This window comes from Pezoporus wallicus, unplaced genomic scaffold (genome assembly GCF_028554395.1).
Source record: "Pezoporus wallicus isolate ANWC-B61680 ecotype Strahan unplaced genomic scaffold, APGP_CSIRO_Pwel_v1 contig_227, whole genome shotgun sequence".
In the NCBI taxonomy this organism is placed as follows: Eukaryota; Metazoa; Chordata; class Aves; order Psittaciformes; family Psittacidae; genus Pezoporus; species Pezoporus wallicus.
In genome coordinates, this window is record NW_026635704.1 from 16,376,602 (window position 1) to 16,520,780 (window position 144,179).

Here is a 144,179-nt window from a genome sequence, read left to right on the forward strand (position 1 = left end):
GCTAAAGCAGACAGAATAAAACCTTCCTGATGGCCATTCTTCTTCCAAGATAGCCCAGCATGGATTTTGCCTCACTAGTGATGAGAGACCACTGTTAACTCATATTCATAGCCTGGTTTCTGCCATAACACCTGGTCCTTTTTTATGAGACCTGGTATTCAGGTGCTCAGCTCATAGACAATGTTGATGCATACAGTTTTACTTCTGGGGAAGCAGAGCTCTGTATATCACCCTGCTAAAATTCACGAGTTCTGTTTTAGCCCCAGCCTCGGTTATCTTAAGATCCATCCTAATTCAGTGTCATCCACAAATTTGCTGACGGTATACTCTGCCTCATCATGAAAGACACGTGGTCCATGATGTTTCCAGGGTAAGGCAGTCTAAAGCTTCCCTGATTTTCCATTTACCTTTCCCTTTCACCTTCCATATGGTCATCTGTTGCTCTCGGTGATGGCTCTCTCCATTCTTCACAAACCGAGATAGGCATGTTTTTCCTGTGAAGATTGGAGAGGAAGGTGTCAAGTACTTCATTTTCTCTGTACCACCCCTCCCTCTCTTGTCTCCCACCACTCACACAAAGGCCACATTTTCACGGAGCTTCTCTGTGAACAAACTTGTATAATATTTCCTTTATGCCCCTTACTACTCTGCTCCAAAGCTGGCCTTTGGCCTTCCTAATTTCACATCTACATGTCCAAGCAATGCTTTTACACTACATCTCTGCAGCCTGTCATCATTTCCCCTTTTACATGCTCCCCTTTTGCATTTTTGTTCATCAAAAATCTCCTTCCTTGGCCTAATAGGCCTTTTGCCAGAATTATCTGTCTGCTTGTAAAATGGGATGATGTACTCCAGGACTTTTAGAGCATTTTCTTTGAAAATCAACTGCTTTCCTGGGAACCTAGGCAGCTTCTCAGTACGTTTTTGCCTGGTTATCTCCTAAAGAAGTCCAAACTTCCTCTGTTGCAAGGTGTATTGGAAGGACAGACAGATTGCCCCTGCCTTTGTGATATCTTCCCATAAAGTTGAATTTCCTGAGTTCTGTGTTGACAGAGAAGTTCCTACTATACCACTGCACTCCATTTGCTGTTTTATGTGTGCATCTTCCCTTTTACATATATTCTTTATACAACAAATATCTCATTACTCCTTCCCACTTCCTTCTTGTTTTCCTTCCAATAAACTGGAGCCTTTTTTCACCCTGGAGCCTTGACTATTTGCATAATATGAGGTGTAACTGCCTTCGAATTCTACAGAAAGGTAGAATAAACTGCTCTTAAGACAAATACTCCCTCAATGGCACTTTATATATATCAGCTCTTGAAGGCAAAATGCTACAAGATTCATGACTTCCAGAGATACAATATTTCTTGTAGTGATCACCAGCTGATGTTTCCTGACATTCAGTAGTGTAGAACACTGGGTGTCTGGGAATCCTGGACAAATAAGCACAAATGTCAGTGGACATCAGGGGCACGACTGCCCATGCAACAACACACTGCCTTGTGTGTACATACCTGGGACCGTGGATTCCCTCTGTAATGCAGCACAGGGTCTGCCCGTTTGTATACCCTAAGCATAGAGCATCAGGAAGGCATGGAGCCCCAAGACTCCTTACTTTCCCCAGGATGCCTTCAGCATGGAAAAGCATCACTCAATTATCCCACACAGATACATCCTGGCTGCTTCTTGGACCACACCGCACATTAAACAGAAGATTTTATTGCATAGTCTACAGCCATAGGCCAGCTGTCTCTTAAGTAGAAATGTTAGAAATAATATAAACAATAGAATGTAGTAAAATACTCTTAAAGACTTAGAAGTAAATGTCTGTGATCCCTTAACTTAACTATCTCATTTTTTAGGATGTTGCTTCTTGCCATTAGAACTCTCATGTGCTTGGAAAAAACTATGTGTTTGCCTGTTTGGGTTTGTTCAACAGCTATAAGAAGAACTTCCCAAATTTCTGTATTCCTTCTGTGGAAAAGGTGTCACAGCACTCAACTGAAAATAAAAATATTTCCAGATGGTTGTGTACTTTCTACCCTTTATAGAAACTTGCTGATTTTGTAATTATCACATTTTGATGGCTGCAAGTCTTTTCATAGAATCATAGAATAGTCAGGGTTGGAAAGGACCTCAAGATCATCTAGTTCCAGCCCCCCTGCCATGGGCAGGGACACCTCACACTAAACCATGTCACCCATACATTTCAGAAAATACTTCCACCACCTATGACATCTCTAATTCATTCTGCTAAGTATCCACTTCTAAATGTATTGTTCCAACTTTAGCCTCACCATCCTCCTTCATTTACTATTAGGGCAACTATGTGTTAGTTTCTGCAAATCTGCTGCAGCATTGACTTTATTATTATTCATATTTGGGTGATAGCCTTTCCAATTTCGTTTGCCCATCCCCTCCCTGTTTTAAGAACAAGGGATAAAAATGCTGTAAAAGGTACAGAAGAATGACCAAAATTATGCACAGGTTTCAGTCTGGCAGAAGGCAATCTATGTCCAAATACTTAATATCCTATTTCAAATCAGCTCAGTGCATAGATTACTTACACAAGGTCTCAAAGTCAGATTGTATTTAACTAATTTGTAGTCACTTACGAGGACTACTGTTATTTTAGAAGATAACCTTGGTTTTAACCTATTAAACAATATTAATAATTTTTACAACACAGCCCTATTAAAAATGTATCTGTGTTGCACCTCCCTGTTATTTACTAATCTGTAATTTGTTACATTCAGAACAAACTTAAATGTCAGACAGCTAACGCATATAAATTCATTATGCCATTCTCTGAAAATACAACCTCACACTTGTAGCAGTGTAAAAGCTGTACATTTCACCTGGAAATGACAATAAAATGGAAACATGATCCTGCCCTCCACCTGCAAACCCTCACTGCTCCCAGCAGAGCTCAGCCCTGCACTGCTGCAGCACAGATTTCTAATATAACAAAATGCTGTAGTATTTGAAGATTTTTATAAATATGAATCATGTCTGTGCTATGATACACTTCACAGCTGTGATGCACTTGTCTATAATGTGATAAAACCATGAAAGCTGAAAGTTTCTTGCAGACGGTTTACATTCTGTGATGACATTCCCTTGAATTGTTAGTACAGCAGCCTTTCTTGTTTGTGGGCTTAGAGCTATCCTTCAGGAATGGAAACATTAGCTACTGACGAAAATATTCATGAACTCTTTGTCATGCTGTTTTAATGAAAGGAAATTCCATCTGTATCATGATCATGAAGTGACAAGTAAACCAGTCTTTGCTCTTGTGTATTAGTCATATTTTCCCTTATGTCCTTTGTAAGCTAGTGGCACGTACATATTTAATTTAATTCTGTATAAATATTCAACAGGGCTTTTTATCACATCACCTTGATAGCTCATTTGGGCTAATAGCATTTAGCCTCAGAGACAGAAAAACAATGAATTTTTTACACTTAATACAACAGCATGTGACGTTTATCAACACTCAGCCTTGCAGAAGTGGATGCTGAGTTAAGAATAACTAATCCTAAATATGCACATCTTATTGAGGAACTGGCCAACGATAACTAGGATCTCCACTTTATTGTTCAGTTTCACTTGCAATATTAATGGATTTATCTGCAGATTTTACTCACTATGGTGTGAGTATTATTTAAAGAAGCTTTATAAGGATGATGCACTTGTATTCTGCAGTTTGCACGTCAGTTGGTTTTCTGTACATTATTAAATGATTAACAGTGGAGAGTACAGATATAACCTGCGTAGGATGGTGATTATTATTTAATATTCAGCACAACTTTGTTACACAAGACAATAAAACAAAATCTCTCTAACGTGCTTATTGCCCTCAGAACAGTGCCTGCAGCTTTCTGAACAGATTTGTGGCTCCAGCTCACCAAAGACCTTCAAGAAACTTACGTATCTGTTTTGCCTTTTGTACATTGCAGAGGCAACTTCTCATTTTTATGTTCATCAACAGGACATATTTCTGCATTAAATTTGACATTAAAGGTGCAGGACAAGCATCTTCACTGCACGTAGCTACACAGTTTTCCTAGGAAGTGATGGGCAGGAGCTTTCAACCTAGTTTGCCTCTTCTTTAGACGACATACCATCCATTGCTCTGGCCCCTCAAAATGCAATAGCTAACAGGGATGGGAAAGCAAAATGTCATAACCACGCAGCTGCAGTAACTGCATGTTAGATGAGGCACAGAGAAACAGCCCAGGAGCCCCCTGCATGAGCTTGAAATCCCTGGCTCTGCTCCTGCTCACCTTTGCCAATATTACATCATTCCACTAGGACATCCAGACTGGTTTTCAAACTGCCGTCGAACTGGAGGATGAGTTCATCTTTCCCACCTGTGTACTATTTATAGAGAAGATTTTCAGGAAGAGTATATTGCACACTACTCTATTTCTGACCCAAACGTGAGCTTGTGAGGCAGCATATGTTCATGTACAGTTTAGAAATGCAGTGGGCCAGAGGAATGAAAGAATTCTTATGTAAGCTCCAGCATCACACTGTAATACCGATTGAATTTGCCCTACAAGCCAATGAGAGGGAGTTCAGAATCATCGAAAATGAGTTTAGCCATCTGAGGAATGAGGCTGGGCAGCTGATTTCCATGATTACCCCTTCTGTTCCCCAGTGCCTTTCTTACATGGGAAGATGCTCTAGCTGTTTCGTTTGGTCTCACTGGAATGTGTTTTGCAAATGTTTTAATAAGTTATGACCCTACTTGTCTATGCAATGCAGTTCCTCAAATACTTCAGCTGTGTGCCTCTCCTCTCAGCTGTTTAAGCTGCAAATTCCATACTGCCTGGGATGTTTAGGAAAAAGGGAAGTTTAGACCTTGCTAAATAGGGCTGTTGCTACCCCAGTGATAAATTCTCTGGCTGGATTAATATCTGAGAGGACTTTTTCTTTTCTTTTGTTTAAGCGTGTTTATTATCTTTCATGACTCCTGGGAACCCTTCAGCTTGTTCTGGCTGCTTTCCAGCTCCCACAGCGTGTCATGGGAGACATAACCTGCTTGTAGATCTCTCTACAGCTGGTGGCTGCAGAAGCTGAAATGTTGCTCACATAGAAACCGTACACTACCTTCCACTTAATTGCTTGTTCCCAGCATTAGCATTGTGTCCTGAACAGGTACAAATACTAATGTATGGGAAGCCTTGCCATTCACTGAGGCCTCTGCCTACAGGAGCGGCTGTCGGAGGGACATCAACTTTGAATGAATCCTGATACGACCCATAACATTGAAATGCTTAGGTAATAATTTTATCTAACAAAACCAAACAAGAGGAAGATCAAAAGACAAAAAGTACCTTCAAACCAAGTTGGAGGAAGGGGATCGACAATGCACACAACAAACCAAACATATCATGCCCATTGCATTTCAAGAAGGCCAGCATGGAAAGACCATTAAATACTATTTTGAAGGAGTCTGAAAATTGGAAATCAAATCAGGTTTTGGTTTACTGAGTCAACAGTAACAAATGCTTTTGAAGATGTATTAAAAGCATTATGTCTGCATGAATGCAAAGTATAAGTAGTGATACTTCCCATTACCTGTTACTTCCTTGACTGCTTTGGTCCCTCTTGGGTTTCCCCACTTGCTAAGGCCTTGAGAGGCTGCATGAATTGCTTTTTATATTATTTCATATGTTATATTGTTCTCTCTTCTGAGCAACCCGGAGCCTTGTTCTGCACAAAAGAGCCTGATTTTTGGTCTCTGCAGCTTTCAGACAGTAGCAGCGGGTTAGTGGAGACATTACAGCACTTCACTGCAAATGAGACACCCTTGTGGGAAATCAAAGCAACATTTGTTGGTAGAACCTAGGTTCTCAAAATGATTTTGTTGCAGGCTAAGCACCTGGCAGCCTAAATAACACTAAGGACAGCCAGCAACATAGGTATAAGATAAAATAAATTCACAGAAGCCAACTCACACAGAGGAGGTCCACACACATTCAGGAGGAAAAGCAAGAGGCATTCCAGGGAACTAGGTTATCTTTAAGCAACACCCCAGCCACCCTGCTGGCAAACCTGGACCTCTCCCAGTGACTCACATCCACCAACTACTCCCATTTCTGTGGGAGTTAGGCTGGCTAAAAAAAAAGCTGTTCACAGAACAGCTGTAAAAGTGTTACCTTCCTCCTGTATAGAGGCTTAAGTCACAGGCCTGGGTAACAGGAGGCCTGAAATCGGCTCTTTCTGGTGCCTGAACAATGTTTTTTGTAAACTACTTATTTACTTAACCTAGAATTCCTTTGAGAACAAAGGCCACCACAGACTTGCAGCTAATAGTACATCCTATACTTCAAGGAAACCTTGACCATGAAAAAGCCTGTAGATAAATCAAACGGTTGACTAATTTTGGCTGGAGGGTGTAGGGGCACACAAACCCCTCAAAATTTCATATAAGAATGCACCCTCAAAGTGTTGTTTATAACACTTTAGCTATTAACCTCCAAACAATTCCAGCCCCTGCTTGAGGAGATCTGACACCGCCTCTTCCACCATCTAACCGTTTTGCCATCACATCTAACAGGACTTGGAGGAAATAGTGGAGGCTTGTCTGTCGTGTTTGTGTCTCTCTGTGCACTGAAACTCATAGTCACTTTTTATTGGTATTTATCTTGTTCAGCACACTGGTTTTGGTTACTACATTTGAATGTAAAATCATTCGAATGATTTTAAAAGCATTTGTAAGGTGAGGAAGGCTCAGAGAGGCTGGGAAGGAGGAAGGCTGCCATCAATTTGCCTGTGTGAGAAAGTATTTTAAGTGAGACTAGACTTTTTAATTGTTAAAAAACAAACACTAAATTAGACAGAACAGATAGAGAGCCCTATCTTGAACATGATTAACACCCCCCGCCCCCCCTTAAAATTGATATACCTTTAATATCCCAGAAAGCAGCCTCTCTCATGAAGTGTATTTTTATTGTGGCCCATGTATTTCTTTGTAGACAGTTGTTGGTCGCTTTTATCATTTTAAAGATGTTGAAGAAAGGCTCAAACAACATTTTTCTCATCAAGTTGGCCACTGCACGATCCTGCAACACATCCCATGCCATGTTTAATATCTAGGACTGCTTGAATTCCTGCAGAACACTCCATATCACCTTGTCCGCGGCATTGCTGATGATAGAGGAGTCAAAGGTTCATCTCAGCAAGACACTAATAGAAACCATTTTTACTGAAACTAAGGCTTTTCATAAATAATGAAAAAAAACAAAGGCAATTTCATGAGTTGTTTTTTGGCTCATATTTCCCATAACAGACAACTTTTAGCTAATTTGGAAAAAAAAAAAAAAACATTTCAAAGCAACAGCAGGTTTTTTATTAGTTTCATAATTTCATGGGAATTTCCCACTATTGTGGCTGTGATATTCAGAGATATAAGTACAAAAAAAAACCCTGATTCTCTCCCAGATACCCATACAGTTGCCACTGCTTTCCCTAGCAGAAAAATCTCTACCCTTTTCTCCTGCTAGTCCAGAAACAGTTATGTAAAGTTACAAATTCCTACTATGGGCAAAAGGAAAAAAAAAAACCCAAAACCAATAAATCTATGCCTCCTAAAGTTTGGCAAAAACCATTCCAAACGCTCACTGGTTAGTACCAGTCCCCTAAATTCAGTTTATAGGTGATGTTTTGCCATTGCCTGGATTTGCAAGTCTTCGTTTAAATAGCACTGCTCTGCCATCAGGAGTTATTACATTAATTTCATTTGGAATCACTGTGCCTCAAAGCAAAAGTGATGTTTTCCTCCAGTAGGATGAAAGATCTGGCACTTTTAATTCACATTCTCATGTGTCCTGAAGTCACTTAATCCTCTATTTGCCCACCTCTGAGGATACCTTCATTTTCTGACAAGATTATCTTATTTGTAAACATTGTCATCAGAAAGCACCTACTTCCCCCCTGCATGCATCACACTACTGCCGCAGTGTCAGCTGTTGGCACCCTAAATAAACACGGACTTTATTTTTCTTGTTTTTAACCATTGCCTGGTTTGATCAGAGGACCTGCACATAGGTAGGTTTCTAACATGGTTAATCTGGGTTTTCTGTTAAGCAGATCAGAAAATGGCAAAAATATCTTGAGAGTACAGATGTTACATCTCTGGCTTTCGACATCATCTTCCTGCCAGTGCTTTGGGATGAAGAAAAGAAGCACCTGGAATCACATATCTAAGCCTGAACTCCTCTACAAAGCCCTGCATTTCACACTCAAACTGTGGCTCATTCTAAGCGTTAGACCTTCAGATATCCTTCACCTGAAGCCTCTGAGATGCTTCTCTGTAACAGGTGTCTGTACCAGGTAACATTACAGCGAAACCTAAACAAGGATAACGGTACAAGAAATTAAGTGTAAAAGTGTGATGCAAGTGCCCATTTCCCCTGACGCCACACAAGATAACAGGTTAACTTTAATTTTCCCTTAACCACCAGCTAGGGCTCTCCTGCTTGTCTTGCCCTTTATTTCAAGCATATATAGCAGATCCTTGAGCATTTCTTCAGTGTCTCTAGTCAAAGCAGCATGAAAAGGCCTCCTCAAATCTCTAAACCGGTCAGACACTTTCACATATTCATTTAATGCGTCTTTACGTAACACATTCAGCTCTGGAAATACAGCCCCATGCAGTAGCAGGTGCCTTTCATTAACTACTAAATATGTGTGGATCTTAAGAACAGTGAGGATTATGGGAACCTTTTTCCATGCTAGAAAACCAGAGGATCCTGGAAAGCCAGGATCCATTGGAACATTCAGTGAAGCACATGGGAGCCTTCTGAAGACGTCTGTAATCTTCATCACAAACAAGCAAAGCAGCACTGCTCACACTAAGCCACGCTGATACTACCAGCACATAATCCACTTGTCAGTGTGGAAATACACATCAGCAAACACTGCCCTGAAGATGTCACTGAGCCCCAGAGCCCCCCCAACTTTCCTCGGGGTTGCAGCCACTGTTGGCCTTCCTCCCCCCGGCAGCCTGCACCCAGCAATCTTTCCCTAATTCTTCTTTTGGCTGTGGCACAATAGATGAAAATTTCCTTTCCCCTTCAAAGTCTCTGGCTATTTCCGTCACAAGAATAGCTGACCTGTGAATTTCAACCACTATGATGATTTGGGGGATTATTCTAGAATCTGTATCACTTTGCTAATTTCCACCTCAAAACTGAATACCATAATTTCCACTTTGATATTTCTTACAAGTACTGAAGCTTTTTCAAACAGCTAATACAATGAATTATCAATTTTCTCTTTTACCCTGAAGACAGTAAAATTTTTCTTGCCTCTTCTCAGTTCTAATGTCTTCCTGAAGTGGAAGCAGCCATTTCCTCCTTAAAATTGCCATCAAAGAGGCGCGCAAAGTGTGAAGCCTTCAGGTCAGAAGCAAACTATCAGCAGATGAGCTTTAGCTGCCCGGCACAGCACCACTTCTCTTTTGGAGTTCAGTCTTTGGGGTAGCAAATGATGCAATCCCCTCAAGGCAAGGAACAATAAAACTATACATTCTCCCACAGTATTGAGTGGCAGAGATGAAAAACAACAAGGGCTAGACAGAGTGTAGAGAGTAAAATAAAAAACACAAATGGGAGAAAAGGAAAAAGATGCGGCACAGCTGCAGTTTGTAAGGCCTAGTCTATGTGAAACATGGACCTGGAGAAGCAACTCAGCTGAGACCCTTCTTTCAGTCTCCCAGATTGTGCATGCAGGGAAGTGAGTGGAATTATGAGTAACAGCTATTAGTAAATCCTTCTTCCAAAGCAGAAATGTAGACTGTATAGTCCCGTGATTCCTTTATAATATTTTTTGTTAAGCAGAAGATATGTTCAATCCCAAGTCAAAATTAGAATTTAGTGGAATGAGAGGAAACATAGGCTACTTAAACTAATACCTTGCAGGAAATTACTTTTTTTGATGTCTGTCTTTGACACATGAAATGTTTAAAAGCAGGCCTAGAGGAACTAGGTTTAATGAAAAGGCAAATCTCAAGGAAAGCAGAAACAGTCAACAGAAATTATCAGTTTTACACTAAGCACATTCAAAACATCACAGTCTCATAGCTGTCCACACAGCAACACTGTATTGCTGTTTTCATGCTACATAACCTATACAGAAACATATGTTATAGGCAGAGACTAACAGCTCAGGTATACTGCCTTAGTCACAATCATTTTCTGTATTTCAAGGGTGAAACACAGAATGAAGCAAGCAAATAATTCCATTGGAGCTGTTACCATATTTATTGTCTAATTTTATTGTTCACCAAATAAACACGCAAAAAGTGTCTTAAAACCACAAAATAACTCTTTAACTACCCTGCATACATAATTGGATGCAGTCCAGTAAGACAGAACCTTGATTTTTTTAAACTCCAGTTTTAGAAAAGGAAAGCATCTATTGTTTTAAAAATAGATTTAAACATTACTTATGTCAAAAAATTGTACGAGAATAATAGTTTGCTTTTTTTCTTTTTCACTGAAGTAACCCACGGATTTTGGGTTATAAAAAGACTCCTGGGTTCCTGGGACACACTTGAAATAGTAACTTACCAAGATCCGTTTTATGCCTTCAGAAATTTAACAATAGACCTCCCTGCACTGGAATTTCATCACTTTTTTTTCACACAAGAATGGATTTTAAATGGAAAAAACTTACTAAATCAACTACATCAACTTTCATGTTATAATCACATGCTTGTTTCAAAAGGAATTACTTACTAAGCATGCAGAAATGGAAGTGCTACTACTGCCCTGTCATTTGTCTAATAACTGTGTTCACAGACTTAAGAAAAATATTCTCTCAGAAAGAACCCAAAGAAGGTTATGCAACAGTGACAGACATCGTCCTGCTGAAACAATTCATCTATTTTAAGATGCTAAAACATGGAGACTGTACTTTCTAGAGGTGTATTAAAGATACATAAATGATGCAACCATAACTGGCTGGAACTCTGAATGTGTTTGGGAAGAGTCAGAGCTGGCAGAGCAATAGACTGAGGTGGCTTGTGAATCACCACCTCTTGCAGCATCACACTTTGTAGAAAAGGGGGTAAGCTTCAATGTCCAGGGTTTAAATTCTTTAAGAACAACATGTGCAGAACTGCTTCACCACGCATCCTGAAGAGACACCTTTAGCACTCAGCTGCAGGGTTAATTAACTTCAAGAACAGTTTCAGAAATTATTTTTTGTTCTGCTGTGCAAGGAGCCACAATGTCTGCTAAATGACATTATAATTTCATTTTAGTATTTTGCATAATGTCTGTCCTGTCTGCATACCATTTCCTGGCATTTACATTAGGAGGAATCACAAGAAGCTTCTGGCACAGCTTCATCAACCCCTCAATGCCCTACTCTTCCTTACACTTTACACAAGGAGAGGGCTTATAATATAGAAGCAAATCAGCACCAGAACCCACAAAGCAGGATTTTGAAACAGGTCAGGCTGCTAAAGCATCATAAGGGAAAGAGCATTTTCTTAGAAATAAATATTTAATTCACCACAATGCTAACCCAAGCAATGGCATAATAATTATAATATGAAGCAGCATGAACCTCAACATTCGAGTAATAATCTGATGCGAAAACACATCAAACAAGTCAGTTGGCCAGCAGAACTGGCCATAAATGGCGGGTGCATCACTCCCGTGGAATGTGCACGAGGTACCACTGACAAAGCAAGCTAAAACACTATAAAACCACCACTTAGCAGTCAGAGACTATTATACTGGTGCTTTCCGTTACAACCCAGCCCAAAGTCAAAGTGCTTAGTCTACAGCAAAGCAGTGCTGCCATTAATTCCCACCTGTAAATTGAATGTTTGTTAAATTACTTGTAAACTCACGACTTATAGTGAAAAAGTTGCAGCAATTCAACCTAAGCAGGGGGCTGGACAAGTAAACTTTGGGAGGCCGCCTCCAACCTCAAACATTTGTGGGTCTTACCCTCCTTGAGAGTATCAACACTGAACTCAATTCTTGGCTGGTATTTGCATTCTGAGGACCAGACTTTCCTATGCTCCTCCGTATTTTATGTGGATGTTGTTAACATGAGTGAGTGTTAACACAGTGAGTGCTAAAGGAAGTAACTGTTTATCCTTTGTCATCACTGCTTTAGGACTGCAGAATGGCTTTTAAATTGATCTAAAGGCATGGGTGACACTGAACTCACTGAAGTTTAATAGGCAAATGTAGCTTGAAAAGTATGCATGGATGGTGAATGCTCTATTTCTAGAATTATTAATAGAAATATTTCCCTGCATTACAATTTGTTAATGAAAAATTTATAGGAAAGTACTACTCAAGTTTTGCTAGAACTGTTTACAGCCCAATCTGGCTTCTAGCTAAAATTCCACAAAACAAGAAAGGATGCAATACTAGCTCATGGAGAAAACTCGTGCTGAAAAACAGCACACCATAATTTTTTGGAGGGCAGACTTTCCAGTTCTGCTATGCAACATATGCAATGACAGCTATATTTGGAAAAGAACATATTTAAGTGGAAACTGGTCCTACTCACAGACCATCTTAAGATTCAAATGAACCACAGCTGAATTCTAACCAGCACAAGCTCCTTGAGACCTACTGCACAGCAATGCAAAACTCCATGTGCTTCTCAGGGTATTCAAACAGATACAGCCTTCCAAGAACATGAGGGAAGATAATCCCTTTCAAATTATCATTTTCATGTTAAGTCTGCAGGGTAATATTTGCTTTCAATCAACTTTACCACTCTTTTTTTTAGTTCAAAAATAGATGACTCCATCTAAAGCCAGACTTGGGGAATAAACATGTACTAGCTGTAGCACAAGAGGCTTTCATACTAATCAGTAAGTTTCCAACATGCAACTGCACAAAAGAATTTCAGAAATCTCAAATAATCAAATTTACTTTAAAACCCCCCCCCCCACTCTCTCTGAATATGCTCCTCATCCAAATTAGATAGCTATATACAAAGTTTTATTATGGAATAAGATGAAACACTAAGATGAAACACATAGGTGGTGCATAACAAGCATAGTTTCAAGAACTACTAAGGCAGTGACATACAAAAAGTATGTAAACTACATTTTTTCAACGACTGTTCAGAATCATTACTAAATATGTTAGGAGTTTGTTTGACAGAATTTCCATTTTGGATATACATAAAGATTATAAAATGAAACACATGACAAAGATTCCTAAAAACCAAAGCCATTGCTGGTTATTTATGTTTTAAAAATATGTCATCATGTAAAAATAACATACATACTATTTTTTTAAGTGGCAGATATCAGCAGGGAAGAACTTTTTCTTCATAGTTTGCATTACAGTACTTTATTTTCACTAATATATTTAGGTGCTTCACAAGCTCACCTTCATATTTTTCCGAGTTATATAAATGTCAGTAATGTAGTGATTTCTATCTTAAGCTAGAAATCAAACCAACTTTCACAGCATAAATCATCACTGCTACCATCCACATATAAGCTTAAATACATGTATTTTTTTTTAATCTGAGCAACAATAAACTGAGACTACAAAGATCAAATTGTTTTTACAGAACAAGATGGAAGAATTTCTGACCTTTTATTTTTTAATTCCCAGCATGGAGTTCTGCACTCACCTCACCTCTGTGCTCAGGACACCATCCCAGAACTTGCAATGAACTACATGGTACATCATTCACAGAGTATCAACATTCTGGGAGATATTTTATTTGTCTCCGAAGTAGACTGTTCATTAACAAAAGAGCAGAGTCTTATGTTGTAGGGCTGGATTACATGTTGCTACACAAACCCATTGCTCCTACTCAATTAGTTAACTATCCTCCCAGAAATGGAAGGATTCTGTGCCTCTTTGCAAAGCCTGGTGGCTTCTGGGAGATAATTAGTCCCTGAAGGATAAGTAATATTCACAGCAGTAGGGAGAGTATCTGAGGCTGGGAACGTTTTGTCAGTGAGGTAAAGTGTATTGAGGTTTCTAAACATTTGGCATACTAGAAGGAATGAATTGTGCTATGTGTGCGCCTTGTTAAACTACTTGTGACAGAGTTGACTAAAGAACAAGACTGCATCAAATTCCAGACACAACTGAATTTCCATTTAGTTGAAGGTCAGAAATTCAGTGATAAAAAATTTGCATCTTTTTTTTTCCTAAACCCACTCCACAGATGTATGTTATTTATACATCTGACACTGGGCAGCACCCATCTATGCTAGTATTGTTGTTGAAGAACAAGGCACATTTTTTGCTAAGCAATTTTAAAACGTCAGTACGTGAACTAGCAAATTTAACAATCAGGTAAGAATGCAATTGGCAAAATGACACTCTGTCTTCCAGAGATCAACTGTTCTTAATTTATTTCATCAAAGGCGTGATACAATTACAAGCCAATGCACTTCATGAAAATCTGAACTTAAAACTGTTACGGAACAAAATTTTAAATTAAGCATATAAAGAAATTTTTGGGTATTCAAGTGACTGTTTACTCTGGAAGAACATTATTTGCAACATATGGGGCAAAGCATTGACATTTTCCTGTGATCATTTCTTTATCTATTTACTCCACACCTTCTGAAGATAAATCACAGTTTAATAATTCTGTGAATTAAGTTCCAGACATAAGCTCATAGTTAAATCTAGAATTTCACTTTCCACTGGCCACGTATGTATAGTACATTCCTTCATACTGTTATTAAAAAATAAATTATAGCCAGTAAAACTATTTTGAAAAAAAGTTAATATGTTGATATGTTAATATGCTGTTAGTATGTCTACCTGAATTCTTTATTGTTACAAGGTAATTTTTGTAATTCCTGAATGTTGTGGAATATTAGTGCCTCTTGCAGAAAATTTAGGTATTTCTATGTAATGAAACTGCTAGAGGAATCAGACAGAAGCTGCAACAGAGTAACATGAAATAAATATTACAGCTAGTATTTAAAAAGCACACACATACTTCAAACACATACAGTTTCAAATCTTTATTGTTTTAAAATTCTACATGTCTTTTACAATTACAATAATTTGTTACTTAAATGACTCTTGTATGGTTAATGTACAATGAGCTTTTTCCTGAAACTCAACCATGAAATACAATTTCATCAATATGATTTTTCTAAATAGATTAATACAAGATTTCTGTTTTGCTGGGAAGAACAAGTGCTTCACTTTGAACAAACAGCACAGGTGTCTTCCCTTCAGAATCTGTGTGATCAATCCATCGAAAGTGCTTCTGAAGATTGCAGACCTAACTGTGACTGATTCTCAAAATCAGTCTATCAAATTACAAGGTTTTTTTTTGTTGCTTTTTTCTTTTTAACATTAAAGAGCATTTTCATGTAATGAAACAAGTCGCAGTAGTTATTTTTATTCATCTACTGAGGCAAACTCATGTTGAAGAAAAATTATGATTATCTGCATGCAATGAACACTCGTCTTTAAATAGTTGATGAATTTTACACATATAAAGAATCTGTTAAAGAGTGCAAGTACTTCGATAATGATTTCACAAAAGGACGTATGCTGGTAATAATGGGAACTAACATTTAACATCTAAATACAAGCTAATGTATATTTAACAGGCAATTAACATGGCTAAACAAACCATGTATCATGTGGTTACCCTTTGAGAAAATGAACTCATTTGGTCCACACTCCTAAAGTTATCTGGGTAAAAAAACTGGAACAGTTAGGGCCAGAGTTTCTGATGAAGTTCTTGTTTCTAAAATGTGACCTGTTAAAAAGTAAAAGCAGTACATCGATGACGTATCTTGTCACATGACCTCAGTATAAAAAGATGGCCTGGTATTTGAAGCGATGAATGAGCACTGAAGGACAAGTCAAAAAAGAATGGAGACAGAATGGACTAAAATTGTTGTGTTATACTTTCTTGTTCCATGGTACTGCCTTCACTCTGTAGAATTTAGTACCCAAAGGAACTTTAAATCTGTTTTGTGCCTACAAAAAAAAAAAAAAATAATGTTAGAACTATGGGATCAGTCCTCTGATTTTTGTATTCTTAAGCAGAAAATTCTCACCCCTCAGCATTTACAAGACCCTTTGGAGTCTGGCAAGGTTTTGAGCAGTATGGACACAGCTACTCAAGTCACTGCTTCACTTACTTATTTTTCTAGTTCCCCTTCTCTTGCTATTCAGTGGCTAAAACTAGCAGGAATGGCAAAAAGTAGGACAATTTGCATGTCACTTATTATGCAGAGAGTACTTTTCAGAATTGTTATAAATGTCAAAATTTAGTCTCTGTTAATTTTATCAGACATTTTTTTCCATTACTATTTCCTTACCTTTTTTGCCTGGCAATATTCCTTTTCCATCACTTTTCCTAGTACCCAAGGCCTCCTAGATGTACCTGAAGCTAAAGAGACAATATACTTATTATTTAAGACAATCAACTACAGATTAACAGGCTATTTAGATTCAATATACTCAAAGATTACTTGCTACAATGATTTTATTGAAAGAAATTATTTTAAAAAGCTTGTTTTTAATAAATGAACAAAATTCAAGTAAGTTCAGATGTCAAGACAGGTCATTGGCACTTTCAAAGTGTTTGGGATTTAAGTTTTTTATTAAAGTTAGCATTAGATGAGACAAAGCCAAATCAAAACTGGAATTCATGTAATGATTCAAAATTATTCTCATCAACCAAGCTTGACCTTTTGGTCTGATTTAAGGTGAGAGTTTCTTGAAGTACTTCAAAGGACAGGAAGTCTTCTGTACTTAGCTATTATTATTACCCCTTACTGAAACTTTTGATTAGTTTTCTGTATTAGTGATGGAAATCAGTTACCCATAAGTAACATTTCAAAGCCCTACAAGTCTGCTAGATTTGGTTGCAGTCTTCTGAGAGTACCTGATACTGTTCAGAAAGCAGGAAAGTGAAAAACCTCAGTAATAAACTGACTGGTCAAAAGAGCAACAGTGGCATATATAAACTTCCCACTTGTATCCATTTCTGTATCAGTAAAGAAATGCCTATGCGCCTTCTAGTCCAAGAAATTATATCCATTTTACTCGCTTTGCTGTTTTCTAACTATCACTAATCATGGCATGAAAAAAACATCAAAATTAACGGAAGGAACAGCTCACACATGCTCTGAATAATGCTAAAATCAATGCATTTCTAAGCATGACTATTTATGAGATACTGTATCTAGTGACGAGAACATGAGTCACTCAAGGACCAGAGTCTGAAATTTTAATCTTACTCCTCAATATTAATCTGGCTATTGACAATGGAGCAGACGCTGTTCTGCTCCACACTCCTACATATCAGTGCAAAGTATTCATATCTGGCCTGAATGCTCTACAATTATATACTTAAATTGCAAAAATCCCTTAAGTTTTTCTTAATTTGCTTGGCTGACAGACTTCACTGATCTAACAAAGATAGTGAGAACGATGTAGTTTTTTTTTTCCCCTTATATTTGCATACGAATACATCCCCACCCTGAAGATAAGGGGCAATATAGTAACCATGTAGTCCTCAACCAATTTCAGTGGTGGTGTTGCATACTAAATGCTCTTAATCTAGGCAGAGATAACCTACAATAGCCAAATCCCTGATACTTAATACTGTAGGTGGATCTATACAGAATTATTAACTTGATATGTACATAATGGTACAAAAGGTAAGATTTAGATGCAGCATTTTGGCAGCCCTTGAAACAATAATGTGCAGTACCTAGGCCCACGCCACTTTTCATCTATCACAATTAATACCAGTGTTCTGGGCTTCCTTTTCCCCACTTCCCTGATGCAGGACAAGAAACAAGACATGGTTTCATGAAGTAATGAGCTAGAGACAAATGTGTTCCTAAAGCAAATGGCAAGTCTTTGTGTTTGTTTTATGTGTAGTTTTCTCAAATTTGAGACCAGCTCTGGCTAGTAAGTGGTAAGGAACGGGGCAAGCTAAGTCCATTTGAAAACAGACAGGTCAGTATACTTACAGTAGTACACAACTGACATGGCTTTTACCTTATATGTGTAAGCTAACAGTAATAAAATTAATCATATTTCACAGTTAAATACATACTACTAATGCCATAGTTCAGAATGTATTACATCTGTAAGAAATATAGGAGTTCTTCCCATATGCCTCACAGAACATGCATAGCACTGATCCTTCAGCAGTCTCAGAATTCAGTTAGAGCTTGGCGGTCTTCTGGAGACTACACAAGTATTTAAGAGCTATCACCTTTCATCATAACTAACATCTGCAATGAGTCTGCTCATTGAATATAAGTTGACAGCTTCTGACATGCAATAACATATAGAAACTTTTAAAGTAATTTAGAATTAATACAAAATTTCCTTTTGATGCATGTTCCTGACATTTCTGTCTGGTGGGTTTGCAAAAAAAATACTACAGATGATAGTTTAAAGACATTTACATGAATATACTTCCTGTAGCACATAGTTAATATTAACCTTTCAAAACAAAGAAAAATAATAATCTTTGCACTAAACTAAGTTTACATAGCTGCCAAAACCAGACAACAAAATCCCTGAAGATTAAGGGAGGAAAAAAGCAAATGTGCCACCAATCTGAACATAAGCAACACATACAGAAACTGTTCTCTGAAAACTTATGAGCCTTACTAAACACCATTTAGATCAGGTGGAAAAACTTTATCAGCAAAAATACTACTTGCAAATCCTCATACAGTGTGGTCTATGTTTTGTTATTTCAGATGTATATTTGGGTTCATCAATTCCAGTTGCTTTACAGAAGATGAGAGAACAAATTTTATCCACAATCTTCAAATAACATCATAAACTCAATTACTAAGAAGAGAGCAATTTTGACAAAAACGTTACTTTAAGTTGCGTATTTCCTTTTCCCATCAAAAAAGACACTGAAAACACAAAACCACATAAAAATAGGCCTAGGACCTACACAGCTGTATTGCGATAGGATTGTTTCCCCTACAGACATGTTAGCATACTTGTGTATATGTACAAAATTGAGATTGTTTTCTTTTTTTTTCTTGTTGAAACTTATTTTGAAGATGCAGATGTTATTTGCCATTTTTCCAAGATATTTAGATTTTTTTTATTTAGGGTGTTCTGTTGAAAAATGCTTGTCATCAGAACAAACAGAAAAGCTACAAAGGTAGCTGACAGCTATTTGTATTACATGCTTCTCATTTATCACATATATTTTTAAAATCATTTACTGAGTGTTAGAAAGTTGAGAATATTATTTGTAGGAGGAGATAATAATTGGAATCAATTTGACACTTACCACACTCACCTGGTTTGAGATCCAGTGCAGCCAGAGATTCTGAGTGCAGGAAATACAAGGTTGGACTAACAGTAAATAATACATAGTTGTCATGCCTTTCATCCAAGATAATGAGAACCAAATCGCCAACCTGGAAACTGGAGGGGAAAAAATAAAAAAATCAAGGAACTTAACTAAAAAAAAGCATAGACGTTTAAAACTACATTAATTATACTACATTTTCTTCCCCAAGTATTGTACAGACTGAGACATAGTTGAACAGCAGCACAAATGTTTCTTCCTAACACCAGGAAAACTCAAGAAGCCAGCAAGCTCTCATGCCAAGTCTCAGCAACAAAATTCAGCTAACTCTTTCTGTCTCCAACATCTGTTTCACAATGTAAATGTGTTTATTCACCCATTAATGAAATGGAGTCTAAACCAGCCACAAATTAAGCATTAGACCACGAGATGGGGAAGGAAGTGGCAAAGAGAGTGGAAAGCTCTTCTCCATACAAGGAAACTGCAAATACATAGACATAAATAGGTAAACTTAGAGAGAAATTTAGCTCATCTACTTTGAAGCTCACTTTCGGATTAAATACACAGTATTTCCAAGCTTTTCTGCCTGGACTTATTATGATGAGAGACTGTACAGATAAGGACATGTCTATTGGACAGATGAGTAATTCTCTCCTGACGTTTTACTCAAAGTCTACCAAGAGAGTTGCCAGGACATTCAAACGCTCACAGGAAAAGTGATTCTGCACATACTGACCTTGTTACAATAGAAAATGCAACTTAGTGTAACTCAGAAAACATTAAGCCAAAAATTCTGAAGACTTCAAGAAGATGAAACTTCTTTTGCAATATAATGGAGCACAACATATCCAAGGTGAGCTACTTAGCACAATTTCAAGAATGTACAGATAAACAGAAAGTCATTTAAGAGACAACTCTAAGGATTCTAGAAATCCCATGAGGCATTATATTTATGAAACATGTAAAGAAAGGCACAGAACTTATGAAAACCACCGATACATAGAATAAAATTTATGTCCAACTGGGGTGGTCCAATAACTGATGGCTAAAGTATAGAGATGGCCTATGTATCTTTTCACCACAGAGCAAGACCATCAGAATTGTGACATTCTTAGCTACGTATTTATTACTGAAGGCTTATCTATCAGTTTATATGAAAATTAACATGTACTTACTCTCTAATTGCTATTTTTTCAGAATGTCTTGAGGATACTGATGACATACTCTGGGACATCTATAAAAAAAGATAAAAGCTATGATTAAATGTACATGGCAGGTAACAATATGGTTAAGATAAATAATTTATTACTGATATTAAGCAGTGTCTATTCTTGCAGATCTTATATTCACTCAAGAAAATAGCATACCTTTCTATCATCCTGTTCTGTACCAGGTTTGGCTGTTTATTTGCAGTTTTGGTGTTGATTTTTTGTTGCCATTTTTGTGATTTTTTTTTCATTAAATGGCCACCTTTGATTAGGCCAACTTCTCCCTCATTATTTAAAACTGAGAAGTGCTTTCCAAATCAGTGCCAATGAAGATTTGTTCTGATTTGTTCTTTGTATAAGGCCTATGATATAGCTGTGCACTGTAACACAAAGGCCACTGGCATTCTAAAAAAGGCTGATGGTAAAACACTGGAGGTTAAGCATGTTTATTGCAACTGAATTCAGTACAGTCTCTCAGTTTTGCTAATGACTGCCACATAACCCAAGTTTACTGTAACAGACAGAACAGTGCTTCCTGGGAAAAAAGTGGAGTCAAACTTACTAAGACCAAGCAAAAGCTCAATTATGTAAGTTTTTGGACATTATTATCATCTCCTATATGCATGATATTTGCCTTTAAATGGCATATAAGCCAACTTTGACAGGATGAACTAGATCTAAAAATGAATGTAACTGTACATGCAGTAACTGTGTTAAGAAATTAAAATGGATAATGATACTTTGTATCTACAAAGGGATGATACATAGCCTACTTAACAGACAAGTAAACAGGGAAGATGATCCGATGTAAATACATCTATTTAATTACCTTTGGTAATATCCTTACAGAAGAGAATTCATAACTGCCCTGCAGAAACTCTGCCTAGAGAAAGGTCTTGTAGTTCTATAGTTTCCTATTTAATGGACTGCTTACATATGCTGTTCAAGCTTGGATTACCCATTCTTGAAGTTTAGCACATAATTTTTTCAGCTGTAACTCAAATATAGTTACCTAGAGAAGATTTCCTACTGCCAGCACCCCACCAGCCACGCACCACTTCCCCAGAAAGAGTTATTAGCCTGTCTTAATGTGAGCTGGAAGCCTTACTGACAGCTCTTTTTCTTGATGTGTCCACTGAAATTAACTCTCCCTATCCCAAACCTGGATGGTCTGTGTTCTTTGGGAAGAACTCTCTTTCTCTCCAGTCCTGTGAAGAGACTTTTCCATGAAAAGATTGGCAAATTAAGGTACCTCTAAGAGGTTATCAGTTTACCCATTTGCCACTTGCCTTAACACTTCAAACATTTTTAAGCTAATAAGCCCACTTTTTTAGATTTTAAGAAACTTCACATTTGTAAGCTTTTATTCTCTTCATGAAACTTGAAAAAACATGCATTGCACAAATACTTACCAATCGTTGATTTAATCTCTTATTTTCCTCTTCCTTCAACTGCAAAGTCTGAAAGAAAATTTTGTCTGATTAAGTAATACACCTTACACCATATAAACATTTAAAAAAATGTTCTGATATGACAAGACCCAGGCTACTTATACAATATACATATTTACTACAGCTCTCAATTTTCAAACAGTTTCAAAACATCTCTTGAAAAAAGACATGTTAAAGAAATTTGAAGTCTAGCAATTACCACAGTGCTACAAACCCCACTGCTGTTATGCTTAGCTTCATACTATCCTTAAGTTAGGAAAACATTTCACTGATTAAACAGCAAAAGAAATGCAACACATTATTATTTTACAGCTCTACCTGTGACAAATCCTTTGTAAACAGATGACAGAATCAAGCATGTAAGAGCTCCTACTCTAAAACATCTAGCCACTTGCATCATGCAGTGCTACAAACCATTAACAGAAAACGTTCATGTTCTCCAACTGATCACGTTTTAGTCATAGTGATCCTAGAAAGCTAAAAGCTATAGACACTTCTTTTTTTAAGTCAGCTTTGAATGGGCAAGAAAATGGAATGGAGTTAGATACAAATGTATAGTTAAGATACTAGAATCTGAAAGATTCCAGTGCAGCTACTTAGAATTAATCTCACCTTTTACAAAGAATAATAGATTTATTTCAAAAAGGTTCAAATACTCAAGTGTACATTGAAAGCTATTCCCAAAATGGAAGTTGTAACAGAAGTGAAAATTTAGGCACGCATTTGGGAAAAGCAGGGGTGGAAAGGTAGAAACTTGTAGTTCTACCCTATAGAAGCATAACACTTACTTGAGAAAAATTGCAATTTTCAGCACATCCATAAGAACTGCTATTTCAGTTTTTACATATATTGAACAATATGGTCAAGATTATAATGTACCCCAGGTACAATTAAAATGATCTAAGCCTACGAGGAGAATTTACCAATTTCCAAGAAAAACAGGTAAATCAATCCTAATTCCCACCCAGGTGCTCTGGACGCTTTAATTTGAAAAAGTAATCAAAACTTTTTTTGCCACAGAAATTCCCTAGATCACTGACCTGTCATTCCTAAGAAGAAAGATTACACCTGACTCATTCCTGCTGAAGCCTACTTAAACAGAATAAACAAACTTTAAGCTAGGACAAGTGTAGGTGTAATGTATTAATATTTGTTTCTAATTACTTCAGTGAATTATACTGATCTGACACAAGTACAATGAAAAACTAGCTTCTAAAATTACATTTACAAGACTTGCAGATACTATATTGCAGAGTAAAACCAACCACAACACAACTTCACACATACATAAATACTTAATTGCAGTGCTTAACTTCACAATCTACTCACTCTTTCTAATAACATTATCCTCTGTTTTTCTTCAGACATATGGACATTTTCACTAAAAGAGAAAGAATAAAATGTACAGGTTAGAAACTGGTTTGTTTTAATGATAAAAAAATTATCTTTCCCACTTCTCCCATCTTCATTTATCATACCTTAAGAATCAGTACCAACATTTCTAGCATGTTTGGGGAGATTTTTCTGCATGTTTTGCATTATTTTCAAAACATCGGGATGTAAATCAATGTTCTACAATGTTTCAATGTATGTAATGTAAATGTCAAGAAAATAAAAAAAAAAAAGGATTTCTGCATGCATCATCATAACTTTTTTTGGAGCATTGCTCCTTAGTATTCAAAAATCTTTACACAATACATTTAGGTACACTTAAATTAAGAAACAAAGCTCTGAACTTGATGTACATTTTCATGGAAGCTGGTATTAAAAAAAAAATACCAGACAATACACCTGCAGTAGGCTGGACTCCTGACAACAATCAACAGAACAGCTTTGTGTACCAGTCAGAATTACTTAAACTCAGAAGACTTCACAGACATGTACTATGACCAGATCAGTCTGCTAGCTTTACATGTAGACTCTTACCTCCCTAGGCAAAGTGTGATATGCCAATAGCAAAGTGCACTGCTATGTTAGAGTACCCAAAACAGAGAACACAGTAAAGCCGAGGACTGAAAAAAAACTCTAAGTTTCCTCTGATCTCTACAATAACCTCAGGGTTTCAAGCACAGCTTCAGACACCTACCTGCAAATTAACCCCCGCCTAATTAAACCTCCATACAAAATGGTGATAGTTAAATATATGTATCAATATAGCTATTTGAATTTGTTGTAAATCCACATTTTCAACCAGATTTAGACACAAATGATCCAGTCTTAAGTAAACCATCTAGTTTGAAGTACATAAATTGCTTGCCTTAGCAAACAATTTTGCTCAAGTAAGGGTTTAGATCATTGCCAGTTTTTTTCCCCAGTGCCATCACTGCCTTCCAGTAAGTCAGCAGTATATCACAGTTGGACTGCTGATGATTCAGAAGTTATACAAAGAGATGCTGAATACCTGTCCTGCTCTCCAATAATAAAAAGCATAAATCTATCAAGGCCACTTAATCAGCCTGGGTCTCATTGCTTGTTTGAAATCGTGAGGATTCAGCCTAATTTCTACCAAGCATACTATCAACCCTTCCCCTCCATCAAAAAATGTCATTATACTACCTTACAGCAGACATGTACCCAAGCAATCATAAAGCTTGTTTCTAAGTGAGAGCCAGCCACTGTCCTAAAGATATGCCAATAACATGCAGATAACCAGCTCATTCACTACTGTAATTGTTTTTCTCCTATTTGACTTATATTTCATACACTTAGGTCTCTTTTTTCATCTCATACTAGTGGGGCCAAGTTTCACCCTTAAGACGCATACTTCTAAGTCACCAAAACCATGTCTCAGATGACTCTGACACCACAATTGCATGTGTACATTTAAAAGAATATTTTTAGCAAGAACAAAGGCAGAGGAGTATTATGCATGCTCACTTGTACTTCACAACACATCTTTAACGAACAAGACCATGCACCATGTATTTCTACCACAACACCCCATACTTACTGCACAGCCATCATACTGGTTTCCATTGTGGAGTCCATTCTCCCTTCAGATGCAATGTCAGAAACCAATCTGTCTGTGTCGGTGGAAATATCAGCTGCGCAGGCTCCACAAGCTTCTGAAGTTGCCACTGAGTAGGTTGATGGAGAAAAACTACTACTTCTCAGCTTATTAACTTCTTCTTCAAGCTTTTTCTTCTCTTCAAGTAAGCGAGCTCGATCTTCAGAAAGTGTTTCAATCAAATCTATGACACAATTTAATAGAAATTCTTTTAATAACAGCAGTACTAAGGATCACAACCAAGCTGTAGTGAATGGAATTGTCCTACTAGAAAAAGATGAATACTTCTTCAGAACTTTGCTTACCCTTATCTTTTTCTTGCTGTTGTGTAAGCACTTTTAATTTATCACTAAGATCATTAATTATGCTTTCTTTTTTCATTTTCTCTCTTGCCAGTACAGTGTTAAAGTTGGTCTGAAAACAGAAAGAAGCATTACTGAAACACGAAATGCCCTGTACAAACCTAACGCAAAACACATCACTGGAACAAGCAAGTACAAAAGATATCACCCATTTCAGTTTCATAAATTGTAAGTAAACAAGGAATTAAGACTGTTTACATATTACTCTGGTAAAGAGATAACATGGCTGTACATTTTGTTTTGAGGTGTATCTGTACCGTTTTTTTAAAATCATTTTTATCCACCTGGTTCCCCCAAGCCCTAACTATAAAGAAACTGTCATTAAAAAATAATTTGTAAAGTTGTCTGGTTTTTTTTTTTTTTAAACGTAACACTTTATATTCCCATTAAAATACGACAGTTGCACATTTTATATTAAAACCAGTTACTTTCAGGATTTAAAAGATTAAGACAAAGACACACTGCATCAAGGTATGTTACATGTAATAAAAAATATAACTAAACTAGAATAACATACTAGAATCTGAATTTAAAATAAATTTCAAATCGCACATTAATTCCTCGGCAAGCAATTAATTAATGCAGAAACCATACAGGAATCCTGGCTAATAGCCTGAATAAGTGAACACAAAAAAGGCTAGCGTATCTTTTGGTATCATTTTGAAATACCTTTCTGCTTCTCCAATCCTTTGACTAACCATCATTCCTTCATCCCTTCTACTCTTAAGGTTGTGCTGAAGAGACAGACAAGAGCTACCAACAACCATATACTAAAAGCGTATTTTAAATTAAATTTCCACTTTTTTTTCTGTAAATTTTAAGATTGTCTTGACTGACACCTATCAACTCTCAGTCTTAAAATGAAAGCAATTTGGCAGGCTACAGAACTTACATAGTGTACAGCAGCCTTTGGTATATGTCTGCATAACAAAACTACCACACACCACAAGCATAAACAACAACACAATGGTATCAAAAGTGATGTTAAATACCCAGATTATTCAGTGATCAGCAGAGCCAGTCCAGCAAGCTTTCAGCACTGACCGAAACACCGTTTTTACAGTTTTAAGGATCTGGTTTCTTTTCCTTAACAAAAATTACTTTTTTTTTTATTTTCCCTTTCACTTTCCCTGTGATTTGCTGTTAATGCCTTAGAATCATCCCTTCCACACTGCTGCACAAATAAAGAATGTTATCAGTGATGAAAACGGCATATTAAGGCATATTCTGCTGAAAAAAGTCTATGATTACCAATGTAACCTATGAAATATTGCTATTAAATTTGCTATGTACTTCTCACTTCAGTGTTAACGTCTGCAGTAAAAAAAAAAAACTAAAAAGCATTCCTTTCCTTATAACTGTCTGCAATTTTCTGTTCTCTGTCACAAGTGACTTATAGCATTCATTCACTAAGCTGGCTGATTGCTACACTGTTTCTTTGTCCTTATTTGATCCTACCATAGCTAAAGTTGTAGAGGTGCTTAAATCAGAAAATCCTTCTTAGTGCTTAAATACAACAAAGCTGTAGATAATAGCTGTTACAAACAGATTTACTTTAAGAACTGAAGATTCACCTACAAAATACTAGATTCAAGATGTTTCAAAGAAAAATGTGGATACAATTATTAATACAGTGCAACATGGTGTACAAAGCGTTTCTAAGTTTATTAAGTAAAATATAACATTTGCTTTGAACCTCAAACACCACCTCCCAGGCTCATAAAGTTATACAGCCCTTATGTAGCATTCCCAATCAATGAGTATTTCAAATAATTAATTTTGTGTTGTCCACAAATTTGGTGTTGCTAACTTATGATATACTTAACTATGTTATCTTTCTGGAATTCAAGAGCTTAACGGATAAAAATTTACAGCACTAGTTTAACAACTTAAGCAAAAGAAGTCACAAAGTAACAAAAACTTAATCTAGATTGTCCAGTTCACAGACATTTAAGGTGGCATTTGTTTTGGCTGGTTTGTTTGTGGTTTTTTGTGTGGTGGTGTTTCTTGGTTTTGTTCGGTTGCGTTTTTGTTTGTTTGGTTGTTTGTTTTTTGTGGTTTTTTTTGCATTTTTTTGTTGTTTTGTTTTGTGGGTGTTTTTTTTTAATCTTTTTTCTAATGCTTAAGTGTTGGATTCTATTAGCACATGGTATACTGGCTGCAGATAACAGGACAAATTTAGAATGTTTATGAGTTATATAGCAAAACCACCAAAAAAAAGACCCTAACACCATTACTTCAAAACAGCAGAACATGCAATTGTCATGGGAGCAAAAGTAATGAAAAAGAATCAGCTTTACCTGCTGTTCTGCAGTGAGTGATGTTCTGATATTCTGCATTTCTTCATTCTTTCTTTTCTCTTGTTCTTCAAGTTGCTCTAGGAACTTCATTTTTTCTTCCTGAAGCTTCTCTTTAAGTTCAGCAACCAAGCTTGATTCAGCAGATGATTCAGTTGGAGGACTTAAAAGAAAATGAGTAGGCTTTAAATTTGCAGCATATACAGAGTCCCAGAATACATGAAATAAGCAAACAAATATCAGAAGTTTGAGACTTTTTTCTGAGATATTTAATAAATACTGTATTCTTTACTAAGTCACTACCAATCTTCAATTCTACTTTTGAATCATGAACACCTCACCAAGTTCTTACTCTTGTGAGTTTTGGTTGTTAGTGTACTACACTGGTTCCAATTTTGAAGCTTTGTTGAGGCAGCAGGTTCTTGTGTGCACTGTTTTAACACAACGGTGTGGAAAGCAGTTAAGAGAGGAACAATAACAATGAACTCCTTGTAATTTCTTAGTATGCCAAACTGCAAAGCCTTCAGAACTATCCCATAATTGAAGCAATTCAGCAATAACTCTGATCCTAATGAATCCAGACGTGAAACTCAAAACTCTGGGTTGCAGAATCTGGAGGACAATTATAAAGAAAGGAAAACATCAAGATCTGGGGAGTATACAGAAGCAGTATGCCCGCTCCTTACTTTACAATCAACAAAAATCACTCATCTTATCCCAGGTTATCCAAATGCCAAGTTAATACCTTAGCATAAACCCAAAGTTGTTAGCTGCACTAAACCAAAGCAGGTACAATCTGCCTCCTGAACAGGCTGCCTGGTCTACGGCCTGTTTGCAAATGTCAGCCGAACCGCTGTTACTCTGCAAAGGATGTTATAGATATATATATATCAGGTACTGTGTTTACATGTTTAATCTGCAAAGGTATTAACGACTATGGCAACAGTGACAATGCCTAACTTTTTTGATTGTTTTTGAGATTCCAAAAGCACATTTCTTCAGAGATTAGGGTTCCTTTGTGCAGTAAACACTGCACTACTCTAATATGACAAAGGATGTGTTTAGCAACAGTACCACTAACACAACCCATACGGGCATATACTGAAGATACAAACTATTATGCAGTAGCTAAGCACTCAAAAAGCCCATGCAAAGTTGTAAATAAAAAGCTCTGAAAGGCAACTGAAGTATATACACAGGCTAAGCAACCTTTGTCATTCCAGAAATGAGAAGTAAAATAAGCAAAAGAACAAAACAAGTCATGAGACACCCAAGCAGATCTTTTCTGTGCTACTGAGAAAGCATTTTTGTACTGGATTAAATAGCAACTTATTTCTAAAATAGGGCTAGCTGTGGGAGAGAGTACATGCTCTACAGGGAAGCTTCACTACTGATGGCAGTCTGATAGAAGTGCCTGGACAATACCAAGGCTGGAAAATGCCAAAGCTGTAATTCAGTTTTCAAAGCAGTCAGGCTTCCTATTCTATGTTTAACATTCTTTACAATGTTATATGTCTTTTAACTCACCAGCAAACTGCTTAACAATGAAAGTCATTAGAGAAATGGTGTGCTTTGATGCACCTTTCTACATACAGTAGAAAGATTAAACAGGAGAGTTACAAATGCCTTGTAGTTTTATTATCTTTCCTGATCATGATGACTTGAATTTCAGGCACATTGTAACCAAAATACATTAGGTTTAATACACTGGTAATGCATGGATCACAAACATTTCTTCACCATTTCTAAATATTTTTGTTAGTTTTCATGTAAGCTCAAAGCCTAGATTCCTAATACCAGCACTCAGGTCAAATTTAACAATACACGCTCCTGTCTGTGCCTTCCAGACAGCTAATATAATATTGCTCTCGCAGGAAAGGACATTTAACTGACAAGCATATAGCACATGCCAACTAAAAGTTGATTTCTACCATTACAAGTTACTGCTGAACAGTGACTGAGTGAGGATAACAAGGCAACTCACCTGGAGTTTTAGGAACCCAAAACCCAAACAACTAGACAGTGATTTTGAAATATTAAGACAGATTCACTTAGCATGTATGCCTTCTGGATATAACACACAACATGTCTTTATTCCTAGAGAAAAAAAGCTAACAGCAGACTAAAAGCATAAAGAGGAGCCTTAGGAGGCAACACGTACTCTAAGGTCACACTGGAAGTTAATTAGACTAGCAACATTTCTTTACACTGAGGCAGATAATATTTCTTTGAAACACATATCCCGTTTGTATAAGAATATAGACAGTTGGGCTCAAAAGTTGTTCAAATTTAGGCATAGGTAGTGAATTTTTAGGAAGTCTGACGACAAATACATCTTTTTCCTGTTGATTAAAGCTTTTTAAACTTCTACAGTGCATTAATATGTATAAAAGGAAAAGAACATAAGAGTATACCTTTATTTGCTTCATTTCACCATATTTCGTTAAAGGGCAGTTTTTAATTTCATTATATCCCAATCTTCATTCAGAAAACATAGTATTATCAAGATAAGTTCTTCCACTGACATACAAACCAGACATGACACAACATCGTATATTGATGGATACGGTCACATATCAAAATTCTGAGGTAATGCGACTGAAGTTGATATTTCAAGTGAAGCAGATACTCAGATTTCAATTGCACTATGTAAGTGAACTGTGCATACATGTTGGACTCTTCTTGCAAAAGTTAAATACTAACTTAAGTCTGTATGTTCTGTGGTACTTTTCTGGCTTTTATGCCCATTCCCTCTATTTTTTTGGTCTTTTTCTATTTCACACACCTAGAAAACACCTGCTCTATTTTGAAACAAGATCTATCCACTTTGTTCCTTCCCACTAGAAGGATAGAATATTGTTTCTAAGCATTAGTCACATAGAAAAATTCTATTTCCATTCCAGAACACCATGAAAGAATAAGAAAGTAATTCTAGCCATTTATGGCAAGGGATCTTTTTTTTTTTTTTATAATGGAATATCACTGTAGAAATTAACAATGAGAAACAACGTTAGAATGCTCTTTAAAATGATGCTGCCCAACTGTATTTCATTATAAAGCTCAAACTGAGGACCCTGAAATACATAACCGTTGCAGCTAAAGTCAACGGAAGTCCAGGAGGCCATGGGACATTTCTCAGTCATCAAATACGTATTCCCTCACACTTTTTCATGCCGCCGTTTTCCTCCAACAAGAGCATACAGTTAGCCAATAAAAAGAAGTTATCACGCTAAAAGCCTTATACACGCCTATACAGTGCTAATGCCAGAGCAAAAGGTGGGAAAGGGGAGAGGCTCAGACCATCAAAATCGGAATTTCAAGCAACATGCTGCTGTGGGAACACTCCTTCACTGTAACATCACAAATACTATCACTTCATTGATGTCTGTAAATAATATTGTATAATATATTTTACAACCTTTCAGATTAACTACAGACACAGGAATATCACTACCAATAAAAGTAACTTGAAATATAGAAACCAACCCAATAACCACAAATACACAGAAATTTTACTTATTGCAGTGCATCATGAATATACTATGTTAATTACTTTAAAATACTAGGAAAATACAGTAACTTAATTCTTACAGTACCTCCGATTTACTTGAATCTCAAGTTGCTGTATTTTTTCCAAAAGCCCTTTTTCAGCAGCTTCCCTCTGTAATTCAAACTCTTTACAAGCAGTTTGTACTGCATCCTCTTTTTCACAATTGAGCTTCTGAATGAGCAACTGCCTGTCTTGTTCTTGGTTAGATACTAGCAGGTCTTTCTCTTCCTTAAGCTTATGGATAATAGCTTCATATTTTTCCTGCTGTTCACAGAGAGACAATTTTTCTGTTTTTTCCTTTTCTAGGGCATTCACTTCCAACTCTAACTTACTTTGTAGTTCTGTTATTTGCTCTGAGAGTCTTTTTTCTGCCTCAGAAGTTTTTTGATGAAGAAGTGTTACTTTATTTAGTTCAGTTCTAAGCAAATTGGATTCTTCTTCATATCTGTCGACTAGCTCAGAAATGCACTGATCTTTCTCAATTGTCATCAGAGTCCTCAGCTCCAACAAGCCCGCTTGATATTCATCACTACTAATTTGTATTCTGTGGTTTAATTTATCTATCTCCTTTTTTAAACTTTCAGTTTCCTTCTCAATCTGAGATTTTAATTTCTCTTGCTGCTGGTTTCTGCTTTCTTCCAACAGAAGCTTCATCTCATCAGTTTCTGCCTCTTTCAGAGCAAGTTCAACTTCTAATTTGCACCTCAAATCGGACAGATCTGAAACCTTGAGTTGTAAATCTTCGACTTGCTTTTGTTTCTCTTGCACAACTACTGCATGAGATTCCTGCATTTGTTCAAGTCTATGCTGGTTCTCTTTTTTTAATTTATCTAAACAGTCCTTGTGCTCAGCTAGCACTTTCTCAAATTCCTGTAAATGCCTGGCTTGTAGGTTGCTTTCCAGTTCTTTTAAATGGCTTTGCTCTAAGCTCTCAAGTTCTGCCCTCAGGAGTTGTAGTTTTTCATTGTTTTCAACATGAAGTTTTTTCAAGTCTTCAAGTACTATCTCACGTGACTGTCTCAGTTCCTTAATTTCACAATTTTGTGTCTCCATCTGGCATTCCAATTCTAGTAATTTCTGGTCTTTCTCATTCTGAAGGCAAACTACAGCTTCTTTCTCATTTTTCACCATTGCAAATTCATCATTCTTATTCTGAATAACTTCCTCAAGGCCTAGTAAGTCCCCTTTTAACTTTTTAATCTTCTTTTCATTTTCTTCACCATCCTCCAATAATTTATTAATTCTAGTTTCATATTCACTTTTCAAAGACTGTAATTCTTTTTGATGTTTATCTTTTAGTGTTTTTTCAAGTGAGAGTTTTACCTTCTCAATAGTATTTACTATTTCTAATGAAGTGCATTTTAAAGAATTAGAAAAGTCACACTGTTCTCTTTGTACAAGTGTTCTAAAGTGGCAAAGATCTTCTTTTATACCTCTTAAATTTACCTTTGAATCTTGGGCAATAACACTACACTTCTCCATGCAAACACTGAGAGATGTATTTTCTGTTGAAACGTCCTTTACACTAGAATTTGTATCTTGCATACGTCTACTGTCTATTGCATTGATAACTGAAGAATAAAGAGATTCCACCATCATTTCTGGACTTTGTGGATCACTTATTACATTAGGAGATATTGGATTTTCTTCTATTACGAATTCATTAACTGCTGACATAAAGTCAGATTCTGGACTTTCTGCTAATGAATCCAAGTCTAATGATCCTTGCTTAAGAGCTTGCTCCAAATTTGGATGGGCAATAGTTTCAAAATCAAATGTATGAGCATCAATGCTGTCTGGAGACAACTCTTCTAACGGAGCTGGGGGACACACAGGAGGACACAGGGGACCCTGAAGACTGAGCGATGGAGGAGTTCTTGAAGAGGTAGCAACTGGAGTTCCTGTTGTAGTTTCCATCCTTGGTGTGGTAGCAGATTGTGGCGATGCTTGGCTATTGGAGGCCTACAAGTTATAAAATATAAAACAAACAGTAAACAGAATGATAGGCAAAGCTGTTAGTATTTCAAATTATTAAAAATTACCAGGCAAAACAAGAATTTAGAAAGTCAGCTTTCTTCACCTTGACAGTACAAAATAAGTGCAACTAAAAATTAAGTAAAAATGACAGAAATTGAGAGATTTTCCAGTACATTTAAAAAAAAAAATCGCCATTTAAAAATACATAATTATTAAATGTTTACTGTCCAAAAGTTCCACACAAGTCACATATAATTGTATTTGAAAGGGCTTGAAAAGTAACCCAACTGTGAAGTAGCCACTCAGAAATAGGCTTTGTTTCCTAACAGCCTATTGATTGCAGTTTTCCTAATAATTGTTACTTTTTTTATTTTATTGTTGTTAACGTTGCTACTAAGTGGAATCCAGTCACTATTAATATACTAAAACTAAGAAGGATTACAAGAAGCCTTACTAAAACAAAACTGTTGTTATGAATGTATCGAAACCATGCATGAGAATTCTCCTACTTGTGAGAGTGTGTAAGTATTACAGAATAATACAAAGGGTGCATTCTAATTAAAAGCATTCTGACTTTTCAAAATGCAAGACACCACAGCCTGAGTGGATTTTTTTGCCTCCTCCATGCCACTCCTATTTCTCCCAGTTTTTGACATTTTGCTTCTAGACTTTGAATACAACTAGGCCTGATTCTGTAGCAACAGATCCTTTGAAATATTCACCTAAAAAGCTAATAGTTAGAATAGGAACTCACAATCATTATTGAGTAACAGCAGCTTGTAAACCAATACAAAGACTAAGTTAAGCTTGTCCACCTTCACGGAGATGTTCCAAATTAATTCTCATCAATTTCAGTGGCTTTGATCCTTAACAGGATAAAATTTTACCTTTAAATCAATTTTACACTAATCATGCTTAGATAACATGTTTAAATCTCATTATCATCTGTTCTTGTTCATTACTATATCAAGATCTCAAGTTCCAGTGCATACTCTGCTGTAAAGTGTAAATTCATGCACAGTGTTTGAAAACCAATCTTTGCTATTTCAAAGACGACATACTTTTTCATTCTGCCACGGAAAATATATTTTAAGTGAATGCAGCTGAAGTTTGATTTATCATAGGTGTAATAGCTGTAACTGCAGGCTTAGTCATGTGCACTTATTTCTATGCACCTGAAGTTCAGTAAAGCACCATTTTGATGTTTTAAGAAAATAATTGATCTATCTCAGCAAGGCCTTACAGACAAGGTGTTCTGTGATTTTCAGACTTTTTCTATGTAAGAAACTCAATTTAATTTACAGTATGACGCATCTAAAACAGTACACTTCAGTGATAGATTTTCTTACCTTTGTTATTTAATACTTTAACATGATAAATTTACTGCTTGCAAGCTTTGTTTGACAAACTAAGTGAAGTATGTATTAAAGTCCTCTTCCTTTACTGTCTTCACATCTACCAGAACTAGGAACAAATGGTCAACCTGTAGTGTCTTATACTGTCAACTATTAAATACAGTGGGAAGACAGAAGTCCTAATGCCAACATTAGATTGAACAAATTCCTAGAACAAAAATATAAACCTAAATCTTCAGCAAGCACAGAACACATCCCAGTTCAAGCCAAAAAGCAATGTACAATCTGAACAGTTTTGTAAAAGGATGGATGCAATTCTTCTTAAGAAAATTACAGTGATTTACACATAGTTAAAACACACAATGAGAGTATCTGTGACATGTAGGATGAAAAGATGTGAGCAACATGATCAGGATCACAAACTGAAGGAGATGTTACATTGATTTTTTTTTTTTTTAAACAGATCAGTGTCCTAAGAGATATCAGATGGACTGTCTGTAATGCCATAGCCCCATAGCCCAACCATTACCTTGCTTTTCCATCCTTCATCCTTGAGGGACTTGATTTTATTCATCTGAGTAATGTAACCATCTTGAAAAGAAACTGTCCTAACAACTCATGAAAGTTGGCAGCAAAAGATTCCCATAAGACATTCAGTCTCAAAGTGCTGGAGATCCTTCAGAATGGTGCTCTTCTCGAGAAGCCAAAACTGCCTCCAGCTGATAATCCTCAATATCCTGCTCATGCCCCTTTTCCAAACCATCCACACTGACTCCATACATTTGCATGTCGGGTGTTCTTTAGTGTACTAGTTTTTACTGAAGAAATTTATGCTATCAGCTAAACTCATGCTATCAGCTAAACTCAGCTACTTGCTTAGTGACAGTTAGTGGAGCTGGGAAATAAATGGTCAGCAAGAGAACTCCAAACAATCCAAAAGTGACAGATATCAGATTGATGATGTATATAGAGCTGATTTCTGTTTTCTCAATCTTTTACAAATGGCTGCTACCCAAAAAGGGACCCTACTCTTCTCCGTACCATGTAAATGTTCTCTTAATGGAGATTAGTGTGAATAACTGAATTCTGAACTGAGATTTAGGAAGATTATTTCCAGCTCTGACACTCATCTACTTCGCAGAGATGCATTTACACCTCACTTCCATTAGCATTCCACTTTGCACCTATATGAAAGTAAAATATTATAATACAAATATTTTGAAACTCAGTAACGAAAACCCACTGTAAAAAACTTACATTCATTCGATACAAAGCATTGTCTTTATTTATTGAAAATGAATGCAGGCCATAAAACAAAGGGAAATGCTCCTTCTATTAAAGGTACTAAACGCTCCTTTTGTTAACGATTGCATTAGTCCAGGTTTACGCATTTCCTTTGAGTTTAATTTCACGCTGTTTACCTAAGAAAACTTAGAAAAATAAATACTGAAGGATATTGTATATGCTGATGCATGCCTGGATTCAAAGCATACGTTTTAAGTGACAAACACTAAACACTGGTAAGCCAGGGCTTTAACAGTAATAAAAACTAGCATCACAGATGTCAGTAAGCACATACTATAAAGCACTTCAAAGATTTTGAATATTGGAAGGCCCTGCAGAAAGCCACATGCAAAGGAAAGATAGTGCTCCTTTTGGCACCGCTGCAGAACCATTCCAGAAAGTAAAGAGTAAGGATATAGCACGAAGAAAAAAAAAAAAAACAACAAAAAATTGTCACTGTGTGAATCAACACTCTACTGAGCTTGGCTTCCTTATGACCTGGCCCTGTAACAAATGCCATGCCTCTGCAGTGGCTGCTGAGAGCTGGTCTCTAGTTAGAACACCAAATTACTACCTGGCAAAGAGTTAAATCTCACATTTTGAGTAGCTGAGACTTTATATACTGCTGCCTATCCCTGAGAAGCTGGTGCCTGCCATCTACTCTATTTATGACCTACAGGCAGCAAGGTATGCATGTGTCATACACTATAATTCCTGTGATAACAAAAGAAAGGCATCAAGAGCAGAAAAAAAAACAGGAAAGAGAGACAGAGAAGCAGAGTTAAAAGTTCTCAAGTACTGATGGATTATATTTATTATTCTAATTATGTTACTACAATAAACAGGGAATGGGGCAATTTTTGGAAGGATTACAACAGTGTTTCAATTTCAAACTCAACTAGAACAAATGGTAGGTTCATAATCTGATTTGAAAAGCCAGCTTCTCTTACAAGAGAAAATTTAAATACCAAAGGATTCCATATGTCAATCACCTACTAAACATGCAGAAGACACCTTAATTAACTAGATCATCTTAAGGTTCTTTCCAACCCTAAATATTCTATGATTCTATGATTCTAACTTACCCAACTCCTGTGAGCACCTTAACTTTCTCCTGTACATCCTTAACCTAATCATCGATCTGCTTAAATTTTATATTAAAAGAAATAAGAGGGCCCATCTTTGGCAAGACAGTTAATTACAAAGAATACACAGAAAGCCTTAAAAAGGAAAACAGATTTCAAAGTAGTAACAAAAATCAACAAAAATGTTCTTTGACTACTCTGATGTAATACTAAAAAAATAAATCTGCTATCAGATAGAGAAGCATATCATCATCAATGCTCCAGGAACTTGAAAGCTGAAACAGTAAGAGTTAGAAGGAAACTTAAAAAGAAATGCCACTAACATCCCCAATAAGGGGTTGGATCTCCTCTCTGACTTGCTCTTTACTCACTTGTCTGCAGCCACAACTTTTCTCTCCTGCTTAAAGCTACTATCAAAAGACCAGCTGCAGTGGCCAACACAGTAGGATGAACTCCCACCCAAACCAGAGCTAAACTGCTGCACTACCAGCAAGCCAGGGTAACTATCCCAGTCCAACTTAAAAAAAAAAGGCTTCTGCTGCCACCTGTATGGAAAGGGAGGCTGGGATAAAACATATCTCTCTCAGGGAATACAAGGCCAACATTCTGCTTATAAACAACGACACCTGCACAGTCACCGCCAGCTCAGCACCAAGCTGGTTTGGTATCCCACAATACATCAACTGAATGTGTAGATGCATGAAGTTACAGGCATCTTCAGGACCATTATTAAATGTTTATTCATACTTCTAATTATATTCTGTAAATATCCAGCAATGCTAAGGATAAGAAAAGGACATCTTCAAATTATTTCAATAATTCTACACAAGAAAAGAACATGGGCAAAAGTAGTATAATTTAAAAATTCTAGATCACCTGTGGAACAAAGCAACACAGAAAAAGATCTAGTATCCTCCATCAAGTAATGAGTGCTGTCACTGAGAAGGAAAAATCTGACAGATGTATTTGTTTCAGTTCCAAAAAAATTGTTCAAATGAATCACTGAAATTACACACAGAAATGGTCAATTTCAAGATGACATCATGAATGGCCTGGCTCTGACTGTGCAATGCAATTTACTCTAAGGAAAGAGACAATTATACAAAGCTGTCTAAGCACTTAACATTTCTGTGTCAGCCAAGAATCCAAACTGGTCAAAGCACAGCAAAAGAGACAAACAGATTCGCCTGATTTGGCAAGCATCTCTTTTGTGCAGCCAGATACTGATAAAAATCTCTCACATAAGCAAGCCTGAACCAAAAAGGGCAAACCATTAATACCTGAACAAGTAATGCACCTTTCCTGCTTATTCTTCTACCATTATGTCTATTTTGAATTAAAACCTACTCCTTTGATTTATTTCACACTCTTCTAACACTGCAAACCCTAGTGAAAAATTAATTCATTAGAACACCTGCAACTATCCTGGTTTCTTATGACATAAATGTTGGGATGCTTTAAGTTGGATGTGAACTTCTGTATTTCAGAACATGCTCTGTTGGAAAAGCATGTTCAAAAAAACTCCCAGATTTCACAAAATTTGTATCACTCCTTGCCCATTCCATTGGCTAAAACAGGCCCTAACACTTCTTAATGGCTGTTCATATGAAAACAATCATCATAAACAAGAAAGAGCTAAAATATTACATGACACTTTTTCTACATTACAAAGAGCAGCCTAGATCTCATATTTCACATAAATTCAAGACTTCCAGTAAATCTCGTGTTCAAGTCCTAGAGGATGTAAACTTCACGTCATCCGGCTTAAGCAGGAATTCGCCAATTAAAAGCTGAACATGCCCATAATCTTGGTAGTTATAGAAGATGCTTCTACTCAGCAATGTGCTTACAAACACTCGCACCAAACATCATATGAATCCAACAAAAATTACACTTTTTTTTTTTAATAGCAAAACTGGTAAAGAAACCAAATTTGAAGCAGTCAACTTCACAGAAAAACTTAATCATTGCTAAATTCACCCAGCGTTTTACTGGGACAGGATACAGTCAGAAGCGAAAAGGACCCTGGTTTGGTGTACTATGAAAGTTAGAGGCTGAATGCGCAAAAGTAATCAGAAGTGTTTAGCAGAAACAGGAGTTTCTAGGGGAAAGAATCTGCTTGACAGACAGTGAAACTAAGAAGAGATCTTTTTGTCATCTGTTCCTTCTATATTCAAAGAAAAAGACGGCAATATATTTCTTCCATTCCCCCAAAAGAAGGACTGCAACAAAGGAGTAGGTGACATACCAATATTCAGGTTAATGCGGACAACCAACCGAGGCCCTAATTTCTCCTTAACTGCTTGTGTCGAAAGGATATAAGAAGCAATGCAAAATACCTATAAGTAACAACTTCATTAAATACAAACTACAGCAACACAGGCAAAACGTACACATTCTGCACACAGAAGCTTTAGAAAATGGAAGAAAACACATATGAAAAGAATAATTCTACTTCAACAATTTCTGTGGAATAGAAGCATCTGTTAAATGTTTAGAAAATATTCAATATCTTTCGACTATTCTCTAGACTCACTTGAAGAGCTCAAAATTCTCAGTGTGTGATTGGAAAGGAAACTGCTATGCAATTATGAGACCAACTAATCTTTACATCTGGAAAAACGAGGTTTCTTTCTTAAGTGGTTAATAAAATAGTATTGTAAAATTATTCTACTCTTTTTCACAGAATATTCTATTTTCTTGGTAAAGAAAAACAAAAATACCTTTTGTTCATTCAGCAGGTCTGTAATAGTTTGTGACATTTCATCCAAACTCTGTGCTGCCTTTACCAGGTTATGTAGAGCACGTACATGCTGGTGAAGAGGTTCAAAGTCACAAAGTATGGGAACCCTTAAAAACAGAGTAAGATTAATTTTTTTCCCGACATTGTTGATCTAATATTCAAACATATTAAACTATTACGTGTATATTCCAACAAGACTAAGCTTCCCTCTGTATAAGATTTGTACTTTCTTCATTTCATCTCTTTTACATGAAAATCCACTAAGTATGTGTGGATGGTTTGTGTGTTTTAAATTAAGAACTTGAAAGCTTTTGAAGAATAACTAATGATAAACACAGTGATAGGAAACTAGTATGTCAAGTCTTTCCTTCTGAGGAAAACGTTTACCAGTAGCACCTAGAGTTACAGTAACAGAGGAGAATTGATAGTGATTAGATCTGTAATTGAAGCACTTATGTTTGCAAATGACTCTATTCTTCTCTCCCTTTGGATTCCCTCCAATCCAGCCCTTCCTCTGAAGTAGCTATTAATTCTCAACTATTTTATCTTAATGATAGGTAATGTAAATTAAAAGACTGATTAATGTGTTGTGATCATATTGCAAGTGTTGCAAGATGAGCTTTCAACTGCAAGTTTTTTAAACCTTTGGAAGCACAACATTTTTTTAATTTTTCTTAAGAGTTCATATATCCAGGATTTTTAATTTGTTCAGCAATAGCTCCACTGAAATCATGAATCAGGAGTTCATTTAGACTAACAATATAATAAAACTAGATTATACTTTAATGTATTTTGCATTCTCTATTTAATATACAGGGCAAGAGGTGCTAGCGTATTTTTGTAGAATTAAGATTTTGATAATCACTCAAACATATAATTTCAGAAAACTGCAGCACTCTAAGTAAACAGAAGCATCATTTTAATTATTCAGCTTAGTGGTTCGATGCTGATAGAAAAGGACTGTGCTGGGTCTCAGCTTGCCTACTGCTTGCTCTTTAGATGTTAAATAAAAACACCAAAACTGCACTGCTCTAAAGTTTCTTCTGAGCCTCAGTGTCTACTATGATGCGTGACAGTTTTGCTCACCCAAATTGCAAGCCTATTATTATCATTAATATTTCCACCAAATGTACTCCTGAGCTCAGAAACCAGGCAACCACACATAATCCTACCTCTACTGCCATCAAGTGGAAAGCTATATCACTACAATTTGGATCAACCAGTTTGGTAAATCTGAAAATAGCAAGCCAAATTTCCTCCTGAACTCAGTCTAAACTTCCCAGGAAAGTGTGAAAATTCTCACAAACCCAAACGTTAGGCATAGCTTTCACCTTTTTCCTGCACAATTACTAAGGAGCAAGCCTCAGAGCATAACAAGAAAAATTAAAATGGTACATCAGCTGTACCATGATCAAATCCACCGTCAAGCTAACTAAACTCACTATACTTATTGTATACTTATTCCAGCAGCAATACCATAAGGATGGCCAGGAATTCTGAATCAAAATGAACACCAGTAAAAAATACAGGTGAAAAATGCAGTGAACTCAGCTCCTGTACTGAGCACCAATTAACAAGTATCAGGCTGATAGTGCTAGTGAGCCTTACAGATGACAGCAGAGCATCCTCCTTCTAGATTTATCTTATCCTTTGTGGGATTATGGTGTTGGTACTAAAAAAAAAGTAAGGACTCTCAGCAAATTTCTACCTGCAGATGTCTTTTAGAAGAAGGATGATGGATACATGCAGCATTTGACTGTGGTCAGAATGATAGCTGAACCTCCTCCTAAAGAGACCCTTAAGGAAAACTTACTACTGCCCATTTCTTGCCCATTGCCTTGGCTGGCATTTCTCCATCTGACTACTACAGGTTTAAGATGTTTGACGGGTTTGAAATCTCACTCTTAACAGTCAACTTATCCAGAAAGACATCTCCAAGTTCTAGGTAATAAACTTAATTCTGTCAGGTTGCTGAGAGACAAAACAGCAGCTTTCCTATCTACATTTGTATGTCTGCCTCAATGTTGGACTTAAGAAACCTGGAAACAGAGCTTCTGCTCAAAATGATGGGACTTCCACAGACAGCAGAGGCACTTAAGAGATTTCAGTTTTCATAAAAATCAGCCTGTCAGAGACAAAGGAATAAGTGAATATAGGAGATTTCCGAGTTAAAGACATTTATTTTATTTGCTCCAGAATACCACTTAACAAAGAGCAAACGGGAGGGAGGGGGAAAAAAAAAAAAAAAAAAAAAAAAAAAAAAATCAATCTAATTCTGATCTGACATTTTTTTCCTTTTTGTTTTAGCTATGAGGCAGAGAGGAATATCCAAAATCTTTTAACATCTCAATACAGAATGCATGTGTTAAAATCACCTGAGCTTGAACACATGAAGCATATAGATAATATGTAACTGCATTAAGTCAGTGAAGACCATTGCTTAAAAATGGTTTCGGTTCAAAAAATATCCCTTCTTTTTCCTCATGAATAATTAACTTGGGGGGGCAGAGAAGAGGGAAACAAAGGGGGTGCTATTAGGTGGGGAAGCTATTTCCGTACCACACAAAGTTTAAAAAGGTGCTTTACCTGAGTAATGGCTGTACTTCTGAAGGACAAAAAGACTGCAAAAACTGCAAGTCACTTAATGAGATATCTGGAAGCTCACTGTCAAATCTTCGAGGTTTTCGTGTCTGTGTGAAAAAGAAATAACATACATGTTGTTAAGTAAGCAATATCAAGATGTCCAAGGAAGGATTAAAAATAGCTTCATTAATAACACAGAAAATTTGGCAGTTAACCAATATATCTCTCTCTCAAAAGATTTCTCACTTTTTTTGAAAGAATCATGTCTGGCCCCACCCCCCTAAAAACACAATCATTTATATTTATAGTCAAACTCTATTCTACTGATGCCCAAGGCATTGTGGACAGAGTATGTCAGCTGGAAGGGACTACAAGCATCATGTAGTCCAACTTCCTCCTTACTACCATGCTTCATAACAACATTACGGATGTGCGTAAAAGTTAAGGAATAAGAGATAGCACTGAAACTTTATTTGCTGTGCTACTGAACAGTCAAGTATTAATTCAGATCAGTATTCAAACCACTGAAATGAGTAACACTTTATTTTCAACATTTTTTTATTTTTTTTTTTAAGAAAAAAGGTGCAAACAAGAAGCTGATATTGTTAAACAATACAAAGTGAGATGGCAATATAAGAATCAGGGAGTTATCTTAATTAAATTAGCTACAATGTATGAAATTGAAGTTAACAGGCAAAGCTTGATTACAGCTATACTTTTTCACCCCTTCATATTATCAGCCAATAAAGAGATCAAAATGCTTTTATGCTAATCTGGTGATTATAAGAAAAATATGAAAACCTTTTACTTGTTTTTACCATCTGCGTAATTTTATGGCTTTATTATTCAGGAGAGAATTAGATGATCAAATTATTCCTCTTGGCTTCATTTTACTGATCATTAACAGCCATTTTTTGCTCAATACCACAGGCTCCTTGTTAAAAAGGAGTATCAAGTTGACATTTCCTCTCCCACCACACTGCAAGTTATGAACCAGTGTTACCATAAGCCACTTGAAATAGCAAGGAACACTAGCTCCCAGCTTGCTCATCAGTGTCAGAGCAGTGCTACAGGTGTACAGCTGGAATGAAGCAAGATTCACTTTTTAACTTATGAAAATACTGTTTATAAGAATTTAAAAAAAAAAAAAACAAAATATACTGACTACATACACAAAAGGATGGAGGCCAGGAGTCAAGTCCTCTAAACAAACGATTCCTTAGAAAAGACTTCCCTGGGTAAAGAAAATAGTTATTTAAAAAACAGAAATGCTATGTACAAGCAATGCCTCAAGAGAAAATTATTCAGCTGCTGCCGTCTAACATCTGAACCAAATTTGAAAGCATTACTAACTATGTGATTTCTTGACAACCGAAAGTGACCACAGAACTTCATGTGAAACCCACCATCCAGGTAGAACTTCTCATTTCACTGACGCATCTTTTTGCTTAAGTTCACTCCTGCAAAACCCCCAACTCCTTATTCAAATTTTCACTGTAATCTTGCTAATCTCTTTTCCAAAATTTTGAGAACCTTTTGCTCAGTTATCTTATTTTAGCTGTCCATTCAGATCATAAATTGCAGATTTTGCAGAAAAAAAAAAAAAAGAAGTTAATCAGATTTTTTAACAGCAACTTTTATTTATTTATTTTTCATTTTAAAGACTTCTGGTCAAAATATTCAGATGTGGGTATTTGCTTGCTTTTTTCTTTGAAGTAGTACAGAGTAAGTCACAGCAATACACAAATCTTCAGTAATCGTTTTAAAAGTGTTAAAGAGCAGTAAAGCTCGCAGAGCAAGGTCAAATAGAAACTGCATTTGAATGTAATAATTAGAAATCTTATCACTGACAAGAATTAAACTAATTAGAACTTTCACAGTATTTGGGATAATCTATACAGAACAGTTCATTAATTTGATTAATAGCAAAATTAATAAAAAAATATTTCATCCATAATAGGACCATCTGGCACTTTGTATGCATTTTCTTTTTTAAGTAAAAAAAATTATACAGGTATTTAAGCTATGACAGAAAAGAAGCATTTTACCTACAAAGACAAAAGTCATACTAAACCACAATTCTGATTTCACAGGAAAAAAAAAGAAAAAGTACTTACTGAACAGTTTACCAAAAGATTCCCTTTTTGCCTTTTCAGCTTCATATAGGTGTTTTCCATCTTTTATTAAAGCACCTGCCCACTGTGGAAGGGAAAATATTTAGTTAATTGTTACTTTATACATTTTCACAAAGGCTTAGTCCTGATGTTTTACTTGCTTACCTCCCTGTAGTGTTTTATGAACATTTTTCTCCTCACAACCTCAACAACAGCCAGGCAGTACATTTGAGGAACAGTACTGAGAGCCTCTACAACCTTGACCCTTTCTAGGAGCTCTGTTACAAGACGAAGCAATGCTTGTAGTTTCTCTCCATCTTGGTCAGCGTGAAGCATTACAAAACAACACCACCTACAAAAGCAGGTTACATTTTAAAAGACAACAATTTAGTAATCTCTGCTGCATTCAAATTTCGTTAAGATTAGCAACATGTCTGGATGAACTGAACGATGACATCATTTACATGGGACAACAACAGCTATCTAGAAGTGTCAAGCATTCAGAATTCAGCAGACACCTCACAGTTCCCTGCTAATTTCTCACAGTAAGACACCCACATCAGTGCTCAAAAAATGAGCACTTACCACCATTCGAGTTAGCGTATTCTTTTAGACAAGTAATGCTCTTGGCATAAAAAACCCTGGGAGGAATGATAATGTAAATTCCTGAGCAAAGAGACTAATTTTTGTCTATAAATCTTAAAAGTACTTACTGAAAAGCATTAGCAAGACATATTAAAGATAGCAATATTGTCCAAGAAGCAATATCGGAACAATGGGAAGTTCACACCATCTACTCATGCATTACAAGTAACAGCACCTGTAACATGAAAATTCTCACACCTTGTAATCACATCTTCAATTATCTTATTGATATAACCAATATATTAATGTCAAGCGCAGCCACCAACATAACTTAGTCACAGGGTAACTACTGAAAAGGTGATTACTGGTGTGTTTCAGGGGAAACATTATAGTAACTTTGTCACCACAGAAGGCATAAGGTGGAGGCATATCCCACAAGTTATCAAAATAATTGTTTTCTGTTGACAGAAATGAAACAAAACAATAAATGCAAATAAGTCAACATTAAGCAACTTGAAACATATCTTCATGGAGAAACTACAAGATGGGTACTGTTGACTTCCTCATAGTAATAAGTAGTAAAAAAATATAAAAAAGGCATTATATGAAGCCAACAAGTGCCAGTTCAAAACACAAAGGGGTGCACATTTTCCATACAACATACAGTTGCATAACTTGCAAAATTTGCATAAAAACAGAGGAGTCTGTGAATTCAAAAAGCTGGACTAGCTTATGGAAGAAAACCTCCATCAGAAATTAAAACCAGAAGAGCTGCTTCTAGATCAGACATTACTCTCCAAGAAGATTTACTATAGTTATGTTCTCACCTCATTATTAGATTCCCATTATGATCATTTGCTACTACTAACAGCTAGTGAAAATTAGCTAGAACCACCTTTGGTTTGACCCAAAAAATATTTGGTTTCTTTTTTTTTTTTCTCCTGTGTATTTGGGGGATTTTGGTTGTGGGTTATTTGGTGTGCTGTTTTTTGTTGGTGTGGGCTAATTTTTTAATATATATATACATATATATATGTATGTACCTATACGCCTTATTATTCTCTTCAGATCTACCTTCTATGCATTCACTCTTCACACCTTACTAGCTTATTCTTTACAAAGGGATGCAAGTATTTTCCTCTAAAAACTCATGAATTAAGTGTATACTGTATACAACATATAGGAAATGAAAGTGATATTTATGGCAACTGAGGTTCTACGTACTATCCCCAAATAATCTGCTACCGTGAAAAATAGTAGAAAAAAGTCAGTTATCTTTCCACTGGGCTAAGAGCAGATACATAGGCAAGAAAGAAAGACAAACTCACATTTTGATTCACCTAGAAGTAATTCATTTTACAAACACAACAGGATCTTTGTCACCAGCGCACTGCTGATTCTGCTTTACTCTTTCCTGCACCTTCTCTCATCATACACAAACTGCAGCCTCTTCAAAAAAACCCAAAACGTCTACTTGATGGATATCCAGCATACAAGTCTAACAGGGTCACATTTTCTAATTGTTAGCTGCCAGAGTAAACAAAGGATTCCCCCCCCAATTATTAAACTCTGTATACTTTTGCTATGTACCTGATATGACAGATTATCTAAGGCTTAATTATTAAGTCTAGTAGTGTGAAAAAATGTATTTCCCATTGAGCAATACAGACTACTTACTGCCTTCTCTGTTATAATGAGGCTTACAAGAAAAATTGATATTTTTACTGGCTGTGACTAAATACAATTATTTTTTGACAAACTACAAGTAAATCAGCATGTTTTTCTGCCTTAATGTAATCACAAGCTACTGAAGAGTGTTTCACTTATGCTTATTATAATCCTTTGCAAACATCAACGTAATTTCCAATCAAATTCTATGTAAGATACCAACAGCTTCTGAGGTTCATGAGAGGAGAGGGGATTGTAGGTTCTTGGATATTGTTTTATTGATATGAAGACCATTTAAACTCTTAACAAAAGTTTCTCTTAAAACAGTATTCTGTTTCACACTTAAAATAACTTCATATACAAACTGAAGCTATCCAACTTTTTTCTCTTCCATTAAGCAAAACTCTACGCATTACCAAAGATTTTCTTAAGACATGCATTCTTTAAAAAATCTTGAGGCAAGTGCAAGCAATATAAAGTGGAAAAGTTGTAACTTACTTCAGTCTGACTTGTAGATTATTTGCAAGCTCCTGTTTGGCAGTGGTACATTTCTGTTTAATATCTAACAGTTTTCTGTGATTAGTTAACATAATCATCAGCTGATTTGCATGACTCAAACACAGATCAGGCAGCACAGAAGGATCTTTCAAGTTCTCAGCTCTCTTCTGATTAGCCAAAAATCCCTAGAGTAAGAGAGATACGTTTTTTATACAAGCTCTATGACATTCAAAAGGTACGGAAGTGATCCACCTTCTCTATAAGGATGCAAGCATTTCAATAAACTTACTGTAATCATTGAGAACCATAACAGAATGTTACATAGACAAGTGTCAAAGTTGCTTTCTTTCCGTTCCATAATCCAGTCTAAATTAATGTTATCTGACAGTTGCCTCTCAGTTACCAACACAATCCTGTGAAAACTATACAAAACTAACCAACCCCTGTGAAAGATCACAAAAGTTAACGAAGCAGAAAAGCAGCTACTAGGATGGAGTGGATTAACCACCATTCTAATTTCTGTCAACAACCAGCCTGTTGATTGCTGGCATATGCGAGACACATTCTTTAGCCCACAATAATACTGAATATACTCTAAATTGATGTTACGCCTCTTTCATACAGAAATCCATACATGAAGCTAATTCTTTTTAAAAGCCAAGATCACTGCTAGATATCTTATTTGCACACAGGTGTTGGGCATTGCTAAGAATTATCTGTTGTGGTTTGTAACAGTGAGAGGCAAAACAGGGAAGATGAGCTGCCTTACATAATCAGCCATCTAAGACTTGTTTACTGGAAGTGACATATATAAAACCACACAGAAGTGGTGGTGAAGACAAGGCTGCTGGTATAACTGCTGTGCCAGGCTACTGACTGCTGGAAACAGGGTGGTCCTTTAGGCAAGAAATTCATATCATGTCTCTGACACGTTGCCTGAGCATCACAGTGGTCACTACACTTGTAGTTCTACAAACTTGTCTATTAAGCCTGTGTTTTCTTAGTAAAGAATTCAAAACCAGAAAATAGCTTTAAGTGCTTCTTTCCGAAGCTGAAATTGACAAGAACCATATACACACATACATAAAACTGCTGTAAAATTAAATCACCATCATTGATTTCATACTGAATGTAAAACAATTTTGTTACAAGATGTGGAAAACACATTTGCAAAGCCTGCAATAAATATTTATATCCTAGCAAGAACAGCACAGAAATCAAAGTATCAAAGAAGTAAAGTACAGTGAAATAAAAAGAAGATGCATACTGAACACTGAAGAGAATACCAAAGAGTCAATCGTTTACTGAACTCAGAGCAACTGATGTACCGAATGAGTGAGAATCCTCTGCGAAACAATAAGGAGGCTGCAAACTTTTTAACTGCATGTATTATCCAAGTGAACGGACACTAGAAAAGGTGGGAATTATGTCATTAAGAAGAGAACAGCTACATCAAAAGAACTTAGGCTGTCTAGTCAAGGATGATAAAGACACTGAAAAAAAACCATGCTGTGATATTCATTACGGAATTGCTAAGCAACAAAATGAAAGGAGTATAGACATGAGATCATATAGGTTTGAACTACCCAAGAATATCTTCATATCCGAGATTAACAGATGCTTATATGCATTAGGACAACCCGATTCTATACAACTTTGTAGCAAAAGTAAAAGCATCAAGAAAATAATTCTTTTTAAATAGCAGCTCAGCAAGTTTTCTAAAAGAATCCCATGGCATAGAGCCTGACATTTCACTAACTGAAGACTGTGAGCTAGAAAAGCCCTTTAACTTTACTCCCAGTTCCAAGAGGCTATTCATAAATTTGGGAATTTTTTGCCATTTCTGTATCTGTGGACCGATTTTTAAAATAAAATTTAAACTAAAAAAGCGCCAATAAATAGCGGAGAAATCCAGGATCTAAATAATCAATTATTCTCACAAGTTCTTGCCTTTCCAGCCCTGATCAGATGAAAGGATTCATGACATGAGCATCACAGTCAAACTAAGAAGGATTCTGAAAAACATGTATGATAATACCTTCATGGATTTTTCCCAACAACTATTTCCAAATCAAAGAAGAAGCAATAAAAGAAACATTTAAAAAATTTTATACTGAAGTTCAAACAATATAATAAGCAGCTGAGACAACCCTGGATCACTACAAACCTATAAATGTAAGTTTTCTTTAATACAACAACAAGGAGGAAGAAAATAAAAGTACAGAATATGACAGTGACAAAGCCCTTTTCCCAAAACTTTAAGTAAAAGAGAACAAGTCCAGAATCAAGAATGCCATCTGCCAAACAGGTTTTTTTAAGTATGTTTAATACAGTTAATAATCATAGAATACCAGGTTGGAAGGGACATGAAGTATTATCTGGTCCAACCTTTCGTGGCAAAGCATGACCCAGACTATATGGCCCCGCAGTCTGTTCCAGATAGTGTCCAATACTGGGGAATTCACCTTCCCTGTCCAACTGAAATCTCCCCAGGAGTAACTTACACCCACTATCCCTTATCTTTTCCATGTGACACCTTGTAAAAAGGGAGCCTCCATCTTCTTCATAACCAGCTTTTAAGCACTGAAACATGGTGCTAAGTTGTCCCCTGAGCACCCTTTTCTCTAGGCTGAACAGACCTAGTTAGTGCTCTCTCAGGCTCTACTTATACAGCAGGCTTCCCAGTTCTTTGGTCATCCTTTTTTTTTTGTACAGCAGGGACCAAAACTGAACACAGCATCCCTGGTGTGGCTTGACAAGAGCTAAGCAGAGTGGGATAGTGACAGCTTTATCTCTGCTAGCGATGCTCTTGTTGATGCAAACCAGCATCCTGTTCGCTCTCTTTGCCGCTGCTGCACACCGTTCACTCATACTGAGCTGCTTGTCCACCAGGACTTCCAGGTCCCTTTCCACAAAGCTGCTCCCCACCCAGGTAGATCCTAGCCCATGCTGCACTTCTGGATTCTGTTTACCCAGGTGCAAGACCATACACTTGTCCTTTTTGAACTTCATTCGGTTCTTGTTAACTCACTCTTTCAGCCTATCCAGGTCATTCTGCAGGGTGGCTCCCCCTTCCAAAGTGTTCACTTCCCCACTCAGTTTGGTATCATTGGCAAACTTGGTCAGGGTACACTTGATCCCATCTGCCAGATCATTTATGAAGATATTAAACTGGGCCCAATATTGATCCCTAAGGGACCCCACTAGTCTAGCCCATAATGTGTCAGTTTCTCTAGAAGGAGGCTGTGGGAAACTGTACTGAAAGCCTTGGAGACATCCAGGCAGACAATGCCCACTGCTTGCCCCACATCAATTAAGGAGACTGCTTTGCCTTAGAAGGTGATCAGGTTTGCCAAGCATTATTTGCCCCTGGTGAATCTGTGCTGGCTTTTCCCAATCATGTGCTTCGCTTGACTTGTGATAGCCCCCACAATGATTCAGTTCATAACATTCCCAAGGACTGAAGACTGATGGACCTATAATTGCCTGGATTCTCCTTTGAGGAAAATACAGGTGACTCTTCTTGTAGCTGGTTGTGACATTTACCTTCTTCCATTCTCCTAGGCATCCCCTGACCTCCACAACTTCTCAAAGATTATGAAGAGTGGCCCTACAACAGTGTTTGCCAGCAGTCTTAAGAAGTAACTTCTATGAATTTAATTGATGGAAATGCATTTGAATGTAACAGAATGTTTTGAAATGCTACACTACAAATAGTGAAATGAGAAACGATAAATGAAATAAAGCACAAGAATACATTAAAAAGGAGAAATTGTTGGGCAGAATCACACTGAAAGATTAGTCTCCAAATTTCCAGAGGCATACCCTTACTACATACCGCCACCTACTGACCATAACTCTATACACTCATGCAACAACCTCCACAGACAAAAAAAAAACTTTTGTTAATTTAACAAAGCAGCTTTCTACATTAAATGCCGGGGGAGGGGGGAGACCAACTCTTAAACTACGTAACTCAGGATACAATTTTAATATAAAAGGCTGTTTAATGGTCAGTAAATTGCAAAGGCTGACTGAAAGCAAGAGAACTCTTAAGGCCGGCCCAGGAACAAGCAAATTAACAATGAGGCCTTCTAGCAGCAAATTACTTGTTCTGTGGAATCAGTTTGGTTTAAAATTTAATAATGAAATTGATGTCGGAGTAGAAAGTCAACCCAAATTCTGGGTAGAACATCAGCTTTTTCTGGGCTGGGGAAAAGAAGCCTCCCTGCAGCTTCCAATACAAATACTGCCAACAGAATTACACTGAGATACTCCTTATCCTTGTTCCATAAAATACCTTCATTTTATTCTTTATGAACACAGTTTTCTGCTGAACATTTGATGTAAAGTAAAATTGTATGATTTTTCTTTTTCTTACTCATCCAGAGGAAATCTAATTTCTAAGAAAAAAAGCCCAAAAACAAAAACACCCACAGAAAACCCCCAAACAACAACAAAAGCAAACAAACAAAAAACTAAGAACAAAGAAACCACAACCCAGATGTTTCCTACTCCAGAAACAACACCATATACTGGTGCTTTTATGAAAATGCTTATTGGTCAAATTGGAATGAAATAAATTTCATATAACCAAGAGAATGTCATCAGAAATATTCTAACTATAAAAATACACAGCTTAATCTGCACTTGACGAAGTTGCGGAGAACTACAGCTCTTCACGTTCCTAGTGCATTAAGTCTAGGATATTTTAAGTAAAACATTTTTATTTTGTAGAATGACTTTTTCTCTACATAGATAAAGTGACATAAATATAAGCCCTAAATTTAAAGTTCCAGTGCTGTCCATCAGTGTGTTGCATTTTCAGCTAGCTAGATATTTTTTAAAAATTATTTAAATATTGTACCTGGAATTATGAGCAGAAAACACAACTCCAAGGAGTAAAAACTACCAATATTTAAATGTCAAATTATTATGACTATAGCACCTTCATGAGCACCTCCACTCTATTACGTTGAAAACTATCTTGCATTAAGACATGCAACTGTTTCATTGCAATCAGCATACACATATCAAAAATCTGCTATTTTCCAATGTTGCACACACAAATGTGAATTACCTGAGCAAGTTCTTTTTGTTCATTCACCAGTCTGCTGCAACTTGCTATCATCTGGTCTAATGCATACAGCCTATCCTCGAGGCCTTTAATAGCCTTCATGTTCTGATTATCTAGTTTGGCGATAGTTTGGCGACATTCTGACAGAAAGGGTTGGATGATCCTTGGATCAAGCTGGAAAAAAGGTGAAATAGAGAAATGTTTATTAGCAGTTGACATGCTGAAAGGTGATGCGAGCTATTTAAACGCATTTTTTTCAGCTTAATATTTCTTTTTAATAACATATACCTACATCTGTTATCTGTTTCAAAATTCTGAGTTAATGTGTCTGAGCATTTTACATCACAGCATGAACTTCTCTGAAGTATTCCAAGCAAACTATCACTGAAATCAGGATGGTTACAAGGCGAAGAAACATTAGCTGTGGGTGTAAGGCAGGGTGCTGGGGGAAGAGGCAGTTTAAAGGTAACAGGCACAGTTTGTCCTGGAAAAGAGTCCATACACCTAAAATCAAAACAAGTGATGAATGCGAGTCAGTGGGAAGTACAGTAGGAAGGGTGATGAGAAAAAGCTGTAAGACTCATCACCCTTTTCCTACTGAATTAATGTTTTTATGGACTGCTTAGACAAACAGATCAGTTCTAAGTAACTTTTGGCCTTTTTTTTTTTTTCTTATTTTTCCTAATAAAACCACATTTTAAAAAATTATTTAATCATATTCCTTCAGAGGTCTTTATCCAGAAATTACACAATGGGTTGGGTTGGAAGGGACCTTACAGATAATCTGGTTCCACACCCCCTGCCATGGGCAAGGGCACCTTCCACTAGATCAGGGTGCTCTAAGCCCCATCCAGCCTGGCTTTGAACACTTCCAGGGACGGGGCAGCCACAACTTTGCTGGGCAACCTGTTCCAGTGTCTCACCTCTTAATGTTTCAAATGTTAAGAGGCTACCAATGTCCACAGGTATTAAAGGTGGCACTTCAAGTTTCACTAGGAGAACAGTCTTTATTTCCTTAGTTCTAGAATTAAGATAGGTAATTACAACAGTTTATGTAGAAGACAGTCTAAGCCTAGAATATATTATTTAGAAACACATTAAGAGTCATAAGGTGTTAGCAGAATGTGAACAAATTTATCCAAAATGATTATTATGTATGTCATCTATTACATTAGGATCTACTGAAAAGGACAATATCCTGTGAGGTCACACTAGCAGTCATAACACTGGCTTCTTCTGTCAGATACTTACAGAGCACCCATTAATTTACCAAAAAAAAAAAAAAAGCAGCACTTATATGACTCAGTATTAACATAAATAAAAAGCAGTATTTTCATTCTATCTATTATTTAACTGTATAAAAGCTTTCACATATAGCACTTCTGCTTTCTGGAAAGGCCCCTCTGGGGTACAGAGAGAGGAAAAGTATTACAAAGTATGGAGCAACACAAAGAATAGCACTTCCATTCTCTTCAAACAAAGCCTCCAAAACAAACAAACAGAAGACAACAAGAAGTACCGAAAACTAGTAATGAGCCCCAAATAAGTATTTAATGCTATTATTAATGTCACAAAATAGCAAAGGCTAATTTTTAATATGTTATGAATGGCTTTCTGAATCTTGGATTTCTTGAATTCTCAAGTAAGTAGTTCATCTTCAAGAACCAGTAATAGTCTCTGGGATTAAACCAGACTGCTTTTACAGGATGATCTTCATTGCCATCCTATTCAGGATTGCTTCCCCATGTCAGTCTGAATTTCTCCACTGCAGCATCCAGAACAGTTTAAGAGACAAAATACTCAAGAATGATATGGTGGGTTCATTTTTACCTTCATAAACTAATTGTGTCCTATTTATTTTTACTAAGAATGCCTATTCCTCTCATTCCACTGTTTTTATCCCATCCTTGATCTAATTGCATCTGTAGCACTCAGCTCTACTTTCACTGCTAAGATAGTATGGTTCTCATCTTTAAAACTCACTTCCTTTTTGAGCCTTTTATTTGAGTGGCTATGACAGCACTTAACTGAAACATCTGTTTAACTCCTACTTAACCCACTGTCTTTGCTGCAGCCTAGGTTTATGTAATTAGAAGTGTCATTTCGTAGAAACACCTACAGGCTAGAAGAACCACCCAACAGCACCCTGTGCAACACAGGCAGTCTTGGAAGTATCAAAGGTATAAAGCTCATACATTCTGATGCTTTGAACTTCATTAAAATCTTACCTGAATTCAGAGTTTCAAATAAGAATTGCAATCATAATCCATTTGTATAGTTCATATTTCCAAGAAGGAAAGGACATGGGGAGAATGCAGGAAAAACAATAGAAAACAAATGAGTGTCATTTTATTCTGACTTGCTTTGTTAAGGTGTGACCTCAAGTACATATTAAAAGAACAACTGTGTTATTTTCTTTTCCTTTTCAGCTACAGGCCAATTCTGTTTTCAAGTTAATTCTAAATAAGTGATAGGTAATGATTCAATCCTTTGTCTGTGCAGCTATCAGAACAAAGCAAATTAACATTTCCTAAGGAAAACTACAAACTATCACATTACTTCAAAGTTTTTTGTGAAACAAACCAGATCAAGATTGATCAAGCACAGTCGTTCTGATGGTGGGCAGAATAGTCTGACCAAAGCATTTTCTGCTTATACCAAGAAAACAGAAAGAAACTTCATTTTTGCAGAAGCAATCATTTTTTCCCGACAAAACTTAGCTTAAGTTACAAAACAATCACAACAGTTGTAACAGAGGACTTCTGACAAGTTTTCTAAGACAAGAACAGGAAAGCACACAAGACAGCCTCTCTACAACATGTGATAGGTGCCAGAAAAGACTACAAGCTGATCAAAAAAAGGTAAAATAAGTATTTAACTAAAGAAGGTTTTATTTTTTCTTTTCCTTTTCGTATCTTTTCCTGGTTTTGGCTGGGATAGAGTTAATTTTCTTCCTCGTATCTGGTGCAGTGCTGCAGCTTTATTTAGTCTGAGAAAAATGCTGATAACACACCAGTGTTGTAGTTGTTGCTAAGTAATGCTTAGCCTGATCAAGGACTTTTCAGTCTCTCATGCTCTGACAGTGAGGAGGGGCACAAGAAGCTGGGTGGGAACAGAGCAGGGCACCTAACTCAAACTGGCCAAAGGGGCATTCCATATCACAGAATGTCAGGCCCAATAGGGAAACTGGGGTGAAGTTGGTTGCGAGGCATCAACTGATGCCTGGGGACAGGTTGGGCATTGCCCAGCAGGATGTGAGCAACTGTATTGTGCATCCCTTGTTCTTTTAGGGTTTTTTCTCTCCCTTTTTGTTGTTTCCCTTTTGATTACAATTATTATAATATTTTATTGCAATTATTAAGGTCGTCTTATCTCAACCCACTGGTTTTACCTTATTTTTGATTCTTCTCCCCATCCCACCAGGTTGGAGAATGAAAGAATGAGCAAGCTGCTGTGTGGTACTTAGTTGCCCGATTGGTGTAAACCACCTTTAAGTATCACTATAATTTATTTGGAAGCAACCGTTTAATGTCTGCCTCAAAATACTGATTTTTAAGAGAGACATTACATTTGTGCCCTGTTAATATTACATAGGAAGTAAATTTTTTCACACACAACTGAACTACTGGGCTTTGTTATTCTTGTTTTGCACTAGCAGAAAGCACCTTGTGGTGTAACTGAACAAATAGGAAAGAGGATTGTCTCAGGACTTCAACAATTGGGAAGATTTTCCCACAAAAATTGAGTACTGTTTTCACTACAGGAAAACACTTGTCAAGTCTAATTTTAGCCTTTGCTGTACTACTAAAATTTAGACAGCTCTAGATATTAAGCGGCCCTTGATATTAAACCCAATTCTCCAAATTTTAAGACAGAATTGAAAAAAAGTCAGTGTACAAAACTGACCAAATCAATGTTCCCTAAAACAGATGGGCATTAGACATAACTGAGACAGTGTTACAGTCCTACCTTGCAGAGGAAATAAAGTGTCAAAGACAACAGAAATTGTTTTCCTTGTTCAGGGTATATTGAGTTGCAACAGTATAAAATTATACATACGCACATAAAGTTTGACAGTGTAAGAAACATAAGCTAGAGTGAAAGCAAAGGAAGAAAGTCTCTAGGCAAAAAAAGATTTTAAAAGGTTATAATGCTCACTTGTTAAAATAATCATTTGGAAAGTATAGAAAGTGAGCAATGTTTTATTCTACCAGCAGCAGAAATACATACTGACATGCTGGACACCTTTGAGTACATTGGTATCAGCTAATAAAGCATGCAGGTATGAAAATTTATCACGACTAACAACACTAATTTGTCCTAGATTTTAATAAAGGCTTCAGTATTCTTAACACAAAAAAGCATTCACTTTGGCACAGAAAAACCTTTACTTTCACTGAAAGCATAATTTCTATGAAAAAGACAAAGAATAGATGTCAAGTCACTCTGCTCAGATGCTGCGAGAAGCTACTGGCTTTCCAACAGGAATGGCTATTTGAGAAACAAACAAGATAACATGCACTCATTGTGAAATTAATACATTTTCCTAAAGGTCAAATTCTTAACAGCCAAGAACTCTGAAAATACTTCGCGCACTCACACCCATCCCTAGTCTCTGTTCTGTCTCCATTCAGAAAGCTAGCTGAAAAATGATGAGTTACAAGAAGCTGGAACAGCAACATTCAATGCAATATAATTTGATTTTTAAAAAATTGTTAACTTACCCTGCTCATAGAATCAAAACATTTTCTGACCAGCGATTCAACATCATTAGGTCTATCTTGAACATTTATCCAGTCTAATAAAGACACATTGAAAGAAGGCTGATCATCATCTTTCAATTCTACTGATGTTTCATTGTCCTGGACAGTAGCATTTTGACCAGATTCCTTATCATCTTTTACATTTTCAGGATCTGTGCCTTCCAAAGCTGAATGTTCAACTGACTTGCAAAATGAGGCTAACATTGATTTATTGTTCACTTTAGATATATCAGAATCAAGCACCAATTCAGGAGATTTCCCATCCTCTGTTTCTTCACTTTCTGCCCCTCCACGCTCAGCTGAAGAATCCAGTCTTCCTAAACACTCTCTGTAACTATGTCTTGTTAGGCACTCCAGCAGTGGTATCTTGGCCATTATAGAAACAGCAGAACCCAAGCTTTTTTTTTGGAAGGGTGAAAAGAACAACAACAAAAAAATAATAAATCAGTACCTAGCAGCCAGTGTGACAAAAACTTAGCCCCCCCCAATAATATATATGTGTTCAGTATCAACAGTATGGGAAGACAGCTAAAGAAGCTACAATTTTTGTTCTCTCATAATCTCTACTGAATATGAACTATTCCAAACTTTCAAGTTAACTTATATTTGCAATGTAAACTGATTAACCGAGACATTCCCCATTTTCCTTTTTTAACCACACAACAGGGACTTTAGGTTTCCAGCCCGCATAAATACTGATGCTTACTGGCAATGCACGAGTGCCCTCCGGCCAACTACTTCTGCAGAGTTTGAACAGTTTCTATATACTGATAAAAGCTACAAAGTTCAATTTCTTTAAAAAAAAAAAAAAATCCCACATATTTCTGTTTTATTTAAGTATCCAACATCCACTTACATTCTATTAGGCAAAGCACTCCTATAAATACCATAACACCAAACTATAATGTCCAGAAAAATGTCAAAGATCTTCCTTGAAGTAACATCCAGTCTGCAGGACACAAGTATACATACATACATATACACACACACACTCCCAAAGTTATACATTTACACCCAAAGTTTGTGTTATGACTCCATACTTTCACCACAGATCATCATTCTTAACATCTGCTCAAGTGTATTAAAAACCAATTAACTGAAAAGTGCATATATGCATTTTAACAAGTTGATTAATGTTTAAATTTAATCATCTAGCTGTTTCTGCTGCACATTTGGAAGCACTCCAGCTCTTAAACAGCTGTTCACTAATGAGCATATCTTCCACATAATTTAATGCAGGTTTCTGACAAGTACAAGGAAAAAATGTCAGTTAAAAAAGTGACTAGCATAGAACAGAAACAATGCTCTCCATGACACATAATCAAATAAATACATGCTTGATTAATCAGACCAGACATACAATACTCAATAAGTTTTAAATACAGTAACTTTGGATATCAAGACTGAATTTAATGGCAAACCTACTGTGTAAGTTTCAACTTGATATCATCTATGGACTGCAAATAGCTTGAATATACATTTTCAAACTTGAAAAGTAGTTTTTGGTAAGAGTATGTACAATCTTCCAAGTTGGCCATTATGGCAGCCCAGCCTTGATGCTGAAGATGTTCATCATGTACAAGACCTTCACAAAAGGAGCAAAGTTTCTTGGCAACCTCATACATTTCCTAGGGAAAAGTAAAATAAAAAATATAAAAAAAATCCATCAAAACGCAAATCACTTCAGATTATTACTGTGGTAACTATATGAAATGTTACAGTGAGACATTTAGAAAATACTAACATGGAAAGTGTTAAAATGAGATAGCTAAAGAAGTTGTACACATTAAAACTTCATAAAAATAACAAAATTTTATTCTAAATTAAAAAATTAGAGAAAGAATTGTGGATTGTTTACTGAGAACTATCTTCAAAACAGGCAGGTGAAAGCTGCAGTTACAAAAAAATCTTATAAAATTAAGTGCTGCTAATATAAAATATTCAGTGCACACATACATGAATAATAATGCTTGTATTAATCTGAGAGAAGGAGCTGGCAAACAAGGTCCATTAAGGAGAGAACTATTGATGAAACAGGCAGAAGCTCATAACAAGACAATCTATTGCAGGATCAGTCAGCAGAAGCACAGGTGCAACAGTTGCAAGAGATGCATGAGGAAAAGAGCAGGGCAGATAATTAATTGAACTCTTCCACTGATTAATAAACCAGATGCAACACGATGAGAAGCAGTGCAGAGTATCCACAAAACTCTAAATACACCCTGAAAACCTTGTATATGCAAACTAATGTGGAAGCTTTTCTGTTAAAGAACTGGATGACATAAAGCCATTTTACTAAAAGGGTAATAAATTACATCCAACAAGGCAGAGTTCAAATAGAGACCTACCTATAGCAAGTACCATATCTTACTGAAAGTGCACTACCACCAATGCCTATTATATTCAATTCCAAGGTTTTAACTAGTAGGAAGAGTAACTAAGTTTATCAACTTTAAGAAAAGTCCCCCTCAAAGGGCCTACCATCCAAACATACTGAAATGAGAAAGTAAAACAAAATTCACGCAAGTTCTTCAGCTTGATACTTTGTCAATAACATACTACATGGGATGTATTCTCCTGAGCATGCCTGTATGTTGTGTTTTTAGTATCTACCTATCCTCCAAGATAGAAAATCTTTTTTGCTGGTGGAGCATACTGCTAAACTAGGACTGTAGGTACATAACTCTCCTCTGCTGTAGTACATACAAGAAAACCATGCAAGGAGAAACAGGTTATACAAATACAATGAAAAAGCAGTGTTAAAAACCTAACACATCAGTATACTTCAGAATGCATTTGCTGCTGACCACATGGTTAGCAGCACATATGCATATCCAAAAAAATTTAGAGCTCAAGAACACTTAACTTCCTGAAATAAACCACAAAACAGCAGAGCATTTTATCCAAATGTTTCAGAATTATTACTGATATAACCTGAAAGCTCTGAAGACCTTCTCTTTTGTTAAAAGTTCAGGCTTTGTCTCAAGCAGCACGACAAAATTCCATTGTCCTTCAAATCACTGGTATCCAACCTACCAGCATATGAATACAGAAACTTATTCATACATGCAAGTCCAAGGAAATTGAAATCTACTACAAATTTCTATCACTTCATAGCAAAAATGGCATTTGTTGTCTTGTTTTCTAAACTTTGGTGACATCTGCTGCATGAGATCTCACTTCCCAAGTCAAAATCAACCAATAAAACAACTGGGACAGCATCCACATAGTGCTGAAATCTGCAAGCGATTTTTTTCTGACTACCTCCAATTACTGCTTCCTCAATTATATTAAGAATCAAAGAGGCTGGCTTACCCTAAGATGTACAAAAAAATACACAAAGTATGAAGCTGAAAAAGTAACTGAATGTACCCACTGTGTTCTAGTGTATGTCCTGGGAATTTACACAAGCATTTTACTTTCAGTTCACAAACCCTATTCTCTTCCCAGGTCACCCTTCCTCCAAACTACTGGCAATAATTCCAGAAGTGAGAGCATATCTAAAAACACACATTAGTTTGAAGACTATATAATCCTTCTACAAAAAAAAAAAACAACAAACGATCATACAGTCTCTTTATGCATTTTCTTCAAGAGAGTATCACAGTTTACTGGAGAAAGTAAAGACTGGACTTCTCCCACCCTCAAACAAAAAAAAGTATTTCTTTAGAAGACCTGCATAGAGGCTTTTTCTTAGTTCCATTTTTCTGCAGACAAACTCACTTAGCATTGCACAGCTCTAATGCCTCATAAGGAAATGTATGTGCCAGGCTTGATATGACCAGACCTTCCACCCTAAAACATATTCCTAACCAGTGGCCAATATTTGCTTTTTTAGATAGATTTACTTTTCACGTTCACAGGGGAAGTCAAAAGTCAAAGTTAGTGTTGTCCTACTAAGCCTTACGTCATTCTTGATGCTAACTTGAAAACTCAAGTGTTGTCAATTTAAGATTTTAGTTTTAACTTTGATTGTTTGCTCAACAATACACTTTCAAACACAAAACAGAATTCGTAGGTTAAATTTTAGGGAGGGGGGAAAGAGGGATGGATCATCGCAACTGAGAATGCTTCTTACACTACTGATGATCAGCACTGACAACTCTGCATCTAGGAGGCTAACCTGTGGCAATTTACACAATTTAACCAAACCAGAAGCTTGTGAACCAACTCCTAGAAAAGTAAAAGTAAACAGTATTTCCCAGAGCAGCAAATTAGTACATATTTTTCAGAAACCATGCGACAGAAGGGCATTCTAATAAGTGTCAGGATTTGCCATTTGACAAAATATTTGTTGTATTTGTTATATGTCAGAGATATGCTCAAAGAAACTGTTACATGAGTACCCCAATGCCATCTAAGGATTCACTGCCAGATGAGCCACAGCTCCTTTTTGTTTTAACGTCCCCTGTGTATACAACAAATCCCCTTGTGAAAACATCATAAATATGATACTGAGAAAAAAAAATACTATTTAGAGCTCAAACCAAACTAACATTTAGCTCAAAATTAATTAGCCTGAAAACATAAATGAGGTTCTTTTAACTAACATGTTTTCAAAGTTACCCAAAAGCTAATAGATTACAAGTGAAACTGTACAACTAAACAGAGACATGCCTGTTTCAGGGCACATATGCATGATATTACAACAGCATTACCTATTATCACCCTCCTGAAGTTATTTTTATATCTGTACCCCATGTGCCAAAGAATTCTCTGGGGGGGGGGGGTGAGGAGAGGTAGGGCAAGTGGTAGAATTCTGTTTACATAGATGAATTGGAATGCAACATGCAACTAGAGTATGCAAGAACTCAGTACTGCTTTAATACTGGTTTCTTAGGCAGTGTCATGATATAAGCTCATTACTTTCAAATAGTAAAGAATATTACTCTGAATTCTAGGAGACCAATTAATGTTTCTAACAAAGTTCAAACCACATGGAGTAACTATCTGTCCACCTATCAGAACTGTTTCAGTCTTAGACTATACTAAGCAGGTAACAGTTCAGGGAACAAAAATAGCGTTAGACCATTACTCTATTTTCTAATGTTGCATGGAGGGTTCAAGAAAAAAATGCTGTTTCAGTCAAACTTGCACACCTGCTTTCAAAATGTGAGGGTGTGCAGCAAGAAAATGAAGTGGTAAAGCATTCTGCTTCCCTTGGAAGTAGCCACATAGCTTAAAAGAAATTAAGACATTAAAAGCTACATAGATAATATCTTCCATATCATTCTATCACTACTGAAATACATCTTCAAGTGATTTGGTTTGCTCTTCCTAACATGTCCATAGACAACATTTCTGGAGAAACCTCCTACATCTTCTTTAGAAGGATCAACACCAATCTATTTCACATGACTGGTTATGTCTGCATGCAGAAAAGAATTAAGCAGCTCTCTGCTAAATTAATAAAGTTTAAAAATCTGATTATGACAAGCATATAAATAAAAGTGTACAATCCAACATATGTTTTAACACTTCTGAGTAAAGTTGCCAGCTCCAGCAGAGAAAATGAAACCTGCCTAACAACAGGCTTGCTTTTGTCATTGATTTTTCACTGATCTACATGCAGGGTAACTGGCAGACACCCAATGGATCACAAAGCATAAAAATTGCCTTCAGCTGCCTGGTAGAGCTACATCTTACTCAGTTATATCAGCATACCTAGAACACCGACAGTTTCACCATACCACTGGAATAGGGACCTCAAGATGCACAACTACAAGACTAGACAAACGCAGGCTAATCTAAACTGGCTGTTACACTGAAGAGTAAATGGAAGCATTTTCACTTCCTAATTTGTCAAGAAATTCACAGGCCCACCAGAAAGACTTCTATCTTTGGCTGGCTGCTTTAACAGAATGTTTATTTTAATTACTTCCTTCAATCATCGTAACTTAAAATTTAGGTTATTCTTCTGATTATAATTACTTCTGTTTAATATGTATCAACACAAATCAGCAGAAGCAATAAAGTACATTTTATCTCAAATAAATTAACTGGTAGTGTTTCCCATCAACTTCAGGACTTTGTCTTTGCATCCTATTGTCATAACTCTGCTCAACTGAACGAAAATAAATCCAAGGAAGGTCTGCTGGTCTTAAGTGCTCTTTGGACTTACCTCTAAAGAACAAAAGTTCTCAGGAAATGCAGGGTTCTTGCCATTCTCTACAACCCTGTGGTAAAAGGAAACAAGTCATCAAAGTCCTCTATTGCCATGTGTCTGAAATCCTGTAAAAAGGCCTCCTTACAGGTTTCAGCCACCCTAAAAATCAACCTCAGGCCAACAAAGAAGACCCTTGAAAGTGAAATTACACACATCTATACTTTACAACAGCATAGAAATGCTTCCACAATAGGTAACTTATCTTGCTTATTGAAGGTAGTAACTAAGACCATTATCTCCAACTCATACACCTCTAACTAAAGCACCGGTAAAGCTACTAGACTAACCACTTTAAGATTTCAGATTTTAAAACTAATGATTGGAACAGTTCGCTGTGAGGAAGCCTGATACTTAATTTCTCTTTCATTATACAGCTGATGACTCCATTCCCCATTAACACTGGTCATTTTTGGTGACTGCATCCTTTGGACATTTGTCCTCACAGTTCATGACTTACTAAATGCATAGAAAGTATTTATTTAATCAGCATAATACTTAATAAGTTGCTCTGTAAGTCATAGTTTAATGAGTTTTTCTTCAGTGTTGTTTTCACTAGCTCTTCACTGTAACATTAAAAGCGGGCTTGGAGAAGTCAAGTGACAAAATTTCACCCCCAATCCCAAGAAATACCACCAAGCTGAAATAAACCATCACAGCCAGAAAATCAAATCATGGTACAAGCCAAGTGATAATTTCTACTAGCTTGATACAAGCCACCCAAATCTTTTTTCTCCTGGTGAATTTTCAGAAAGCTTGATTTAACAATTCTGGTTACAAAGGCCAACAAAAAAAAAAAAAAAGCTGGATCTATTAGTTACTCATCTACAACCTACTCCATTTTAACTCCTCCCAGCCATATTACTTTAAAAAATTATGAGATTGATCACTAATCTCAGGCACAAAGAAATGTGGACTTCTGTGGAGGAGCTGGAAGTATGTCTGGCTATTAGACTAATAATTTCAACAAAAAGGATGAATAGCATTAATTTGGCTACAAAGCTCTTGTAAACGTTACAATGCCTTAAAGAACTTCTAAATTTTAAAGTAACTCTTTTCCAGAGGGTCTCAAAACCGCTTTTCTCCAAATAACAGATACGCAGCTTTCAGGAAACATGACTGTACTTCTTGGTTTAAGTATTTTGAAGCATTTAGAACTAAACCAAGAATGAGCTAGGTACTATGACTTACAGCCATGGTTTTATGCAATCAACCAAAGAAACCACAGAGTTTCTCATCCTTATTCCAATTTCTCAAAGAAAAACTGGCCAGATGACAGTTCGATGATGACAACAGCAGCATCACATGAAATGCAAAACACACCCACTAACAGAAAGTTCAAGTTTTCAATAGACTTTTTGGGAGAAATAACACAGAAACTTCAGTTAGATCACTAAAAGAAAATAAATAGTCCTTTCCAAAAGGTTAAGGTAACAGAAACTATTTTAAGCAGTGTAAATGACCACAAAATTTGACAAGATTCATACAATGTAGCTTATTGCACAATGTCCTGTGTAGAGAACAGCTTGTCTTCTAAGGTGGTGTGTATGTAACTTTTTGCAAACACTGTGCACATACTGCTGCTCAAGGACAAAACTGCTAAACTGCAACAGTGGGAAAACAGAGGTTGTAAAAAGGCAAGCTGTAACCCTTTAGACATAGACATCTCAAAGGTACAATATTTAGTCAAAGGGAAACTAAGATACTGGGACAGAAAATAGCCTTAGAAGGTTGCTTGAACTGGATTTACAAGCCAGTCAGTAGATGCAACAAACACTGACCAAAAAGGATTTGGTAAGAAAGGTTTATAAAACAAAGACATCATGCCACATATGACAAAACCTATGGTGAGAATTTCAATTTTATTAGTAAATGAACAAGTTTAAAACTAACAGACTTCTTTAAAACTACCTAATTTTTATACTGTGAATTCTACATAATGGAGATCCCAGGTAATCAAAATGAACTTGGGAAAATCTGCACAGATGTTAGGAGCATGAAAGCAAAAATAAAAAAAAATTGAGGTATGTTGATATGATCATTATTGTACTGTAGAAAACCAAACAGGAGGTAACAAGTTTCCCAGAGGAATAATCTTGGGTTAGGAGGTATTAAAATCTAAGAAATCCTATATGTAAGTTAACGAAATCAGTTTCAATTGAAAAAAAAAAAAAAAAGAGGGGGCTGCTTTTACATATACCTATACCCTATACATATGTGTACAAAAGGCTATAAAAGAATGCCAGGGCCTCAGCAGTGAGCCAAAAGATAACTTTTGTTTATACCTGACTAGTAACTAAGAATATATAAGAATTATGGCAAAAAATATGCAAAAAGCAGAGGCAGAAATTAAATCAATAATGGTCATTTTCAGACATGCAAAAAAACAATGGAGAAGAAATAAAAGCATGGATTAAACTAAGCATTTCTTAAAGGAAAATATAGAACTACTTGTTTTTGTGAGAAAAAAAAGTTAAAGGTCATATACCAATGTTAATGAAGAATGTATCAGAAGAAAGAATCAAAAATATCTGTCCCCTTTCTTTACAGTACAAATCAGGTGCAAAATAAGGTAAGCTTAAAAACCACACCTTTCCTACAGTTCTACAGCTGTCGTGGTTTAAACCCAGTCAGGTAATTCGTTCGCTCACTTCCCCCCCTTTCTTGCCCTTCCCCTGCTCTCGGAGGGACGGAGAGGAGAATCAAAAGAATGCAACTCCCACGGGTTGAGATAAAGAACAGTTTAGTAACTAAGGTATAACACAAATCACTACTGCTACCACCAATGATAATAATGATAAAGGAAATAACAAGGGAACAGAATACAACACCTCACCACCCGCTGACCGATAACTCGCCCCCCAAGCCCGACCAAGCTCCGACCGATACCTCCTCCAACCCTGCAGTCTCCCAGCCCTTCCGGCTCACTCCCCATTACATCCTGGGCATGACGTGCTGTGGTATGGAATAGCTCTTTGGTCAGTTTGGGTCAGGTGTCCTGTCGTCCTGTCTCTGCTTCCTCCCAGCTTCCCCTCCTCCCTGGCAGAGCATGAGGCTCACAAAGTCCTTGGCCAAACCAAAACATCCTTGTTATCAGCTCTGTTCCCGAGCTGAAATCAAAACACAGCACTGCACCAGCTACCAAGAAGGAGAAACATGACTGCTACTGCTGAACCCAGGACAACAGCATAGCTGCCAGGTAGTATACAGTTCAAGTCAGAGATAGCAAAAAAAAACATTACTTAATAGTTTTCAGGCCAGCTTAAAATGAGGGAGAAACAACATAGAAGTGCTCACACCCTGAAATACTCATCATCTTCCACACAAGTTTGCCTATTACAGATAATGCAGACTTAGACTGTAACTTTCATTTTAGCACTACAAAATATTTCAATCATGTATTAGTAGTAATTATTAATTAATTAAATTGCTCTAAATAATTACAACAGGCAAAAACTCTCTATCAAGTACTGCCACTCTGCTTTTCTGGTAAAGCAGGTTACTGTTTCTCTAAAATTAATAGAGACACAGCTTAGATCACTATAAGGCAGATTCTTTATCTCCATTTTGCAGAAAGTCTCCTGAACAGCTATCTCAGTGCGGCTCTGTGAGTACCAATCTCACAACTACTGAGATTCAGAGCCTTTCTAGCTCCCCTGAGATCTTAATCAATTTTGAGAAGGATTAATAATCCATGTTCCCTCTTCCTCACAGACAAGAGGCTTATGGTGAACCATGAAGAAGATTAATGTTCTGACCACATTCCCAGTCCTCCCTCAGTTTCTTTTGAATTACTGCTCAATATGCTTCAAGCAGGCATCTTGAAAAACTGCTTTAGTTCAAAACTTCAATACTCCTTTAAACAATTTTTATACCTTGCTACATCTCTAGTTATGACAGCCTATTTACTAATCTTCCACAATCTATGATAGTTTTCTCATTCCCCAGACCTCCCAGAGAAGTACCCAGTGCATTTTCACAGCCTAGTACAGAGGCTGAAGCTTTGAAAGATTTAAAATCTTGGATAAATTTTGCTGTGGTTGTAAAGGTGTATCAGATTTACAAATATGACTACCCATTTTATCTTTAAATAAATTTCTAAGTCTTTCACAGAAGATTCTACTATCATTGTAGCCCATCTACAAGCAGCGAAAAACTGGAAGAAATGGGGAACAGACCATGAATTTTTTCCAGATAAATCTGCAGGCTAAAAGTAAAACCTCCATTCTCCTTAGACACATGTTTACAGACCTTTAAATACTAAATTCCTCTCACCATCCCATAATACTATTAATAGGTGCCATCAAGTACAGAAAGGTTTATTTTCTTGCAAATCACCTCAGGGTTACTTTCTCTAGATAAACTTTTCAGTCTCTAGCTAAATATTACAGCTCCAGTTGGCCAATAAAAGCCATGCTCCACACAGAGACCTTTAAGAGTGCTTCTGAAATATGGCTTCCCTTACAGAAGAACTGAAACCAGAATTAGGCAGTAAATACCTAAACAATTAATTTAAAAGCAGAAACACGGCAATAAACTTGCTTGCTCTGCATATGTGTACATCCTATATAAAGGACATCCTTCAGAATCAAGGGGGAAGAGAAGGTAGCACTAACAATGCTTTTCAACTAACTAGGATTTTTTTTTTTTTAATAAGATTCCTGGAATATAAAAAAGCCTACTCCAGAGAATTCCATTCTGTCAGTGCATACTAACTTCACCTGATCAAAACCAAAATTAAAAAACTTCAAGACCACAAAATCAGGGATATCATGAAGCAGCAAGATAAATTATCAGCAATGAGAAATGTAAAACTAGGTACCACCACCTTCACTTCCATTCACCTAAGTAAAACACAAATGTGAAGACTGGAGTAGTTGCTACAGCCCCCATTTCATATCCAATCAGTGTTAAGCCCTTAACAGATACCAGTCTTGCTGACTTTCAAAACATCCCCTTAACATAAAAAGATGTTTTTAAAGCGCTTTTCAGTTTCAGCTGCCAAAACCAGAATCCTCACACTCTTCAAGGAGCATAAATGAAAACCTCCGAGTCCTAGCTGTATTCACACTGATATCCCCTCTTCTCTGTATGACAATCACACAATTCAGATTCCTAATAACTCAAGGTCCTATTTACTAAATCAGCAGTAACTGTCAACAGGTGGCAGAGATAGCAAGAGAATCTACTGGACTCAGTCCTTGCCTTAAATCTGACAGTATGTCAAGGTCAGATTATCCAGGCTAGTTTTCCTCTTCCTGACAGGGCAGAAGGCCAAGGGGCAAAACAAAAACACCCCTGTACTATATGTAAGACTTAGCATTTTTCTCTGAATTCAGCTGTACAGTATTGAAAACAAGCCACTTCAAGTGCTATATATTCTTCTTGACTGTATTAAAGTTGCCACTGAAACTAAGAAACTTTATTACCAAGACAAGATGCTAAACCCATACAGCACCATTTCTTTTGTGCTAAGTGCTACACATAACCATTTCTTCACTTCCCAGCTGTGTCAGATGTGACAAAATTTAATACATTTAAAAGCAAAATTTTAAAAGGAAAATGAGGGCAGTATTTCCTAACATGAAGAAACGCAATCACATCAGCTACTGAAGGCATTGTGTCACTCTCCTGAACATGCAGCTGCTTCTACTGCATGCACACTTGGTATCTTACTGACTTACTGACCATGTTGCAGGAAACTATTTCCCCCTATCAAAATAATACAGAAGTAATTAAATTAGAATTCTGACAAGTTTGCTTCTATGTAAGTAAAAGCCAGCACTCAGTAATAAGAGACCTGAATTTTAGGAAGTGGAAGCTTAGTTTTATTAATTCTTCAGCAGTTGTTTTGACATCAGATGAAACAGAAGCTTGGCAAGCAGTTTTTAAAAATTTTCTACTTCGGTTAACAACACTTGCAATGTAACTTTTCAGTTTTCAGGTTGAGGCAGACTGAAGACACTGAAAATAAGGCAGAGCATTAAGGCATGGACCCAAAGCAAACAGACTGCTTTCATTTTGCAAATGCTGTAAATATACGCATCCATAAAGGCTGTGTTACATACAGTACACTTTTGAAAGAAGCTTTGAGCATGCTGAAGAAGCAAGCACATTTCAATACCTACCTTGAAACTTCCAAGAAAAAGGCTCAAAAGAATACGTCATCACTAATATGTCATCCTTACTGTCTTTTAAACAAGCTATTTCATAATTTATATCAAGCTTCCCTTCTGACATAAAAAAAAAAGTTATTTTCCTTCTGTAAAAGTACAGTAAGAATTTACTTACCACTGCAAGTTGTGTCCGTGATGCTACCGTGTGAAACACCGCAGGCATCATAAGAGATTCTTCTACTTTCAATTCCATCTCATTCTCTGCTGAAAATGTAGTTTTGGGGATAGCTGGTGGACGCTCACACAAGATCATTTCTTTGTTGAATAAAAATATTGGGTTGGTATCCTACACTCAAGAAGAAAATGAAAACAAACACTGAGTAAAAGCAACATACTGCTCAACCACCGATCACCTCATCATGTGGGTAAAGTGTCCTAAGGATTATGTTAAGATCTACACATGTAAGCTAAATATATAAACATCTGTTTCCAAATGCAAGGAAATCCAGCAAACAATGCACTACAGAAAAAAAAAAAACCAAACCTTAAAAATTCCTCAGTAAAACATCTTTTCCTTCCCCTGTAACTGATAGTTTAGTTGAAGAATGCAGTATGCACTTACTGTTCCAGCACTGTAACTACACACTCTTCTGTCTGGTGCCATACACTCTCCTCCATTGACAACCAGTACTTGGTGCTGAATGGCAATCTTATACTTTGTTTGAATTGCATGTTTCAGATCAGCCACACTGGGGAAAAAAAAAAAAAAAAGGGAAAAGAAAAGGACATTATCAGCAGATTTGTGCCTCTAACGTTACATATTCCTGTAATTGAGAGAGATGACTTGTCTGTGTTGAAGCAGAACTTTTTTTGAAAGGACTACTACTTTTTATTCTGTAAAAAGACATACCTTTACGTTTTGTACATGTTATAATGTGTTGCATTCTGGACATCCAGCTAATAAGCTACCAGCTAAAAGAAGACAGACTCTACATTACTGGTAACTTATCAGCAATTTTTTCTCAAAGAAGATGTAATACCATACAGAAACTATATCACATCACACTTTTAGGATACCCCATATATATGTATAATGTATAAACCATATTATGTTCTTTGAATTTGTACTTCATGAACACACAGCTGACTTGCTGAAGCCCTAGAAGGCAACAAGAGTATTAAGTTTCCATTATGTGTAACACAATTTCACCGAATCAATTCTGATTCACTGTATGTTATGTGGAGCACTAAACAGGAAATTAAACAATCCATATGCAACAAATTCATGAAAATATATCAGACACTTTTAATGCAGAAAAAGCAGATCGATAAGCCATCCCTCTTTTAATTTACCATCCTTGTACCTTTAATTCTTGGTGATGACATCTTCATGTTACTGCTTATTTTAGACAGTTCTAGACTTTGTCTTGGAAGACACAGACAAACAGTAAACTAAACAAGAATTTACTATTATGATACAGTAACTGACCCAAACTATAACACACTGGGTAGTCCCTGTGCAAAGATATTAAAAAGCTTCAGGGTATCAAGTAAATAATCGATAAAAGCATCAATGGGTTTGCAATAACTGGCTATATGGTATGTGAAAAAAAGGTCAATTATCTAAAATAACCATGATTCAGTATGACATCATGAATTCACTACAAATATCTCATGAGCACAAGCTTGTACTTGCCAGCTGTATTACAGTAAGCATTCACCTATCATCTCCACGGTCTTTGGGAAGATAGGTTGGCTTTTCCAGGAGACAGGCAAAGAACCCAGGAGACATTCTTGCTACAAAGAGCACAGATATACAAATATAGAGAATAAGAAATTAAACTGTTCAACTGAAGAGTCTTTCATTTTGTGTGGTTGTCCTGGGTTCAGCAGTAGCAGTCATGTTTCTCCTTCATGGTAGCTGGTGCAGTGCTGTGTTCTGACTTCCAGCCTGGGAACAGTGCTGGTGATATCGATGTTTTCGACTGTTGCTAAGTGATGTTTACCCTGACCAAGGACTTTGTGAGGCTCATGCTCTGCCAGGGAGGAGGGGAAGCTGTGAGGAAGCAGAGACGGGGCGCCTGACCCAGGCTAGCCAAAGAGGTATTCCATACCACAGCACGTCATGCCTGGGGTGGGGGGTAACTGGGAGTTACCCGGAAGGACACGGGCTTCCGGGTGGGACTCGTTTCTTGGTCAGTGGTATTGTATTCTCTTCCCTTGTTATTTTCTCTTATCATTGCTGTCGTTGGTGGTAGTGGTGGTGATTTGTGTTGTACACTGGTTGCTGGACTGTTCTTGTCTCAACCCGTGGGAGTTGCACTCTTTCGATCCTCCTCCCCGTTCCTCCAGGAGCGGGGAAGGGGAGAGCCCTGGGGTGGGGGGGGGCCTCGATTGCTCTCAGCCCGGCACCACTCACTGGGAGTGAGTGAACAAGCTGTCTGGCTAGGGTTTAAACCATGACAGTGGTTCAGCCATTCGAAAGCTTCTTTCCTCAAAGAATTATCCAACTGAACAAAAGTCAGCCAGTACCAGACTATTAGGTGCCTGGTCTGGCAGTTCAGATGCTGTACCTCACTCGGCACCATGATTTAGGAACAAAATATCTTGCTGTACCAGACAGCATATGGAGGTGCTGACAGCATACGGAGGTGTGACACATCTGCAAATGACCCAGTAGATCCAGAATGGCTTAGATGAAACACTATTATATGCTAAGTGTCAGTAGGCTTTACAGAAGAACAGACCACATAGACAGTCTTAGGGCCCTTCCACCCCAAACAAGCTTCAAAATTCAAATTCACTTGTTGAATCATGAAAATTACAAACAGGGATTCAACAGATTTGAGCACAAAAACCATTGTAAAAGTCGTTCAAGGGCAATTACTTCCAACTCATTCATCACTAATAGAATATGAATACAGCAGGTAAGCTTTGCCCTTGCTAGCTCCAAGATGAATGAAGTACCATAATACTATACATTATTTACTTATTAGAGTCCCACATGAGAACAAGGAAAAAGGATACAACACATCCAGTGTATCTAGTCCTCTTCAAAACAAAGATGCTTTTAATGTGCAGTGAAAAAAATATGAACAGCAAAGTTACTGGGACTTAACTGTGATTCTGTAACACTGCTCACATTTCAAGCAGTTGGGCATTCAGAAGTTCTTGTTTTATATACAAAATATGTGTAAAACATTTTGGAGCCTTACAGCATAGGACAGAAGCAACTTTTACCCATCCTGGATATAGGACAAAAACCTATATGCTGGTTCTTTAGCACGCGACCTAAAAATATTAGAGATTGTACATTTTGCTCAGGATGAATGCGTACTGACAGGAGAAAGAGCTATCTGAAGAATTCTTTCTGTGATGCCAGTCAGGAAAAAAAACACTTCTACACATGAATCCTAAATAAATAAATAAAAAAGGTCATAGAAGATCCAAAGTCATTCTGACAGTTTTTTTTTTCCAAAAAACACCAAATGTAACACCAGACTCAGCTAAGAGAAGGCCATGTTCTGTCACTGCCCCAGAAAGTAAACAATCTCTGCTCTTTCATGGTACCTCAAATACACACACCATCACCTGCAAGCCACTGAACATGCTTATAAAAAAAAAAAAAATCCCTAACAAACCAAAAAAAAAGAAGCAAAAAACAAAAAAAAAATTCACTCAAATACTTGAAAACCCAGAAGATAACTACATGCAAAATTCAACTATCATCTCTCCTGAATTCAGTATACAAAAAAGCATCTATACTTAATTTTAAGCAATACACAATTACTTTACTTTCTTACTTTTGTACAGCAAGTTCCGTATCAAAGGTAAGGGTAGTTCCAGTGTTGACCAAAAATACATACAGCTTCATGATGATTTCTTTAGGTCTCTGAAGTTCAGAATTTCCACTGCTAAAATCATTTAGATACTGAAAAAAATTAAATTAATAAAAATCAAGTGTTAGTTCCACATGAGTTACAAAAGACACAGCTACATGCTTCTGGAGAAAAAAAACAAAAAAAAAAAAACAAAAAAGCAAAAAAACACACAACACTTTTACATATGTAGTAGGTGAATACATCAGCTCTTACATTCCACAGTTCTTTATCTAATACTAAACATACACATGCTTCTCTGACCAGAAATATGAAAATATATGAAATATATGAAAATATATACTCAGGAAAATAACAAAGCCACCATCTGAGCTCATTACCTGGCCTTCTAATTTTTAAAGCCCCAGATAGTCAATTCCAGACATCTTTTGTAGATTTTACGAACAGCAGCATGATCCATGCTGTAAGCATTCATTCCTTGATGAAGCTACAGCTACAAAGTCTGCCTGCTCACTAATATCCTTATCCACAGGCTTTTATTCCACACAGACATACTGAAGCTTTAGCAAAAAAAAAACAAAAAAAAAAAAAAAAAAAACAAAAAACCAAAACCCAACCCAAAAAGCTAAGATTAGGTAGATTTTCTATTTATCTCTCCATAATTAAGTAACAATTAAAAAAAAACCACAAACCACAACATATTTTCCTCTGTTGTCAGCACTAGCTGTGAATGAACTTGCAGTCCGACACCTGGGGGTACATTTCAGTCCTGTACCCTATGAGGATCTAGATGAGTGACTACAAGCACACATTTTTTCCAGTGCATATAACATGAAAAACTTTGACCTGTTTTTTAAAACACTGAGATGTAATCTTGAGATTTTATCACTGAAATACTCCACACTTCTGAGCCTTTTACTCTTCTCCTCTACAGGAGCTCAGAAGTTTATGAATAACTTCCTCCACACTAACAAAGCTGCTACAGAAGTACAACAAGCGCTGCAGTCACTAATGACCTGATTTTTTTTTTTGATGTGGAAGGAGTTCTGAAAGGTTAAGCTACAAAAGTTTCAGCTACTCAGCAATATTCTTTTGTCATTATAAAAATGACTTTCCACACACTTTTTACGCCTTAATTATAGTATATAAACTACTCAAAACATGCATTTTCACAACAAGGCTTCAGAAACAGAATCATATCAAGTAAAAAAAAAAAAATCTAAATAATTTTATCTGAATTGAGATCTGCTGTCCTTGCACTTGCACTTTACTGCATTATCTGGCAAAAGTTTTAATTTATATTGGAATAAGAAGAATATACTCTACAAACTGAAGTTATTAAACGGACAAAACCTGCTCAACACTATGAACAAGCTAGGAATAATTTATTACCAAATCATTTGGCCTAAGTTTCAGAATCAATATCATGTGTAGACTTTTTTCACAGATGGTATATTTGGGACTGCCCAGGAAGTATTAGAAACAGATGTTAAATAATACAATGGTTAAAGCAACTATCCCCCACCAAAAACACCTCTTTTCCACCTAAGTAGAGTAAAAGGCTTGTACAGTATCATATACACTATATGGGTTTTGCCCATATAAGAAGCTTTCATATAAACATTCCTTTCCAAGCTGAAGTGTATGTCTGGAAACCTTGTGTACCTAAAGTGAAATTTTAATGAAACTTATACCCCTCCACACCTTAACACTAAAGCTATTTAAAAAGGAAAAGAAAAAATGTTATTAAGAAAATATATTATCAAGATCAAAATTCATGACAGGATCTTCTATGTGCACATCAGCAGACTCAAAACTTTTAAACTTGAAGCAATAAAAGATTTACCTTCAGGCACTATACAGAGCTACCAACTTCAAATTCAAGAGGGGAATAAATGCATGCATTCGCTTCGCTTGATTTTTGGCAATGGAGTAGCATGGCTGTTTAAAGCCAGAGAAGATCTGCAATGAAAGATACAGAATGCAATTACAGGTATTATCAAAAGTCAGGATTTTATGGTCACCATTGCATCTAACCCAGAAATCGGTGTATATCAATGCCAGAAAGAATAACTGTGTGGTAGTATATTTTTAATTAAAAATGCTATCCAGTTACAAGTCTGCTCCAGACTGCTACATACCTGAATGTTTTTGCCCGTAAGTTTGCTTTAAAATAAACGTCAGTGATATTCTTCAGTATTTACAAGAAGGTAAATTTAGTTCACTAAGAAGAACTACCTGAATTTCCATTAACTGAAAGCATTTTTCAGAACAGAATGCTGACACGAAGATGCTAGAGCAATAAAGTAATAACTAAATGCAACTTCTAAGAGAAGTCCATTTAAAAAGGCACACATGCTACTGCTGTTGAATGAACAGTCTTTTCCTGCAGTTGTACCCAACAGATTCCTTCAGGAATCAGCATCACTTTCCTTACTTGAAACCAGATGACCTTGTTTGCTAAGCCATTCACCTACTGTCAAAATATTTGTTAGATTTGGGGGTTTGTTTCTTTAAACAAACTGAAGCTGTTACCATCCCCAGCTGCTTGTCATAGAATCATAGAATAGTTAGGGCTGGAAAAGACCTTAAGATCATCTAGTTCTAACCCGCCTGCCATGGGCAGGGACACCTCACACAAAACTGTGCCACCCAAGGCTCTGTCCAACATGGCCTTGAACACCGCCAGGGATGGAGCATTCACAGCCTCCCTGGGCAACCCATCCCAGTGCCTCACCACCCTAAAAGGAAAGAACTTCTTCCTTATATCCAATTTAAACCTCCCCTGTTTAAGTTTCAACCCGTTACCCCTTGTCCTATCACTACAGTCCCTAATGAAGAGTCCCTCCCCAGCACCTCTATAGGCCCCCGTCAGATACTGGAAGGCTGCTATGAGGTCTCCACGCAGACTTCTCTTCTCCAGGCTGAACAGCCTGTCTTCAAATGGGAGGTGCTCCAGCCCCCTGATCATCCTCGTGGCCCTCCTCTGGATTTGTTCCAACAGTTCCATGTCCTTTTTATGTTGAGGACACCAGAACTGCACACAATACTCCAGGTGAGAAACCGGGCACCCTTGTCACCAGCACCCTTCCCAGAGGCTTCCTCTCCCAGAACTGCTGTTTAAACTACAGTGGAAACTGTAACAACCAAAATGAGCCAGATCAGCACAGGTTGGTCTTTCAAGCTACCCTACTTCATTTTAACTGCTGTCAGTTAAGTAGTAGTTCCAAAGGAGAAGGAGCCCTTGGCAAGGAAGGCAGCAACAAGCAGCTGTGCTCAGGACAGTCAGGCAAGTGCACAATCAAACTCTAAAGAAACAGTTTTGATCATGTTAATGCCCTAGCAAGCTTTCTGAGAAGATGATCAGGCACTATAAAAGGTGATAATCCATTCCTAAAAATAGGTTTGCTGAAGCCTGAAAACCATTAGAACGTGTAAATCATTTTATACAACTCATGTTCCTAACAGCAAATCAAAACCACTTCATCCCAAATTTGAAAGCCTTATGATAAAGGAAAACATTATGCAACTACTACATGTATTTTACATGCATGGAACAGACAGAACTTTATTAGCCTGTTACTTGAGCTTTTATCTTCCTCACTCCTGTCTACTCCCTCTTTACTACTATGCAGAATGCACACTCATTACCTTGTCAAAGGATAAGTGCAACAAAAAGGGAAACAGCAATGTGTTTAAGCACTACTAGAAAACCAGTAACTGAAATGTCCTTTTTGTTTGCCTACCAGCAGTCAGTAGGTGTACTTCAGCAAAACAAATTTAGGAATACCTCATTTAGATCAAAGTAATGCACGTTAATATGAATAACTAGAAATTACTGAAACACTTCTGCCACAAAACAGGATCACAGCACTACAATCTTTATTCTTCTAGTTCCTCTGCAAGATTAAGAAATTAAGAAACGTGCTGGTTTTTCCATACAACATTTCAACAAACAATACTGAGAGAACAGAACTACACTTACACAGGCAGAACAAATTTATATTGGGTTACTCTTTAAAGAAAAAATAATAATAATGGGAAAAAAAAAAAGGTAGAATTCACCTACTCCCAAGGCTGTCACAAATTTCTCAGAGTACTTCCAAGAACAGAGGAATCGTGAAAAAAGATTTCTGAGAGTACACACCTTTAACACCAAGCTCTACTGCAGATTCACTGGTGCCCAATAAAGGCAGTCTGCAGCCCTGCCTCCAGCAGGACGATGTGAAGGGCCTCTCTCCAACTGCCTGTTTACACAACACATTGAAGAAACTGCATTTTGAGAGCTCTCCTTAGTCCTGCATTTCCAGACAACATCTGCTGAGTCTGACCAACAAAGTCCATGATTAGTTAAAGGGGAAGACACACAAAAACCAGTCACAGTTCTCTAAGTCTCTTTTTTTTTTTTTGAATATCAGCTTACAGCAGACTACTACAAGCGAGGTCAGGTACGTATCACAAATCAGCCTTTAAGTTTGGTCCCAATATTCAAGAATATTATGATTCAGCAGTAACAGAAGTTTTTAACACAACTTGGAGTGAAACTCAGGTACGATCAAGCTTCAACAGAATATATATCCATAAACACATATATTTCCTTCTTCTGTTCGTATTACCTCAACAGGCCACTTAAAAGAATTTCAGGCTTTTCCAGCATTACATTGTTACATATCATTACAAGTTTCAAGCTTTTTAGAGTTACATTGCTGAAATGATTTGAATTCATTTTAGAGGGCAAACAATTACAAGACAACTACTGAAGACAGAGCTGCTAACTATGTAATCAGACAAACTGTAACAAAATGACTATTCCATACAGGTTATTTGTTTGAACTGTGTAACCTGCTGTATTAGATCTGTGCTATCATATAAACAAGATCCTTTTAATTATGGGATGGTAGTTTGTAGGATCTACAACCCCATAAAAAAAAAAAAAGCTAAAAATTTGAAAAGGAAATTTCTGTAGCAGCTGCCAGAAAAAAAAAAGACAGAAGGTATGAAAATAAGGAAAAGAATGAGGTGACAAAAAAGAAAGTAAGAATAGTACTAAGTAGAAAAGCTTCCAGAATTAATTCTTCTTACGTTAGCTAACAAAACACCAAAACCATCCATGAATACATCATGCTGGTTATAACATTTATTTCACTGCTCTACATCGTGTTTACATTGCAATGCCATAGCTTCACTCTATGAAAGTACTGCAAGCTCTTCCTATCCAATATAAACTCAACAACCAAGTACTTTTGAAGACTGTTTATCAATAGTTTCAACACACATTTCGAAGTTTTGAAATGTATGTTATTTAGTTCAGAACATGCTCATTGTTACATCTAAAAAAAAGAAATGTCTGTTTACAAACCACACCTTTTCGCATTTACAGTAGGGTGTCATGGGTTTCACAGCTCTCCAGTAATAATCCTATGCCTACATTTATCATTTCTGCCCTTAAGAGCAGAATCCCTGCTTCATTATTCAATTCTGACTGTTCTGTTGTTTCGCGGTACGATTCTTTCCAACTACACAAACACTGAAACTGAAAATGCCATATTCAGTGCAGGACACAGAGAGAAATCAGCATTTGTGCTGTCTGGGTTTAAAGGGGCATTACCAACTTCACTTTAAAGTCATTAAGTTTCCTCTATGATATCTCTATTTACATTCATGCATGTTTTTGATATGTCATTTTCCATGCCTCCTTTATAAACTAGATTACAAGCTAAACTTAAGCAAATGAATATATTAATACATTTTTCTTTAACTCCCTGGAATTTACACTTAACTATGCCAAAGTCACGGCTTTCCTTTAAACCCAGTGGTTTAAAATTCCACCTTCTACAACAGCAACACACCAGCAGTTTAAGGTTTCTTGCTTTTTGTGCCTGGGGAAGTACTTCTTCACATCTGTAAGAGCCATACTTATCAATGCTTCATCTCCCAGGTCACAGAGGCCCAAGGGGCCCAAACTCCTTACCCCCCATATATATCTCTAGATTCGAATGGGCTCAAGTGACAGCAGACGGACAGAACTAGCTTAACTACCTAAGCAAGGCAAGACTATCACTGTTCACTCAAAGACTGCAGCTGTTCACATCGAGCTATGTGAATGTAATAACTGCCAATGTGCATCATCTATATACTGCTAACAAAGGAAGTTTACTGCAGGCCAGTTGAGGCTATAGTGCAGGTAATAGTGCCTCCAGTACAACTCGTGTCACCCCTGATTACAAAGGTTAGGTATCTCACAGGACATCACCACAGAATTCCTGCCTGACAAAAGGGCAATTCATCTGAAACAAAGGCTGACTAGTCCATCATGTGTTTAAAAGACTCAAATGCTACTGCTCATTCACCGAGTATCTGATCTGGAGAACATATCCCCTCAAGGAGGTTATACCTTTATTACCTCTGGAGATGGAGAGCCAACTTTGGGGCACATTAACATTTATTAAGCTGTGCTTCATTTCCATAAAGCAAATCTTAAGCTTTGCCTTTGAGATGCTGCAATTCCTGTGGTATCACCCTTCTCTCCTGCCTTTTTAAATCAGGATTTCCTGTTTCACTTCAATTTAGACAAACCTACAAGACTAATGCATAATGTTCCTTCCAATTCATTTTGTTTCCTTCTGCAAACCTGCCTTCTACCTTTAGTCGCTTTATTTTCCAGGTGCCCTTCTTAAAATGTTCTCTTGCTCAAACTTGCATACCTCATCTCATAAGCAAAGGATTTTACAGCACATAAAACCTAATATCAAAGGAAAATTAACATAGGGACTGAAGCTGAATTTAAGGAAATAAATACCTTCCTTCATGTTACTTGTAAGATCATGTCTAAAAGCAGATTTCAAGAAGCTTTCTTCAATACTGCAACCTATGCCTCTAACCAGAAATATCTTAATTTTGCAAAAGACAAATACCACCAGAAGAACAAACAAAATGACCTCATTATGAGGGCAAACACTCTTTACTAATGTATTTTAGCAAGAGAAATGGCTTAGTTTCTAAAACACAATGCAAATGCATACCTTTATCTGGACAACCAAGTGTTGAAAGAAAACATGCTTTAAAAGGCACATAAAAAATTTAGAACTTAAAAAAAAAACAAACAAACAAAAAAACACAAAGACCCCAAAACAACCCTCCCCAAACAAACAGAAACAAAAAAAAATACAAACCAAACAAATCCACACACACCTAAATTACGTGATGAACAAACAGTACCACTCCTCCGGACCTAGTTGCTGAGAATAATTTCATCCCCTGCTCCTCCAAAACAAATTTAACCCAAAGACCACATCTAATCACTAAGAGACACGTTACTCCAGGTGGAGATTCTATCTCCCATTACCACTTTGTATCAGACTCTAAACCTCATGCTCAAGCCACACTATAATCTTAAAGAAAGGCTATCAATCCCTGACATCTGTAAGGTGCCATCTGCAGCTCTATTTATACGTGTTGTGATGTGCATCAGGCACAGAGGCGGTTACTTAATGACACCATCTCCAACAGTCAGGGTGTTGTTAACAGCTCTCAAACTCAGCTGCTGGTCAGTAAAGCAAGTCTTTTCCACTCAACACAACAGCCAAGCTGCAATTCTGCAGAGCAACCAGAAAACATGCTTAAGCCCCTACATCCCAATTCAATAAAGAGGAATTTCTAAACTCAGTAACTCAGTATACAGTAATTCATAGTTTAAGAGGCTTCCCCCCCCGCCTCCCCTGGAGATGAATCATTTTACACAATACCAACCTAATACTTAAAGAGTTACTCCTACAGAGTTGCTTCTACAACTCTGAATTACATGGGAGCTCCTCATTTAGCAAAGTAGGCGCAGCAATACGTTCACAGATCCTCAATAACGTAACTGGTGGAACAGCTGGAGATCAAAAGCAACTGCATCTGGGCAGGTAAGAAAACGTTGTGAATTAAGGAACAGCTTTGAAACTGGTGTGGCCCAAAACAATGCAGCTTCTTAAAATTTCAGACACAGCTCATATCATGAAAAGCAGTAGTTGCAAACATGTTTACAAGACAACAAGCACATTATTAGTCATTGTGTCACGATTCCATATGTACATAATTAAAAAACTCCAGATCTGAGGGTTAACACCTATTTACGCTGCTGTTTTCACTGATACAAGGACCTGCCAAAACATACTTCATATAATGGATAAGACAAAAGTTTCCTCTCCTCCAACAGTCAAAAAAGAAGAAAGAAAACCAACCAAAAAACCACAAACTACCAAACAAAAAAGTTTAGCATTTTTCAAACCCCCACATCTCTAGCCCAACAGAAACTAAAATTTCTGTGCCTCACTTAACAGGTATAAGTCAGAAAACAAACTGAGTTTCTGACATTCTTAGTGATAGGAAACAGCCCACAGCCTTTAGAAGTACCCTTTCTTTGGTTTTAATTGATTGAAACAGTCTTTCTGAGACTTGGGTTTTGTTAACTGAAAGTTTTGTCAGATTTTCTTTTTTTTTTCCACTAAATGTATTTTGGCATTTCAGAAGCATTTGTAGACTACAAGTGTTTGCAAAGAATGCTCTTGGTTATATGGAGCTTTGGGTGGTATTACTCAAGTTACTGACTGACTCTATACTGGTGGGAAGGTTCTCCCTGTAGACATACGCTCTTTAAAAATAATCAGCATGTAAAATCTTACGGTTTGCAAACAATTCTGCAAGAAACAGCCAACAAAAACTCCTTTTTTTCTTACATCAAACTCAGACAAGTCAGCACCAACACTTCTTTAACTAATTCTCTGGTTAACAAAAAAAAATAAAAATCACATAAACAGTGGTTATAGTAAGAAAACCAAACTTATGAATCCCTTTCCTCAGCCAGTTCTTCTGCTCCTCTCCCTGCATCAACTCTCAGTGGTGCAACTTTCCATGCTGCTATGGAATAAATTGGCCTACTTTAACAAGTTAGAAACAGCACATTTCCCCATTTTACTGCTAGCTGAATGTAGCTCCATAAGCCAGTTCAATACAGGGCTCCACAAACTATCAGTCCACAACTAAGGCTGGAAAGAGGCTGATGAATACAGAAGGGTACCAAACATCAGCGCCATCATCCAAGATGATGAATGAAAATTTCCAGAAGGCATCGTTCAGGTTGCTAACTGCCCATGCCATCACCAGTTACTAACAGATCATCTTAAAGAGCAGACTAAGCTAACTCAAAAACGGGCAATTACTACAGATGCAACTGAGGGCAGTTTCTCAAAATACAGTTCATGCAGCAATTTCTCCAGCTCTCTCCTCTCCAGATACACAGGGTGGTAGCTCTTTCATGTGGTAACTCAGCCAGACCTACTTTAAAGGATGAAAACACAGAAAGACAGATTAAATGGCTTGTATTTCACAGAAATGAAAACACTACAAATACAAAAGAAAGTTAAAGACTGAACACTGAAATGCAAGAAAAGTAAATTTCCTTGTGATTTAGTCTGCTTGCCTACATAAAAGTCATAGGTTCTTCCTTAGTTAATTTTATTTATAAGCAATCATATTTCACAGTAAGAATAAAGTTTTCCAGTAACACGAAAATCCACCACCATCTTGGTAAACTCTTCAAATGACTAGCAACATCCAAACTTATTTCAATTTTTTCTTATTCATATGGATGATTATGCACTTGAACTTTCATGATCTAAAGAAAGAATTTCTCTGATTTCTCAATTTTAGGTTTCTTATAATTCATGTCACCTATGAGCCTCCTCTTATTTGTCAACTTTTTTTTTAGTGGCATCTTAGACAATTAAAGGACAATCAGTGACAGGCACAGTCAACGTAAGCTCCACCCCTCCCTATGAGTACACATTCAAAACTCATGTCTAGATTTCTGGCAAATCAGCTTACTGTTCTATCTGCATTTAATATTGTTACAAATCACCCTCAGATCTCTATCTCAATCTGAAAGATGGTAACAGCAATGTATTGAGAAATGAGCTTTAAGATGGGTTTGAAGAATATTAAACTTATGTTATCTGAAGAAAGTGTTTAGTAATCATCAACTACCCTCCTTTACCCTTCTGGGATAAGTCTCTGGTACTTTAAAAGAGCTAACAAAATGCACTAAGAAATCCTGTTATGGAACACTACCTATTTAAGAACTATCATCTTAAGAACTACATAACCTCACCAAAAAAAAAAAAACCAAAAAAAATAACCCAAAAAACCACAACCACTGAGATACTACAAGTGCACCCCTACAACCACTGAGATACTACAAGTGAACCCCAGTTATGCTGTTCACAGTCATAACATGCACATGAAATTGCTATTATATTACATTTAGTTTTTTAAATTTATAGATACTTTATCTCGGAGTCCTTCATATAACATCAGCAAAGGAAAGTTTACACATTACACCCCCTCTTTTCGTTCAGACAGAACTGAGAATTCTGAGTCATATTTTCATTTTTTGTTTAAAGACCTATTCACTGGGTTTGATCAAGTCTCTCAATCAGTAGACAACACAAGTATCTGTAAAGAATATTTTTAACCACAGTAGACAAATAAGTAACCTTGAATTTATTAGCAGCATACTTGCACTATAGCATAAGCATAATGTATTAGAAGAGAGCTGCTACTCTGGTTACACAATAGTTCTTATATAAGAATCTGCCTCTGAATTTAAGAAAAATACACACTCTGGAGGATGGAAGGAAAACTAGAAGTAAAAGCACCATTTTGTCAGTATGAACTGTCTATCCTAGGCACAACTACGTAAGTAAGGGTCAAATATCCCTACTTCTGACATACAAGCACAGCTACTTGGCATCAACAAACCCAAAATAACATTTGAGACAAACCACTGACATTTAGAGTCCCTGCAATACCAAGAAACCACTACAATTCAAAGTATAAAGAGTAAAAATTGCTGCAGCCATATCTACAACATACATAATACACAAAAGAGCATATTTTACAGAATTTAGAATTAATATAGGTAAGTCAGGTACAAAAGAGAACCTAAACACTAAATCAAAATAAAATTTGGGAGCAGCTACCTCAAATGTTCAGAAACCAGATCTCAGCAAAGTGCCATTTATATTTTAGCTTTATAGAGAGTGGTCCAATTTTTTAATCCATGATAGAAGTAAACTTTCCCTTTTCTTAATTCTTCAATGAAGCTTTCTAAAATACACATTCTTTTCAATCTGTTCAAACATACTGGCCTTTCAAACACATCTTCAAGAATAACGGAGATTGACGTACTGTGCTTCTATCTATACAGACGCTAGTTTCACCTAATCCCTCCAAATAACAGCAACTGAAATACTGAAGATGCTATTCCACCACAACTTTCCTATTCTCTTAAACAAACCAAAAATACTGTTTCAAAAGTAAGTCTTAGTAGGTAAGAAAACATGAGCTACTATCTCATAACAAGAAAATACAAGCATGTTCTGAAGTCAGGGACCCATTAGAACATTCCTTTCGCAGAGCTGCTTTCGAATATTCACGTATCAGTCTTCTTATTGGACCTATGGCATTACACAGCAAAACTGATACACGACATTTGGAACCAAACCAGTCAACAAAACACTTTCACATTTTACTGTCTATCAACAGGTAATCAATCCAGTCAGAGAGAAATTCATATAACACTTAAATAATTTTAAGGTGATTTTCCAGATACTCAAACTACTAATGATTTATATATAGAACATTGTAATCATTTCACCTTGATGTGATAAAGGCCCAGCTGCAAAACCTGTTCACAGAAGACCCTGTCAACATCTTGGACGCACATAAAAAGCTACATTCAGCTGTTGTTTGAACTGGCAGCTTGATCTCAGAACCCTACTAGAACCATGGACTGCAACCTGAACAACAAAAGAAAAATACACACCCGGAGATGGACAGAAGACAAGCCAGAACCACCCAGACATCCAGGTGGTTCTCTTCAGCAGCCCTATCTCCATGAGCCCTATCTCCATCTCTGAAAATTTTGTATCAATAAATGTGTTTTGTATTTCCATCACGAAATGACAACAATTGAGATATAGATATTATTTATTAGTAACAAGTTAGTTATACTCAAATCCCATTAGAAAATGCATTGCCAAAGTATACCCACTCCCAACCCTGCTTACAAATGGGGATAGAAAGGCTATGATGTCTTCCAACTTCTCTATCAGATGAACTCTAAATTAAAAGTGGATTTACGATATGAATTAACTCATAAATAGACAAGTGACTTCTGCAATAACCACAGAACACTAATAGCTCACAAAAATCATTGTTAGCAATTTCTCTATCATCATTAATCATGCTGTAGGCTTTTACAACAAAGAATTCATGTAACTTGTACACTGAAGTCATGGTTCTGATTTATCAGCTACAAAATAGACACTTTGTAATTCCAGCAATTAGATTAGCAATTTACATATTAGTGGGACTTTTTCTGCCTGCTTGGTGTCTGTGCATTCTATCAGGTCCTGCAGTATAATACAGTATTAATATGTAAGTTGGCATCTTGTGATGAAGATGTTTGCTACTCAATAACACCAATTATCAACTTCACATTAGAATGTTATTAGTAGGATATTAAAAATTTCTCACACCCCTTTGCTGGCCCCCTCCCCAAACTCTTCCTATAATGTCATTGAACTGTGGACCAAAATTAGGAGCACAACTTTCTTGAGCAATATGCAGGAGGAGACACATGACTGCTTGAACACTGTCCAAATGACTGTGAAGCTGTGTAGCTCTGGTGACAGACGGGTAAGCATGCTGTAGTTTTTGAGTTGCTTCACTTCACAGCAAGTGAACAAACCCAACCTGCACAAGAAACGTCTCAATAACCTCACATCACTCTGAGCCTGTCTTCCACAGAAACTAAATGCTAGCTTAAAACTAAACAAAGCCTTAAGATGACACTGACAATAACCTAACCAACAGGATAACATATAGAAAAATTATTTCAAGCAATTCCACTGTAACTGCCACTCTCTTATCACAAGGAACATACCAACATGTGCTCCTCCTATCCCCCCCACATACACTCACCCCTTACTTAACCAGAACAACTGAAATTCTAAGAAATGTACTGACAATTTACAAATTACATTTTTCACCTTAATTTTTGCAAGACCATGTAGCTATGTTGTTCAAACAACATGCAGGGACGATGTTTTAGACACACGCCGCAAAAGTCCTCACAAAAGACCTTCTCCAGTCAGAGTGCAAGTCTTCTGCACACACTTCTAATTGTAAATATGGTAACATGACATGCGGAGATAGCCAACCCCTTGAATATGATCTCAAAAGACTAATAACCCAAATCTGTGCGAAGAACAAGGCTAGATCAACACAACAGAGCATAATATAGATTTTTTTTTCGTTTTTTAATCTACAAAACATTCAACTACTTGTACAAAGCATACAACAATGTATTTCCAGAGTGCAATTAGGTCTCTCTTACACTAATCCGTTATCCCAAAAGATCCCTTTAGTATTTCCAGTTCTATAGCTGGCACAGCTGAAGTCCCTTTCCTCACATTCTTCAGCAAGTTGTTCCCTTTACCACTCCCAACATAACAAAATAGAACCATTTTGAGTTCCAGACAGCATTTAGAGTAACTACAAGATATCCTCTGCACTCTTTCATCTAAACTAAATTATGTTTAAACATATAATTTCTTTCCTGTTAATATTTGCTTCTTAGCACTAAAGTTTATGTTAGAACATTAGATAACAGTAAAGTTCTTCCTTCATGTGCTTTATCATCTAAGAACTTCTAAAGGTACTACATATTGAACATTCTTAAAAATCCACAACTTAAATATACCATATTAGCACACAAGTTTTTTTTACTGTTATGAATCATACAATGTTCAGGACTGGAATCACCTTAAGATCATCTAGCTCCAGCCCTCCCGCCACGGACAAGGATGTTTCATGCTAACGCAGGTTGCTCAAAGCCTCATTCAACCTGGCCCTGAACACTTCCAGGGCCAGGGCATCCACAGCTTCCTTGGGCACCCTGTTTCTGTGCCTAACTAACCTCACAGTAAATAATTTCTTTCTCATATCTAACCTAAACTTCCCCTGTTTAAGTTTAAACCCATTACCTCTTGTTCTATCACTACAGTCCCTGATGAAGGGTTCCGCTCCACCATTCTTGTAGGCCCCCTTCAGATAATGGAAGGCTGGAGTACTATATAAATCAAGTATTTAAAGTGCCTAGTATTCCTCACAGTGCTTCCAAGCAGTATGAATCTGAACTGTAAGAAGCATATTTTTCCATTTTCATTCTCCCTACAGCACCACTGAGGTATCTTTTGCCAAGCAGCCAAACAAACACCTTCAGAAGTGTAATTCCTTCCATAAATTACGGAATGAACTATTGCATGAACTATTTCTAATGCACATTTATGTGAGTGGCAAAAAAAAAAAAAAAATAAAAATCCTCAAGCTTCTCATTCTCTCCCATAAACAAAGATGACAGCTTTAAATATGAAGGGTGGGGAATGGTTCATGGCCAGAACACACTGCTTTATTACCTCAGACAAAAAACAAATGACACAATAATAAAAAGCTATGACTGTAAGAAGACTAAACTAACATTTCTGGGTTGGTTCTGAGTGTGGCAGGTTGAGGCGATCACTTTTTTTACCTCTAGATGAAGTTAAGTAAGAAACATAAGTTCTGAAAAATATCTGTTCATTAATTTTTCCCAGCATTCATATCAGCATTCCTACCCCGGGGTCACTGTCGGCCAGAACTTTGGAGGGGCTGGGGAAGGGAGCCCTGATCAACAAAACAGCCTTTTAAATCCACTAGAAAGCAAGGACGAGACACCGACGGGAAAACTCCACACACGACATATGCTTCCTCGGGAGCAGGAACAAGTAAAAAACCAAGGGAAAAGCAGAACAACGTTTGTAAACACAACGCTTCTGCACGGCGCCCGTCTGACCGCTACCGACGGCGAGCACGGAGGCGCTGCCAGGCTGAGTCATTCCTTGTAGTAACTTCACAGCGAATCCCTCGCCCTACCACCGGAACCCTGGGCAGGGACGGAGCACCCCGGCCTTCACCAGGCACCGCCGGCTGCGCGGGGGTCACCCCGCCACCCCGGGACCAGAGCCAGCAGCGGGATCCCCTTCCTCCCCCCTCACACATCCCCCCATACGCCTCCCAACTCTTCCTCGCCCGCCCCACGGGTGCAGCCCAACGTTCAGAGCCGCGACCACCGCCCCTTCCCAAGGCCACCCTCCCGGTAGCGGAACCCCTCCGGCAGGGCCCCCTGTGGTTGGGAGGGACAGAGACCACGAGCAGGACAGCGGGGGGAGCCCGCCCCTCCCCCGGCGGCACTCACCCCCGGGTCCCGCGACAGCGCCGTGCATCCAGCCTCGGCGGCGCGCCCCCGGTCCCTACCCACCCCCCCACCCCTCCGCGCGGCCAGGCCCGGCGGCTTCGCGGTGGCACGCACCACCTCAGCGGTCACCGCGCCCTGGCTCGGCGAGGCGGCGGGCGGGCAGGGCAGGGCAGGGCAGGCGGCGCGGGACCGGAGGGGCGGGCTGGGGAGCGCGAGGCCGCGGAACGTTGGCGCGGCCGCCACCGCCACCGATGTTTGTTATTGTCGTCAGCCGCTTCCGGCGCGGGTGCATGCCGGGAGAGGGCGGCCCGGAGGAGGAACCGCGGGGCGGAAGCGGCGCTCGGGCCCGGGGGAGGCGGAAGTTGCGCCCTCGCGCTTACCCGAGGAGACCCTGGGGACCATTGAAGTGCGTTCGTGACAGGCGGCCGCTAACCGGTATAGGTCGTGATGGGGTCTGGCACCAGGCGTCCGCGGCTCGGGGCTATGGCCGCAAGGCCTTACCCTAACCCGGGTGAGGAGGCGAGCAGCAGCCCTCCTCGACCCCGAGAAAAATTCACCCCCTAGCCTCAGGCACGGTGGCTTCGTGTGTACTCACTGCCAAAGCAGGGTCCTCTCGCTGCCTCTGTACAAGGGTCGCTGGAAGGATAGGCTCCAGCGGGGGCTCAGAGCTTTAGGCGCAAAGATGAAGCTGTAAGCTAGGAACCGGCCACTTGTTCCTGTGCCGAGAGAATGAAAGTGAACCTCACAGTTATCACTTGAAGGTTTCTCTTTTATTATGGGTTTCGTTACAGTTAGCCTGCTGAACTTTTGTTTGAGATGAGGACATATCCGCATAAAGCACAGAAGAGCAGATTGGACGGGGGTGGCAGGATGCGGCTTCTTTTACTGAGAACTGCAGATGGGGGGCCACAACACTGGAGTTAGGGACATCTTCCAGCAGAGATCCCTTGAGTATAGCTTACAGCTGGGTTATACTTTCTCTGTTGCTTCACAGTGACCTCTCCTTCCATAACACATACCAAAGGTAGCAGATCATGAAATACAACAAATTCAAAGTACAATATTGTGGCCAGAATGTGAAGGAAGCATGTAAGAAGAGAAATGCAAAAGAGAGTGCATTCATCTCATTTTCAGCCTGCAGGGACAGATACATTCAGTAAAACAGCTAGATGCATTATATACGACATTTTCTTCCCCTCACCTGAAGTTTCCTCTCAGGCCTGTTTAAACCTCACATGCACAGCCCTTTACCTAATTTTGTTTTTAAATTCTAGTTCCATCAGCTTGTAAACCTACCACTTCTCACAAGCTCAAACAAGTTTTCACATTAAGGTCTTGGTAGCTACTTCTGCCTGCTTGTCATGTTAAAGACAATGTTGGTTGGTCACAGCCTGTCCAGACAGGTATTCTTGGGAAACGCTGCTTCTGTGGGTTTTGGAAAGAAAACACGGCTTTGCTACCCCCAGTTGCCACCTTGTGGCATCTGATAAATATGTGCTCTTCAATTTTGCAGTTTGTTGGAAGACATGTCCTAATTACCCACATTCTGAAAGATGTCCTTGGCACTTACAACTGCGACAGTGAATGGAGCTGAGAAGACATTAGTATTCAGTTGAACAGACATAATGGGAAATACAGCACATGTTTCTAACAAAGCAGTTTGTGGCAGCTTTTTATAATACAACAGTGATTATGTCAAAGATTAGTCTTTTAGTTCTACAGATGTCAACTTCTGCCTTTCGTGTCTCCTAAAATGGTTTCCTTTATAAATTCGTTGAATGTGATGAAGGACTAATCATTAGTGTGAAGTGAATGACATCCAGCTGGAACTTCACAAAGCAAGTGTCGTACATCCTATAAACAGGGAGGTAAGCCAAGGGTAAAAAAAAAACAACTTTGAGGTTTAGTAAGCCTGAAAAAGCATTGGTAAGCCTTACTAAACTTGTCTTAAGAACATACTACCAAGAATGACCTCTTGTAGTTTGAGGAGCTGAGACATCAGCAAGAGAAGAAGCAGCACATATTCCAACACTGAAGCTGCATCACCAAGAGGGTTTGTAGTTTTCAAGCAAAGCACCTCTGCCAATCAAGCTCTCAGCAGTTGCATAAAATGGGGCTCCAGGCACTTGGGCACTGTTCAGTTTTTTACAGCACGCGTTGGACAGCTGTTGATTTGAGAGACAGCTCAGGCAGGACTGAAGCAGGAACTGGGGAGTAGGAAAAGTGCTGCTAGCAAAGCAGGTTGGTCTGGCTTGTTCTTGTAACATTTTATTATGTTACTTCCTCTCAAAGGGATCCAGAGCCACTTCATGCCAAGCAACTAATTACAGGGTTTTTTTCATGAGCCTGTCTGAACAAAAAACAAAAATTTAACACTATGTCTAGCACTTCTGTCCTGAAAAAGCAGTGTTTTAGGAAGGTTATTCTGCTCCAGGATATAAGAAAAGAAAGCATTAAATCAGGGTTGCTGATAATTCTACCTATTTTCAAAGTACTGTACCAAATTTAGGTTGTTATTTTTTCAACATACTGTTTAGGATTCACCTTTATATTCTTTCACATCCTGTAAAATAGACAAGAAGGTAGAAGGAATTTTTCACTGTGTGCTTTTAGGTTTGGGTGCTAAATTTGGTATGCCAAAGGATGTGGCTCAAACTACATGTTTATGCAGCTGTAGTCAGGGAGCAAAAAGAAGATGTGGCTCTGCAAGGGACTGCAAGCAGGGAGCCAAGGCTGGCAGCAAGGCAGGAAGGAGAACAGTCCCACACTTACCAGAGCAAGGTCTGATGACAAGCAGCTGGTTCAGCCACCAGTTCAGTAACTGGTAGACAAGTCAGTGGTGAGAAGGCAGATCTGGGGTATAGCCAAGCACAATGCAGCAGGATCAGTTGGGTCATAGCTGCAGCCTAGTTCAAGGAAGAGCCAAAGCCAAGGGCTAAAGCTTGAATGAAGCTCCTGAGGAAAGGAGAAGCAGATCCCACCCAGCAGTCTGGCAGCAGCCTGACCAGGTCCCACAGCCACACTGAGTGACAGATGCCCTCGAGCAAGGGCAGAAGGAGTCACAAAGCCTGCTAGTGCTCCCAGGGCTGTGACAGCTGCTAGGACTGAGTTATATGCAAAGTCAACACACAGTGTAGATGCAGAACCCAGCATGAAATAATCAGATAAACCTACTTACATTGAAAATTAGTATCTCCTTATAGTCAATCTCATAATTGATTTATCTGTCATGAGTATTTGTTCCCCAAGTTACTGTCGAATTATATCCAACCTAACACCTGTATGTGGTAGTCCATTCTACCTCAGCTGTTGTGTTCGTGACCCCTTTTAGCTTATGAAATGACCCTGCCTCTTTTAATTTGAATATACATTTCTTTATGTATAAATTGGATGCTGTAAATGTGATTTCTACTAAAATATTTCAATAGTAAAAATTATTAAAAAATGGAAGCATGGTTGATCAGCTACTATAAACTGAGGGGAGAGGGGTAGGTTCTTGAAGTCAAGAATGCTTTTTGAGAGAATGATTTAGAGAGAGAAAAGCAAAACAAAACAAATTATTGAGTTCATTCTATTTCAAAAGAAAATTAGGACGTGGGAGTTAGTCTTTCTTTCGAAAACTAATGGGACAAGACTGTGAAAAATCCTGTTTTATTTATGATGTGTTTTAAGAAAAACATGAAGTGAGAATTTAAGCTTTCAAGGGTCACAGAGGCTAATTAGCATCTGTTACCTCAACTGGGCATTTTCACTGTCAGCTGTTTACTATATTATGTGATTCTCTCTGGAGACATCTATTCACATGTGGTTCCTTAACACCTCTTAAGTTTTCTCCATGGCACCAAATGAGCTAAACCTCTTGAGTTCTGCTCTTAAGAGTTTATTCCCATAGTTATCTGTAATACTGTAATATATCAAGCACCCCTCTGATAACACCAGAAAAATTAAATTTAAGTACCAAACTGCACAACTGTAATCTGCCATGCCAGTAGCGGACCAATACCATCAGTATTTATTTAGTCCTAAATGTACTTGAAAAACCACATCTTCCTATTTTCTCTAGCTCTACTTGCCATCTCTTTGTATTTCTGCTTCCCTTACACTTGCTATATTCATCAACTTCCTTTTTATTTTCTTTCTTTCTATTAAATGTTGGAAACAGCTGCGTTCACTTCCCTGCTAACCCAGGCTGATGTTGCAAACCCAAGTTCCTTCTTTCCCCACGGATGCTTTGTGGCATCTTGTAATCTTGAGCAAGTACTCATTTTCAAGTTAAGTTTTCTTGGAATAAAACAATTTAATCTTTTTTAAAAATAGCAATCTACTACTGTTCTGAACTAGAATATACAACGTAAACACCAGTCTCCAGCAACACACATTCTCCTGCATTACAGGGAGAGATATATCTTTTAATGTATCCTGGTAGTCCATAGCAAACACCAAGTACTGCCTCATCTCTTGCTTCTTTTCCAGAGGACTGACTGGTCCATAAGCTCTCAGTAACTTGTTTTTGAATGGTCAGTGACTCAGGAGCAGCTGACGCCATTTTTGAAAGCATGCCACTCCCTCTGACCCATTTATGGATCATTCCTAACCAGTGATTTTAACACCGTGTGGCTTCCCAATATGTTTCTGTAATTCTGACTACTCAGGTTTTGAATTCATAAGTGATTTTTCCAGCTTATTGCCAGAACTCCTTGCAGGGAGGGGATAGTTATCTTCAATTGAACATCTAGGTCATGAGATCAGCTCTTGGTCCTGGGCAGAAATATGCAAAGGATATTTAAACCTCAGATAAAAGAGTCAGAATGGACATAACCTCAGAAGTGGTTAATGACAGAAGTTCTCAAGGGAAAACAGGCAGCCTGAATAACCCTATAAAAATCCCATGTTGTGCGTTTTGATTTAAGAGATCCCATTTGTCTGATGCAGTAACTGGACCTTCCCACGCTGCCAACTCTCCACAATGCACAGGCAATACTAAACACAACAAGGCCAGACAATACACTGAAAGACTACATGCAACAACACATTTATAGAAAGGTATTGCTGTATTGGCATTACTGAATATTTAATGTTACTGAGAAAAGAGTTCCCATTTTTTACTGTGTAGCAGCTTTGGGTTCTTACATTAAAGCACTTAAGTCAGATTCATAGAATCACTGAATGGTTTGGGTTGGAAAGGCCCTTAAAGATCATACAGTTCCAACTTCTCTGCCATGGGCAGGGACACCTTCCACTAGACCAGGTTACTCAAAGCCCTGTCCAACATGGCCTTGAGCACTGCCAGAAATGGGGCATCCACAACTTCTCTGGGCAACCTGTTCCAGTGCCTCACAATTGTCACATTAAAGAATTTCTTTCTAATATCTAATCTAAATCTACCATCTTTCCATGTAAAGCCATTCCCCCCTCCATGCCTTTGTAAAAAGTCCCACTCCAGCTTTCTTGTAGGCTATCTTTAGGTACTGGAAGACGCCTACAGGGTCTCTGTAAAGCCTTCGCTTCTCCACGCTGGACAAGCCCAGCGCTCTCAGGCTGTCTCCACAGGAGAGGTACTCCAGCCCTCTGATCATCTTCATGGCCCTCCTCTGTACTTGCTTCAGCAGGTCCACATCCCTCTTGGGGGGCCTGGAGCTGAACTCAGTACTCCAAGTGGAGTCCCACAAGAGCAGAATAGAGGGGGAAAATCACCTCCTTCAGCCTGCTGGCCACACTTCTTTAGATGCAGCCCAGCATATGGTTGACTTTTTGGTCTGCACACACACTGCTGGGATATGTTGAACATCAGTCAACACCCCCAAGTCCTTCTCTTCAGGGCTGCTATGAATCCCTTCATCCCACAGCCTGTATTTGTGCTTGGGATTGCCCTGACTCATATGCACGACCTTGCACTTAGCCTTGTTGAATTTGATGAGGTTTGTACTGGCCCACCTCTCAAGCCTGTTAAGGTGGTTCCGGATGGCATCCCTTCTCTCCAGCATGTCAACCACACCACACAGCTTGGTGTTATCGTCATCGTCAAACTTGCTGAGGGTGCACTCAATCCCACTGTCTGTGTTGCCAACAAAGATGTTACAACAGCGCCAGTCCCAGTAGTGAACCCTGAGGAACACCGCTTGTCCCTGATTGCCACTTGGACATCAAGCCATTGGCCACAACTCTCTGACTGCGACCACCCAGCCAATTCCTCATCCACCAGGCCATCCATCTGTCAAATCCATACCTCTCCAGTTTATAAACAAGGATACTGTGTGATATAACGTACAATGCTTTGCACAGGTCCAGTTGCTCTTCCCTTAATCCAGTGCCATAGCCCCATCATAGAAGGCCACCAAATTTGTCAGACACGATTTGCCCTGAGTGAAGCCTGATGGCTGTCACCCTGTTTCTTATGTGCCTCAGCATAGTTTCTAGGAAGATCTGCGCCATTATCTTGCCAGACATAGAGGTGAGACTGACTGCCCTGTAGTTCCCCAGGTCTTCCTTTTTTCCCTTTTTGAAATGGGGGTTATATTTCCCCTTTTCCAGTCAATGGGAATTACATCAGACAGCCAAGACTTCTCAAAGGTGATGGATAGTGGCTTAGCCACTACATCTGCTAGCTTCCTCAGGACCCACAGATATATCTCATAAGGTCCCATGGACTTGTGCACAGGTTCCCTAGATGATCACAAACCTAGTCTTCTCCTACAGCAGGCCCTTCGTTCTCCCAGTCCCTGCCTTTGCATTCTGTGACTTGGGTGGTGTGGCTGGAGCACTTGCCAGGGAAGATAAAGGCAAAAAATGTCATTGAGTACCTCAGCCTTCTCCATAGTTCTGGGTAGCTACATGTCCTGTTTCTTTATGGAGAGGGTCCACGCTTCCCCCAGACTTCTTTTTATCACCTATTAAAGCTTGTCTTGTGCCCTTGCCATCCCTGGCCAGATTTAGTTCTATCAGGGCTGTAGCTTTCCTAACCTGATCCCTGGCTGCTTGGGCAATTTCTCTGTATTCCTCGCAGGCTGCTCATCCTTACTTCTACCCTCAGTAGGCTTCCTTTTTTGTGTTTGGGTTTGTCCAGGAGCTACCTGTTCATCCTTGCAGGCCTCCTTTTTCACATACAGAGTCATAATCTGAGTGTTAAGTCTAATTCCTAGTAACAATAAACTTAATTACATAAGCAAATACTTCAGTTGAAGGAGTTATACCAGGAATTAACTTGGCCTGCCTTGCTAGAAACTTGCTTTCTTTTTGTTTTTACACTTACAGCACAGGTCCCTCTTTGAAGAGTAGCATTCTAAATATCTAATGGTATTTCTGTTCACAGATAATATACTGTGATTCTTTAATGATTTGCATCAGTCACTGACCTGGTTCTGTAGCCGTAACGACTTAGTTTATAAACCAAGGGGTGCAGGCATACCTGTGAGGCTTCAGCTCCTCCCTTAGCCCTGGCAGTGAATTTTGTCTCACTGTAAACTCTGGAATAACATAGGAAATCAGATGCAAATTTCTGTTGCTCCAGAAATGGATTATGGGCATCTCCAGCTGAAACCACAGGCCATAAGCCAGCCAACAGCACAGCAACTGACCTGAAAATGTACCTCATCAGGCACTCCACTGAGACATACTCAGAAGCTTCTACACTATGGCCACTCCTATATTTAGATTTTAACATGTGGTCTGTTTTTTCAAAAGTGAGAAAAAATATGGTTATATTCAATCTAAGTCACTAATTTAGATATTTGGGTTTCTTTACATTTTGTTGATAAGGACTAATTGCCTTTTTAAAAAAGCGTATAAATTCTCCCCTCGACACAAACAGGAAGTTCAAGATGCAGAACTTTTGCATCTTGAAAGGCAAGTTCCTTTAATATATTTTACTAATTATACTTAAATAAACTTCTAAGAGCCTTAAACAAAATACATTAAACCCACTTTATGCTTACATGAAGATGAATTGTTAAATGAAAATATCATCTATTAATATATTAACTTTTTCTCCTTTGTTCTAGTAACTCACAGCCCTTTTTGTTTCATTTTTATTCCTGAATGGAATAGAAACATAATCACTTTTTTTTTTCCCAGCTTCCAGAGCCTCAATTTAAAGAATTAGTCTTTGACTTCATCTAACAGAATAAACTGAAATGATGAACTGTTAGTTGAAATGATGATTCTTTGCATCTCCAGAAGAAACTACACCTATGAAACATTACCAAGTACCTAGTTACATTATTTTAAGATTCTGTAGGAGTAGAATAATTTAACCTAGGTTTAAAATCATTTAAAAAAAATAAAAATCTGACTATTCTGAGTGCACTTGCATTCATTACTCTTTCTTAGGAGCTTTTATATATTCATTGATGAGATCAGGCGTGGGTGCTGGTAAGAATCCTCTTCCAGGGCTTTGCAGCTCTGGAATTTGCTCTGCACTTGAGCTTTGCAATGCAGCAACACAGATGACTGCTGGTTTGATTGCATCATTTGTGTTTTCTATGCATTTTAAAAGCACGTATAGATCATTCAAATTGGTGTACACGCAGAATTGCTTAGAGAAATGGAAATTGTAACAGACTGTTTTGAGGTTAAGAGTATCCAAAGCTCTTACATGAATGTCTTTCTAAAATGCATTTAGTATATTTATACTCCAGTGTATGAAGAACACCAAAAATAGAAACTAACACATAAAAATATCTACTAATTACAAATTTCTCTCTTCTACTGAAACAAGCAACTTAGAGATAATAGAAATCAATACCTCTGTGATTGTTCGGGCACAGGAGAGAAAGAAAAATATGTCTAATGCTGCTCCCCCCCCCCCCCCCCCCAAACTGGGAAGAGAACTCTGTCCTTGAAGACTGGTTTAGGATTTTGCTTTTCTTTATTTTTTGCACTGTATGTACCAAATCAATTTGTGTTGTTTTGTATTTTTCCTGATTTAACAGTGAAGAAAATACCTTCAGTAAGCAGTATGTGTGTTGTTTCCACAAACATGTAATCCCAGTCAATTAACATTTACTGGTTTTGAATCCATTTTCGCAGAACCTTTCTAAGCATCATTAACTATGTTCTTAACCCTTTAGCTGTGTTAACTGAATTGAACTACTGGCATCATAAAAAAAGGGGGTGATATAGGTATCACATCAAACTATAGATTAATAATTTCTATCTATTTGCCCACTTTGAACATTGCCTTAACACAGTGCTCTTTCAGTCTTCCAAAGTTTCCCCAGTTTTCATGTTTTTATTAATACTAACTTCAGTGGCCCAAGTTACCTGGACTTACTTAAATTTTGTGAGTGTCTAGTAACTTTCTTAATTAGCAGTAGGTAAGAAAATGTCATTAACATTTTCAGCACTATGTTATAGACTCAGTATTTATTTCTAGTACTTTGGAAACAAAAGAGCAACTGACCCCTGCATTGGCTGTCTATGGACTTTAGCTTTTCAGTCTTTCATGTTTCATAACTTCCAGTTCACATTGCTCCTACCCATTTATCTTTTCCTCTGCTGTGTTACATAATACTGATTAGTTTTGTTCTTGGTGCTGTTGTTCAGTTTTGAACTATGTCTTATGTAACTAGTGAACCTGGATAGACTCTTAGCAGTAGCTCTCTCTAGAATGCAGAGTTGGGGCTTTTTGTCTGACTATTAAATCCTTTGAAAGAATACTCAATTTTCATCCACATTTTTCTTTATATGTGTCTTCTCCGATCAAATTTGCTCATTAACTTTACCTCTGGAAAATGAGGCAAAATGAATTGCTAAATTTAGGTATGTCCCCTAATCTGAACAAAATATACCTATTCTGTATGTGACAGAAAAAGTATTGACGGTCACCAAACCATCAAAAATCCCAGCTGAAGAATTAGTTTATCATCTAGATATATGTGCAGAAGAAATTATTTTTACAGCTTCATTTTAAGAGGTTACTTTTGAAGGACAGAGCTGGAGAAATAGTGATAAAGAATTTTATTTAATATTTCTCTAAGCACTAACTCGACTTTGAAGTTTGCTTAGGAGGCAGGAGAAACCCTGGTCGGTCCCAAATGCTTCTTAAAATCTGAGCCTGCTTAAGCTTGGCTTTGCATTATTATCTCCAGAGCCTTATAGAAATTCAAACATTTCCTTTAATTCAGAAACACTGCAGACTAGCAGCTCAAAAAGCCTTTGTTTTCCACACACCCCTAAGATCATTCTAGCATGAATTGGGGTGTTTGGTGATTTTACTGCAGATGGCCAATCTGAGAATTGACACACACTGCTAATGCTCTATATGGGATTTCAAAACATAGAAGTGGAGTGGATCTTGCTTTACACAGCTGTGTGCTTTATCAGTGACAGCACAGCTGAAATGTCATATAGCTCAGCCAAGGCTGGGAAAGCAGCGAAGGGGAAATTCACTGTCAGCTAACCAACCAGATCTTGGTGTTGCTGCAGCCATTGAACTGGCAGTGCTGCAACCAGTTTAGGGCTAGCAGAATGAAACCTTTGACAAGAGGTTTTATGGTGACTTTCTCTGTAATTACAGGAGTACATATCTGAAAGTCTATGATAAAAATAATCTCAAATTGCAGATGAAGACTGGCTAAAGTATTGTACAAGTGCACTCTGATAAGAACATCCAGATTGATACAGAAAGTACCAATAAAATGGAGGCAGTTAAAGGAAATCAAAGAGCTAAATAGCAAGTGAAAGCTCTTAAAACTGTAAGAAATGGCTCAGCAGTGTGCTTAATGCTGTTAGGAAGAAAAAAAAAAGAAAGAAATATTAAGTGAGGAGCAAGTAAGAGCAAGCCAGATCTGAAAGCGGAATTGCACACAGAAAGAGTACTCTCTTCAGTGCCTAGAGACCAGAGCAAGCCAAGGAAAAACCTAGGAAGATAATTTGTGATTTCAGTTCAGCTATGTTTGTGAAGTGCCCCTGAATCCTCAGGTAAGCCACACAAGGATTTCAGAGCAGATTTCATATTATCTTTTTAACCGTCCTCCTGTGGCGATTTGTCCATGAAGACAATTTTTCTCAAATTTCACTGAAGCTGTAGACTTTTTAATATATATATTTAGTAGAAATTAATTGATCCCTCTTCTTAAAAAATTACACAGGAATTCTAAAAGCAAGGTCTGAGCTGTAAGAGTTAGGCCACTGATTCTGTCATGTTACCAAAGAGAAGTATTGTGTTTCCTCTCAAGCCTGAATGGGCAATTGACTTAGGTCCTGGTACTGTCTTTTTTAAACCACATCTGTACATCTAAGCTTATTCTATTTGCGCACGTGGCTGACAAAGCCAGCATGCCACAGGGACAAAGCTTGTGTATGGGACAGTACTAGCCTTATCCTTGCATGCAGGTCATTTTAGAAGGCAGGACTGCTCTGTCCTTTCTCCACAAATGGTCCAAAGGATGCTTATCCAGCAATAGTATGAAACATAATGGCCTCTCATTTTCTCTTCTTGGGATTTAATTCACTTTTTTCCTGCTTCCCTTGTCCTACCTGTCCTGGGCATATGAACTAGCCAGAGTGGCATCTCATCTGATACATAGCCCGTGTTCTTGAACCAGGTGCAAAGACTACAGAATGTTTCCTCCCCAACCCCATATCTTCACAAAAGATGCTACCAATCCGAACAGTATTTCACCAGTTTTTAGTATCTTTTAAGGAAAACGGCAGAGTATTTCTGCTGCTGTTAGCTTTAGTTAGTAGAGAGGTATTTTTTCTTCTTTAGAAAAGCTTTTTCTGCGTTATACCACGTGGTTGAATGCAGTCTGTAGTAGTAGAATGTAGTTGAATTACCGGGCTGTTTCGGGGAGCTGTGTTTTATCACAACACTATATTGCAGTGCTTAAACTACAACACTAGAGGTCACTGCTAGTCTTTAAATTTATAATCTGTATGAACGCAAGTATTGGAGCTCTCAATTTAATGATAGAATTTATTTTTTTTCCTTATTTAATCTTACACAGTGTGGAGTATATCTGGAGCCCAAATTCACTCTTGATCTATGGTTTTGCAGTTTTCACACTTCATTTTGTTGTTTTGGGTTTTTTTTAAATTTTAGATAGTTTTTTATAAAATTTGGTTTGGTTGTTGGTTTGGGTTTTTTTTTTAGGAAATTTTTTAGAACCAGGACAGCAATCCCAGAATTTGCAAGAGAGTATATACTAAAAACAAAAGTGTTCTAGCAACCTGCATTTCAGTTCTATGGAATTTTGTCCTTACTCTAATGGGTTCTTAATTATTTTCCCAATCTCTTTGATATTTTTAATTAAAGGCCAGTAGCAGAAGTTTCCACTGGATTCTGATGCAGAATCCTTGGTGAAGTTAGGAGGGTTTTCAGAAAGTTTATCTTTGTTTTGTTTCTTTTGCGATCCAATGATTGCAAAGTTGTCTGAAAGTCACTATATGCAGAAAGGCATATCCTTTAATAATTCTAATGCTCTAACAAAGAGCAAGTAGAAATATAGAGGTCCCATGTAGTATGACATCAAATATTTAAGTACTGATACTTAAATATTTTACTAGATACTTATACTTCGTAAAGGATTGAAATTGTTGTAACTGCTTAATGGGTTCCAAGGTTATGTTCTGATTGAAAATTGCTGTTCTGAACAATCAAAGAAAACCATAAAAAACACCATATTTTTGAAATTAAATTTTTGTCTTCTTAAAACAACTTAGGTTGGGACAGTAACTCTGGGATGTTCTTTTCTACTGAGTTCCAAAGGTTTTCTTCAGCACACTTTAGTGCAAGGAAATTGCAGTTCAAATTTAAAGAATAAATTGTTTTCTTTACATAAGATGAGTAAAATACTTTCAGAACTCTGAGCTACCATTAATAAATAGCCCTTATGTAATTTTGGATTATTTAGTTTCACTATACTGCCTTTTACCCTTGGAATAACATTTACAAAGTAAACAGATAATGTACATTTGGCAGGAATTCTACATTCAAGAACAGATATTAATGCCTATGTTAAGTTTGTAATTTTAAGAGTCTCGTGCTATGGTTCCTCGAGGCTAATTTCAGCAGGGCTAAATAGATTAACAATATCTTAGGTTACTGACTTTTATTTTTAATCTTGTTTTCTTCTGCGCATGTGAGCGCAGTCCCCACTTTTCTCAGAATATCTTGTGCAGTATTTGAATTATGTGACATGAAAATTGAATTTGATCACATGACTGTGGCATGCACATTTAAATAAATACGACCGTTTCACATAATCTGTCACTTTGAAAACTAATAAATATTTCCTTGAAAGTTCAGTGTTAGCAATCAAAATTATAAACATAGGTGTTTATGAAGAGTAGGGCTTAAACATAATAGCTGTGAATGCCTCTGTTCTTCATTATGCAAGCTGAAACAGTGTCACTGAAATACCTTACAATTGCACAACTCAACTCTGTCATGTTTGCTTTTTTGTTATGTGTGTACAAAAGAGGGACAGTTCATGGGAAAGTACGGAATATATTTAATGCGTGTTCTTTTGGCAGTTTAAAGTTTTAGTTGTTTTTGTTTATTTGGTGCTTTTTTTTTTATTTAAACATGTGTCCCAGTGTTTTTCTTCACTAGATACATTTACTTATTTCTTCTATTCAGTTATACTGAAATACTTTAAATATACTTTCTTTTAGTGAATAAGTCCTGTACAGCCCTGACACAACTGGGACCTGCAGTCCCTGTTCCTTCCACTATCTTCTGTAATGATATTGGTTTTCAAAGCCCTGTATTTCCTCCCCATTTCATGTTTCCTTGCTGGACATATGTGTTCAACTGCATAGACTTTTTCAGGGCTGGGTAACTATCTAGACATTGTCTTGTTAGATAATTATGATAAGAAAACCTCAAATATCAGGAATTACTGTCTGATGACAAGTTTTTGAATTAAGTTGGGAAAAAGGAGTATTTCATTCTTCTCTGAATAAAACTTGCAGAAAGTTTTATAGACACTAGGTGACAGTGAAAGATAGTAATTGCAAACTGGATTTTGAAGCAGAACATAATTCACTAAGGTTATGTGTTATGATCATTGACAGAATTAACATTAACTATAACATTAGTATGTTATTTCTGGAGTTAGATATTTTGTGTGTAAAAGCAAATATTGATCTGTTTGGATTAATTTTCTTCTAGTATTAGTAATTATAATTTTAATGTCTCAATTTTCTTTATTTTCTCAGAAATTTATGGTGTGTTCAATTCAAAGATAACAGGATTTCTGGTTTTCTGACACAGCTAAAAGCCAAGCTTGCACAACAGAATGATGATGCACCGCACTAGAAAGGCAGGACCCATACTCCACTTTCATTTCCTTTTAGATTTGAGAGAAGAGGTTCAATATATATATATATATATATATATATGGATGGATAGTAAAGAAACATTATTTTTATTTCTAATTATCATACCTTGATAAGGCCAGAGATTTTTGCTTGTACACCATGGGTATTTGTGAAAATCACAGCTTCTGAGTAAAGTGAGCTTGTGCTTTGGCTCACTGTCATTTTAAAACTAAATGTCCATCTCTGATAAATGATCCAATATCAATCCCTGTCTATCCAGTAATTTCCAATTTCTCCTTTCCTGCATCCAGCTCACAGCCAGACTTAACAGAAGGATAAATATAAAGTAAAAGATATGATTTTGAAGTCTTTATCTGAAGATCCTGAGGTCTAAAATAATGTTCCGTTGTGTATGTAACGACAGAAAATAAAATTTCACATCACTGGCAGTCTCATCATTAAGGAATTTGAAAACAACTAAACCAGGTACTTTATCTATGAATTCACATGCAGCAAAGCTTTGAAGTCTGAAAAAGCATCTGAATTATTCTTGCCTTAAGCCACTGCTATTCTTGCTATCAGCAATCAAAGTGTAATAATAGATGAGTAAAAGTACACTCTTTTATGACCACCTTTGGAAGGAGCAAAATAAAGACAGCCGGTAGTTAAAAATATGGCAGAGCCAACAGACTGACAGCATATCTGTGTTTCAAAGAAAAACCAACATAGTAATAGGGCAGATATGAAAGAAATATGCTGTTCACAATAAAAATGGGAAAATTATATAAATATTCCAGCAGCCTGATCACAAAAGCTTTTCCTGGTCCCTTATCAGAACACTTTATCTGAGAGGTAGATAATAGAATTAGCATGTAAAAGGGAAACTAGAAATTCTGTTTCCTGTCTTATTAATAATTGCTAGATTTACACCCAAGATGTACTCCAACAACACTGAGATTTTTATGAAACATAGCCTAGAGCCAATGACAGACAGCAGAATTACCTTAGATTTCTTCAGTGAGTCTGAATGAAGAAAATATGAATGAAAGGATGCCCCTTTTTTAACATACCATGTTATTTAATTGTTTTGAGGATAGTGGAGCAGTAAATTTAGTACAAAAGATCAGTTGTCTTGATAGTACAAAGATCTCTTTGTGTCTGACAGGAAGGTCCTACTGTATCAAACAAATCCCAAACAAATAATCCCAAAGTGATGGGTGAATTGCTTCGTTACTGTCGCAATCAGGTAAGATTTATAGAATACTGATACAAGTTCTGATTTATAAGTGCAGCTAGAAAAAAAATCGAAGAGGGGGATGATTTTCAGGCAAAGAAAGGTTAAGGCAGAATGAAATCTGTCAAAACAAACCAGTATTCCCCCACATTCCTCTCTCTGAAATGTAAGTGAAACTAAATGAACACAGATTTGTCTTTCCAAGCCACACACTCTTTTGGAATTCTATGAAGGGTCCTTAACAGAAACCCTTCAAGGGAGTGTCTAAAATCTGTCTGTATTCAGAGATAACCTTGCACTAAGCTGTGGAAGGCAACAGAGTTTATGCAGAAATTTGGGCCTGTTTAAGAGAAGGTTCATCCCTGTGATGCTGGCAGCTGGGCCTCCACACATACAAGAAGCAGGTGGGTAGTTTGAGAAAAATTCAGTCTGAAAATGTGGGCAGTAATAAGAAGTGCAGCAAATCAGACTTTTCTCCAAATTATATATGAAAATACTCTAAATTTCAGTGTCTTGACAGGTCATGAGAATCAATGAAAGTAAGGAACTTGGTTACAGAACACTTGCATTTTGTTAGATAGCTTTCATAAATACAGCTTATCTTTCATGAAAGTAGAAATTGCACTATACAGCTTTAGAGTTACAGCTGAACACGTTTCTAACCAGTTATTTCATAGTTCAGCACATGTTAATGCAAACTTCAGGAGCTGTGGATTGTCTTGTGAAACTTCTATTTGTACCAAGCCAGCTGCTTAACCTGAATAACTTTCCATTCAAAGAACAGCACCCTGGAACAGTGCTGGCAAGAAAAAACTGCTTTTCTGCAGGACTTGGGATCATGGTAATGGAAACAAACGAAAAAAACCCAGTAATGTGCATGTATGAAGAAAAGGAACGTTCACTGATTTGAAAAATGTGTACAAGTTAAAAAAAAAAAAGTTACAAAAAACCTGCCTGAGTTACCAAAGTACCTACAATTATGGGGAAGAGACAGCATTAGTATTGGTGCTGGAGCAATTAGCGCATGAAATCCCTCTTATGAAATTGGTATCAGGCACATAGACCCACTAAAGCCTGTAGCTAAATCTTCCCAAATTGCTGCCTGCATGGAAGTACCTAAAGCTAGCCAGTAAGTTCAAAAGCAGCTACATCATGAGAAATTAAAAAAGTTGAACGGTAACTGTGACAACTGGCTATCTTAATTTTTTTCATCCCTGAGTACAAAATCAATTTAGAAGCATGCTTTTTCTCCCCTCCAAATATTCACCCTGCCACTAGTAAAGGTAAATGGAGCTCAGCTTACTGAAAAATACCTTCTTAGCATTGAAAGTCATGCTCAAATAGGTTTGGAGATGTCAAAATAGGAGCTGAGAAATAGTTCTCTATGAAGATTTTATCTTCACATGGATACAGTTTTAGGAAATGGATTACATAAAAAAACCCAAACTATTAAAAGGGGGAAATTATATATAAAAAACATCTTTCTCTGCTGTTTTTAACTAAGAGTTCAAATAATGTGGATATCTTGTTCCAACCTCCAAAATAGATTTATTTAAAGATATAAACAAAATTGAAAACTGTAATTAGACTCCTTCAAATTCCAGCCTTAAAGAAATGCAAACTGTTTTAGAAAGAAAAACACAACCCAAACAAAACAAAAAGAAAAAAAAACCAAAAAACAACAACACCCCCGCCCCCCACCAAGGAAACCAACACCCCTTCCCAAATGTAAAATTTGAGATATTTTTTGAGAAATAAGAGGAATATAGTGTAGTAACATAGAGTTTGCAGAAAGGAGCACAGGTAGAAAGAGAAACAAACGTGGAAGAAGCAGAGGAAAGTCACTCTGTACAGCTATGGCTGGAGCATAAACCAAATATATAGTACTTTAGCAAATCATCACTGAATACAGGTTTATGGTTGCATTCATTTTGTGTGAGCAAACTAATTGCTCAATAAAAACCAGTTAAAAACCTCTGGTCCTACTCCTGTATACAATTGGTTTAATAGCTATAAAACTGACCATTTACCTAAATTTGACTTTTACAACAGTAAATTTGACTTTTTAAACTACATTTTTGAGTTACAAAATACTGCTGAAAGAAAGAATCTTATCTTAACCATTTCCAAGTGGAACTAATTTTCAGAGTGGAAATATTTAGGAGTTTCTTTGAGTAACAGCTTTCACATTTTTTAATAAGAAACGTCTTCATAAGAATAAGATATACTATATTATTTTAGTAAAGGCATTCACATGTTTTCTTGGTGTCTGGTGAGTATGTCCAATGAGTATTTTATAGAGGCTTGAGAGGACCTTAGAGCTGGAAGTTAGCGCGAGCAGAAAGAAACTATCTTTGCTTCTTTACCCATCTTTTACTTGGTGGCATGAGTTTGCTGCTGGTTTTAAATGTGAAGTCTTCAAGACAATTCAATAATGATAACAAATAGCAGGAAAAGTGAAACTTGCAGAAAAGCTGAGCAAGCTAAACCAAAGGAAAGCTACAGTTTTAAGCAAGAGAAAATCATGATATCAAGAATTACTCAGATTAGAGCATATTTCTTGAAAGCATGGGGCAATATCTACTCAAGCATAATCTTAGCCCAGAATATGTGCAGGAGAGAAGAAAACAAACCAATAATAAAATCCATAAGTATATATGTATTTAGGAAAGTTTCATATTTTCAGTTGATCAGTAACATATATACATGAAGTGTGGAAAGAAATAGAGTGAGGAAACAGAGACATGGGAATTTTTTGGTAATTTTGTTTATGCACATTTTCTTGTTCATTTTATGTGCATTTGATTTCCAAATACTTCCATTTCCAAATGGAAATGCGGGATTGTGAGAGGATCCTGTCAGCTGGCTGCTTCTGCTGACTGCTTCTGCTAGGGTGGTAAGTGATGAAGTAACATGCAGTATGAACTTTAATATCTTTAGATTTCAGAGTTGGTATTTCATTAATATTAAACAACATTTCAGAGCTCTTATAAAGATTATTTCAGAAAGGGAAACAGACCTACAAGCACTTGTGTCCAGCTCATCATGACAAAGGAAATACATGAGTTTATACTTAAGTTTCTTTACCTATATCAGCTGCTGCTCTAGTGTCACTGTTTCAATTGCACCACTGTCGTGGTTTAAAAACTCAGCCGGTAACTCAGAACCACACAGTCTCTTTCTCACTCCCCCTGCTCTTGGAGGGATGGGGAGGAGAATCAAAAAGAAAGTAACTCCCATGGGTTGAGATAAGAACAGTCCAGTAACTAAGGTATAACACAAACCACTGCTGCTACCACCAATAATAATAATGATAAAGGAAATAACAAGGGAAGAGAATACAACCACTCACCACCCGCTGACCAATACCCAGCCTGACCGAGCAGTGATCTAGCCCTTCTGGGTAACTGCCCCCAGTTTATATAGTGGAGTGGGCATGATGTGCTGTGGTATGGAATACCTCTTTGGTCAGTTTGGGTCAGGTGTCCTGTCTCTGCTTCCTCCTGGCTTCCCCTCCTCCCTGGCAGAGCATGAGACTCAGAAAGGCCTTGGTCGGACGAAACATTACTCAGCAGCATCTAAAAACATTGGTGTTAGCAGTGCTGTTCCCAGGCTGAAAGTCAAAACCACAGCACTGCACCAGCTACTAAGAAGGAATAAAATGACTGCTACTGCTGAACCCAGGACAACCACTATGATTACTTACGGAGCTGTGTGATGGACAAGGAGCAATGTAAATTAAAAATTGCCTTTTTTTTTTTACTACTGTTTTAATTTTCAGCATGAATTTCCCCTTCTGGTTGATCACATTATATTAATAAGACTGTAGGACAGGAGCAAGGATGAGAGCTGGAAGCAGCTTAGTCTTTCATTGAAAGAAACATGCTGTTAACTGTACTTGAAGGTTAGGCACAATTTGGCATTTGGAACATGCAAGGCATGGGGATTACTAGATTCAAACACAGCTCCAATTCTTGTACTTGGGAATATAGATACAATGTTTTCAATCTGCTCTTTTTCTTCTACTTGAGATCTGGCTATGCATCTTGACCCAAATATTTACACTCTCAAAATGTGACCAGGGAGAAAAGCAGAGGAGACAGTGACTTGGTTTGTAGATGACTGAAAAAAAAGAAAATCCCATTTCCACAGAAAATTCCAAAATTAATTATCTTTACTTTCATTCTGCATCAAATCCTCCCCTAGCTCAACCAGACGGAAAGGCCAGTGAGGAGTTGTGTTAGATGCTTGTCAAGCTGAGATAACTTGATCTCTTGGGAGACCAAAAGTATGAATGAGCAAAAATTTGCATGAAATACAACTGCAAGTGACTGAGATATATATATTAATTAATACTGATAAAATATAAATTCAGACCACATTTTGAGTCAGTACAGTGCAACATTCTTGTAATTTCTTCAGAAATATTCCACTGCAATACTTCTATTCCTGTGTTGTTTTTTTTTTTCCAAAGGAAATTTTATTGCTATTATTAAAGAAGGAAGAAAAGTGACTATTAAGAGAAGAAATTAGCAGGGAAGTAAAATTTCTCCTCTTCTAGTTAGATCAATAAAAAGCAGTACATCAGGGTTTTTTGAATACCTTTCAATATGCATAAATAAAACGTTCACACCTAGGCTCTTCCCTGTGCTTTAGCTATCTAAAGCATCACTAAGGTGTTGTTGGTTTTTAACTAATTTGCTTGTACATTCTAGAAGAAGCATCATGTTGCTTTTGATCCAAAAACCTTTCAACATCTTAAGCGTTTTCCCTTTCAGTGTCTGGCAAAGAGCAAAGCAAAGACCCAGATATCACTGGGACAAAGCATATTCTCTCCTTTGGCATCCACCCGTCCTGTCAAAGCCAAATGTGCTTCCAGACAGGCTGTTATTACTTGCTTGAGGTGCCAGAGCTGGTGTTTGGAGGACGATGTTAGAAAATGAAAAATTAATCAGCATACATTAGTTTTCCTCATAGCTATCTATGTTAGTAGAAACTGTTGATATCATATGGCAGACATCCGCACTAGTTTGTTTTGCACAAGTTCTCTTAACATTTCTTGTAAGCATTTAGTTAAGGCTCAGTTGCTCATCTTACAGAATAATACAGTTATAAAGGAAAAGGTATTGCTCACAGTTTTCCCCTCCATGCATTAGCCACGGAATATCCAATTTTCAATGTCTCTTTCACGCTACAGACCTGAATACAAGTTCTGTAGCAGTACCAAAAACAAAGACAGAGAAAAGTGTGTATCTCACAAGGAGCACCTCACAATACTTAAAGCAGCTGCCTCAAAATAACATTGTGATTAGCATATTTTATTTATTGATTGTTACAGAATCACAGAATCATAGAATAGTTAGGGTTGGAAAGGACCTTAAGATCATCTAGTTCCAACCCCCTGCCATGGGCAGGGACACCTCACACTAAACCATGTCACCCAAGGCTCTGTCCAACCTGGCCTTGAACACTGCCAGGAATGGAGCATTCACAACTTCCCTGGGCAACCCATTCCAGTGCCTCACCACCCTTACAGTAAAAAACTTCCTCCTTCTATCCAATCTAAACGTCCCCTGTTTAAGTTAGAAGCAGTTACCCCTTATCCTATCACTACAATCTCTAATGAAGAGTCCCTCCCCAGCATCCTTATAGGCCTCATTCTGTCCTCAGGCACTGTGGGTGTGAAGTAAATCTTGTTTTTTTCAGGATTAAATATTTTATTCTCCTTTGCATTACAGAATGAAAGAAAATCTGTGATGCTATTCATTTTATTAGAGAAGGCAAAGTGAAAGAAACCCATCTTGTCATTGAAAAGTGGGTGGCTAGATATGTGATGGTAACTAGCTCCAAGTAACTTTCTTTCAGAATCTGTTTCTTAAAATTAAATCAATTATAAGGTAACCCTCCCATGGTTAGTAATCGTTGCAAGTTGGTTAGTTAATGAGAAGTCAGAATTCAAACACTCAAAATTCATTAAACTCTCTTAACAATTTTCTTGAACACTTTAATGCTAACTCCTTTTTCATTTAAAAAACTGCTAATGATATCTATTCTGGAGTCTGGCAATGTATCCTGACAGCATTAAAGACATTGACAAGGGCTGACCCTGGCAAGCAGGCAAGCACCCAGGCAACTGCCTCCTCACTACCCCTTTCCTCAAGCAGGATAGGGGATAGAATAGGAAGAAGAAAAGCAAGAAAACTCCTTGGCTGAAATAAAGACAGCTTAATATATGAAGGAAAGAGGAAAATATTAGTGATGCACAGGCAGTCACTGCCTCAAGCAGACAGAGGACCCAAATCCCTCCCTCCCCCCCCTTTTTCCTGTACCCCATTTTTTGCTGCTGAGCATCATGCTGTACGATGTGGACTATCCCTTTGGCCAGTCAGGGTCAGCTGTCCTGGCTGTAGTTCGCCAACCTTTTTCCTCATCCCCACTGAGCTCTCAGGGGGACAGAGAGGCAAAAACGAGAAAGCCTTGATGTTGTTCAAACACTGCTCAGCAACAGCCGAAATAGTGTGTTTTCAACACTCTTCTAAGCACAAATCCATGACAGTACCATATGGATCGCAGGAAGAAAGTTAACTTCATCCCAGCAAAGACCCAGTATGGGCACTTTTCAGTGTGCATGTAATGATGGTGGCCCTTGACAACTCCTTTTGACAGTGTTGACAAAGAGCAGAAAAAAATGATTATGAACAATTAGCTCTTGCTGACAGTTTGGGGCCTCACATTGAAAAGCCCTACGCTTTTGAACCTAAAGACTGTACACCCTATTCCACTCCACCTACACACAGCAAAATTTGCTGTCATCAGTCCTGCAGCATAGATATCTGCTGCAAGGTCAGGAAAGACTTCTGCTCATATGCTCAGATCCATCTGCTAAAGGAGCTCTTTTTTCTTTCTAAGCATTATTTGCCATCTGTAGCAACAAGTAGTCTGGATTGAGTCTCATGGATTGAATCTGGGCTGAGCACCCAGACCCAGAGAAGGAACAAACAGCTTCTGGCCCTTGCTGCTTTCAGTTTATGCAGAAATCAAGAGACAAGTCAAGCAAAGGGCAAGACACTATTCATAGTCCCTGGCTAGAATAAATTTTGCTGCCTATTTTCTCAGAGCATCTAATCTCACCCAACAGAAGTGCTTTCTTACAAAGATGTGACTGAATATACACCAAGCAATGCTTTTTACAGTGAACAAAGACAGCAGTGAATATGAAATGTGATCAACAGCATGAAGTAATTTTTCTCAGGCAACACTTCAAAATAAAGGCTTTTTTATGTTAGTGGTTTATTTTCATCTGAGGAATTATTCTTCAACTGTAATGCAGTTCATTTTAATGTAAATGTGTGGTACAGAATACAGGATTTCATTTTACTTAAAAAAAAAAAAACCCAAACAACACATTTTAATTACTGCAAATCTCCATTGTTAGAAGTCTTTAAAACACAAAAAAAACCACATATTTATGGGGGGAAAATGAAATAATTCAAATACTCTTCAAGATTAAGAAGAAAGAAAATAATTCCATCCAGCTTTTGATTAGAAAAGAAGTGCAATAGGAAATATTCTGAAGTTTTTTTTCAGGAAGTTCTGAGACCCTCCAAAGGACTGAAGCAATTTTTAGCTATCCTGCTTTTTTGTCTGTAAACATATGTCAAGCCAAGAGTATGGGTTCTTATTCCATGTGGTAGAGCTGAACAGGATATGCATCACCAGATCCACATAAGTGACTGACTAAGTCATTTTGGGAAAAAGGACTTCCTTACACCCAGTCAGAAGCTCTCTTGTTTCAAGTTGTGCATGTGGTCTTTTGTACTCCCATTGATCTACTATGAAGAGCCCATCTCTGTATTCTTGATATAGTATCTTAGGTATTATACATGAAATTCAAAAACTGTATTCTGTTTGTTAGTGTAAAAATATACCCTTTTAATATGGTTGATACAATCATGCTTCCAATTGGCTGTGCTATTTTTGAAGAGTAGGAATACATAGCAGATAATATTTATAATATTTCCAGAGAACCAAAACAGGCTTACATACTGTTAGATATATAGTGCTCTTTGGTTAATGACTTAAGACCTCAATCTAAGCTCTCTTAAGTCGATTTGTTTTCAGTAAGGAATGCTGTTGTATCTTTTCTACTACATCTTTGTTGACAAGTGATACTGGAAAATATAATAGGTCTCACAAGAACACTCCTACTGAACAAGTGAACTTTAAAATGAGATGTTTGATTGATGCAACACTTTCCTAAACATTATCATAAAGTAAACATCAAGTGTTTAACAGCGTACAACAAGTCTAACTCATTAAACTGACCTTCTCCGCTGGAGGAACTACAGGGAGGCAAGAAGCTGCTATGGTTTCAAGTTTAGCTTTACCCGTATTCACTTTGTAATTCGCCAAAGGTCAGTAATTTGCATGGTTTTCCAAATACCAAGGATGTAAGTTTGCTTTGCAGACTGCACAAAAGGAAGAAAGCTAATGCTGACATTATTTTAAGCTTGTTAATGTTGTGCTCAGATAATACAGTTTCAGTCTTGTGTATGCATCATGAGATGGCTAATCATGAGATGAGTTGATAATATATCAGTGCATAGATGTATTTAACCAAACACACCCTCAGCATATGCCAAACTGTAATCCCCCTGGGACTGGCAAAGGTCTATCCATTGTAAGCTTTGATTAAAATGTTCCTGCTAATTTAGCTGAGCTGGAATAGGTCTGTAAAATAAAATAAACACCATTAATTTAAGTGGTGGTTGTGTGAGTGCTAGAACAAGGAAATTAGACAAATCCTACTATACTGTTAAATTGAGTGTAGGTAGAGATAAATTATATGTACTAAACCAAATTTTGAATGTTGTAGGCTTTAGTTCCCTATAATTTTATTTCTGTCACTGAAAATTGTGGGGATGGAAGTGACTGCAGTCAATCAGCTCTGATTAGCGATTTTGTTAACATTTGTAGACAGGTGGGTTGAACCTTTAGTTCTTCCTTTAAAACATATTTTGCATTTCTACCACATTATTTGTATTGCATTTGACTGCATATGTTAATGGCAAAATTAATGAACACTTGTTTAAATAATTACTCCAATGCCAAAATGTTGACATATTGCTGCTGGATCTGGAGGCTGAAAACTGGCTTCTGGTATGGTCAATAAAAAGTAATGAAAATGGTTAATTTTAAAATTTAAAATTTAATTTTAAATTTAGAAAGAAAAGACACAACTTGAGGTGAATAATATACAAACAAAAAAAAAAATAATAAAAAGGGCTTTTCCGTAGAAGTCTGCATGCGCAAGACTGAAGAGGAAGAAAATATAAATATGTAAATTTCAATGATAAAGGAGAATTATTTTAAACTATTTTAAGATGTACAAGAGAAAGAAGGAAATTTTAATGTAAACTCTGTACTTGTTCAGCTGAAGTGAAAACTGGGAAAACAAACCCAACTCTCCGATACATAGCACAGGGGAAATATAGGCGGAAAATTCAAATTCACAACAATGAAATGCAAATAAAGTTGACAGCTACAAAGAGGAATACATGAAATTTATGCCTAGGAAGGTTAAGAATAAGGCCTTTTTTTATTATTATTTTATTTTAGAAACAGTAGAGTCCATCTGTAGCACAGGTTCAATATGGTTGTCAGAATCATAACTACATTTCAAGCAGGAGTAACTCGAATGTACTTGAGAAAACAATTGAAGGCCCAAATGTGTGTTTGGGTACCCTTGAGAACTTTTCCTGTAATGCCCCTGTCAGTAGAAGCTTTCTCCATAGCATGGTTTTGGGATTTTAATATTGGTAGGAATAGAATGGCTTGAAAAGTTAGAGAAATTGGGATCAATTTTAGCCCTAGAGGTCTATTTGAAAGATAAAACTAAGTAGTTTTGAAAACACAGGCTAGAAATAGTGCAACAAAATTGAAAAATTTTGCCAATGATATTAAAATTGCACTTAACTGGGAAGATTTTGCACAACACCGCTCTCATCCCATTCATTTGTAAAGCAGGCACTACTGCAGCTTAACCCAGTTTGGTCTTGTCTTGCAAAGCTTCTTGTTGTTAAAGACTGAAAACTCTGAGGTTTCAATTCCTTTTTTTGCCTCAAAATGAAATTCCTGTATTTATTGCCCCTCGCTCTTTCTTTATGCCTGTGCACAATTTTAGGTCACAGCATGTGCTTCTATGAGAGAGCCCTTCCTACAGTTCATGCTGTTTTCCAACTAAAATGAGAAAAACATATTTTTGCTCTCTTAATTATTAGTACTTATAAAATATTATTAATAAACATGTTGATGGTACCATGTCTTTATCAGAGATCTGCTAGGAGCTTTGTACAGCTTTCACATGAGTATGTTTTACTCAGCAAAAGCTGAATTCATGATGCATCATTCAACACCCATCCCACAATTTGAAAGCTCAAAGAACCATCACAGACTGTGCCTCTTGTCTGTGTCTAAAACTCCGCGCTTCTAAAATGGACTTTAAATACATCACTGGCCACTGGAAAGATGAACAGAAGGCATTATTAATTTTTGATGGGTAGGTATGCATTTCATAAGAGTGTTAATTTATAACTTAGTCTCATTCACAATGTTCCCCTACCAAATCCCATTGTTAAGGCAGGTCTGTGACCTTTGCAAGTTTCTCAAAAAAGGAGAAAGGACACACAAAAAATAATTAAGTTTATTATTATTAAAAAGTAAACACGTTGTTCAGCAAGGACTGAGGAGGCTCTCTTTCATTTCAAGCCTTTCTATCCAGGACTCTTCCCAAAAGGCTTTGTTTTTTATCACTTGCTATGGGGTGTGTGTGTGGGGAAATGTTTGTTTAGCTACAAACTCTTTCTACGTTTTCTTTTGCAATACTTTGCTTCTTGTTGCAAACATGCTGCTCCAAAATTTGCATTTACCTTCAGCTTCTTTACTAAAACCTTCTTTAGCTCATGTGGTTGTTTTCTTAAGTAGGCCTTACCTGAGGCAGTGACTTTTCCAGGCTCAGCTGTCTTATTCCACAAGAAGCTGAACTGTATTTTCACACAAAAGACTGGTGGCAGTGGCAGCCCGTGTCAATGACTAGCCTCCCCATGGCTTTGCCTGCATCTTCCCTGTACAAAACACATCAATTGGCTAGGATGGCTGGAGCAGACAATCAGTCAAATTTCTGTTCAGAAGATGGTGCTTCCCATGAAAGAGTCAGCTGAAACTGTTGGAAGTGTTCTTATGTGGTTAACTTTTCAGTAATTCATGAAATGAAGAAATTACTGATTCTGTTTTTCTCTCTACAGAGTAGAATGAGCACCTAGGAAGCTTTGCATAAGCACAAACCTGAATTTTTGGCAACAAAATTGTTAGCATTCACACAGTTTTGTACAACCAACCTTTTTAACACTGAAGAGTAGTTAAGAAGGATAAAGTATTCATTTGCATTTCTGGAAATACTAAAATCTAGATGTTTAAATAGAGGGGTTTTGAAAAAAAACCAACAACCAAGCCAAATTAGGTTTTGCCTTTGAATTGCTTTCTACAGTTCAGTGGAGAAAAATCTGTCTTGTATTGAGCTGTGGATTTTGTAGTGTAATTTTTATGAACATTATCTGAGTGTCAGTAAATTTTCAGGCACAAATTACTAATTATGGCTAAAGAATGCACTTAGGATAGTTTCTAAATAAGGATTAATTTCTCACACCTAGTAAATTGTCCCTACTTTTTAATGGAAAAAAAAGTAAAAAATCTAAGACAGAAAAAAAAACCCAAGAGCTAAAGCTAGCCTGTCTGCTTTAATCCATATGGTAAAGAACTATTAAATCTATGAATACGTGTAATGATAGCACCATGAGCCTGAGGAGGGAGTTAGCATCAAGAAAAAAGGAATGTTGAGTCAGCTTTTCACATCTACATGAGAGAAAAAGGGAAACTGAATGGAACTGCATTTCAATTTTTGTGAACTGAAATGATAATGTAATTTCAAAATGAAATTATGTTTCAGTACAACTGAAATGGTTATGGAATTACCTTTATGTAGCCATGGAAATGCAACAGAAAAGTATTGTGACAGTTCATGTGACTATTGCCTTGTTTAATGATCCTTGTCTCTTAGCGTTTTCCAGGCCAATTCCCAAGCCGTTTATGCAAGCTCATTATTTGATTTAGGCACCGATCCAATGCACTTAATCACATGCAGTGTTTTTAGGACTGAATCTTTTCTTGCAAATACTATATGTACTAACTACGCACTCTAGAGGAAGCAAATTAAGAGTGCGCATCAAGTTATTTGTCAAAGGCAGTATAGATACAGAAGTGAAACAATGAAATCTGAGTCTGTATTTGAGGTAATTGTAGGAGCATATACACAGATTTTTTGAACACACACAAGGAAAGCTAGATGAGCCTAAAAGACAAGGTGAGAGTTACTAGCCAGCGCGTGAAACTGAAATCAGCGAATTTACATTTCACAGCAGAAACAGTAATTCTCAAACAGTGAATGAATTTTCTGCATGCTGGACTTCACTGTCATAAACAACAGTAGAGCAGAAATTCAAAATAGGATAGGAGATGCTGAAGAAATATCTAGAGCTCCAGCAGAAGACATTGAAGAGAAATATATCTGAGGAGTACCTGCTTCTCTGCACAACAGCCAGCGTCTTACTGTCTGCCACAAAGAATGGCCCCACTGGCTCTGAATTAATATTACTGAAGTAGTGTTACAATATCCTGCTGTTCCTTTGAAAATGTTGAAAATACTCCATCAGTCCCTTTAACAGACCACAGTTTTAAGTCTGAACCTTACAAAGCCTACAGGGGATATTTATTACTCATTTGCATACTGAGATGCCAACTTTGGGCAAGATGGCTGGTAAACTACAGAAAGCATTCAAGCACACCACCACACTGACAGCTTACTACAGGAATGTGGTATTTTCATTTTCTTAATGTTCACTTGAAATAAATACCCTATTGTGTGAAGCCCAAATATTTAAACTTTCACATTTTAGTGAAACTTATGTACCAATATTACATTAAAGGTTTCACAGAAAATGAGAAATATTACTAGAAGCCTCAAGCTCACTTCTGTTTGGAAAAGTCATCAGATGAGTTATGTTTCTTTCAGATGACTTTTCCAAATAGAAGTAAATATGTAAATACTCAGAAGGTGCTTATGGCCTGTGTAGCTTGCAGGCTCCAGATTAGAACAGGCTGCAAGGCTTTGTGATGCATTAAAAAGCCTTTGATCAGCTACATTTGGCACTGCACAAATGTAACTCACTGAATCTATGTACTTTTAAACTGAAAAACACACCTGGGATGCTTTTCAAAGTCTAAGGAAAGTTTTGATCAATAACAGCAATCTTGGATAACCTCTCATTGTTTTATGAACATTCTAGATACCACAGCAATTAGGATGTTGAAAATTCATGGATCAATTTGACATATGTATACTCAATACAAAAAAACAAGGAAAATTTTAAAAGTTCATTTGTGTGGACAGGTACAACTCCTGCTAGATTTTTGCAGTCAGGTCTTGGCAGTTTTTTCCCTTTGCCATTTGAAGAGAAAAACTGTTTTTAAAAACTTACTTACAGGAGTTTCACAAGCAGAATGAAGTAAATGACAAACAATCTGAACATTGTGTTTAAAGAAGGTCCGATCTAGGTGACCAGGGTTTGAAGAACATTTCTGTGGTTGGAATAATTTAGTCTGAAATTAACTGAATTTACTAGCAATAGGCTATAAAGACTATGCTAATTCATTGATGTAAGATGAATAAAATGAGCACTAAGGAGTGGGGTATGCTCCACACTGCAAATGGCATGAAGATTTAATGATGGAAAAGACACAATCATCAAGAGGAATACCAGAGGTTCAATGGAGGCAGCTGTAAGGTGCCTAGCACCAAAGGGCTGAGCATCCACACTAGTTCTGTGCTGTGGTCACTGCAGAGAATGATTACTGTAGCTAGATAAGACAACAAGAAAACACCCAATAATGAAATATTTAATGAAAATGCACTTGAAGTCTTTCAGCTGTAGAAATGTCTCTGAAGTTCTGAAAAGGGAACTGCTAGGGTAAAAAATTTTACTAAATGCCATAGTTAACAGTAAAAAATCCCCAAACCCATCCTTTCTATCGTCTTTGTTCCTAAGGGCCAAGAGCCATGTAACTAATAGGCTGTTCTAGTAACGGAGAAGAGGCAGGAGCCCCTAAATGCAGCTGATATGTGTTTGTATCAAGCAGAAGGCACACACACACCTCAGCAAGGGTCAGCAGCCTCATGCAGAGACACATGCATGTTGTAAACCAAGGTAAATGGAATTCTGCAAATTCTCCCTTTGTGTAATACCTGGCTGCGTGACTTCTCTGCCATTAGATGGGCATTGGCAGCTACATCAGTAGATCTCACTTCTGTAGGGAAAAAACTGCTTGCTTGCAGGAGTGCAAACAATGTTGAAGAGGCTGTGGTTGTAACCTTCCCAGTAAGCTAGCAATTACAGTTCATTTCTTTTTAGTTTTCACAAGTTTAATGCTTACTAGTTAGATTTTTGATGCTTTGTTTACATGATTTTTCTCCTTCTCAAGAAAGCCTACTGATTTATTTGTCCACATGTGTCTGAAGGCCACCAAATCCTCTTTGCTAACTGAGCCTATTTTTTTCCTGGAAAGAAAGCATGGAAGGACTCACACTTCTGAATATTTTCCCTGTAGTGTTTCAGATCTGATACACTAACAGGAAGAGTCTACTCCCTCCTGATAATTTGTCTTCAGCACTAATATTTCTTTACCTTTAAGAGAGGCAGGTAATATTTTTGCCATGTTTCTGTGTTCTACAACAGTTAGTCCTTGTTCTTATCTTGCACAAATATATGTGATTCAAGATGTCCTGGGTTTAGCTGTCCTTCAGCAGCTCAAATACAAATGATGATGGTGCTCTCTGTCCCATCACTAACAGACCATCCCTGTAGTGAGGCAAGAAACAGGAATATACACTCCTACCTTGCTTCCATAGTTGATGGTTCAGCACCTTAATTTCATCTACCTTCACCAGCAGCAAGCCTAATTGAGCAGGCAATTAAATGGTGTTGTAAGATGTGGGTTCTCAAGCCACTTTTCTCTTGCAAGAAGATGGGAAGAAGAACTGAAGGAATTTAAACCCCATGGGTTGAGATTGCTGAACCCAGGACACTTGATAAAAAGCATATGTAGTGTGAAAGTCCTGGGGGCTGGCAATTAAATTTCCCACATCCCTCTGCTTTCTTCCATACTGTCTCCAAGGAAGAGCTTTAGAAATTCTTCCTTTTCTATTGTTTGTTTCCTTTGTACAATTAAGGTTTCTTCAGAGTTAGTGACCTGCCTTCTTCACCTTCTGCTTAGCCCAAGAAAGCTGTAAATCTATGCTACATGCAAAAATATATATAAGATTACATGAGTTGATTTTTGTTGATCTATTCACAATAGTAATAAAGCACATTTTGGGATTGAAGATTTCCTGACCCTGGTTTGAAGTCTACTATTACAGGCACCTCACATTTTCATGCAAGCCGGTACCTATTATGCTTCACTCCACTGTCTATTGGTCAGAGCAGCAAGACTTGCATTATCATCTTGTTGGATCGTCAGCTGCTGCAGGAGGGTTTCTCTAACCATCTTCCTTACTAGCTAACTGTTGGTGTGTTTATTCATTCCTGACTGTTTCTGTCCATTTCCAGGGCCCAAAACCTCAAAAATCTATTTAGAAATCTGCTTTCTTTCTGGTGCCAAATGCAAGACATTCGTAAGCAGTTAGAGAGGAAAATATTTCTCAGCATTTGCCTACAGAATTAGCCACTGTAAATATTGGCAGATCCAAGAAAACTTGCCAGCCAAAGATGAGTGAAACAATTTATATGTAAAATAACTGGTAGCAACAACCCATGACAACAGGGGAATTTTCTGCTACTCCAGCTGTCATTCCAAATGGGAATTTCATTTATTACCTGTCTTATCTTCCTAATTTTGTAACTTTCCTATTACAAGAAGATAACCAAAAGTAGTCATAAGCGATTAATATTTACCTTACTTGCTTCTGAAAGTTGCCAGTTTAATCTGCATATAAACTGATGGCCTGGCAAAATTGGCCTTTGAAAAAAGCATATGGTAGAGTTAATCACTGTGAAATCCTGAAGGCTTTGCAAATCATTGGAAAGCCATCCAAGCAAGCTGTTCAGCAACATTAAATCTTTGCAACTATATGTTAGGTACAAGAGATCAAAGCCATGTTTCAATATTTTCTAAAACCATAAGCTAAAAATCATCTGTCACAGAAACTGAAAAAAAATATTCTGCATTATTCTGTATTTGGCTTATTGTCAAGTTATTTTACTTGTTATGAATAATAAATCACAGTTTATATGTGGAACTCTTTATGCATACTTATTCACAAATAAGTGTTTATATATGCATTATATATAAAACTATTACTATGAAATTATTTCTTACTGAATCCCTCAAGATATTACTCTGGTACTTAATTTTTCTTGTGATAATTATGGTCAAGACAAAGGATGTATGTAAGGCCTTTCCCACCACACATGAACACAAATATGACTAAGTAGTTTCTGGACTGAACTGCAACTGCTGAATCTTCTGCAAAATCACTCATAAAAACCCAAGGCAACCGTTGCCAGGTCTGTAGTAATAATAGTGCCATGTGAAAGTTTCTTAGAGTGTCCTTTTGCTTAGGATTCTAGCATATGCTTTAGCCTAACCTCTTGGGGTTTTTGCCACCATCTAGAAAGGAACAGTGAATGTTCTCAACTTAAGCAATAATCATAAAAGTGGAAGGTACAGATATTATCAGTCTATTTTTTAAGGAGGGATAAATTGTATTTTGTAACTTTTTAAGCGACCGGTTTACATGCAATTGTAAGATGCAGGCTTCCAACCTACAAATTCAGCTTTTTCAGTCATCCTTCTCAATCATCACTCCATCACCTCATAGATATGAGATTTGATATCCTCATGCCTATATTTTTTCACCTTCTCACTAATCAAATTATAGGAGTTTGAAAACACAGCTACAAAGTTAACTTTCTCTTCCTAAAGAATTCTCTCAACTGAAACTGGGATTAAATAAGTAAGAAGAGGAAAAGAAAAATAAATCTGTGCAGGTTTTGACCATGTAATTAAATAGGATCCAAAAGCCAAAAATTGATGTGGCAGCAAGTGAGTTTTAGATTCTAGTGAAGGGAAACTTGCAGATTGGTATTGAAACAAAAGAACATGTTCTGAATGAAAGAAGCTTCAAGAAAGTGAAGTGTTCCCTGTTCAGTTCCCTGCCAACAGAAAATCCTGTCTTTGATGTTTGGTTCCAACTCTGCAGAGAACTTTGTATTCGTTTACTGCAGAACGGGATTCAAAGAAGAGCCACACCAGGAGCAGTACTCATTCACACAATATACACTTTTATAACCTCAAGGGCTTTCATTTCACTAACAAGTAAGTCTTGTACCCACAACATTCCTTTTACTCACCATGAAGAACAGATAATGAGTTAATATTTAAGCCACTGGAATTAAGACATGATATGCTTCTCAGAATGCACCATTGGCTATTTTCCCTGACAGATGCACCATAGATTAGTTTCAGTTTATGACTGTACATGAGTATCCGCATTACATTTCTTTTATCCACAATACCAGCACAGTATATTTGCCGGTATTGTCACTCTAGCAGGTCATTATCATACATATTTTTGAGTCTCTAGAGTATAACCCCTAATAATGACCATATACTATGGTAACAGCCAAAATCATACTCAGACCCCGTGTTTCAAATGTAATTTCCAAACCTATCAAGCCTCACACAGCCACTGCAAAACAGCTGTTTCCCACTCCCTGCTCATCCATGAATTCTTCACTGATCTGCAGTGTGGTGCTGTGGCTCTTCTCCTGGCTCTTGATTCTGTGGTCTGACTTCATGCATCTCTGGTCAGGCTGTGTCTGACTTGCACTGGTTGATCTCTATGGTAAATGAATTTACCATTGCATAATCTGCCATAAGAGATGTAATATACTAGATGTTCAGCACTTGAAAGAAAAGTGCCTAACAGATTTTGCTAAGGACATCATAATGCATACACAGCATAGTACATAACTAAGTAATATTAATGCTTCCTGGGTCTCAGCCTAAGAGCAGCAAAATGCAGAAATCACACCCTAATTTCTTTGCTTTCTTTTTATTCTTGTTTTCAGAGAAACAGACGTCTTATGGGCACTTATAACGTATGGGAACCTACGAGGAAAGGCTGATAAAGTTGGGATTGTTTAGTGAGGAGAATTGAAGGCCCAGGGGGAATCTTATTAAATCGACTTCCACATTCTCATGGCATTAGTCTAATCCTTTCACCTCGTATTACTGGTATTACACTAAGTGATTCTCCGTAAGAAAAGAGTTTGTTAAGATAAAGATACCTGGCCTATTCACTGTTGCAGCCCAATATTTCTGTCAGGTTGATTTTTTTTCTTATGACACAGCATCTCTGCTTCATGAGAATCCCAGTAGCTTGCAAAAATGTTACAATAACAACATATTTTCTTAATTTAGCTTTCTGGTTAATCATACTTAATCTTCCCCTTTCTTTTCCTTTCCTTTTCCTTTTCCTTTTCCTTTTCTTTCCTCTTCCTTTTCCTTTTCCTTTTCCTTTCCTCTTCCTTTTCCTTTCCTCTTCCTTTTCCTTTCCTCTCCATTCCTTTCCTTTTCCCTTTCCTTTTTCCTTTCCTTTCCTTTCCTTTCCTTTCCCTTTCTCTTTCCCTTCCCTTCCCTTCATGAACCCCAAATCTCACTTATAAAATTTAATGGTCAAGTTTATACTCCACTATTTTGGAGACAAAGATATAATTTTTTTTACTCAATGCATTTAATTTCATATTCATATATATAGATACAGCCAGTGTTTCTATGGCTACATCTGAAACATGATTACTTTAGAAAATGCAAGAGAATTCCGTATTAGAGTATTGAAGCAGATATAAGTTTTGTGTCAGATTCTGCCCCTGACACTGTATTGGCCTGGACTGTGCAGGAATGGTTTCTATTCAGCAGTCAGGGTTTATGACTTTAACACTCACAATAGCTAGGAATAATATTTTAAGGAATGTAATCAAATTAATTTAATTGACAGTCCAAATATTTAAAGTCTAAACAGTTGAAGATACAACATAATTAGGCCTCACATCTGTGGTGTAATTGACTGTTATTATATTCTGAATTTCTCCCTCTGAATATTTCTCAGACACTGTTACTTAGTCTTTATTCAAAAAGCTATAATAAACAGACTCTTCAAGAGAGGTATTTATCTGCACTACACTCGGCAAAGAAAGTATATTTTTATGAGATCCAAAATCATGTTTGTAGGTGCCATACCAATAATCTTGCAAGTTTGCCAGCCCTGTCAACTTGTATCGTCAACATAAAAAGTGAAGCTAAAAAGTAGACTTTAAGGAAGGGAGCTCAAGAACTGTTTACTTGCCTTTAGCAATCAGAGAAGCTGAAGGTGTTAGGACTTGCTGAGAGAATCGTGTTCTAGATGATGTCTTACAGAAATACTGCATATAAAAAAAACTTCTCTAATTTTGTTTCAAAACACAGGGCTGAAATTCAGCTTTAAAATTGACAGCTGTTGTAATACATGCCACCTTACCACCTCTTTCAAAAGAAAAAATATGGTCCAAGTTATCAGCATTTGGGATCATAGAATCATAGAATCATAGAATCGTTAGGGTTGGAAAGGACCTTAAGATCATCTAGTTCCAACCCCCCTGCCGTGGGCAGGGACATCTTACGCTAAATCATATCACCCAAGGCTCTGTCCAACCTGGCCTTGAACACTGCCAGGGATGGAGCATTCACAACCTCCCTGGGCAACCCTATTCCAGTGCCTCACCACCCTCGCAGGAAAGAATTTCCTCCTTATATCCAATCTAAACTTCCCCTGTTTAAGTTTTAACCCGTTACCCCTTGTCCTGTCACTACAGTCTCTAATAAAGAGTCCCTCTCCAGCATCCCTATAGGCCCCCTTCAGACACTGGATCAAGTATGTTCCGAAGCTTGATTCATATTTATAACTTCAAGACCAATATAGAATCACTGTAGGGTAGCCATAGCTACAACAGGGACTTGATAGCTTCACAACAGGCTTAGAAAACAACAAAAAAATTATATATGCAACTGAAAGAGTCAGATTGTCAGAAAAGAGGTGCAATGAAGTTAACTACATCCGAACTAAACCTTTAGGAACATGCCTAGGGTTATGAAACTGTTCCAGAGAGTTCTGTTATCACATAGTCAGAGAGAACCTGGCACAGACTTTCAATGTAAAACTTCAAATCATGTAAATTTTTATCCTATTATGTGCTTATTTTCATATCTCATACTACTTTCAGTAGCTAACCTGACTGTGTAGTCCTTAATCAAACTTCTTAATTCCTCTGAAAATCAATGTCTATAGAAATGAATTTGCATTTCACAGCAGACATGGAAAAATGATGAATCTTCCTTCTGGCACTTTATTCAAGACATATTAAAGAATATCACAGCTTTTTTTTGTACCTCCTCAACTTTGCTCAGTAAAAGCAAGCAGTGCTAGACTGTCATATTATAGATAGTGCCTTTAAAAGTGATCTACAGTAGGAAGCATAAAAATACAATTAGGCTAAAATATTTGAAAACATTCTTGCATCTAAGAATGACAAAGTGTAATATCTCTCTCTTCTGCCTTGTAGATATCTATATGTCCCACACAGCTGTATCTGAAAATTAATTCCTTCAGGTTTAATATGACTATGTTTAAACTCCTTTAAATTCAAACCTTTAACCTGAACCAGTGCTTAGAATTATAAAACAAATTTTGTCCCAAAATCATTGGGATTTGGAGAGGGCAGTTCATCTGTGAACATATTAATCTTCCCATCCCAATTTCTGAACATTTTGTCCTCATCAAGCTGGCCTCTTAACCACTTCTCCAGTTTTTCTGTTGATTAGAGTGTTATGCCAGTTTCAAAACTATTTTTTGCATTCTTAGTCAATAACTACCTGTGTCAGCATTCAAGTTTTCCAGTACTTATTCAAGAGCTTAGCTTTTCTTAAGGAACAAAGACAGAATGTTTGCTAACACAAAATCTTTTGCGTAGGTTACTAAGCAAAATAAATATATGTTAAAAAATATCTATGTGCCAAAAAAAATATATATATATGTGCTAAAATGGATGCAAGACTTCACTCATTTAAGTTTTTCAAAGGGTTATGTGCATTTTCAGAGTTCCGGCAAGGTTCAGTGGCTTAATAGTAAGAACAGAATCCAATTGGAAAACCATGTTCTTTCTTTTCAATGAAAAAAATTTATGTTTTGGGGTTTTTTAAAGGAAAACCCATGTTTTGCATGAAGGACAGATTTCCCAAAGAAAAAGGAAGATTTTACAAGGAAAAGGAAGGTGATGTGGAAGAAATGTAAAATATGAAGGCAAGCAGCAAAGATATGGTTTGACAGTGGCTGGTAATGAAAACTAAACACTGAAGGGGGAAACATTTGCTGAATTGATTTCCCTACCAGAACTCCTGAGGGATAGGAGTTGGAATGGATCCTAGTATTTTCATCTCTGTGTTTCTCTACAAAATATGCACCAGGTTATTTGATATCAGCAATATTTGTGGATAATTCTATGCTGGGAGCACTGTCAATAGCAAGAAAATGGAAATATTCTATAGGAAAGCGAAGGGCATTTGATACTTAATTGCATTTTTGTTGCTGCTACAAATGCTTACCAGTGTGAGGTATGTGAGAAAGAAAATCACCTGGGTATTGTAGGTAATCTCCAACTGTAAGTCAGTAATATGATCAACCTGTGAAATAAGACAAACATTATTCCTAGTTGCTCCCACCTAGACATTAAGTCCAGGATATGATGAAAATTTGAATGACCATAACCCATGAGATCACATAAATTCAAAAATGGTTAATTGAAATTAGGAGAGAGGAAGAAGTACAGTGGTACCTGTTAAAAGCCACAAAATCTCTCATAACTTGCATGGCCACTTGACAACTAAGAACTAACCTTTCCATAGTACCTCTCCTCATGTAGCTACTTGATGGTCTGTAGTGCAATTCTCATTGACTTCAGTTGTAACTATTGTTCATCACTCCTGTCAAATAGGCATCAGGGTTTCAAATGGGTCACTGTGACATACAGACTGAAGGGTTAGCTATCATTGTTCACTTTGTTACACTAGAGAAAGGAAAGACATGTAGAGTGAAGAGCTAATAAATGTGAAAGTAGCATTTCCAGAACTTAAGAAAATTAAGTTTTACAGTGTGTCAATATTCCCTCTGAAAATGGTTATAAATTGAAAAGATGGTTAGCCTAAATCCTTTCATCTCCTTCCAGAAAAGTCTGAAAAAGACTGGTTTTGAGGGAAAAGTGCCAGTTACAGTTCAGGGTATTGCTGAGCAGGGTCAAGTGGAAAAAGAAAAAAGAACCACAGGCAAGTCAAAGGTAGATTTTTTTTCTGGGGTGTTTGTTTGTTGTTGGGGGGGGTGTTTTTGTTGTTTGAAAGCAGAGATTTTTTAAGAGAAATTAAGTAAAAGTTTTTAGCAGACATCTAAGAAACCATTTCCTAGGTTCAATTATTATACAGAACATAACATCTTGGGATTTTTTGTTGCATACAGTATTGCAAAATTACATTCCCTGGGACATATTAACTCATTGTGAGTTCTATAAGAAAAGAAAAATAAGGTACTGTATGTTTTTTGACAATGGTATTTTATAGAAATTTGTTGCCTTTAGGAAACATTAAATTTGTGTCTAAAATTCTTCTAATATTCAATAGCATTAAGAAGGGTACAGAACCCTTCAGGCTGGAGCCAATCAAAGCTGTCACTCAGAGCTGCACTATGAAATCAAGAATTAGATTTCACTGAGCCATTGTAAGAGAAAGCTTCACAGATATTATCTATTCTAGCATACACTGTGCAAAGATTCTCCCCTTGAGCTTAATTTATTTTTGAATTATCTACCTATAAAAGCAACAATATGTCTTTAGGTTCAGTGATTACTACATTCATTATCTACGTAATTCACCCATTCCTACCTGACAATATGTTGGGTTTGAACAGTCAATATCTATTGTCTTCTTGTGAACTGGAGCTTCAGTAAATGAACAATAATGAGCCTTTTACTGTTATTTGGCCTCAAAGCATATAAAACTTCATGACTGGCGATGTGATGAAAAGAGAAAGAAAAAGCTAGACACAGTTTTACAAAAGGAAAGCTCTTCAGAAGTTTGAAGCTGAACATTACATTTAGAAGTGACACTGGGTGTTTAGTCCCATATATCTTTCCACATAGAGGAGCAAAAAGAAATTATGACAATCATGTCAAAGTAAATGGTTGTCAACTTTCCCTAAAACAAACCCTGTCTATCCCTACCTCTTTAAAATAAGAAAGAAAACTTGATAAGGCAAAATTAATTTGATTTTACAGATTTACTGACTGCTTAGTCCATCCTTGTTCCAGAACCAGATACCTCAACAGAAAGTCTAACACACTGCAACAGGGACCCTGTATAATCTGAATGCTTCTAAGTGTTTTTCAACATACACTGGCAATCTGAGTTCAACTTCTTAATCCTATTTCCCAATAATTTAAGTCCCTATTTATTGCAGTGAGGTTCGACCAGCTGACCTCTGAATTTGCCTTCCAACCTAAACTATTCTATGGTTCTATGATTCCATGCAGACATTCACACATAGCATAGGACACATGAAAAATTGTAAACACAGTTACCCTGTGATCAAGGAAATAGAACCATATATATGCTATTAGTTGTACAGTGAATTTCAACAGCTCTCAATTTGGCAAAAAATTAGTAACTTGGTTCATTAGCTTCATATCTCTGGCTTTACTGCCTTTTTGTCTAGCAGCTAACGTAGATGCCAAATGTTCTGTGAAGTACATGACCGTACCTTGTCGTTTGCCTCAGTTTGTAATATGCATCTCATCCACACTATCAACATATGAAAATATTTTATAGAGTGGTAACAACTCCTATGTAGAAGCATCGATTTAAATTCTGAAGAACAGTAATCTTTAAAGGCATAAGCAAAGACAATACATTGGTGGAGTGGGGTTTTATCACTGGCAAAGATCAGTATCACACCATATTAATGTAGTACACTTTTTGTAATGAAAAAAACCCAAACTGCATAGATATGTTACTCAAGTAGATATTGTTTCCATCAATAAAACTTTTCAGAAGAAATGCAAAATCGTACAACTGAGGATATGCGTCACTTACTTAAAATTAAGTTTTAGTTTTCAAAGAGGTAGTCACAAAAATTTATTGATATATACCTGAGCTAAGCAATAAACTTCTCTTTCAGTGATTCACTTACATTTAACCTATCCATCATTTTCCTAAAAATGGTAAGCACCAAATACATTTGAAGATCTTGCAAAATTTTACTGAAATTGGCCAGTACAGCAAAAAGACATGAAAAGGGAAAATGTGTTCTGATATCTGAGGTCTGGGTTATCCCATGGATTAATGATTTGCAGGTTTTTCCAGTGAAGATGCAGGACCTTTGGGAACAGTCACTGGACATCCTGAACACTTAGAGAAAACATTGCATAGCTGAAGTTATTTTCTTAATTAAATTTTACAAAACTGAAAATTCCTCCTTTGAGTATAGGGGCAACCTGTGATTAGCCTATGTCTTTTAGCACCCTTTTCTTCCTCAGTCACATAATCTTTCTCTGCCTGGTCTCAGCAGAGTACTTGAGTAAGACCATTTTACAGCTTAGTTTTCCTTAAGAAACTCTCAGAAGGTATTCTATAAAAAGCAAGTTTTCCAGGTGGAAAGGCTGAGCTCACTATAGGAGCTGCTTTTAATATTTTTAATCTGAATTTTAATTCTTTGTAACCAAATATCAAGCTACTCATTAACTCCACCAAGAGTTATTTGCTCTTCTATAGGAATGAATATGAAATGACTTCCTAAATTCCCCTACTGCTTGCTGAAGGGCAATGCAGAATATTGTTCACAGGGTTCTTGAAACCTGTGGACAAGACGATGTTTGGCAGATTTGGTCATTGCCACGCCTCCTCAAAAGCAAAAAGAGGCAGCTGGGATGAGAGTAAAGCTCAGATAAGAAGAATTGAATAAGCTAGTCCCACCAAAGTTGCAGATAAGACTAATTAAAATCCTTGTATTATCTTTATGCTACATTCTTCCCACGTGTTCATGCTATTTACAGCTGCTCTGTGATCTCAGGGGAATCTCACAATGTGCATTTGTTTGCAAAGAATACTGATTTGTCTAAATGATAGCTAAAAAGAGCAATAAAAACAGAATATGGAGGTTAAAGGTTTAAACTTCTGTTTAAGTTTATACCCATACTTTTGCTTTAAATAGAAAATATTAAATATGAGCCCGCAGTCCCCTGATGATTGTTTCTTTAATAAATTAATTGATTCCACTTTGCGTTTAAGTCAACTAGGAGACTTATGTTGCAAGAACGGTATTGAAACCCAGAAGAAAGACCAATAAAATAAATTCCAGTCCCGTTACATTATGTGAAATGGCATTTTGTGATTAGTGCATTATACTATGTTAACACTTGATGCTCTATTTGACGTAGACAAACAAACAAATTTAAAAAGCATTTTACAAGAAAATATTTTCTTTCTATACACAGATTAAATTGTTTTGAGTAGAAAATGTTTCTGACTTCTTTGTATCAAATATAAAAATTATAGATTAATAGAGTAATTATATCTTGCCACAAAAAAATTAATTTTCTGGATAAAACTAAGCAAAAAACCTTCAGGCATAAAATGCTGAATTCCAGGTATTTCTACAAAATGATTGCCAAGTCCTGTTACAGCAATATTGTATCATTTATGTACCAGAAGGATCACAAAGCAGCCTACTAGACTGGACTAATTTGAAATAATAATAGCTTGAAATCACACTAGACTAACTAATCTAACAGACTGCTTATTTCTGCAGATCTTCAATATTTGTCTTTCTTCCCCCTTTTATTTTTCTCCTCTGTGTGTGAAGATAAAATTGATGAGAAAGAGTAAATCCAGTCTTCTCTTTATCCCTGTTTCTGAGAGTCCTACCATCAATGTAACTGAGAAGCATCCTTAGCTTGCTGTAATTGATTCTTTCAGGGATATCTAAGAGCTGACTTAAGAGTTACCTTCCTAATAAATGCTAGCTTCAAGTACCCAATGTGCAGTTTCATTGTAGATGAGAACATGGTTCCAGCTGTTCAAAAACCCTCCCCAAATTGCTAAGCTCCTATTTTCCACTAAGTACTTAGTATTTCCATTAAAACTGCAATGGTGAAAGCAAGCAGCATGTCAACAAAGTAGGCACAGATCTGTCACTGATCTAATCACAACATATTAAATCAGTAGGTGGCTTGCTGCAACACAGTTATTCCATGGGGTATGTTCATGTCCAAAATGATGGAAACAGTTGTGAGAAGCATTGTAACCAACTGAAGTAACATTGATGACTAATCTGAAAATAATTATTTTTTCCTAGTAATATGACAAAAAAAAAAAATTATACCTTTCTACTGGTAAAAAACTTCATAATAAATTAGAAATCGGAAGGAATTAGAGATACACACCACTTTTTAGAAGTGATGTATTTCGGCACTTTGAACCTTCTCTCCACCTTTTCTCAAGTGATTCAGGCAGTACAAACCCTGAAGCTCAGATAATGATCTGAATGTTAGTTGGAAGTCATAAGTGACCTGCTGTTTTTGAATAGAGGATGGAAACAGTGGCTATTCATAGTAGTGGCCTGTACTGGTCATTCCTTTGTTCTGAAGGCAGAACTTCCTTTCCCTCTTAGCAGAGGTGGCAATATGAAAGTTACATTAATTTGTTGCATACATTTTGGTGTTAAACTTCAAACTTTAGTTTGGCCAAGTCACCTTGTGAGTGATGAATACTCTGGCACTCACTTCCAGTCATACTCTGTATGGTGGTTTAATTGCGTTTCAGTACATTGCGTACTCTTATCAGAACCACTAGGATTTGAGAAAATATATTGAATTATCTAGCTTCTGTGCAGGTATTCTGTAAGATAGGACTGGTTTCAATTAGTATCTGCAACAAAGACAACAGCATGAGTTAGTAGACAAAGCTAGAAGAATAAAGAAAGATAAGGATATCTGAAAATATTTTTTGCTTTGGACAAAAACCAGAACGCTTAACTTCGTAGTCTTCTGAGGATGAAACATCTCTACTTCTGGACACAGTACAGACAAAATAATACTTGTACAGAGAGCTTCATTGTTTTACTTAGGTGACTGAGTATTACAGTATGAAAACTGAAAATGTCTGAGAGTAACATAGGCTGATTGAGCTGTAGCATATGCTTTTTTTTCCTGTCTGTAACAAAGTACATAAAATGTCAGTGGAGAAAAGGTGGAGGGAAGGTTCAAAATGGTGAAATATATCACCTCTCCTAAAAAATGGTGTGCATCTCTAATTCCTTCTGTATGTTCTATTTCTAATGGTTATGTATGTCCTTATCTGTATGCTGTCACAGAAGTGCAGAATGCAATGGCTTCTTTTCTGCTCAGTCTCTTTTTAAAGCAAAGCACTTTGTCTGCTCACAGTCCAAGGAAAAGCTCCCAAAACCTCCCTTCACAAAGATTAATCACAGTCTTTTATGTATTCCAGATCTTTTTTTCATTTCTCTCTCATGTGAAAAGACTCTTTTGAACTCCCTCCATTCAAGCGTGTTTGATTAAGCGTTCAAAAATGTCATTACCCTTACTTCTCCTGGAAATAATCTTTCTCACTTGATACGGTCCTTCTCTGAGGCTCAGACCCATGACTGATTGCCCTAAAAGCTGGTTTACACAACAGGAAAATTAAAAGCTCACATTTTCTTCTGAACTTCTTGATCTGTCTTCAGCGTAGGGGAAGAAAAAAAGAAAGAGGCAAAATCAATAATGGATGGTTTTGTAATTTGTTCAGATGCAGGGAAATTCTTTCTCTCTGAGCAGAACTCAGAAACCTCCTTCTAATCAGCATAATAAATCCGGGCCTCATTATTCTGCCTCTATTAATTTGTTGCTATTGGAATACTGGCATTGTTTCTGTGGCATACGCAGCTTAAGAGGCTGAATTATAAGACCAGTTGTTTCAAAAATGTCATTACAGGTGTGAGACTGAAATACTGATTTTAGCTTAGCCTGAGTGGCCTTTCTGTTTGTCTCGTCACAGGACAGAGGTGGTTATAAGTACAGTGATACCACAATAGCAGGAGGCACACAGTGTGCCTCTCCACCCTGATGCTCCTGAGTAGTGAGAGGCAGAAAAAAAGCATGGTCTGACCCAAACAGCTATCCAGGGGGAGTTTTCTGGAGCATCAAAGCACATGATAAGGGAACCTACACAAAACTTCCTGCAACTGTAGGAACCTCTCTAAATCATTCAAGCAAACTTTGAAATGCCAAATACATGATTTAGTTTATGAGGCATGTGGAAATGTAGCAGTTCTGCTAAGTGAATTTTCTTTTCCATCATGAGGAATAAGAAATAGCAAATTATTGAAGTGATTGTCTGGCATTTCAAAAGCATGGAAAATGTTATAGGGATTGTCATCTAAGTACAGCACAAAGCTTTTATGGAAATGGGCTCCTTAATCCTTATGCCTCACTTGAACACTTGAGGAGTATGTATTTTGGAATCCTTCTTATAAGCAAAAGACCTTTCTTGCAGAAGCAGCATTTCTGAACAGGTTTCTGATTGCTGAGACAGTAAGAAGAGCTTTTGATTTGATAAAAGGATTGCCTTGTTAGAAACCTTATCAGAGCAGCTGGAGAACACTGCATAAGAACGTCTAAAATGATGTGAAAAATCACTACAGAAGTAAGTGGGAAAAACCAAGGGCTGCAAAATCTAAACTATAACTTCCTATTTCTTAACAAGCACCCTCAGTCTTAAAATGCCAATTTTTGAATTATAGAAAGTGAAGTGGTTTACATCACTTTATCACCAAAAAGATAAGGAATTCTCCAAAGCAGCAGTAGCAAGCAAGCAGTTTTAAAATATCAATACCATTTATCAACAAGCATTCAGCTTTCTTGAAAACAAAGCTTATCTACAAAAGAAATTTATGGTTCTATAGGAAAAACCTTGCAGAACCCATGAAAATAAATCCAAAAAAAAAACCAAACAAACAAAACCCACAAGAACTAAAACACCTTAAAGAGTCAGGACTTCACACTAAATTCAGTATTCTAACCTCTAGGGCTATTTAAGGTACATCACAAATACCGTATTTACGATTCAGGGACTATTTTCTCTCCTGCGTCCTCCAGCCTCAAAGAAAACACAGCATTGCTTAAGAACATGTTCCTTTGGTGGAGAAGATGGCTATGGACTTATTCAAGAAGAAATCCTAAGTTATTTTATTTGCTTGCTACCTATGTAAGCATCAGAAGTCATAGCTGCAGTCTGAGACATCTGCCGGGAAGTATAAACAACCTCCCTGCACATACAGATACAGGCACTGAGGATGTCAGCAGGGAGAGCAGAGCAGGTGCACTCACACTGGGCTGAAATACTGAGCAAAGATGCAGTATACTCAGAGTAAAGAATTCTATGAAGCACCCCCATAATTCATTATATTCTTTTAAACTTGCTGTGAGTTTCAAAGCAGAAGTTGATCAGCTCATTAAAGAAAAGCATGGATTTCACTATGTACACATCCAGAGGTATTTGAATGATAATAATTCAGTAAGCATTATGTCCAGGACTTTGATTGCAGAACTTAGGTGGCACTGCTTTTTAGCCTACTGAAAATAACATTGAATTGAATTCCTCATGCTCAGTTTAAAAAAAAAAGTAACATTAAAGTAAATAACTTAGATGCCTTGCTTCTTCTACTGAATAGACTGAAGCTACTACAGACTTGCAACAAGGTGTGATAAATTGCTCAAATGATGCATAACCTAGGAGGAAGTGCAAGTAATTTTCAAATTAAGCAGAACAACACAATAATTTGAAGAGTAATGAAGTCTTTTCTTACAAAGCCAAAGAATTAAAGAACTGCCTGCTCTATAATTAGCAAAACCTCAGTTGCTACTGGATTTCATGCAGTCCTAATCTACAGGCAATTCTTTACACATCCTTTAGAGTGTCCAGATAACAAGACTGTATTAGCATTCTTTCCACCACGTTAGGGAAAGAGACATACACAAACCACTTTTAATTTCCCTTCTTTCTACATTTGTTAGGGATTCTTAGAGATACTCGAAGTGTCCACAGGAAGCAAGTGTCAAAGGGACATTTAGAAAAAGGTATTAACTGCCACCAACAAAAGGAGAATGCAAACATGGAGGAAAAGTCAGAAGCATGAAATTAGGACATGAAGAAATTTATCAAGGCACCAAGGTATGAGCATAAGGGACAAATAAGGAGAGTTAACGCATAAGCACAGCAAGAACTCCCTGCATCTGCCACCATTGCCTCTCACAACACCTCCTGTGTAATGGAAAGAGGAACTATGTCACTGGCAGAGATAGGGAAAACTTTATTTTGTCCCCTTATATTTCCTCCTCTCTGCAAACTGTGACTCTTCAACTAAGTTTTTATCCTGATAAAAAGCACAATGTGAATGAAAAAGTAGCCTTAGTCAGGTAAATTTGAAGTTAATCTATCCTCTATTTCTGCTTATTCAAGTAAAACTGTAGTTTTTGTTTTGTATAACTCCTAGATTCCCTCAGAAACTTCAAAAGAAGAGCTAACTTCTACCCCAGCTCTCCTGGAAGGTATCAGTGGATATTTTAAAATGTGTTCTCCAATCCCTGTCCTTAATTCAGATTATAATATTTTAAATATCTATTCCACATTATCCAGTTTGGATATTAAGCCCCCCTTCCGGGTTCCTAGATGAATTTGACAAAAAAACCATCAATAGAGGAAAATAGCAATATTGGGAAGCAAAATTTAGCGTAGGAATGATACAGCCACAATAAGATTGATCATATATTTGTGAATATAATTAAGCATATGCTAAGAGTGAATAGGATAAAAAAAAATTTCTTCCACCTTATTACTAAATGCATTAAAGACGGATTATGAATGAATCAAAAGTCATTAACTGTAAATTATAGGTCTAGGAAGCAAAATGTAAAAAAGATTTATTGAGGAAAAAAATAATTACATAAATATAGGTACATCTGTTTCAACACGTCATCACTGAAGCCTTGGCCAGTCTTAGAACAATATTGATCAACAGCTTTTAAGACTACTGCTACCTGTAAAGGCATGAGAAATTGTTTAGTTAAATAGCTAATGTGCCTAGCTTGCCTTTAGGTACTAATCAGTTAGTTCTTATTAAAGTAGTGGGTATTAAAAGATCTAAAACTTTTGTACTTTCCACCCTCATTTTTTTTCTGTTTGGACAGAACTGTTTTTTCACTAGTTGTGAGAAATGTAAATTACTTAAGTACTTTTGCTCCAAAGTTCAATATTTTCCAGACTGTCTCAACATACTGGTAAATGCTATTACAGTATTATGAATCTACATAGGCTTGATCTGCAAATAAAATAGGTAGATACATAAGATGGGTTTATTCTTTGGCAAATATACAATTTTCCATATTAGTAACAGCAGAAAAGGAGGGAGGAAAAAATGTGAATGATTTCAATGTATGCACAAGATAGCATGATCTAAAAATATGGAACAATTTGGCTGGTATATCCAAAATATATTGTTCATGGGAAATGTAGAAGGACATAATGAAGTTAGTGATATGTTTTGATAGAATAAGTTGGAAAAGACTTCTGGAGAATATCTGGTCCAACTCCCAGCTCAGGTTTCCATTTTAACTATCTACTATCCACTCTTTATTGCTGGGCAGTTGTTCTCTGAGAGCATATGGTAGGTAAGAAGGGCTTAATTTCACTTATGGCTCAATTATGCAATTGATAATTTTCAGCCTGTGAAACAACTATGGGCACTACAAAGAACATTCAGGCAAAACATTGCTTTTCTTGCTTCCCACCAACTCTGAGTAAAATCCAACCATCAGTAATGCCCATGAAATACAATTGTGTCAAGGAGATTTTATTTTATTTTTTAATAATTTGTAATGACATGAAAGAGCATCACTTTGAGAGGAAAAAGTTGGAAGTCTGAAGAACCATTGTTATCAGGCTGCCTGACTGGGCATCTCCAGCATCTCATCTTCTCCATGAAAAGTTATCTGTGAACTGTTGGGAGAAAATGAGAATATCTACAAAATACTTTGATGTAAAGTAGATGAAAAGCTTCAGAGGACCATTAGTTTGCTGTACAGATTGAATGAGCAGGGAAGTAAATTACTTGTAATCAAAACCAGTCTGACATGTCCTATAACAAAAGGCTGAAAAAAGTAAGTACAGACAGTAAGATCCTACACTAAAAGACTGATGTATCTGCAGATTTATACCCTGTATTTTTATCTCATTCTTCGAAGATTTAAAAAACATTGATTTTATGTGAAAAGCAATTTGAAAGTGATACATTTATCAGTATAACTTGCTAGAAAGCTATGCCTATATTTGGTGACAGATTTGTCAAGTTCTAATATCCTCATTTATCTAAAATCAGACATTGTTGAATTCAGAACTGCAAGCTGGACACTGCAGACTTAACAATCTTTGCTTGCCAGTGATCTACCTTTTGTACTTGGAAGACTGATTAAATTCAAGTTGTCAGACTACAAGTCTTCAAGACTAATTGCACTCAAATGCACAACCCTATTTCTAGGCTGTGTCAAAGGCAGCAGTATGTGTTCCTTGCTGCGCACCAAACATCATCTCAACAAGCAAGGTTCTCCCAGAGACATCTGTAATCTGCAGTTTGCAGGAGCGGCTGGAGGGCAGCACTTCATCTTGTAGCAATGTGACTGAGGCACCAACCCCCAGGCAAACTTCACCAAGTCCTGGAACCAGCAGGAGTCTTCTGCACGTCTAGGTAGGAGCTGGTGCAGCGGGTGTGTACGAGGCTGGGTTTCTGATTTTAACTCAGCACCTTCTGGGGTTCTAGAGGAAGCACAGCATGTCCTGCGCTACCTGCTCCATTGTACATGTGCACACTAGCTCCACACAAGCTGTTAAAAATCACTAGAGGTTTTATAAACTTGCTGTCCCCACAATGAAGTTCTTGTGCTTTGTTAAGCATTTGTTTTGTACTGAATGGTGCAAAAAGAAATGCTTTGAAAGAGTTTTAATTTGTTTGTGGTTCCAAATTATGAAGCAAATTCCTAAACAAGGCATTTTTAAAATAGATTGTCCTTTGAAGATGTTAAGATGTTTTGTTTTAAAAAATGAAAAGCAAATCCCTCATAGCTAATAAGAAACCCTAATTAGTCAACAGAGTAGGTAGCTTCAGAAGAAGTGTGGATTTACTGATGAAGCGAAGGGTGTCTGATGTCCTCCTTCACAGCTATATTGGCAGAAGCCAGCATGGTACATTGAATACTGGTTTCTTGATGCAGAAAAGGCTGCACAACTGCAAGTTCTGCAGGACTGACATACTCCCTGGGACCTGATGGGTCTTCCAGCCTAAATTACATGTGCTCATCAGCTAGTGTCCATCTTTAAGACAGCTATCTGAGGGTTGTTATTATTATTAACCTTAAGAACTGGTATTGTCCAAGACAAACAAGTAAGTTTTTACAGTATGAGAGATGACTACCATTCCAGAATATTCTTATTTTATTTGGTTATTAAGCAGCATGATATCCATCTCTAAATTACTGTTTAGAGAGATATACCATACCAAGGTGTTTGATTCCTAGGTATAGGCTGCAGTAAGGTCCTTTCACTACAAATCTTCTATTGTATAGGGCACAGGTGGACTCTGTGTTTGAGGAAACAAAACTGTTCTGCGGCAGATTAACTCAGTCTTCCTGTAGTTTGCTGTCCTTTTCTACAAAGCATGAAAGGAGCTTGCTGAGTGCAGTGCTGGATACATTTTGACTTGTCAAGGTACTTATGCAGTGGAATATAAAAATATCTGTGCAGCATCGTCTCGCTCTTATGCTTCTGTTTTTCATTTTCATTTATTTCAGCTGACATCAAATGCTCCAATGTTTTTGGCAGAGATTGCTGCACAAAAAGGCATTTGTTAACTTCATGATGATGATTTCTTTCGTGTTTATATTCTGTTCCTTTTGTGCCATTTAATAATTCCTGCACAGCATGAAAAAACATTCCAGCCATGACAGTTTAGTACCACATTCTGTGTTTTCATGACATTAGAGAGCTGCCATTTAAAAAAGAGAGAACTTGAGCTCCTGACTTTCCCACATCACATGTTAAGGGTGTGAGACTGAAGCAGCATATGGCTTAGAGTTCTGCAGGTAGAAGATATCAAACTGAAGGTCTGCAGTTCTAAACAGCATGTATCCCAGATTACCTCCAACAGATCTAACTAACTGACTAATAGCTCTGTGTGGAAATTTTAGCAATCTGATGAGTAGCGTTCTTCTGCCACTGACATCAGATAATACAACTTGGTAAAAGTAGGTGCATCCCTAAATGCTAACAGAGAATGAAGGTGAGTTTTGCTCTTTTGCCTTAAGAGATCTCTAAATTCACAGTGAAAAATTTCATCTCCACAGCCATTTTCTCCCCATTTATCTTTTCTTGTTGCATTTTGTATTTGTGTCTATGGTTCTGACCAAAATTTACAATGATTATTCTGGGATGGCTAAACCCACAGTCAGGCTGACTGAGGTCTAATTTTACACATGGGCATGCATTTTGCTGAAACTCCTCCAGATTTTCCAACCAATCATCCTTTAATTGAAAGATTCCCATCTTAAATTAGTTAACAGTGCCCTTGGGTGTATTCTAAACCCATATTAATAAATTAAAATTACATTATTCTATATTTTCGAATAATTCATAGTAGAAAACACACAATTGTATATATGTTTTCATTCCAAAATGCATAATTACATTCCAAATATGAAAGAGTAAAACATCTTTAGAACCCTTTGACACAAGCATGAATTGACAACTGCAGTAGAGTAACTTAAGCCAAATGCACCTGCAAATCACATCAGGAGTGGGTTGAAAAGCTTTTTCTAAGGAGGACTGCTGATTGTGTGAATTTTATGGCACCCACTCACCAAGCACTGCTTTAAGATCCCAGAAAACTTACCAGAAAGAAAAGCTTTTAATAAATAAGAACTCTCTCCCTAACTTCAGAAATTTATTTTGTTTATGTAATGGGTACCATTGTGGTCATCAATCTTATATACTTAAATATCAACCCCAAAATCTCAGAAGCAAGGCAAAAGAAAAGTTTGCCTGAAGCCTACACTTGCTCTGCAGGAGATACCGTTCTGCATTAAAAACTAAAAGGAAAAGAGTAGAGGAGCAATACAACCATCCAGCTTTCATCTGAAGAAAATGCCAGAAGACCCAGGCTTCCAGCTGCCTTCATTAAAAAAAGTAAAAAAGCCAAGAGCCTTGCTTTTGATCCAAGGCAGAAAATGCGTGGAAGAAAATGAGCTGGTCAGCACTGAATGCTGAGCCAAAAGCTGTATAAGATAGAACAGACATATCAAATGAGGCTCAGCATTTTACAGCAGGCAGGAGGTCTCTAGGGAAGATTACAAAAGCAGAGCAAGTGTATTGCAGCACTTCCCCCGAGTGGCCATTCTGCTTCCAAGATGTGTTAAGAAGCTTCATGAGCTAAAGCAGGCAGAAAAAATAGGACTTTTTTACCCCTTCTTTTAAAGTATACAGAGTACAAGAACTGCTTAACTGATAATTAAAGCCCCTGCTTCACATACCTACTCTTAACATCAATCTCTCATTCATTTAAACCTGTTTATTTTAAACCTATTTTTCCTCTGTCAGTCCTGTATGAATGAATGTTTAAAGGATGAGGTTCTCAAAGCAGCTGCAGAGAGTAAATCATGACCACCACCCCAGGGAAGTCTTATAAGGCAAAACACAAATCTAACACTGAAGAGCTCACTCTCTTTCTAAAAAGTGACTGAGGATAAAATAAAAACTGAGCACATAAAAACAGTGTTTGAAGCTAATGGTAGTTCCCTGGTAATTGCACAGGATATTCTTACATCTATTTATTCCAAACAAGATCATTATATTCCACTGATATTGTGATTACATATCTATAATCTTCTGAAGTCATCAACAATTTAACCTAGTTGTCATCTGGGAAGAATACGGATGTTCCACTCAAAACACAGACTATAGCAGTTAATATTGAATTACTATGATAATAGACTCTACCTCACCAGGCTAGGGCCTCATGATTTTGAGACTTTAGAGTCATGCAGTGTCAGCTACTACTGACTAGAAATACTAGAATATTTCTACTACAATACTCAAGGCAGGCTAAAAAAAAAAAAAAATCTCAGCCAAATCTCTGCAGTATATGCAAAGAGCCAGAACTCCAAATGACTTTCATATGGAAATTCATTACTAAATCAGAAACTGAACATTGCTAACCAGAAAGATAATATGGGATGATAAGTGCTAGATAAATGTTTTCTTGACTAAGGATGTTTCCTGAGCCAGTTCCTTGGTTTTGAAGATATGGGGTATATTTGATCCCCACTGGTTTTGATTTTTTTTTGGGGGGGGGATGTTATTTTTTCTAGGGAGGCAGTTTCTGCATGAATGATTGCCATCAAAAATTAAGAGAAAAAATAGCAAGCATCTTTTTTATTTTATTTGAAATAACAGTTTTTTACTTCCATCCATCCTTTGTTGCTTTATAAAGTCTTTTATTCACAAGAAGGGCTGTTCATATCTGTGCCATATACACTTACAAACATTTCTGCATCCCTTTCAACAAATTGACTTGGTCCTCAGCTCCCTCAATACAAAAGTTTCTTTTATAGTAAATGAAGAGAATGGAGCCAGGTCATTCATATCCAGAGAAATTTCAACATTAACAGTTCTATCTCAAATGACATATAATTGCATTATAAGCAAAGATGCATGTATCTTTGTGGCTTTACTGCTCAGCAGTCTTGCTGCATTTTATAGCATTACTTCATCAAAATAATAAGACAGGAAGACATTTAGGTTCAATCACTAGCCAACAATTCCACAAGTATTAAAGACCACTTCCTTATTTCCCTTGCCTGAAGATTGTGTAAATCCATTCTATTACTTATTTCTAAGGACAAGCAAGCATAAGGATGGATTCTTGAGACAGGGGAGGATATATTTACTTTGAGTTTGTTAAAGAGCTTTGAAATACTGCAGTTTATTATGACTAAGCTTCATAAGGCATATTCTTATTCAGTTTCTGTGGAGATGTACTGCCCAGGGCTCATTAGTATTTTTTCAGCTGTTCATGGCTTTGTGCTTCTCATGCATGTGGTAATTTATTACCAAGTTTTGTAGAAGAGTCTGTGCTGGCTTCAAAGTCACTACCAGCCTATGTTGGAGACCTCCCTTTAGTTGATAGATGAAAAAAAAATGTAATTGCCCAGGTGCTGATGCTCAGGGACAATATTTTTCCCTGCTCATCTACGTCCCACTGAAGCCACAAACATTAGCCATTTTTTTGCATCAAACTAAACTGAACCACAATTTTTTGCCTCCCTACCTTCACATACTCCCAAAGGAGCTGTATTTTACAGATGCAGTGGGCACAGACAACAAAATTATTTACTGGTATTCTTACCCTGCAGCTGGCAAATTTGAATGTGAAATGTGTAGTAGCTGATAATGTTTATGGAACAGATGTCTTTTCATAGTGCACCTGGCAAAAGGTAAAAAAATAATGGACTTTATTTTCATCCGCTTCTCTGTGATACATTTGATGCCCCAGTGGACATCTTAAGTAGCAATTCTTTTTGAAGACTCCTTGAGAACTGGCAACCTGACCATGGAAGAAAAAGACACAGTCTTGGAATGAAGAAAACTCTTGGCATTTACCACCTTAGTTTTATTTTGTCTTCTAGGAGCTAATTTATTCTAAACGTAACTCCCCAGTTTCAGCCAAAGTGAACACATTCCCCATGTTCCTCCAGGTCTCAACCCAAGTCCCTGACTGGTTTTCATTGCTTCCTCAAGAGCACAAGATTTCATTTAATCTGTCTCTGTCAGACAGGCACTTGGTCATTAGCACCTGTGCAATGCCCCAGGGAATGTGTGCAGTAATGAGTTGCATAAAACCACATTCTGTGGTAACAGAGCAGTGGTACTCACTGTGTGGGACACCAGCCAAGCCAACATATGTATATTGTTTCCACCTCTCAAAAGCTAAGCAGGGAAGAAGGGCTTCTCTATCAAACTTCGATTCAGATTCCATCAGAACAGAAAGCTAAGCACACATGGGAAGCTCATTGGAAACATTGCTGAAAAGTGGCAGAAATGAAGTAATGATTTCTTAAATATTTATAGTAATATGCCAATATCCTTTCATCAGTGGTGACAAATATCTCTGTCAGGCAGGGAGACCTGTCCAGTCTCTACGGTTCTCTTATGCTCACAGTGAAGTTTCAATGATCATAAGTATACTTTATTGGTTAAAATTAGCAGAAAGAGAAAAGGAGAAAGAATTTCTTATGGCAATGCTGTGGGAGTGGAGTAGGGAATATCCTCCCTAGGATCACTTGGAAAAAGCTGGAGCAAAGTTTTAGAACTTATGTAAAAACACGAGTCTTGGAAACACAGAGCATCTTAACACTTTGAAAAAAGTGCTAACATCAAAACCAGAAAAGAAGGATAATCAGATGCCCAGGAATAACAGAGTGATGGGATCATTTCCAATGAGCCTCAGCTTCACAGGCAAACTCAGCATACTGTTCCCGTGGGCTTTTGATCTAAGTTTTACACAGAAGGTTAAGAAGGTGAGACCATGAACAGCCATGCACATTTTGGAGAGCAGAACCTGGAATGAATGCTGCTGCTTGCCCAGTCATGCCCTACATCCCTGCTTCCCACTCTGAGCCTCCCTGGCAGTTCTCCTATCTTCTGAACATCTTCAGTTGCAGCAAGAAGTGCGAACAGATGCTGTTGGCATGAGAAAGCTTCCAGACCATCACCTCCTCTCCAGACCATTTTTTTCCAAATCTTGGCAGGAGGCTGACTTTTTTTGCCTCTTTATACTGCCTGTCAACACGACTGGTCCTGAGAACAGATTTAACTCAATTCTTGTTAGCAGTGAGCTATTCTTTCCAGGAGATTTCCTGGCTGCCTGATGCTATCCAGATTGAGTTGAAAATGTCATGATTTTTTCTTTTTTTTTTCCTGAGAAAGTAAAAAATCCTCTTTTAGAAAGCTCCATCTGTGTTAGTGCTACTGTGATTAGAGATGGAAGTGCTTAAACTGTCTCTTTCCACACCCTGTAAAAAAGGCTATTAGCAAAAAGGGCAACACACAGGTTGTAGGACTGATGCTCCTCTATCACCCAGGTTGACTCATTTTTTTCCTGGGGCACTGAAGCGAGTCCACTTGAACAAGCTGCTGATGAGACAGCACGAAATATCCAAATGTACTCTGCTGGCTCTCTAATATTATCTTAGTTTTCACAATTAATTGCCAGCATCTCTCCCTTGAAAATTGTCAAGTTTCATTTAAGCTTTAAAACAAACACCACAAGAAGAAACACAAGGAAAAACAAAAGGACAGGTTATGTCACAGGACACAGGAGATGTATTCCTAGACTGGGGTAGTTCAGCTGGCAATTTAGGTGTATTAGTCCATCAGCAAGCATATCAGTCTGTGTTTACATATGGTGGGAACAACGGCACGTTGGAAAAACGTATAATATGTAAACTGTGGTTTACCTATAAACAGCGCCATGCACACAAGGCTGCATTGGTCTAGCATCCAGCAGACGAGAATGCAAGTTTCTTGAATGTATGGTAAACTGAAGAGGAGCAGTCAACTTCTGGCTTTGGCATAGATTTAGAATTAGTCAAAAAGTTGAAAACTATCCTGGACCTAGCTACAGATTAGCCTGAGAACACAGATGTATGAGTCACTTAGTACAGCAACCAAACTTACAACTGCCTGTCTGGACAGACAATAGGAGCACAACTGCTCACAGACAGACAATATAAGCACAATTGGAGTCAGGATGCAATGAAAAATTTTCAGTCAAGGGCATTCATCACCGAATAGGTAATAGTATCTCAACAATCTTCAGAAACAGTCTTGGAAACATAGGTTATCAACAGCACATTCTAAAGCAAAGTATGAAACACTAAGTATTGCACGTGCTGTTTGTGTTGCATAAA

At 37.3% G+C, this 144,179-nt stretch overlaps 1 protein-coding gene across 4 annotated transcripts; it reads right to left on the reverse strand.

Moving 5' to 3' along the window:
- Window positions 1-14,983: 14,983 nt before the first annotated feature.
- On the reverse strand, window positions 14,984-88,448 carry RB1CC1 (RB1 inducible coiled-coil 1). Of its 4 annotated transcripts, XM_057397779.1 has the most exons (24): window positions 88,368-88,448; window positions 74,874-74,989; window positions 72,992-73,119; window positions 69,811-69,937; window positions 69,364-69,534; window positions 58,335-58,537; window positions 56,871-57,306; window positions 52,150-52,320; window positions 47,070-47,254; window positions 44,484-44,670; window positions 44,322-44,403; window positions 43,377-43,438; window positions 42,208-42,311; window positions 39,602-39,728; window positions 31,224-33,139; window positions 27,631-27,790; window positions 25,274-25,382; window positions 24,912-25,152; window positions 23,291-23,342; window positions 21,923-21,970; window positions 20,478-20,536; window positions 19,282-19,418; window positions 16,319-16,389; window positions 14,984-15,974 (listed from the first exon to the last, which is right to left on the reverse strand). In XM_057397779.1, the coding sequence occupies exons 3-24, from the start codon at window positions 73,060-73,062 to the stop codon at window positions 15,897-15,899; spliced, it is 4,797 nt and encodes a 1,598-aa protein (XP_057253762.1). In that variant the 5' UTR covers window positions 73,063-73,119; window positions 74,874-74,989; window positions 88,368-88,448; the 3' UTR covers window positions 14,984-15,896. The 4 variants fall into 4 exon arrangements, with proteins under 4 accessions (XP_057253762.1, XP_057253763.1, XP_057253764.1 ...); XM_057397780.1 differs by lacking the exon at window positions 88,368-88,448 and having other exon boundaries at window positions 19,291-19,418; XM_057397781.1 differs by lacking the exons at window positions 72,992-73,119; window positions 74,874-74,989; window positions 88,368-88,448 and having other exon boundaries at window positions 69,364-69,539.
- Between the last annotated feature and the right edge of the window lie 55,731 nt (window positions 88,449-144,179).

Excerpts from the sequence above, each read along its gene's own strand:
- RB1CC1 (XM_057397779.1), bottom strand. The coding sequence starts at position 73,062 with ATGAAGCTGTATGTATTTTTGGTCAACACTGGAACTACCCTTACCTTT. Across the intron at positions 69,938-72,991 it reads ACGGAACTTGCTGTACAAAA|TGTGGCTGATCTGAAACATG; the intron begins GTAAGAAAGTAA and ends TTTTTTCCCCAG. Across the intron at positions 52,321-56,870 it reads GTTTTGATTCTATGAGCAGG|CTTGATCCAAGGATCATCCA; the intron begins GTAAGTTAACAA and ends CCTTTTTTCCAG.